This window comes from Muscardinus avellanarius, assembly GCF_963383645.1.
Source record: "Muscardinus avellanarius genome assembly, chromosome: 6".
Lineage (NCBI taxonomy): Eukaryota > Metazoa > Chordata > Mammalia > Rodentia > Gliridae > Muscardinus > Muscardinus avellanarius.
This window is the reverse complement of record NC_137791.1, coordinates 124,292,821-124,436,999: the sequence shown is the minus strand read 5'-3', so window position 1 is coordinate 124,436,999 and position 144,179 is coordinate 124,292,821.

Here is a 144,179-nt window from a genome sequence, read left to right as displayed (position 1 = left end):
TCTTTTCTACTTTTCCCAACAGCCAGTAAAGTTAATCTAACCTCCAGGTGTAAGTAATATACTATTCTTTTATCATCATTCCAGCCTTTTGTTAAGAACTATACTTTATGTCCCAATTTCTTCAAAGATATCTTTTATTGATTCTGACACATCTTTTTTCTAAAAAAAATCTCCCCTTGTAAATAAAACATTATATTGTCTAAACTCTTGACTTAGTGGACTTTGAGAAGCTATTTTAAAATCATTTACCTATGCTATAACAATTCTAATTTTTCCAGAAGCAATGGATGGCTCTGGCTTTCTAGGGCTGATATCTCACTGATTAAAGTGTGGAATATTTGAGGGGTCAGTGCTTACTTTTATGAGAAAAGTTTTCACTCTAATGGTAAAAACCTTTAAGACTAATCATATGCTTGGCATTATACCAAATATGTTCCTGTGCTTTGTCATAGCTTAACACCATAAAATAACTCTGTATGCTATTTACTATTATTAATATTCTCATTTTACAAAGTAACTATATGAATCTAACGTTTTATTTCCAAGTCCATGTATCATAAGAGTATATCTGACTCCTACTTCTAGTCATTTAATAGCCCTCATGTGTCTACAGGACATAATGAACCCCACAGAGTGCAAAATATGTGACCCTTCATATCTGGACCAAACTTTGTTTTTAGCATCCTTTTCTCCAGCCCCGTGTGCCCCACTATTCCCTACCCAGCTGTGCGAACACTTTGACTTCCCTGAATGCCATAATTTTGCAAACTTTGACATTTCTCATGTAACAAATATCTTATCTGCATTTTTTTCAACTTAAGAAACCTTACTTCTTGAAGTGTGTCTTTGCTTCAGTGGCTTTTTGTTGATGAGGAGCTCACCAATTCTCCAAAGCAGAGAAAAGCAGTTCCAACTTCAAACTCACTGTGTTCATTCCTATCTTTAGAAATTTAGCACTCTGTAAAGCTTGATCTCCCAGTGCACCTGTCTCATTAGTAACTGGATTGCATTAAAGGGGAAAAATGGAAAGAGTGAAAGAAATATGATTGAAGTCTCAAATGTATGTGAAGGACACAGAATGATCATTTCTTTTCCACATTTTCAATCTTTAAGAAGCTTGGAAGACAAACCATTTCGTGCATATACCTTTGTGAGTGGTGAGCACAGAATCAATGGAACTCAATAGAAAGGTAAATCAAAGATGTTGAATCAGGTCTTACTTCACAACATATGCCCTTTCTTTTATATCTTGCTTTCTTTATATTGGCACCCTCAGCCCATTAAACAATACTCGGCATGTAACCAGTACTCACTAAATATTTGGCAAATGAAAGAAATAATAACATTTATCAATTATCGGGAGCTTTTTTTACAAAAATCATCCCATTGTGCTTCACATTAGTTCTAATAAAATTATGTTTATCTAAATAAAGCTATATAGTCCCAAGATTAACAAGTTACTTAGAGTTGACTTTTTAAAAAAGAGATAGTAAGGTTTTATTTGTATAACATTCAACCATATAAGAGGTTATTAAAATCACACTTTTAGATCTCTACAGAGTCTATATATAAAATGATTGAAGTCTGTGGACAGCCTTAACTTTGTCTGAGTTCTGTGCATTTTCCAGGAAAGGAATCTGTAGATATTTTAAAATATAATCTCAAAAGTCTCAAGTACCCAAATGAGTAAGAACCACAAACTATATTATTCTTAGAGTCATTTCCAGTCTCAATTACGTAGTTATGAATACTATTCAGATGCATGTTGTTTTTATATCCAAGCCCTAATTTTAAGAAAGAGAAATGGAAATGGAACTAGAGATTGACATAGTGGGGGAAAATGATGTACTCAGTTATAAAGCCACTGTAACCCACACAGTCCTAACCATTTCTATCTTTATTAAAGTAGCCAAATTGGATTGAACAGTTAGCTTTTATAAATTTGTTTGTTTTCTTTGGTTTAGAAGAGGATGTGGGTAGAATTTCTGAGATGTGAACAGAAAAAAGCTGACAGGTATGCGTGAAAAATATAAACTTCGGGCTAAACATTTGTTTCTCTCATCACTTTCAAGTCAATTGAGGTGCTTAGGTTCTAAGCACTCATGGCAGTTCTAGGCTTCAGGAGTACTGAGTGCCCACCTAGTATGAAAGCATCCACCAGCAATGCACCATGAAGAGAGCCGTCCTCAGGAAATGTTCTCGTTTCCAAGCACATGTATGTCAAAACCAGTATTTCCTTAGAAATTTGAGAAAACGGAATAAAAGCTATCCAAACCTAAAGGAAAAAGGCAAGCAGTCTCTGTTTTCTGACTGTGTGATGCTATATTTAGGAAAACTTGAAGATTTTACTGAAAAAGAAGAAAGAAAAAAGTTATTAAAACTAATAAATTAAGTAAAATTGCAGGATACAAAGACATTGTAGAAAACTCAGTAGCATAATATGCAGTAACAACTAATTACCTAAAAATAAATTCCAGAATCTCATTTACAATAACTTAAAAATTAAAATATTTCAGAATGCATTTAAGAAAAGTAATAAAAGAACTTTACACTAAAACTATAGAATAATTATGTAAAAAATTGAAGAAAATACAAAAAGATGTAAGATATCTTGTGTTTATGTTCAGGATTAATGTCATCAAAATTAACCATAAATAACCCATACTAAAAAAGATAGCTGTGGATTCAAGGCAATTGCTATCTAAATTTCAATGACATTTTTAATAGAAATAGAAAAACATATGAAATTGCATGAAATCACAAAAGACACAGATGGCCAAAGTAATCTCTTGGAAAAATAATATGGAGACATCATACTTCCCCATTTAAAATTAATATTAAGCCTTTATATTCTGGTTATATGATCAACCTTCAGAATAATTACAAATTTAATTTTACATTGCTTGTGTAATAGCCTTCCCATTATCAAAGCATCTTTGTTCTTTATACATAATCCACATAAATATATACCATCAAAGAAAAAATATAATAAAATATATTTCAAATCTAATAAAATAAATATACATTAGAGATGATGAAATTGTAGTGTTCTCTCAAAAAAGTAAGTATATAATTGAGTTATCCTGATTTCTATAGATTAGAAGAAAATTCATTGAAAGACAAATAGAAATAAAATAAAATCTTCAGCATTAAGATAAGTTCACTTTTTAAGAGCAACTATTAACAATACCAATAAAGCACAGGGCACAGATAAGTAAGTAAGTTTCATTTTGTCTCAGAGTTTCAATGCTGCATGAATTCCAAATCAGGCTTGGCTAGAGATATTCTGTTAGTTCCTAAGGGAAATCAATACTTTTTAGGGAAAAAAATAGTGGTTTTTCTTTCTCTTTTAACAATAAAACTAAACCCAAGTCTTCCTCTAGAAGCTCAGAAGTCTCGCGATCCCAGAATTACTTTGGATGGCTCTACAGAAACAAAGGCCCTCAAAGAAGCAAGACAGTTGGCAGAAGTTAACTGTATTTCCACTTGAAAAGAAAAGAAAATGAACATTTCTTTTTTGTCTGTATTTCTGCAGGAGTTCAATTTGATCAATTCTCTCCCTTCTCTAAAAGCAAACAAAAATCCATTTTGAAGTTTTTATTATTTTCCATGAAAGGGACACATTTTAACCAATGGAATAAAACTCAAATATTAGTTTACCATGGTGCATATTTTGATGATCTTGGACAGTTTTGCCTTTCTATTCCAAAGATTTTTCAAAAGCAAACAACCCTTATTTGCAAATATTAAATGAAATTGCAAATGCATTTATGTCAATAAAACAGGGACTTGCAGCTTTTTCAAGTGCATTCTGGGCAAGGCCTTATCTGATGGTGCTCAAGGTCTCTGTCACACTGGGGCTGTTTTTTTTTTTTTTTTTTTTTTATGACCATTGTTATCCACGCAGCATCAAGTTAAAGTAAACTTTTGGAAGCCTGGAAGCAGATCCAAGACCCAATGGAGGCAAATTTCAGATTAGGAATCTTCATTGAAACTGTAGCCTTTGCTGCCTGATTCTAAAATCAAAGTTACATCTACATCAGTATGTCATTGGCTTTGGCCAAATATCTCAAAGTTACTTTGCCTGGTGAGTTACAGGATAAAAATGCTGAAAAACTACATACAAACTCACACACACACACACACACACACACACACACACACACACACACACTGCTCCAGGGCCTAACTAGTGAGAATGAGTATGGAAATATCCCAATTCTCTAACTCCTCAGTCGATCTAATTTGGACACATGACTACTTCACTTTTTCTAGAATTTTCCTAAAAGATAGGTCTTTAGCTACCTAGCTTTAGTTAGCCTGGGGCTAAAACCACTGTTTATAGGTTTATGATTTTGTTTTTCTATTTTTTAATTTTTCATTTTATTTCTAGTTGACAAACAACTGTACATATTTATGGGATATAATGTGGTTTCTTTTTAATGTTATTTTTAATAAATTGTTGATGTATTATAGTCTCACATTTGAAAAATCATAATGTACTTCATAGCGCTAGTGATATTCAGTAGAGCGATACCTCACAATACTTGGTGAGTTTTTCCCTGGCTCACTCCCTACTCCCCTCCTGTTTCCTATACATGATATTGAGGTTGGCATTGGTATTCTCATATAGGTACATAATGTCAGTGGAAGTGTTTCCTTCATTAATTCTCTCTGCCCCTGCCCCAGAACCACCTCTTGTGCTCCACTAGAATTTCTCCATTATCAAAACCACTTTTTTATTCCAATTTCCCTCTAGCTTTCAGATACGAAAGAAAACATATGACTTTCTTTACTTTCTGTGACTGTACTTAATGCCATCCAGGTCAGTCTATTTTCCTGCAAATGACATAGTTTTTTTTTTATTTCATAGTAGAATTCCATTGTATGTGTATCTTATTATTTTGTGATCCATTCATCTCTTGATGGACACCTTGGTTGATTTCTAGATATGCATGCATTACTATAATTTTCTGATTTCAGTCTCTTTGGAAAGATATCAAGGTGTGATATACCTGGATTATATGGTGAATCCATCCCCAATTTTTTGTGAAATCTATGCATTTATCTCCATAGCTGCTATACTAATTTACAATGCTACCAACAGTGTATAAGAATTCCTATTTCCCCACATCCTCTCCAGCATTTATTATTATTTGCATTCTTGATGATTGCCATTATGATTGGAGAGAATATCCAGCTTCTTACATTGTGTGACTGACTAATCTTACTTAGCATAATGTTCTCTAATTCCATCCATTTATCTGTAAATGATGTAATTTTGTTTTTCTTTATGGCTGAGTAAAATTCTATTGTGTACATATCCCATAGTTTTGTCATTTTTAATCTGTTGATGGACATTTTGGCTGCTTCCATAGTTTGGCAATTGCGAATATGTATGTGGCTATGAACTATTGAGAGATGGTTTTTGTTTCCTGTCATTCTAAATTATATTTTCTATTTGATACAGTGTTATTTCTTTTCACTCAGTTACACATGTAGTGGAATTTTTTCCTTCTGTGTTTCTGATGTTTACTATTATTTTTTTCTGTTTTGTGCTTATATTTCTTTAGTGCCAGCTTGGTATTATTAATTCTAGTTTCTTCTTTTCTCAGAAGGTTTTTATTTTTATTTTTTTATGAGTCTGAAGTACCAGTTGCTCCAGGCTTTCATGATTAGGACTGGAAAGTCAGGAGTGATCCTTGTTTTGACCCTGAATATAAGCAATCTTTTGTTCTGTATGCATTTAAGATTCTTTCCTTGACCAATATGTTATTCATTTGACTATTATGAGGTGTAGTGTTCTTTCTTAATATTGTCTAATTAGGGATCTAAATGTCTCCCTTGGATGTCCAACTTGTTTTCTATGTTTGGGAAATCCTCTGAAATTATTTTTTCTGAAGAATTTTCAAATGCCTTTACTTTGTGCTCTTAGACCTTCTTCCATTTTTGTTATCTATAAATTAGGTCATTTCATATAATCTCATGTTGTTTGAACATTCTGGCTAAGCTTTTGTATTTTCTTGTCTGTATTGTTGACTATGTGGTCAGTTTTGAATGAACTTTTAAGAGTGAGACTCTATTTTCCATGAGGTCTAGCCTGCCAGAGGTGATTTCTATTGAGGCCTTTTAGTGTGTGTGGCACTGGGGATGAAACCCAGGGGCATTCTACCTTCAATCTACACCTTCAGCCATATTTTTTATTCTTTATATTGAAACAGGGTCTCACTGAGTTGCAAAGGGCATCAGTAAGTATCTGAGACTGTCTGCAAACCATGATCCTCTTGTCTAAACCTCCCAAATTCTGGGATTACAAGTGTACACCACCATGCCTGGCTTCTGTTAAGATCTTTAATTCATTTATTTTCTCATTCATTTCACTCAAAGCCTATTTTTGGTTCTTAATTATGTCCTCAATTTCTCTACTCATGTGTTTAAGTTTCTGTACAATTTCTGGTTCCATTTCTAATGTCTTTGACCATATTGAAAATTATAATTCTGCATTTTCCTTCTTCAATTTTATGCAGCTGAGTATCAGTGATCTCCCTTGATGTTAAGTTGTGGAAATTTAATGTTTTTTCATTGGCCTTCATGCTCATGTTTTCAGAATTCCCAAGTTGATATCTTTTTTGACTTGGCATCCTCTTCTTTTTCATGTGAGAGTTCTATGTCAATTTGCTATTCCTTTACAGTAAGGCCTATGTTGGGGGTATATATTTGCTTCAGTAAACCTGTTTCATATAATCAGACTTTTGAGTTAGTTCTGAGAACTTCTTAAAGGAGATATAGTTTTTAGTGCAGGCATGAAGAAGTGTCTGATTGTCTATTGGCCTATGGGATTTCTGGGCCCAAATTCATCAGGGCCAGATATAATATCCCGTTCAAAGCCTGAGGCTTACTGATTGAAATTTAATGACTCAAGAACATAGTTGAGGTTCTACTGGTTGCAAACACATGAAGACCTGCAGGACACTGGCCTCCAACTTCTGTGGCCAATAAGCCCAATTTACCTGGGTCAGAGATTATGATAATTTTGCTTGTGGCCCAGCTGGATGAACTTTGACAACCCACTGTTGATCTGTTAGTTGTGACCACTTGAAGCAAAGTCAGCCACTGTCCATTCACAAACTTTGCTGGGTGAAGGAGCGTTGTGTTTCCAGCCTGCTGTGCAGCTGTCTGAGACACATTTTCCCAAAGACAATTTTGTTGTTTCACCAACTACAATCACATCTTTCTCTTCTTACAGCCCAAAATCTAGCAGGGAGAGATTATATTCTGTTTTAAGGCCAGAGCTTGGGTGGCTGAATTATTTAGCCCCAGGTACATCACTATATTTTTAGAAAGGTACAATCACCTGCAATTTTGCTGGTCATCACATTTATCACACCCAAACACCACCTGGTAGGAGTTTATAGCCTCCTGAGACTATAGCACAGTGGGCTGAGTTATTTGACCCCACAGACACTACTGCTGTCAACCCTGTAGTGATCACTGAAGATTCTATAGGGGTGGATTGAACTGTTTGCTAATTCATGTTTCAGCTGTGTCTGACTGTAATCCCTGCCCTCATGTCTGCAGGAATGGTTGCAAACTCAAAGACATTGTGGGTTTGTTGATTGCCAAGAAAATCCTTAAAGCCACACAGGCTACTGCTGTAATATTTTATAAATTCACAGTATTAATTAGTGGGGCTCAGTTTCCTACAGAAAGCATCTGTAGATTATTTATCCTTATGAGTTCAGGGACAGCCACTGGTGTTGGCTGGGTGGTTTGACTGGTTAGTCTGGAAATTCTCAGTGGTCTTGATGAGGTAAGTTGTTGGCATTGGGAATCCTTCAGAAAGAGTTTGTAATTTTATGGTTCTGCTGAGTTCAGCTGCAGCCAAGAGAGTTCACTGGGAAGTTTAGCTTGGAGGCCTGGGGAAGCAAATATTGAGGTATTTCAGTGTAAGGAGAAAATATGATTGATTTAATATTGCTTCACTGCCATCACTGGTTTGATAATATTTAGCTTCTTTGATGAAGTTGTTCTCTCAGGGCCTCAAGGTCTTTGCAGCCACCAGCTTCTGCACAGGCTCATCAAGGTGACCTGAATAATATTCTAATTTTCTTATGAGAGACAAATGTTTTGAATTTGATTTCTGGTTTAATATTCTACTTACAGAAATATCTATACAAAACACCTACATTCTAAATATTATTTATTTCTTAAATATATATTATGTTTATTTCACTAAACTAAGTCAAAACATGAGGATTGACCCCTCAAATATATCAAAAGTAAAACATAAACTATATTTTAAAAAACACATAAAAACCTAATGTATAAGGCAGTATAAATCATTCACTATAAGGCTCTTGCCATTTTTATCACAACATTGCACCTAGGTCTTTTGCTTTTCAAGAAAAAAAATTTTAAGTTGAATATTTTTATTAACTTTAAAATATTTATTTTTCATATTATAGTACTCCTAGGGGCAAAAATTCCTTGTTTTTCTGGTCAACATTCTCATAGCCAAGGTCGGCTGATCTCAGGACTTGGTGCCAGGAAGTGGAGAGAAGGGAAAGCACATGGGCTGTGCTCTTGACATCATGGAGGCCAGAAGATAGAGACAGAGATAGATAGAGAGAGAGATAGAGATAGAGAGAGAGAGAGAGAGAGAGAGAGAGAGAGAGAGAAGAGGGAGAAGAGGGGATGGAAAGGGAGAGGAGGGGAGAGGAGAGGAGAGGAGAGGAGAGGAGAGGAGAGGAGAGGGAATGCAGAGATAGGGGAACAACATATAATCTCTAAGGCCACATCTCCAGGGATCACCTCCTCCAGCCACACCTTACTGGGTTCCACTCACGTAAATCTAAAAAAAAAAATTTATCCACTTCAGGGAAACAATTTCCAATTGCCTAGTATTGGTAGCTTAAATTTGTATGGATAAATTAAAACTCTAAAATGAGACCCATTATTCTCAAAGGGTAGAATTTTCTCATCTTAGTCTAAAACTATCACAAACTGTCACATGCTGCTTCTGTCTCTAGGAGACTCAGAATGTACATCTCTGTGTTAAAAGCTCTGAGAAGTACCATGGTACAGATCCTGTTTACCATTGTTTCCCCCAGAATTTTGTTCCTGCTGTCTGTATCCTTCTCCTCTGGAAAGTAAAATCTTAAGAAAACTGAGAATTAGTGTTATGTTAAGCCTCTGATTCTAAGAGAAGCCCTGAGAAAAGGGAAATGTAGTAAACTTACTTAGTTTGAGGTTAACCTCAAATAATAAGAATAACCCTAAAACTTTGTAGACCCCAAACTAGTAAAGTTAAGGTTTTAGTCAGAGATATCAAGTGTATATTTGAAACATATTAGCCAATAATGGAACAAAGAAAAAACAAAACAAAATTTCTAAAATTCTTAGCTCCTAGAAAAAATAAGATAATATTTGATGCTGTCATTTGATATAGATATATGAGTAGAAACTGCTTTTATGAAAATCAAAATAAATAATTAACATATGATGTTTTTTCTTTTTAACTGTAAGAACTTTTTCATAAAATATAGCATACACAGAAAACTATATTCTAAAGGTGTATCTTCATCAATTTTTTATAGTGTAGAATCATACAAAATCATCATCCAGATTATGAAATAGAATTCTAATAATCATATTATTCCTATCATATGATTTTTAATTGTAAATTTTAAATTTTTTGGTAATAGTAATCATAGAATGTACTTTTGTACCTGATTTAGTCTTTTGTTTTTATTAAGATTTTATTCACTGTTTTTCACTTATAAAATACTCTATTGAATGTTTACACCACAATTTTTTTTTCCAGTTTGGAATTATAAATAAAGCTACAATAGATATTCTCATTTATATTAGTCACTAAAATTATGTACATATTTGTATCACATATATGTATATATATATGCATATACATATCAATAGTGCTATTTAAATATGCTTTGTTGTTTTTTATCTTTAAAATTATAGTTATTTGGTAATTTATGGTGGTATCTCATTATAGTTTTAATTTTCTACTGACTATTGATATTAAATGCATTTTAATACATGTATTGAAAGATAGGCTCTCTATTAAACTGCCTATTCATGTCCTTTCTTACATTTTTCTATTGGCATGAGTTTCTTCTTTTTAAAATTTTGCATTTTTACTGTATATCCTGGATACAGTTTCTCTCTATTATGTCTTGATTCATAATACTACTCTTAATCATATATTATTATTATTATTATTATTATTATTATTATTATTATTATTTGGTGATACTGGGGTTCCTGGAAGCCCTTCTATCTCCGGGCTACATTCCCAGACCTATTTCATATTTTTTATTTGGATACAGGGTCTCTTAAGCCAGCGAGGCTGACTTCGAACCAGCGTGATCCTCCTGTCTCCGCCTCCCAAGCGTGGGGATTACAAGCGTGTGCCACCACGCCCAGCAATATTCATTAATTTTAATAAAATATAATTGTAATTCACGCTCCATATTTTTATTTTTGTAGAACACTTTTTATTTTTTTAATTTTTTTATTGGTGCATTGTAGTCATACATCTTAATGGGGTACAAATTGCTGGAGACATATCAGCAAACATCACCTAATTAGCCCTTACCCAAATCCCACCCCATCCCTTTCCCCTCCCTTTTTCTCAAGTTTGGCTTAGTGATTGATACTGATATGTTTGTTAAGGTACATCATATACATTAGAGAATTTTTCTCTTTCTCCCTTCCATCCCCTCAGTTAGGTAGTTTTATTTTGCTTATCTATAGTATCTCCTTCTTTGTTTAGAGTTTCTTCTATGACCCATTTTCTCTCTAGCTTTCATATATAAGAGAAAGCATTTTATTTCTTATTTTTTGCGACTGATTAATCTCAGCATAATGTCCTCCAGTTCCACCCATTTCTCTGTAAATAATGTAATTGTATTTTTCTTTATGGCTGAGTAAAATTTCACTGTGTACATACCCATAGTTTTGTAATCCATTCATCTGTTGATGGACAACTTGGCTGGTTTCATACTTTGGCAATGGTGAATTGTCTCCAGACTTCCCAAATCAAGTCATGAAACCTAGAAGGGCCTGGAGTAGCATATTCCAAACTCTGGAAGTAAACAACTTACAGCTCTGAATTTTCTACCCAACAAAACTATCTCTCATATTAGACAGAGAAATAAAAAATCTTTCACCACAAACAGAAGAAATTTATGGTCTTCCAAACCAACACTAGAAAAATACTCAAAGGGTTAACTGCAAAGAAAAAATGAGTAATACACACCAGAACCAGAGAAATAAGAATTTTTATCCAGAAAACAACCAAACAAAGAAGAACAAACACTACTTCAAACAGAAGTTAAATCTCAATACGTTAGTAGGGCGTGGCAGCACATGCTTGTAATCCCCGCGCTTGGGAGGCAGAGACAGGAGGATCACGCAGGTTCGAAGCCAGCCCTGCTGGCTTAAGAGACCCTGTTTCTAAAAATAAAAAAAAGTATAAAATAGGTCTGGGAGTGTAGCCCGGAAATAGAAGGGCTTCCAGGAACCCCAGTACCACCAAAATAAAATAAAATAAAATAAAAAATCTTAATATGTTAAAAATTAAAAAGCATCTCTCAATAATCACACTGATGGCCTCAACTCACCAATAAAAAGACATAACATGGCAAAATGGATTTAAAACCAGAATCCATATCTCTGCTGCCTGTAAGAAACACACCTTACTAATATTTTTCTTCAATTTAATGCTTTTTTCATCCTGCTTAAGAAATCTTTGACTCTACCAAAGTGTATACATGTTTCTCTTTTTTCTCAAAAATTATTTATTATGATTTTTATATTTAGGTCTATTTTTCATCTAGAATTATTTTTATATTGTGTGAGGTAGGGAGTTACTATTACTTTTCCAATATTAAATTCAACCAAAACCACTGATTGAAAAAATCATTAACTTTCTTCACCCCACATTGCAGTTTTGCTGTGTTTAACAGAAAATTCTGTTCATCTTTTTGTCTATACTTCTGCAAACATCTCAACATCTTATTAGGTATAATAAATCTTGATATCTGTTAATGTAAATTTTCTTTCCGTATCGGTGTATTATAGTCATACATCTTAATGTGGTGTCAATTTTATTTCTCTTCCTAATAATTATCATGGCTAATATTTAGAATATATTTTGCAACAAATTTTATACCAACTTAACAATTTCCACTGGAAAAAATTCTGCTAAAACTTTAGTTGGGATTTTATTAATTTTTGGATAATTTTACTAATAACTTTCTATTTCTGAACATGATATTTTATAAGTCACTTATGTAATTTTTTAACTTACCTTAGTATATTTTGCAGATTAAAAGTAGAGAAATTTTGTGCCAGGTTTATTACCTTTGTACTACTCTCATTTTTTTCAGTTTCAAAACTTTGTTTTCCCACAATCTGTTGTCAGTATATTTAAAAAGAATTTCATTTATGTATTGACCTTTTTTACATAGATTTTACTATACATATTTGATATTTCTAGTACTGTAGCTAGAAATTACTTGTGTTTCCTAGATACAAAAATCTCATTGTACATTAACATTTTTTGTTTTCAACTTTTTTATGTTTTAAATATGTTTCCCTTATTCTAAGAACATTAATAAAATGTTGACTGTGAGCTACAGAAGTGGCCCCTGATGTTGCTTCTGATCTCAGCCAAAAGATTTTTAGTATTTTATTATAAAAATATATATGAAATTTAATATATTTTTCTTTCTAATTTTTCTATGTTTTCTTTGAGATTTGTTTTTAAATTATATTTTGGTGTTGGTGATGACATCAATATTTTAAAACCTATTTCAAGTTTTATAAAAAGAAAAATGCATTAACTCCACCCAGTATTCTCTTGCTATTCTTTCCCTTCCTACTTTTGGTTTGAAATAAAAGCACAGCCTGGGGTCCTCTCGCATACTCCCAGCTTCACTCTGGCCTGGCTCTGGCTCTTGGCCTCACCTCTGTCATTAAGTTTACTTGTTGTTCTATCTCTATCCTCTTTCTCTGTTTGGCCCTCAATGGTAGATTTGTCCTCTCACTCTTGTAGTTGAATTAGTCTATTTGGTTCCTTGGTTCTCCTTTGAGGAAACTGATTCCAAATTTGACCCAAATGCACAATTCTTGAGTTTTGGGACTACTAATATTAACTATGTTCTCAACTTTGACCCATGGCCAGAAGAGAAAATTCAAGATATTGACCTTCTTTCATTTTCACTCTTCCAGAGTGTTTCATGAGTACTCATGACAAGTTTAGAATTTTTAGTTCATGCCATTAAGTTTCTCTAAAGGCAAAAGATGAAATAGAGTAAATTACTGTTTAAGGTTTTTATAAAGTCCAGACACTTCAGATAGAAGGTAAAATTTTCCTGCTTTGGTGGAAGCAACTCTTTTTTATTGCTTCCAAGTTCATCCTTTTCTTCTTTTTAATTTTTTTTATTGATGCATTGCAGTCATATATCTTAATGGGATAAAAGACTTGTGGAGACATACATGCACACATCATCAAATTAGCCCATACCCGATCCCCACCCTATTTCCTCCCCATGCCTCCTTACCATGCTTGGGTTAGTAATTGACCTTGATATGTTTGTTTAATTACATCATGTGCTTTAGAGAATGTCCCTCTTCCCCTCCCATCCTCTCAGTTAGGTCACCTTATTTGCTTCTCTAAAGGATCTCCTTCTTCATCCTTTTCAATTTATCTCAGTGAAACATCATGGCAAAGCTATCACCCATTAGTGTTCTAGATCTCAATCAAAAGGAAAACTAGATAGGATCCTTTCTCTGTATCTCAAATTAGTCTCAACTTTACCTGGCTGTGCAAGCAGGATGAGAATTGAGAAAAGTGTATTGGTTCAGGTACATTATGTTGGTAACAACATGGTTCCAGGGTATTATACAACCATAAATAGATTTGTAAAACAATAAAGAAGCACTCTGAAGCTAGCTGTGGTGGTGCAAGCTTGTACTCTCAATACTTAGTAGACTAAGATAGGAGAATCATATGTTCCTGACCATCCTAGGCAACTTAGTGAGATCTTGTTTCAAAAGAAAAAAGAAAAATCAGGCTGGATTGTAGCTCAGTGGTTGAATACCCCTGAGTTTAATCCCTAGTGCCTCAAAAAATATCTGAGAAGAATGGAGACTAAATAATTTTTCTTAAAATTAGAGAATATCCCCCTTAGAAATGTCCTCACTTAGTATGCACAGCTATGGAAACTTGAAAGTGTTTGTGATTTTGTTTGATTCTGGGTTTTGGTAATGTTTCTAGAAAATTCAACCAGTATATTTTGATCCAGACCTCATGTTTTTGGGACAGGAAAATTAAAAAGTTAGAGCTGTAATATTTCTGAATAATGACATTTTGACTGTATATTGTAGTTTCATTACCAAGTAAGAATAAGTGTAGTTCCTAGGTAATGGAAACATTTTGAAACACTTTAGGTTGATGCTCTCATTAATGTGTATTTGGTAGCAACCATTAATATAATAGGCACTGTCACAAATTTTTACAAGTTCCAAGATCTTATGTGTATAGTGTATAAATACCTTTAGCATATTTCCATATTCCTGGGAAGTTCAAGTAGAACATAATATATCCTGTAGCACCAGTCATATCACGCTCTACAGAGCTGTATTAAAATGTTATGCCAACCAAATCCTTTACTTTGATGATGATATAACAATTAATCAGTGAATATAATCATACTCATTAGGTGAATCAGAATATAATTTTTTACAAGGTTATTTGCAAAAACTTCTAAGAACAAACAACTGTAATTTTTATTTGTGTCCAGCTTCATTTAAATAAGGAAGAGATGGCTAATCTTAATGGATGTGGTTAAGTTATCCTCATGTTGACAGGGTCATGACCTTCTTGTTCACTTTTTTCTTGGTTTTTTTTATGGTGTGAAGGACTGAACACAAGGTTTTGGGCATACAGAGCATGCACTGTTTCCACTAAGTTATATCCTCAGCACCCCGGCCCTTTTCAAATTGCTTTCATTTGTGCAGACATTTTTGTTTCTTTTTTCTAGTTGTTTGGCACTAGAATGACCAGATATCTAGTTTGCTTTATATCTCTTGTCTTGCATCGTGTAGTTTTAATGACTTCCCCTTTTCCTATCTCTAACTTCATATATTCAGAATCTTTTGGCTTGGAAATGATTGGGTGGTCATTCTACTCATTACTAATAAGCTTTTGTTGTTTTCATAATTTATCCCAGAAATGACACACCAAGGCTGTCAATTTAACCTGAATTGTGAGCATCTCAGATTTCCATTCTCAAGTCTCAGTATTCTATACCATGATAGCAATATTCTCTTGAGAAATTAGAGTTATGCAGAACTTAAAAACAAATGAAGTATCTTAACACTTTCAAATGAATGCCCTGAATCATAGACACTGTGAACACTAATGGTAGTAATCCCCAAAAGGGAAAGGGGCACATCCAATTTCCAGGCTTGTCATCTTCATGTATACTCTTTCTTCTGCCTGGGAATATAATTCTTGTACTTCTCATTCACCTTTTATAGACTGTCATGTGACATGTATTGCCATCTCTGACTCTTTCTTTAGCATTCATTTTAGATCTTTGTGTGTGTGTGCTTGTGTGTTACTGGGGATTGAATATAAGGACATATAACCTCTTATCTATACCCCAGATCTATTTTGTTTTATTTTAAAACTGGATCTCACTAAGTTGCTGAGGGCCTCACTAGTTCACTAAGACTGGCCTTGAACCTACAATTCTTCTTTCCAAAGTACTAGAGTTACAGGCATGCTTCACCATACCCACTCATCCTAGTCCTTTTAGTGGAAAAAAGGGATGGCAGCCTTTGTTTGGCTTTAAAGAGTCAAGAATAAATGCCAGACATCAGATCAGGGACTGTGCCTAAGTAGTCATGTGAGGTGTGAATATAAAATATGGATAATATGTTACTTTTTCACATTTATGAATGCCTTCTTTACATTAAGCTTGACAACTGTAATCATTATATCCAAAAGTATCACATATTTTTATATTAGGGCATTAGAATAAGTTTTAAAAATGGAAGGAAGCTCAGGGATTGGATAGCACAGGTTCTCAAAATAAAGAAGGAAAGCTTAAAACATTACAGGGGACTTCTGAAGTTGTAGAGTTGATAGGGGAAACCCAGATGCTCAAACAGTCAGTCTAGGCTATTTGCACACTCCCTGTATTTTTATTTTTAAATACCAAACATAAATATCCAAGATAAAGGTGTCCTTCTCTTCAGAATGTCATCCCCGCTCCTGAAAGAGTGAGTATTAAAAAGGAAAGGTAATACATCTTAAGAGAAACTAAGATGCTTTAGGTAACTAGTCTATGTTAAGACACATTGTGCTACTGTGTGGCACTCAGTGCTTTAAGTGAACAAATATACTAAACATCATAACAGGTCAGTGTCTAGAGAGAGGAGAAAGGAGAATTTGTATGTCCCATTTCTTTCCTTTAACCTCAAAATAATTCTCATGATTACCAATTGCAGAGCAGTTACTATTTGGCAGGTAGTACACAGAAATTCATAATCTCTGATCCTGAAGTTTAAAAATAGGTGGGACTTAAGTAACTTGCTAAACTAGTGTCCTATGTCTGTCATAGTTTCTCAAACCTGGGAGGCTAAAAACAACTAGAATTTGTTGTTTCTCAATTCTAGAGACCAAAAATCTGAAATCAAGTTGTCTACAGTGCCATGCTCTGATGGCTCTAGGGAGAATCTGCCTTGTCTCTCCTTGCTACTCAGCATTGCTAGCAATTCTTGGCTATCTTGGCTTGTAGATGTTTTACCTATGTTTTCACACATTATTTCTCCCTGTGCATGTCCATCAAAACACCTGTCACTGGATTAGGCTCATATTAATTATCTCCTATTAACATGGTAACCTCTGTAAAGACTACTTCCAAATGCATTCACATTATAGCTGCTTTGGTGGGACACAATGCAATCCATAACTTTAGCCTGAGGATATAAAGCTGCTAAGTATAAGACCAATAGTATAACCCAATCTGTCACACTTGGAAAGATGCTTTAAAACTGTAACATTTGAAATGCTCATGATTATTTTTAACAAGCTATCAGAAAGTAGAAAGGAAGGTGATATGATTGGTTGTGTGGCCAACAGTTCTTACTCCTCATTCATTTCCTTGAAATTATGTACACCCCTCATATTTCTCCAGTTTCATAACCTAAATACAGGTATAATATGTTGTCCATGTTAATTTCTCTGAATCATGTCCTGGGCTTTTCAATAGAAACCCACATTATAAATCTCATGCATAGATAAAAATATAAGTAGTACAATATCAATTAGTCCCTTACCCCTCCCAGTCACAAAAATATCTTCGCTTTTCCAAAATATACATATTTCACTTCCAATATCCATGTTTTCAAGCATATTTTTGGAGGCCTTAGGGCTTTGAGAAAGAAGGCAAACACCATCAATGTCAAACAACTTCTGCTCTCTGCCCTACAAATATTGTGGAAGCAAAAACTTTAAAGTTCCTGCATGAAGATAGAGAAGGAAATTCAGAGAAGAAAATGGAAGTAAATATCCAATATTTGATTGCATAAAGATAATTTTGGATTCTCCCATCAACCTTTCAAGGTGATCTAGTTTTTCTTACTATGCAGATAAACAAAACAAAGCTTATAAGTTTTTTTTTTTTGGGGGGGTAGGAATATATATATATATATATATATATATATATATATATATATGTGTGTGTGTGTGTGTGTGTGTGTGTGTGTGTATGTATATATGTGTATATATGTGTATATATGTATATAAATATACATATATATGTATGTGTTATATATATTTTAACATATTTTATAAAACATGTAATAAGATATTAGTTTAGCTGCAATTTAAAAATGTGTTAAAATTTGAGTACATTCCTTTTAAAAATTATTTTGTATGCATTGCAAGTATACATCATAGTGAGGTGCGATGTGATAAAACACATACTAGCACACCACTCATGGTATATTTCCCTCCACATCCAACCCTGTCCAATTCTACTTCCCCATATGAGTTATTGAGAATTGTAGTGCTGCTATTTAAACTGTTTTTTTCTTCATTTTCCTTCTTCTCCTTAAGCCCCTCCTCTAATTCACTTCAATGCTTCTATCTTTGCATTAAATTCCCTTGTGTTTTTTATTTTCACTCTTGCTTCAAAAAATGAGAGAAAATATACCTTTGACTTTCAGAGGCTGACTGATTTCCCTTAGCATAATATTTCTCAATTCCACATTTTCCTGAAAATGACATAATTTTATTCTTTATGACTGAATAGAATTACACTGTGTATACATACCATATTTTATTTATCTATCAATTTGTTAATGGGTACCTAAATCAGTTCGATAATTTGGCTACTATGAATTGTGCTATAAAATGGATATTCATGTACCACTATAATATTATGACTTGAATTCCTTTGGAAAGATAACCAAGCAATGGTTTACCTGGGTCATATGGTGATTCCATTCCTGGTTTTTTAAGGAACTTTTAAACTAATTTTCATCCAGGTTGTACTAAATAACAATTCAACCAAGAGTGTATACGAGTTCTTATTTTTCCACGTCTTGCCAGCATTTGTTACTGATACTATTCTTTTTTTTATTTTTATTTATTTATTTTTTTAATTTATTTTTTATTGGTGCACTGTATTCATACATCATAATGGGATAAAAAAAAAAAGCTTTTGTAGACATACATGCACACATCGCCCAGTCAGCCCCTACCCAATCCCCACCCCATTTCCTCCCCTTCCCTCCTTCCCATGCTTGGCTTAGTGGTTGACATCTAGTATTACAGCAATTTATCCAAAATTAACAATGATGATCTCACATAGACAGTTTCATTTGTCTGATACCAAGCTTTTGATGACTTAAAGATACCATTGCAATATTTCTTTTTGCTTTCTTTCTTACCAGAGAATATTTTTTTCTTTTTTCTTTTTAAGGTGAAACTATCATACATTTATTTATTTATTTTTCAGAAAAAATCTATCCTAATATGGAATATGGACTCTAGATACCCAAAACAATCTCAAAAAGAGCAAAGCTAGAAGATGTATATTTTCTGATTTCAAACCATATAATGCTACAATAATTGAAACAGTGTAGTACTGTTATAAGGGCAAATATATAAAACATTGGAGTTAAATAAAAGCCTAGAGATAAATTCTTCCATATATTGTCAAGTTAATTTGACAAGGTTTCCATGAATATTTGGTGGAGGAAATAATAATCTTTTAACTAAATATTGTTGAAAAATAATAATTACATGAAAAAGAATAAAATTGGACCCTTACCTAATCCCATATACAAGTATTAACTCAAAATAGATAAAAGACCTAAATATAAATCTTAAAACTATAAACTTTTAGAAGAAACTCTGGGTCATAACCTCACAACATTGAAATTGGCAGTGATTTCTTGGATATGATTTCAATGGCACAGGCAACAGAAGGGTAAACAAACTCCCTAAAAAATAAAAAAAAAAAATTGTATATCCAAAGACAATGTAAACAGAGTTAAAAGTTACTGATAGAATGGGATAAAATATTTTCAAATGCTATATCTGAAGGTATATTAATATTCCAACTAGAAATCCTAAAAATTAACAACAATGAAGGCAAACAATACAATTTAGAGATAGGTAAAAGACTAACATAAATAATGAATCTCCACAGATAACCAATCTTAGTTGTCTGTTGGATGGAAACTCTTGTTTCTCTGGTTCTGGTTTGTGTTACCTATTTCTTCTTTGTAGCTAATCTCTTTGAGTATTTTCTCTAGCGCTGGTTTTGAAGACATAAATTCCTTCAGTTTCTGTTTGTCATGGAAGCTTCTTATTTCCCCATCTACTTTGATAGAAAGTTTTGTTGGGTAGGAAATTTTTGGCTGGAAGTTGTTTTATTTCAGAGTTTGGAATATGTTACAACAAGCCCTTCTGGCTTTCATGACTTGGTTTGGGAAGTCTGGAGTGATTCTAATTGGTTTGACTCTGAATGTCACTTGGCCTTCTGCTTTTGTTGCCTTCAAGATTCTCTGCTTGGCTTCCACATTGGTCATTTTGACAATTATATTGTGTGGGGATCCTCTTCTCCGATCCTGTCTATAGGGAGTTCTATAAGTTTCCTGGACCTGTGTATCGACCTTTTCCTCTATGTTTGGAAAATTTTCTTCTATTAGTTCCTTGAAGAGATTGTTGATCCCTTTGATTTCCCCTTCTTTTCCCTCCTCTATTCCAATTATTCTTAGGTTAGCTCTTTAAAATGGGCCCATATTACTTCAATGTCAGATTCCTGCTGTCGGATTTTTTTTTTCTAAATTAGAAACTATGTGTTCATTTTTGGAGTGATCATCTTCTAGGAGGGAGATTCTATTCTCCATGTGGTCTAATTGGTTGTTTGTACTTTGAATTGAAGCCTTTACTTCATTAATTGCATCCTTTATCTCTTTTTGGCTCTCTCTGAATTCTTTTCAAAACACCTCTGTTATTTCTACAGTTATTTTCCTGATTTGTTCTTCTTGAAATCTCTGAATTTCTGTTTTATCAGATTCTGATGTTGTGGGGTTGTGGGCATTCATTGCTCCATTGTTATTCCTCTTTCCCATGATTTCAAAAGTTTGTGCCTTCTCTGGGTTCTTCCCTTTGGTCACTAAGACTTCACTTATGGTGTTCTCGATCTCGAGTGTGTGGTATGTCAGTCCCCACCACTCCTTTACTGAGTTGTATCACAGGGTTTCAGACCTAGGGAGTCAATCGAGGCTGCTTTAGACCATGGGGGGTGCCAAGTTGGGCGTTCTCCTATGGTGTGATATCTTTGCCACCACCTCTCCCCCACTGGGTCAAGACACTGGGAGTGCAGTACTGGGATTTCTCTTCTAGGGGCCGTAATTTGACTCACTGTTGTTGAATGCACTGATGGAGCTGTAGTGGACTTGGTGAATTCACTACTGCTGCCACCATTGGCAATATGGCGACGCTTTCATGCCCTCGGCCTTGAGGCTGGCGTATTTCTTCTCTGGTTTTGAGCTTTGCTCTGAGTCCCTGCAGCATGTGCTGAGCCCAGCCACTGGAAGCTTTAGATGCTCCCTGCGCTGAAAACTCTGCCGAATTCCACCCAGCTGATCCACAGATGCTCACCTCGGCTTGCTGTCTTCTGCTCCTCTCTGGAGCCTGTTGGGCTGTTGAGTACGTTGGTCTGGAGCCGTCTGGTGAACTCGCTGCTGCCGCCGCCGGCAGTAAGGCGCTGCTGCCACGTCCTTGAGCCTGAGGCCGGCATATCTCCTCTGTGGCTCTGAGCTCCGTTCTGAGTCCCCCTCCTCTCTGGGGCCTGGTGCTGCATGGGAAGATGGCACCCACGCCGCTCCGTGCCATGGCTCCGGCCGCAGCACTGCGGTCTGGTTTCTTTCTGGTGTCTCGTTTTTCCAGACCTCTTTTTCTCTATCCCTTGTAATTACATTTTTTGTTTCTCTGCTGATGATGTTTTCTGGCTATGAAAGGTGCTGATTTTGTGGTAATAGAGATTTGTTGTTAGCGGGGCTCATAAGCCCCGCTTTTCTCCGTCGCCATCTTCCTGGAAGTCCTGATATTATTCTTAATGATTGCCATTCTACCTGAAGTGGATAGAATTTCAGTATAGTTTCAGTTTGCATTTCCCAAGTTCCTACTACCAGAACAATAAGGCAAGAAAAGGAAATTAAAAAGATAAAAATAGAATAAAGGGAAAATTATCTTTATTTGGATATGACATGTTCCTATACTTAGGAAATAAAAAAAAAAAATTCAACCAGAAGCCTTGCAGAGCCAATAAGCAAATACAACAAAGTAGCCAAATACAAAATCAAGCTTGAAAAATCAATAGCTTTTTGATAAACCCATCATAAGTCCACTGAAAAAGAAATCTATAAAACACATATATTCATAATAACATGAAAAAGAATAACATACTTAGGAATAAATATAACTACGGAAGAAAATGTCTCTGCAATTAAAATTATAAAACACTGAAAAAAGAAATTGAAGAAGACCATAAGAGATGGAGAAAAAACTTTCATGTTCTTAAACATCATTGAAAAGGACATAGTGCCTAATTGGATCTATAGATTCAATACAATCCCTAGGTAAATACAGGACATTTTTGCAGAGGTGGAAGAAAAAGTCCTAAAAATTTATATGGAATAAAAAGTATGACAAATACAATTATAAGCAGTAAGAATCATGCTCGAGGCATCAAAATATCTGATTTCAAATTGTACTGTAGAGCTATAGTAACAGAAACATCATGGCATTGGCACAAAAACAAACACATAGATCAATGGAATAGAAGATACAAAAAAATTTGTCACACTTTTAACCAGTTGCTTTTTGACAAAATGGTCAAGAATATGTGCTGTATAAAAGACAGGCTCTTTAGCAAGTGGTTCTGGGAAAACTGATTATCTATATTTTTGGAAGAATAAAAATAGATATCTACTTTTCACCCTGCACTAAATTCAACTGAAGATGGATCAAATACCTAGAAGTTAGACCAGAAGTCATGCAATTTCAAGAAGAAAACATAGCTCCAACTCTTCAACACATAGGCAGTAGTAGTCTCAGTAAGAGTACAAACCTCAGGAAATAAAACTAAGAATCAATAAATTAGATAGCATCATATTAAAAAGCTTCAGCAAAGCAAAGTAAGCAGTCAAAAGTCTCAAGAAAGAGTCTACAGGATGGGGGGAAATATTTTTTAACTATTCATATGGTAGAGAGCTAATATCTAGAATAGATAAAGAGCCCAAACAATTTAACACCAAAAAATATCACAATAAAAATGGGCAATTGAATTAAATAGACATATCTCAAAAAAAGAAATGCAATTAGTCAATAAATATATGAAAGCTCATATATTTAAATAAAAGTGGTTGGGCATGGATCTCAAACCAGGCATCTCTGCATTCAGAAATATTCTTTTCACTAGGATAGCTGTTTCCAAATAATGTTTGGTGGCTTCCTACTAGCCCATGAGACTCATCATCAAAACTGAAGATTCTAAGGAGAATATTAAATGGAGATTCATTCAGGATGACCATCTTACCCAACTCAGAGTAGTCCTGGACTCACCTCTTGAGCAGTTGCCCATAAAATTAAGAAAATAGGTTATCATGGTTTAAGAGAATGTTTCAACATTTTTTTAATCAACTTTCCCCATTTAGGTAAAAAAATAAATAATTGTTCACTAACATAAAGTGATAAAAGTTAAAGCTGATTTACATATGTTTCAAATTTTAAACTGGCCAAAGTCACTAATATATATATATATGAATATATATATAATATCACTAATATATATATTATATATATATAATGAAATATATATATATATATATATATATTTCATTTTTATCTGCTTAACCTTTCTTAAGTGAGAAAGATAACTTTCTATACCTGACACTTCAGCATCATCAATCAGAGAATGCTCATCTATGAAACTGGGTTTCTTTTAGAGCATGTGCGAGCATATTTCATAACATAAACCACCACTGAAAAATCTATAATACCTACTATTGAAATATAGGCTCACAAAATGAAGAGTTTTGTTGCATTATTATAGTAAATTTTCTAGGGAGCTTTAAAGTCAGAAGACATTGAAACCAAGCCCACGCTCTTCTACTCCCCAATGGATACAAAACCATGACATTTGAATTTCTTAAAAGATAAAGATCTAGCCAGACTTGGTGGTGCACGCTTGTAATCCCCGCACTTGGGAGGTGGAGACAGGAGGATTGCGCAGGTTCAAAGCCAGCCATGCTGGCTTAAGAGACCCTGTTTCCAAAAATAAAATAGGTCTGGAAGTATAGCCCGGAGATAGAAGGGCTTCCAGGAACCCCAGTACCACCAAAATAAATAAATAAATAATAAATAAATAAATAAATAACAGATAAAGATCTATATAAGAATATTTTATAAGGTCATATTTTCAGTATTATAACAAAATAACAGACAACATTACCTAATAAGGAGAAAATTTTGGTTGCTAGTTTTGGAATTTCCAGTTCATGATCAGTTGGCTCCATCTCTGGGTGTGTGGCAGGATAGGACATCAGAGCAGTACCACACAGAACCTGCTTGCAGCTTGGCCAGGAAGCTCCATGGGCTGGGGTTCCAAAACTCTCTTTAGGGGCATGCCCCCAATGCCCTAGGGAGCCCTCACAGGACCTTATCTGTTAAATGTCACAACTCATTACAGTACAGAAACCCTGGGAACTAAGCTGACTAAGTTAACACATGGAGCTTTGGGAAAGATTCAAAATCCAAATTATATCAATATCCACTATATTGACAATTTTTGAGTGTCAAGGAAACTAGAGACTTCACATAGAAAAATGTTTCTTCTAAGGCGAAAGGAAGATAAAGGGTTAAGTTGACCACCTATACAGAAACACTTTCTGAATGAAACCAAAGTCTCAAATCAGAGAATATTAAATAGCGACACTAAAAAATAGGTCTTTCCCTCATTTCTTTGCTTCTGAAAAAACAAAACGCCTGCCAGTGTCTGTATGAAATACTTTGGGTCTGTGTTCAGAAAAAGATTGGTGAACTCTATCTTCTTTCCATTCCCACCCTATTGAAAATTAGACTTTTACTTAAACAGTCTTTAGTATATATATATATATATATATATATATATATATATATATATATATATGTGTGTGTGTGTGTGTGTGTGTGTGTGTGTGTGTGTGTGTGTGTGTTAACATAAACATATACACACATATGGTATATAGGAATATTAAGTAAATTTTTCTTTTTTTTAGTTAATTTACTTTTTATTGATGAATTGTAAGTCATACATTTTAATAGAGTACAAGATGATAGGGGCATACATGCACATATCTCTCATTTAGCCCTTTCCTGAATCCACCTTGTGACCTCCCCCCTCATGCCTTTTCTATGCTTGACTAGCTGTTTGACTTTGATATGTTGATGAATTAATTAATGTACATTAGAGAATTTCCCTCTTCTCTTTCTTTCATCCCCCTCAGGTCACCTTATTTTCTCATCTATGTTTTCTCCATCTTTTTAGAGTTCCACATATAACCCTTTTTCTCCCTAGCTTCTGAATATTAGTGAGAACATCTGATTTTTTTTACTTTTTGTGACTGACTAATCTCACTTAGCATAATGCTCTCCAGTTACATCTATTTCCCTTTCTTCATGGCTGAGTAAAATTCCATTGTATACATATCATACAGCTTTATGATCCATTCATCGGTTGATGGACATCTTGGCTGGTTCCATATAGTTCAGCAATTGTGAACTGAGTGGCTATGAACATAGATATGTATGCATTAATATGGTAGTTTGGTTTCCATTCTTTTGGGTAGATACCCAGAATTTTTCTATATATTTACAAAATAAAATACAAAGGACAGTGAATATTAAGACAGCTTTATTTTTTATCCAGTCTGAATATATTGATTCATAGAGAGAGTGACAGGTTGGCCAGTGCTTTACAACCAATAGAGACAGAGCTTAAATTCAAATTCAGTGTGACTCAGAATTGATCTCCATAGCCATTATGAATTTTTCTGTCTATAAGACACAAAACAGCAATAAATACTTTCCACAAAGTGTCAGCTATGTCTAGGCAGACAATTTGAGTAGTCACCCCAAGTGACATGAAATATGTATATATTTATATAACAAAAATATGATCATAAACAAGTGCCTTTGACTGTTTCATTTATTCTAGTGGCTAAAATAAACCTCCCTATAAAAATGATGTCATAAGCACTTCTTGACTAATTATTCAAGGCAATATTTAGTCATAAATTTATTATTTTTCTTATGATCCTCTTATTCATCTGCTTACTCATTCACCCTTGGGATGCAGAATGGCAAACAGTCCACAACCTTTCCACACAGGCTGTACAAATGCAGTTTTCTGGGGAACAGAACACCAGAGGCTGAAATACAGTCCAGACTCCACTATTAACAGTGTACCCTTCACACTCTGAATCACTGAAAGGTATACCTTTTGGGGGCAGGGACTGTCCTCAAACCTACAATCTTTTCTGTCTCAGCCTCCCAAGTCCTGGAATTACACTGTGCACCACCATGCCTGGATAATTCTCCATTTTTATAATTCTTTCTGTTGCATAGCTTACTCCAAAAGGTTTTAAGCTGGTATTTGTCTCTCACCAATAAGTTACTACCAACAAGGTATAGTCTGACAATCAAAACCATCCTCAATAATTATACCCTTACAGAAAATCTTATCAAACACCCCTCTACCAATATGAGCCTCCCCAGCCCCACTCACCCAGGTTGGTGTTCCTACTTTTGGCCCTCAAAGTTTACATGTTTCCCCATGTGCTCAGGACAACTGTCTCACCTGGCTTGCTTTTCTCTCTCCTCTTCATTTTTTTTTTTTTTTCTGGTACTGGGAATGGAACCCCATGGGCATTTTGTCTCTGAGTTACACCCCAACCCTATTTTTTTCTTTTCTTTCTCTCTTTCTTTCTTTCTTTCTTTCTTTCTTTCTTTCTTTCTTTCTTCATTTATTTATTTATTTGTGGTACTGGGGAATGGAACCCAGGGGCATTTTACAACCGAGCTACACACCCAGCCCTATATTTTTTAAATATATATATATATATATATATAAATAGGAATATTATACATATATATATATATATATATATATATATATATATATATATATTGCAGTACTGGGGATGGAATCTAGGGGAATTCTACCTTTGAGCTACACCTCCAGCTCCATTTTTTAGTTTTTTTTTTTTTTTTTTTTTTGGTGGTACTGGTGGTGGAACCCAGAGGCTTTCTACCTCCGGGCTATACTCCCAGACCTTTTTAAATATTTTATTTGGAAACAGGGTCTCACTAAGTTGCTGAAAGCCTCACTAAGTAGCTGAGGCTGGTTTCGAACCTGTCTGATCCTCCTGTCTCGGCCTCCCAAGCGCGGGGATTACAACCGTGCGCCACCACGCCTGGCTAGTTTCTTTTTTCTTGGAAACAGGATCTCACTGAGTTGTGAAGGGTCTTCCTAAGTAGCCGAGGCTGTCAGTGAGCAGCGATCCTCCTATCTCAGCTTCCTGAAAGCTGAGATTACGAGCATGTGTCACTACGCCCACCTCCTCTCTCCCCTTTTGTCTAAATCCTTACCACTCGTTGTTCAGAATACAGCTCAGCCCCATTTGCTGGTTCCAGACTTCTTGCCCAGCTTTTCTGCCCATAATAATACATCATTTGTCTGAGACTCTATTATCAGTCATTATAGCAGTTAATGAATTGCAGGACATTCATTCCCTCAACCATGTATATTAGGGTTAACTCAGCTAAATAAGGAATCATATATTCAATCCACCTATTTGTCAACTCAAAAGGTCCACTGAAGGTTTACTCAGCTGAACTGTTCCTGATAATAAGGTATCATTCCGGGAACTAAGAATACACATAGAACTGTGATAGTCTGGATTCCTGTGCTTGTAATGAGAACCCTATAAATATATTTTATATTCACACATACATGACTAAAAAACTAAATTGATGTCAATGATCATTTAGGACAGCCTGAAGCATTCCTGCTATCAAAATCCAATCTGAATATTTCCATAAAAATCTATAAAGCTACAATTGTAAGAAGAATCAAATAAATGCTACAGTACTTCCAACACTCAAATGTAGAATTAAATTTCTTTCCAATTAGTCACTAACACTTTTCCATTAAGGAAGGTTTGGGGTATCTTAAGAGTCCAGTGGTTCTTTGTGGGCAATAGATAGCTTATTCTTGGGTGTCAGAATATATCTTTTACATACTAAAACTTTGAGTATGTCTGATGAGAAAAGTCATTAATTAGTTAATTAATTAATTACTTTTGTGGCTCTGGGGATTGAACCCAGCATTCTACCTCTGAGCTACAACTGCAGCCTGATTTTTTTATTCTTTATTTTGAAACAGAATCTCACTAAGTTGTGGAGGGTCTCACCAAGTAGCTGAGGCTGTACTCAAACTTGGCTCCTCTTGTCCCAGCCCCCCAAGTACTTGGATTACAAGGATGCATTACCAAGCTCGACTGAGAAAATTATTTAGAATAACAATTAGAGCCAGGCATCATGGTGCAAGCTTGTAAGCCCAGTACTTGAGAGACTGAGACCAGAGGACCATGCATGTTCAAAGCCAGCCTTATAGGTTAGTGAGGCTCTCAGCAACTTAGTGAAACTCTGTTTCCAAACAAAATATAAAAAAAGTCTGGAGCTGTAGCCCAAAGGTAGAAGGCCCCTGGATTCCATCCCAAGTACCAAAAAAAAAAAAAAAAAATTACTCTGTATTGAAAATACTTAGTTTAGATGCTCTATGATCATATGCTCTATGAACTGTTATTTTATTTAATCTTTATCAATAAAGAAATCTCCATGACTACTTTTATTTACAACTGAGGAAATATACTCACAGAACTTAAGGAACTTACCACAAATCACACTATGATTATAAAGTGTAGTAAAAACTAAAAGTAAAGTCAATATAAAACAATAGTCCATATTCTTGGCTTTTCTCATAGTATCTCCATTAGACCATTGAATAAAATATGGAAACAAAAAGTTCAAGTCTTAGAATGTCATTATGTCAGGACAATTCACGAAAAGACTAAGAATTGTGTAGCTACATTGTCTAGGTTCTGATAATTGGCTAAATTTATCACATAGGGCAACATACTTAATCAAACCTCACTTTTTGTAAACAAAATGAAGATAATGACACCTACCTTATAAAGTGGTAGAAATATTAAATGAAATAATACATATAAAATACTTTAAACAGGAAATGAAAAATAAATGCCAAACATTTTCAGTCATTGAGAAATATTATTATTTTTATTAATCATTCCTCAACAGGGTATTATGTTGGAGCTAATAGATTCATATATATATATGTATATATATATATATATATATATATATATATATATGAATTTTCTGTCAAGCCCCTTTCATGCATGTCTTCTCTTCCATAAAACATAAATTTGTTAAATTAAAAAACTACATAGGAAATATTATTTTTATCTCTATTAGTAAGAAAGGCTATTTACTAACATTTATGGGAAATCCTAACTCTAATAAATACTAACATCTTGTTAGTTACGTCTAAATTCTAGCAAAATGAAAATATGTCATTATTCATGTTTTCATACCAAAAGTTCTTAATATAACAAAACTGAAGAAAAATAAAATCCATAACACTATTTTTTAAAAACATAAAATAAGCTAGGCCTGGTGGTGCACAATTGTAATTCCAGCATTTTGGAGGCTGAGACAGGAGGATTACGGTCCACGGAAAGCCTCAGCTACTTAGGCCCTTTGCAACTCAGTGAGACCCTGTTTCAAAATAAAGAATAAAAAATGGGGCTGGGGGTATAGCTTGGAGGTAGAATGCCCCTGGGTTTTCATTATCACCGGGCGTGGTGGCACAGGCTTGTAATCCCCGCGCTTGGGAGGCAGATACAGGAGGATCACGCAGGTTCGAAGCCAGCCACGCTGTCTTAATAGACCCTGTTTTCAAATAAAAATGTATAAAAATCCTGCCTAGCTTCCTTCACTCAGGAACTCTACTCCAATCTTAAGTTATTTAAGGGAGTGATGGTTCAATGTTCCAGTGGTAAAATGGAATTTTACTGCTCTGATTTAAATGTGTATCCTCCAAATATCAGGTATTGCCCATCCAGTAGTATTAAACAATATGGGCTCTGGGAGTTGATTGAGTCAATAGGTCTTTGCCTTCATGAAATGGATTAAATGCTTTATAAAAAGGCTTGAGAAAGCAAGTTTGCCCTCGTTTTTACTCTTATACCTTCTGCCTTGCGAGGGACAGTGTTACCCCACAGGACCAATCAAAGATGACAAATTGGAAGCAGAAGCAGTCCTTCAAAAATCCTGACACCTCCCTTTACCTTGTAATTTCCAGACTCTAGAATTGTGGGAAATAAATTTTTGTTCTTAAAAGTTACACAATCTTTGATATTTTGTTATTGCAGAACAAACCAACCAACCAAACAAACAAACAAATAAGACCGTTATCATAACAAAAGGAAATAAATTAAATAATGAACATGGGCATTTTGAAATTCTATTCTTTGGGTAACCACATGGACTAATTGGGAGAAGGTTAACAGAGAGACTAACTTAATACTCCTTTGTGTCAATTAACACAAAAGTTAGCATTCCATTATATTTTCATCTGCCAAAGTTTAAACTCAAACCACAAGACTGTGATCTCTGATAATAAAGAAATTTTTATTTATGCTTGTAGCATCTGTTAAAATATATGAACCTCTGAGAAGATGGCAATTCCATATAACCCCTTCATCAGAGTCTTGTAACTAAATTTATTCTATGTGTTTATTTATTTTCATTATTTGAGATGATAACCCCATTTTATGTGAACTATGGTATGTCTACTGTATAGAAGAAAAGGAAGAAAACAAGTTTTGAAACTACCAAATCATCCCTGCTATTTTCTGGGAATACAAGACCTATGATAGTTTATGTATGGATAGGTTATGAACAACATACTTTTTTTTTTTGCAGTATTGGGAATGGACCCTAAGGGGGATCTACCTCTGAGCTATACCTGAAGCCCTATTTTTTTATTCTTTATTTTGAAACAGAGTCTTATTGAGTTGCAAACGGCCTCAATAAGTAGCTGAGGCTGTCTGTGAACCACAATTCTCCTGTCTCACCTTCCTAAGTAATGGGATTACAAGCGTGTGCCACCACACTCAGCAAAACAACATATATTTTATAGACCATAGAAGTAAAACACAATTTCCTTGTGGTAGTGAATATATTACATATTGTGTGTGTGTGTGTGTGTGTGTGTGTGTGTGTGTGTGTGTGTGTGTTTGCTTAGAATTAAACCCAGGGCATTCTACCTCTGAGGTACACCCCCAAATATTTTTATTTTTTGTTTTGAAACAGAGTCTCACTAGGTTGTTGAGAGTCTTGCTAAGTTACCAAGATTGATCCTCCTGTCTCAGCCTCCCAAATCTTGGAATTACAATTGCATACCATCATGCCCAGATGATTATGTTCATTTTTAAAAATATCTAGCTCTTTCTCTTTAAAATATGATTTTGAAAAAATGTTTTTTTGTTGCTGACTTCCTTTTGAACTCATTAGCCAAGTTTTGACTCAGACCACATGTTCACCTTTATGCGAACCATCCCTTTCTCTGTGCTTGACATATGCTTTTGCTTCAGTGATTTTAACTTTGCTTGAAAATGTGTGATGAGAAAAAAGCATCTATGTGATCACATCTCACCCTCACATAGATGCTTTTGACTCTTCTCAAAAAGAGAGAGAAGGAGAGGGAGAGAGAGGGAGAGGGAGAGGGAGAGGGAGAGGGAGAGGGAGAGAGAGAGAGAGAGAGAGAGAGAGAGAGAGAGAGAGAGAGAGAGAGAGAGAGAGAGAGAAAGAGAAAGGGAAAGGAAAAAGAAGCTGGTGCTTCATCTGGAATGCTGATTGAAAACTGCACTGTCAGTAAGTGCTGTGTGGGCCTCTAAGAATCATGTTCTTTATCTTTAGATAACTGTCTAGTTAATGTGACCCAGGCACACCTTCACAACTACCTTTTACATTTTCTAAGTGAAGCAGAACATTTCTTTTAGATAGGATTGCTCTTTTCCAGTTGAATTGTACAGGCTTGGAGATGTTACCACTTAGTGTCCAAATGACTATGATTCCATCAAAACTATTGACCTGCTAGTATAATTTGGTGATTCCACTGCTTGAAGGCCAATATGACTATACAATCCACAAGACTGAAAAGTCCTTCAGGATAAGGACACTGTAGTATTATTGCAATAGCAATACCCATTAACTAGTACACTCCTCAAACACACAGAAACACAGATGCACTATACACACACAAACATACACACACACCTCTCTAGCACCAAGCATAATGCATAAAATAGGCATCCAAAAGTGATTACTGAATAAAGTTACCAATGAATGAATGAGAAGATGAATTATTAACATAGTAAAAAGGTTAATCCATTTGCAGAGACAGAAAAGATAAACAGAAATTATGTTTTATGTCACAATGCTGTGTAATTAGTACACAGGCTAAAGAGATATGCAAAATAAGGACGATGTTTATAAAGACGAACCTCAGTGGTAAAACCGACTATCTCATGTAGTTTCAATATTCAAGTAAAATTTAAATGACCGACAGGAATATAGCAAAGTGTTGATTTCCCTTAGTAGAATATTGATCTAGACAATCTTCTAACTACAAAATTTAACATTATATGCTTTAAAAAATAATTTGCCTCTTAATTAAAAATGAAAACTATCTGGATTGATAAGTGTTCTTGTCAGTTTTCTTGTCCTTGGATAACGACCTTCACATGTATCATTTATAGTAACATCTATTTCGCAAGTGATTAGTGAGTTCTGTCAGTCAAAATGAGCTCAGTTAGGTTGTAGTAACTGTTTTAGTTCATTTTTCCACTGTTATAGAAAAATACCTGAGGTTGAGTAATGCATAAATAAAAGAGATTTACTTAGATTACAGTTTTGGAGCCTGAAAGTCCAAAATCAAGTGTGACCCCCATCTATTGGGACTCTAGTGAGAGCACTCTGAACTGTATCACATTATTACAAGAGCTCTGGTAAAGGAAGCCAGAAGCCAGGTTCTACCCAGTCCTGCTCTTTTATGAAAAATCCTCACAGAAGCTAGGTGTGGTCCCAAAGACCAATATCATTTCCTCTGAGGGGAGCACCTGCAGTGATCTCTCACTAGTTACGTCTCTTAAAGTTCCATCATCTCTCACTGGGGTCTAGGCTTCTAAAACATGAAACTTTAAGACACCAGTACAAACCATATTCAAACCACAGCAGTAACACACATTAAATCTTAGTAGCCTCTCAAGTCATATTACATGTCCATTTATGACTCTGCTCAGGTGATATTTGAGAGCTTTGACTCTCATCTGGCATACCCCTCCAGATAAAAGAAAGGTCAATGACAAATCAGCCAGAAGCTCTTGAAGCCTCTCCCTCAGAGGAGGCATGTGCTTTCTCTACGCAAATGTATTGAAACAAAGAAGAGTCACCTGGCTAGACAGAAGATACATCATTTTTATAATACTTTATATTGTTACATTAAAATATGCTACTTAAAAATTGTTAGTCCTCCAACTGGTAGTATTTGCTTCCTCGATGCAAGGAATAATTTCAATACAAATTAAATTTCAAAAGTGCCAGTGGCAAAAAAATTATGAACTCTTCCACACCTACTAGGATAGCTACTATATAATTTAAAATAACAATAAACAGAAAATAACCAGTTGGCAAGGATGTGGAGAAACTGGAGCCTTTGTGCATTGCATTGCTGGCAGGGACGTAAAATGGGTGCAACCATTGTCAAATGAAGTGTAGTGGTTCCTCAAAATCATAAATATGCCAGGCATGGTGGTTCAGATTTGTAATTCCAGCATTTGGGAGGCTGAGACAGGAGGATCAGGGTTCGCAGACAGCCTCAGCTACTTAGAGAGGCCCTTTGCAACTCAATGAGACTCTGTTTCAAAATAAAGAATAAAGGCCGGAACCTGGAACAGCCGGGGCCCGGGTCGCGGGACTCTGGGTCCCGGGCCAGAACGTGCATAGCACGCCAGACCCCTGGAGAAACTGGGCCCAGTAAGACCCTGGGTCCCTGGCAGGGGTTGCGCGGGGCATGCTGGACCCCAGAAACAGCCAGGGCCCATGTCGCAAGACTCTGGGCCCCAGGCAGAGTAGTGCAGAGTACGCTGGACTCATGGGGAAACTGGGCTGGGTCACAGTGCTACTGAGTGCCTGATCCTACTACCTCCTCAAACCACACATACTGTCTTCTCTTATTAAAAAAAAAAAAAAAGAAAAAAGAAAAAGAAAAAGAAAAAAGAAAAATATCGGAGAGGGGTTAAGAAGGCCATGGTGGATGCCAGGATACTGGAGATGCAGACAAAACTTATCCAAATGCACTGGAACTTATGGAAAAAATTTCCCATGAAGGAGGACTGCTGTTTCTCTATATTAAGAATCATGGACATCACCTGTAAGGAGAGAGTTTAGCAGAGGCCAAGGAGAAAGGCGGTGTTGAAAGCAGTCTCTGTAATGGCGGTGGAGACTTGTATTTAGGAGAAGCAGAAATCGGATTCTACCAACCTTATTTTTTTGGAGAAATTACACCAAATGTCTAATGCTACCGTCACACATGCTTAGGAACACTGGACAACATTCAGAGTGGAAAAAGAGCTTCGGAAAGATTTGAAAGGGTGGAGGAAATAGCAATGGCAGTGGCCAGTACTGAGGAGAGGCAGAGATATGATGCATTACACCTGGAACCTTTGAAATAATAACCCCAGAGGCAGAATGCTACCACCACGCACCCTTGAGAACGTGGGACAATTGGTTGGGCGAAGAGGGTGCTCGGATTGGAGCCTACTGAGGGGTAAGGCTGGCAAAGGACACAGCAAAGCTGGGATTGGAGCCTGCCATGAGGCAAGGCCGGAGCTGGAGCCTCCGAGGCCAGGATCGGAGCCTGCTGATGGGTTAGGCCAGTGCTGGGGCCAGTGAGGAGGGAATCGGAGCCTGCCGTGAGGCAAGGCTGGTGCTGGGGCCTTTGAGGCCAGGATCGGAGCCTGCCGAGGGGTTAGGCCGGTGCCGGGGCCAGCAAGGCCAGGATCGGAGCTCACCATGAGGCAAGGCTGGTGCTGGGGCTTCTGAGGCCAGGATCGGAGCCTGTGAGGGGTTAGGCCGGTGCCGGAGCCAGTGGCTGGAATTGGAGCCTTCTTGAGGCAAGGCCACTACTGGGGCTCCGAGGCCAAGATCGGAGCCTGCCGAGGGATTAGGCCGGTGCTGGGGCCTCCGAGGCTGGGATGGGAGCCTGCCAAGGGGTTAGGCCAGGATCAGGGCCAGCATGGCCGGGATTGGAGCCTGCCGTGAGTCAAGGCCAGTGCTGGGGCCTCCAAGTCTGGGATCGGAGCCTGTATGGGGTTAGGCCGGTGCTGGGGCCAGCGAGGCCAGCATTGGAGCCTCCGTGAAGCAAGGCCGGTGCTGGGGCCTCCGAGGCCAGGATCAGAGCCTGCTGTGAGGCAAGGCTAATGCTGGGGCCTCCGAGGCCAGGATCAGAGCCTGCCGAGGGGTTTGGCCAGGGTCAGGGCCAGCATGGCCGGGATTGGAGCCTGCCATGAGGCAAGGTCAGTCCTGGGGCCTCCAAGGCTGGGACCGGAGCCTGTATGGGGTTAGGCCAGTGCTGGGGCCAGCGAGGCCAGCATTGGAGCCTCCAGTGAAGCAAGGCCAGTGCTGGGACCTCTGAGGCCAGGATCGGAGCCTGCTTAGGGGTTAGGCCAGGGTCAGGGCCAGCATGGTCGAGATAGGAGCCTGCTGTGAGGTAAGGCCGGTGCTGAGGCCTCAAGGCCAGCATACGAACCTGCTGAGGGTTTAGTCCGGTGCCAGAGCCAATGGCCGGCATCGGAGACTGTCATGAGGCAAGGCTAGTGCTGGGGCCTCCGAGGCTGGGATCGGAGCCTGCCGAGGGGCTAAGCCGGGGTCAGGGCCAGCGTGGCTGGGATTGGAGCCTGCCGTGAGGCAAGGCTGGTGCTGGGGCCTCCAAGGCTGGGAGCGGAGCCTGTAAGGGGCTAGGCCAGTCCTGGGGCCAGCATGGCCAGCATCGGAGCATGCCTTGAAGCAAGGCCAGTGCTGGGGCCACTGAGGCTGGGATCGAAGAGCCTGCCAAGGGGTTAGGCCAGGGCCAGGGCCAGAGTGGCCAAGATAGGAGCCTGTTGTGAGGTAAGGCCAGTGCTGGGGCCTCGAGGCCAGCATAAGAACCTGCTGAGGGTTTAGGCCAGTGCCGGGGCCAATGGCCAGCATCAGAGCCTGTCATGAGGCAAGGCCGCTACTGGTGCCTCCGAGGCTGGGATCAGAGCCTGAGAAAGGGTTAGGCCAATGCCGGGGCCAGCGGCTAGCATCAGAGCCTGCCATGAGGCAAGGCTAGTGCTGGGGCCTCCGAGGCCGGGATAAGAGCCTGCTTAGGGGTTAGGCAGGGGCCAGGGCCAGCATGGCCAGGATAGGAGCCTGCTGTGAGGCAAGGCTGATTCTGGGGCCTCCGAGGTCAGGATAAGAACCTGCTGAGGGTTTAGGCTGGTACCGGGACCAATGGCTGGCCTTGGAGCCTGCCATGAGGCAAGGCCACTACTGGAGCCTCCGAGGCTGGGATCGGAGCCAGCCAAGGGTTTAGTCCGGAGCTGGGGCCAGCGAGGCCGGCATCGAAGCCTGCCGTGAGGCAAGGCCGCTACTGGGGCCTCCGAGGCCGGGATCAGAGCCTGCCAAAGGGTTAGGCCGGTGCCGGGGCCAGCGGCTGTCATTGGAGACTTCCATGAAGCAAGTCCACTACTAAGGCTGCCAAGGCTGATATTGGAGGCTGCCTTGAGGCTAGGATGGTGCTGGGGCCAGCAAGGCCGGGATTGGAGCCAGCCAAGGGGTTAGGCCAGTGTCAGGGCCAGCGAGACTAGAATCGGGGCCTCCCAAGAGGTGAGGCCGCTGCTTGAGCCAGAGAGGTCTGGATCAGTCCACCGGGTAGCCAGGTCACTACTGGGGCCGTCAAGTGTGGGATCGGTACTTGCAATGCAGCATGCTCAGAGAAATATCACAGAAAATAAAAATCATATGCTTCCCCTAATCAGCAAAAACTAGGAGGAAAGGGGCAACAGGAAGAGGTCGAGCTATAGAAAGGCCGGATATTGAAGCAACTAAGGTGACCAATCAGAGGGTATGGAATAGGGGAGGATGGAGTCTCTTTAAAACGCAGGAGGTACATAAACAAATGTGTCAAACTTAATCACCAAACAAGCATGGGATCGATGGAAGGGGAGGGAATGAGATGGGGGCTGGATGAGGGCTAATTGGATGATGTGTGCTTGTATATCCTCTCAAGTCTTGTATTCCAATGTGATATATGATTATAATGCACCAATAAAAAAAAATAAATAAAAAAATGAAGAATAAAAAATAGGGCTGAGGGTGTAGCTGGAGATGGAATGCCCCTGGGTTCCATCTCCAGTACCAGGGGAAAAAATTAAATATAAAGTAACCATATGCTCCAACCATTCTACTTCTAGGTATATACTCGAAAGCAGTTAAAACATGCATTTGAACAGAGTCTTGTTCATCAATACATACAGAAATATTATTCACAACATTCAAATGAAATAACCCCAAAGTTCATCAGTGAATAAATAGATAAAGTTAGCATGTAAATACGATTTCATTTTTGATACATGCTACAAAATGAAGGAATCTTGAAGATATCATACTAAGTGAAAGCAGTCTGACTTAAAGGACAAATATTACATGTCTAAATGTCTATTATACTAAATAATATACCAAAGTAAAATTAATAGAATGTATAAACTGGTTACAATGAGCTGAGAGAAAGTGAGGAAATAGGGACATATTTAATGAGTATAAAATATCAGTTTGGGTAACAAGAAAAAATTCTGGAAATAGATAGTGGTGATGGTTGCAAAAGAGTATGAAGGTATTTAATGCCACCAAATTATGTATTTCAGAAACAGTAAATTTTATGTTATGTATATTTACCACACTCCCCCTCCCAAAATTGGCACATACCATTGGTCTCTCACCATTTCCTAGGGTCAGTTGTGATTTCACAACTCTGTATTTGTCTGAATTTTGACTTTTAGTAAATGAGCTAGTTTGAAGAAGAATATATGCTTTTATATTAGTAATAATTCAGAAGCAGAGGGGAGGCCCAAGTGGTAGAATTTTGTTTCTGCTAATTGGGATAAAGAAGATCTCAACATTAAGAATAATTGTCTTTATTTCCAAGATGAGGGGAACAGATTATATCATTTATGTTGATGGAATTTGATTTTTTTCTCAAGTATTCTTCCTGTAATATACTCACCTTATATATGGGGTGTGTGTGTGTGTGTGTGTGTGTGTGTGTGTGTTACAAACTTTGAAAGTTAACTTGCAGAAATGGCAAATTTGGGACCATAGACTAGTGACCAAATATTTATGCACTGCTTAATATGCAAAGCTCAGCACAAAGAACCCGAGATGAAATGCAAGATGAATAAAACACAGGCTTTGCTTTTGAAGAACTGTTGCACTAATGCATGAGATGAGAATGTAAATAATCCACAGAGAAAGATGCATCTGGTGTTGTGGCAAGGCAATTAATTCTGCACAGAGGGTCATAGAGGCAGCATGGATATGTTGGAAATGTTTAAAAGGGAAACAGGGACTTGGTCAAGTGAAAAATGGTGGAGAAGTTGAAGCAAGCAAACTGGGTTGTCTCTCCTGACATACTATATGGTACTAGGAAAGGTAAGAAGGCATTCAGAGCATCACATCCCACTGAGCCAGGAAGTCTTCAACTGTGATGGGAAGGGAACACCTAGCAAGGAAGCCTAAGGTGAATCCACAGGGAAATCAAGGCCAGAGAGGGAGGATGCTTGAGCAGTATGCCATCTCTCTTGATAATCTAATTTTCAAAGTATTTAAGTGTTGTTCCTGAGAAACATTAGGAGCTCTGCTCTTTAGATGTATTAAAATTTTATAAAAAATGTCTTAAATCATCATTTGTCCTTATGATGGCTGACGTAAAATACTTTGAGATATTGCCAAAGTATGTGAAAAATAAAAGTAGACTCTATTTATACATCACAAAAAATATTTAAAATGTAAGGCCTTTTCCTTAAACAAAGAGACCTCTATTTTTCTTAAATATAGAGACCAGAAAGCTTGAGAGAAAATACATATGTAAACAATGAGTTCAACACTTAAATTTCATTCTTTTCAACTCCAAAGGGAACTGCTTGGCAGGACCAAACTCAGATGACCCCAAGTTATATAAATAAGCTTTATGTTATATAGACCCAGAAATCTCCACCAGGAGTTTACAAAGTGAAAACCAAAACTCCAATTAAACCCCCAGCTCAAATCATCTCTCTTGAAGTTACCAAATTTCACATCCCCTGACCACATTCACCACTGAGTGAATGTTGAGTCCAGCGCTGTTTCAGTTGCTAAGGCTACTGTGTCTATCTGCTAAAATATTAATTCCAATTTTTCAAAGAAAGGGCAATCATCAAAAAAGCTTCATATGGATTCATATGGATGGTAAATTCCACATAGAAAACCCAAACTAGGTATGATACGTTTATTAAAATATAAAAAATTAAGCTGGGCATAGTGGTGCATGCTTGTAATCCCAGTATCTGGGAGGCTGAGAAAGGAGGATATCAGGTTTGTGTCCAGCCTCAGCTACTTAATAAGGCCCTCTGTAACTTAGTGAGACCCTGTTTCAAAATAATAATAATAAATAGGGGGGTGTAGTTTAGAGGTAAACTGCTCTTGGGTTTAATCTAGTACTGCAAAAAAAGAAAAGAAAAGAAAAGAAAAAGTTGAGAGACGTTCTAGGTGAGATTGATCATCAATGGGAGCATTTTATAAAGATTTTGCAGCAGCAACCCTGAAATTAGTGATTTTCAAATATTTTCCAGGTACCTCATTCATCATAGATTTTTTATTTTGAAATTAAATATTAATGACTTCCGGGAAGATGGTGACTGAGAAATGCAACGTTTATGAGTCCTGCTAAAACTCAATCTTTGTTGCCACAAACTCAGAGCTTTTCATAGCCAGAAAACACCATCAGCAGTGAAATAAAAAATTTAAACAAAGAAACAGAGAAGAAAAAGACTAGAAGAACCACTAGAGACCAGAAATCAAGCCCTCAATGCGGCAGCGGAGCCACGCTGGTGCCATCTTCCCTACAGAGAGGAAAGGTAAACAAGGAGCTGAAGTGAGTAGATGTGGATCATTTGGGTGTAATTCAGCAGTTCTCTCAGCACAATGAATGTCTAAAACTTCCAGTGGCCAAGCTCATAACACCTTCCAGGCACTCAGAACAGAGCTCAAAACCAGAAAAGAAATATGCCAGTCTCACGGCCGAGGGTGTGGCAGCAGCGCCATATTGCCAGCAGCAACAGTGAGTTCACCCCACCCCGCCATAGCTCCAGATATGCACACACAATAACCATGAGTGTAATTATGGCCCCTAAAGGATAAATCCCTGTACTGCACTCCCAGGGACTTGAGTAGCTTTGCTAATCTCCTTGGGTTGGATATTTTGCAGTTCATCCCAGCGAAGGAGTAGAGGTGGCAGAGATACCACACCCTAGTCGGAGCTCGCCATGGGAAAACGCCCAGCCCGGCACCCCCATGGTCTTAAACAGCCTTGATTAACTTTCTGGGTATGAGACTTTGAGATACAACCCAGTAAAGGAGTAGTGGCAGCTGAAATTACAACAAACTCGAGATCCAGAGCACCCTAAGTGAGGTCTTAGTGACCCAGGGAAGGCACAAAATTCTGAAATCATGAGAAAGAGGAACAACAATAGAGCAATTAATGCCCACAACCCCATATTATCAGAACCTGATAACACAGAAATTCAGAGATCTCCAGAAGATCAAATCAGGAATATAACTGTAGAAATAATACAGGACTTTAGAAAAGAATTTAGAGAGTCTGAAAGAAATAAAGGAAGCAATCATTGAGGTAAAGGCCTCAATTCAAAGTATAAACAATTGATTAGATAACATGAAGAATAGAATCTCGCTCCTAGAAGATGATCACTCCAAAAACGAACGCATAATTTATAACTTAGAAAAAAAATTAGACAGCAGGAATCTGACATTGAAGAAATATGGGCCCATTTTAAGAGAGCTAACCTAAGGATAATTGGAATAGAGGAGGGAAAAGAAGGTGAAACCAAAGGGATCAATAAACTCTTCAAATAAATAATAGCAGAAAATTTTCCAAACATAGAGCAAGAGGTTGATACACAGGTCCAGGAAACTTATAGAACTCTCTTTAGACAGGATCAGAGAAGAGGATACCCACACCACATAATTGTCAAAATGACCAATGTGGAAGCCAAGCAGAGAATCTTAAAGGCAACAAAAAAAGACCAAGTGACATTCAGAGGCAAACCAATTAGAATCACTCCAGACTTCCCAAACCAAGTCATGAGAGCCAGAAGGGCTTGGAGTAACATATTCCAAACTCTGAAAGAAAACAATTTCCAGTAAAAAATTTCCTATCCAGCAAAGCTATATATTAAATTAGATGGGGAAATAAGAAGCTTCCATGACAAACAGAAACTGAAGGAATTTATGTCCTCAAAACCAGTGCTAGAGAAAATACTCAAAGAGATTAACTACAAAGAAGAAATAGGTAATACACACCAGAACCAGAGAAACAAGATTTTCCATCCAGCAGACAACTAAGCAAAGAAGAATATATTCATGAGTTTATAATAGGATAAAACCTATGGAGATTCATTATTTATTTCAGTCTTTTACCTATTTCTAAATTTTATTTATAAATTGTATTGTTTTCTTTTATTGTTGCTAATTTTTAGGATTTCTATTTGGAATATTGATATACCTTCAGATATTGCATTTGGAAATATTTTACCCCATCCTATCAGTAACTTTTAACTCTGTTTACATTGTACAATATATATTTTTTTTATTTTTTAGGAAGTTTGTTTATTCTTTTGTTGCCTGTGCCTTTGAAATCATATCCAAGAAATCACTGCCAATTTTCATGTTGTGAAGTGTTATGACCCAGGTTTTCTTTTAAGTTTATAGTTTTAAGATTTACATTTAGTTCTTTTATCTAGATTGAGTTAATATTTGTATATGGTGTTATGTAAGGGTCCAATCATTATTTTTCATGTAATTATTATTTTCCAACAGTATTTAGTGAAAAGATTATTATTTCCTTCACCAAAAGTTCTTGGAAACTTTGTCAAAAATAGCTTGACCATATATGGAAGAATTTATTTCTAGGCTTTTTATTTTACTCTACTGGTTCATATATCTGCCTTTATAGCAGTACTATACTGTTTCAATTATTGTAGCTTTATAAGGTTTGAAATCAGAAAATGTACATCTTCTAGCTTTATTCTTTTTCGAGATTGTTTTGGGTATTTAGAGTTCATATGTCATGTTAGGATAGACTTTTTCTGAAAAAAAAAATGTACGATAGATTTACCTTAAAAAATATCCTCTGGTAAGAAAGAAAGCAAAAAGAAATACTGAAATGTTATCTCTAAGTGATAAAAATTTTGATATCAGACAGATGAATCTGTTATGTGAGATTATCATTGTTAATTCTGGATAAATTGCTATAATATTTAATGTCAACCACTAAGCCAGGCCTGGGAAGGAGGGATGCGGAGAGAATGGGGTGGAGATTGGGTAGGGGCTAACTGAGTGATGTGTGCATGTATGTCTACACAAGTTTTTATCCCATTATTATGAATACAGTGTACCAATAAAAAAATTAAAAAAGAATAAATAAATAAATAAATAAATATTAACAGCCAAAAATCCCTTTAAAATATCAACTAAAAAGAATAGTTTATGTAAGTCTATTTCGATGTTCTCCTATTAGGAAGCAGAATTATGATATGTTATACATGCAGTATATATCTGTATATTCATCCTCCTTGAAATATCAAGTCTTTAGTAATCAAAAATACCTATACTGAAAAATACATATTCACCTTTTAACAGAACATATTTACAAGGGGAAAATGGAAAAAAATCTCAATGATATCTATCATAAGTAAAAAATTAGAATAGTCTTCCTTGTAAACTATTATAAAGGAATTCTTCAGTAATATTGTTTATGTAATAATAATAATAATAATAATAATAATAATAATAATAATAATGTTTCCTGGTCATAAATTAAAGTCCCTTAGGAATGAGATTACCAGAGTTTAGATTACTGATTAATACAGGGGGTAAATAATTCACCTTAGGCTTCCATAATAAAATAACATACCAGATGGCTTAAGCAGCAGAAATTTATTTTCTCACAGTTCTTGGTCCTGGAAGTCCCTGACCAAAGTGTCAGCTGCTTTTGTTTTTGATTAGGGCTCTTTTTCTGACTTACACACATTTCTGTTCTAGCTGAGTCCTAACATGACCTTTCCTTTGTCATACAAGGAAAAGAGATCTAAGGTATCTCTTGCTTTTTTTTTTTTTTTTTTTTAGAACACCAGCCTTATCAGATTAAGGCTCCCATCCTTAGGGTTCACATAACCTTAATCTACTCCTTCCAAGCCATCTCCAAAGATGGTCACATTAGCAGTTCAAGCTTCATCATATGAATTTGGGATCAATATAATTCAATAATAGGTCCTACTGTATGTATGAATTATAGGGAAAAGAAGCTATAGTGAACCTAGTGCTGTTATTATCAGCAGTGGAAGGTCTGGCAAAAAGAAAAACTTGAGACAAGTGCAAAAATATCACCTCCCTATCTCTCACTGGGAAACAGCCTGTAGAGAATACGGCAGTTCACCCACTATGCTCCCACAGTACTTCCAATGCAATAACATATATCTGTCACCCAAATCTTCATGCTTTCTCACCAACTTGTCAAACTATGCTATAATTGTTGATGGATCTCACATACTTTTCTGAGCAATTTGACGGATGGGACTGCATACTAGTTGAATAGAAGAAGTGCTGCTTTACACAGTCCAGTAAAATTCTGCCAGAACTCTGTAAAGAGGGATAAAAAAAAAAAATTCAAGCATGTAGAATGCAGGGTCATGCCAAAGCAAGGTTAATGAAATGACCTACTGTGTCTCCATTGCTCTTTGGGTGGATTTTGGGGGTTCTAAGTGTCAATCTCTCATGTCATTTCTTGATTTGGTTACGGCGTGATCCATTATCAGATTCCTTGCATTTAGTTTTGAATCTTGGTTCAAGAATAGTTGCTTGGCTGGGTGTGCTGTAAAATTAAATCTGTTTGATATGAATTCAATGGGAAAAAATGGGATTTCTTTTTCTTTCCTAATGAAACCAGAAGGATGATGAAATTTCCGGAATACACCCCACTCCTTTCCTGATTTCTAAGGGTATATTCAAGAATGATAATGATGATGACAGTAATTGGCAGGCAGAAAGTGTGAGCTCCAGAAATTCCAATCAGGAAGTATGATAGGGCATTGGCTCTAAGTCTTGCCTTTTAGGCTAGACCTGGTGGGTTTCAAACTCTTATACCTGGTTGAGCCATTTTAATAAACAATTTGTATTTTTCCTCCCAACCCTTTTGGTTCTTTTCTGAAATCAAGTAAAAATGCCTATCCCATATTTGTAAAGTACTTAGCACCATATCTTGTGCATTTCCAGGCTACAAATGATAGTGAACATTATTAATACCTTTAGCAATGACAGTAATGAAGTAATAGTTTTCACTATCTGAAAAGTTTCAGATTTGTGCAGTTTGTAAATTGTTGTTCAAATTTAAGAGCAAGACTCTACAGGTCTTTATTCAAACTTCTTAAAGTTTTTTTTTTTTATCATTTGTTCAGACTTACAAATTCTGTTTGTTTCTATCATTCATTGAAGGGCTCACTCCACATAGGCCTTAGATTAAGAATGACCTTGGAGGACTACAATTTCCATAGGGCTTCACTTAGCAGGAATAGCTGGATCTACAGGACATTTTCTAATTTTTAAATAATTTATTGACACACTGTAATTATACATCATAGCAATGTTCAAAGTGATACATTCATTCATGCACACACCATTTGATGTTCCTCTTTTCTGGATGAGGATGCCAAACCTCTGAAAGGGTAAGTAAATTATTACAGCCCTTAAGCAGCTATGTTGAAATACAGCTAATTCCTTAACAAAAATTAAAAGTTAATATATTCCAGTCATGTGTGGTGGTATATGCTTGTAATCTCAGTACTTGAAAGGCTAAGACAGGAATGATCATAGCCTCAAGACCAGCCAGAGCAACTTAGATAAACTCATAGCAACCTAAAGAGTCCCTGTTTCAAAACACAAAGTAAAAAGGGCAGAAGATATAGGTTGGAGGTAGAGTTCCTCCAGCTTCAAGTTCCAGTACCACACACATAGTAATGATAATAAATTTAAAAATAAAATAAAATAAATAAAATAAAATTGAATATATTCTAGTTTGGGATGGGCAAATGTTTTACTTTTTTGGTAACAGGCTTTGCAAGCTACCTGTTATCTGTCTCAAGGGTTCATTTTGACATCATAAAAGCATCTAATTACAATACTTAAATAAATAAATATGACTATGTTTGGGTAAAATATAGGAAGCCAGCAAATTGTGAAAAGTGGGTGGCAGTTTGCTAACCCCTGTTCTATTTATTGGCTATATTATAATTTAGTATTAGGGACAATTAAGTGTTAAGAATATTGTTTTATTGTTTATTGCTCCCCCCAAATGCTTTAAATTCTATTTCTAAAAACAATAGTAAAATCCTCTTCCTCCAATTCATTAAAATAGTGTCTCACTGTGCAGATTTAGCTTAAGACATACATTTAGTTATTCAAATATATTTTAAATTGTGACAGTAGATACTTGATATATATATTTAAAGAATTAAATGAGCAATTAAATAAATTTTTAGTTTATAATTAGGCAGAACATCTGTACTATAACATTCCTCCTACTCAGAAGTTTTTACAGATATTTAGGAAATGTCTTTTTATGTGCAAGGTGTTCTGCTTGAAAGAGTGAGACATAATCCTTCCTTCCCGAATGTTTCAACTCTGGCAGGCAAATAAACACATAAGCATAAGTATTATATTATGAAATAAGGTCTGCTCTTTCAGGCAACTCAGATAAACTAAATGGGCTAATCCTGAAATATCCTCAAATGTAGCTTTGTACAATACAAACCCATATGGTACTACAATTAAGAAGTGCAGAAATCTCATCTTCACATGGAAAAAAAGCAAATTCTGTATATATCTACATGGTTTTGAATCAATTTTAGGAGAATCAAAATTAGATAGTTGGGCACCTATAATACCAGTACTTGGGACACTGAGACAGGATTGTAGGTTTGAGACCAGTCTCAGCCAAAAGACTCTCAGCAACCTAATGAGACTTTTTTCCAAAACAAAAAGTAAAAAGGGCTACAGGTATAGCTGAAGGGTGAATGCCCTACGTTCAATTTCCAGAACCAAATACACCCACATATCCCCACACACACAGTAAAACAAAATTTAAATTAAAAATTTAAAAACTGTAAAAAGCATCCCATATTAAATATTATTTTTGACTCTCTTATTTTACCTTAAAAGAATCAGCCATAGTCCTCTCAAACTTAATACTGACCCTTCAGCTCTAACATTTTGGAAATGAGTGACAAAACTGCTAAATTGTGACAGTAGATACTTCACACACACACACACACACACACACACACACACACACACACACACATCTTCTATCACTTATTCCTTACACTTATGCATAACTGGTTTTCCACAAATGCTTTTTCTGCATTTCTTTCTAGTGGCAACCACAACAAAAATTAAGTTGGTTTTGTCTATATTGTGTCAAGTGCATGAAACACCATAAAAAATTCCAGTGCTAAATTGATTATAATTCAAGAAAGATGAATCAGATGCCAAAATATGTGTATGTGTGTGTGTGGGGGGGGGTCTCAATGCATAAAACAGGAAAAAAAGTCTGAAGTGATCATGGCATAGCTTCAGAAGGCATATATTAAGAAAGGGTTTGGAAAATAGTCATATAATCTGGATGAGATAAGTGGATTTCATTTGTCACAACCCTGGGGTATGAGTCTTTCAAATCATTGTGAATGATGCTTTGAGTGTTATAATACAACTCAAAGATGTGGAAGCATTTGATTTAATGCATAGACATCAGTTTTGTCTGCCAAATCCCAAGGAAGACATCTATAAGCCCATCAATCAACATTAGGATCTCTCTGTTGAGCAAGTGACATCCAAATCATAAAGCCGTCATCATTTAAAATGCATTTTTAAATCACTGTTCCACTACCATTTATAATAGATATATTTTTAACTCTAATAATTAATCAACTCTGACACATTTCCTTCCTTCTTTTCTCCATTCTCCTCTGACATATTTCTTTATAAGAAACCATTTTTAATTTCCTGTATGCAGAACACCAGCCAGGGTATTCTGGATTTGAAGCTTCATCTAAGAAGGGGATGTGGAAATTTGTAAATGAAAAAAGCTGAGAATCAGTCTTCGGCTCAGATAACATACACATGCCGTGATCACAGTGACACCTCCATGGGGAATGAAAACCCACCGCTCATCAATGTATCTCAGAAAGGCCGTGTTTGAAAAGCATGCACCTTTACAGTCTTCAGCCATATCACGTCTCTCCACCTCTCCGGGAAAGAGTTCATCAGATAATTTCTCTTAAAGAGATTCCAGTGCTGTAATTTGCGTCTGCTTTAATCAACAGTGAGATAATATAGAAGCCGCATTAAATGATTCAGAATGATTTCGTCGGCAGGAAACCCATTAGTCCAACCATATTTTCCCATACTTTTCAGCACCATGTCCTGTCATCTGGAAATAATAGGTACCATAAAAGCAAATTCTGAAAGCTAAAAAAAAAAAAAAAAACTAGGGTAGACTATTCGGTGTTTATATGGATGTTGATATAACCACAAATTAATGAAAATAAGAATTTTTTCTAGTATATTTGAATTAGATTTCCATATGAAAGAATGCTAAAATGTCACAGTTAAGCATGATATACTAACATGTTTACTTCCATCAGTGGGTATATGCCAGATGTGCAAATGTAGAATCATACTAATGTGCTTGTTTTCATTTCTAGTAACTCAGCACACAAACAAAAAAAAATAAAAAATAAAAAATAAAAAAGGAAAGGGAATGGGGATCTTAAGGATACATGTCTCATTTTCAATGGGCTACCAAAATTTTCGAGACACTTTATATGCATTAGAAAATAATTAATAATACAATTATCCAGTTTTAATGCATATAATGAGAAGAGATGAGGAATGGCAATCTAAAAATTTAGAATTCCATCAACCATGTGCTATGAGAACCTCTCAATTTCATCACAATCTGTGGGCTGTGGTTGAATATGAATCGATAATGATCTTACTTTCTAAAAACTCAGGTTCCCTAGAACAGTCTCCACTTCTCATACTGTAGCACCATGGCACTCCAAGTTATAATGAAGCTACTTTATAGCCAGCAGAGAAAAGATGGGAGAAATGAGATTTCAAATTACAGGGTGATGGTAATAGCTAGAATGAACTCATTTTTTTTAATTGAAGGAAAATTTCTAGTTATCTAGCTGCAGAAGAAAAAATGGTAACATTATATTAGTGAGTATAAATTGTTAATCCTTAAGGAGCTTTCCAAGTTCCTACTCAAAACCTCAAAATTTACTACTTCTTTGCAAGGTGAACAGAAAAGAGGGTGATTATGAAGTAACAGCAAATAGCTGTAGTTTTTTAATTATATAATTAAAATCAAATCGTTTTCAGTGTTTAATTTGATGGCTACACTACTTGTTAAAATGTACTCAGTGAAGAAAAATGAAATATGTAATGGTCACCACATTGTAACCCAAGTTTTCATTTTATGTTGATCTTATAAATTCATTGTAATTGAAGAGATAGATAAGATGAAGTGTAGACCATATGAGTTTATGAAATAAAATGGCTAATACAGTGTCTGGCCCTCATTAAATAAAAACCTTAAATATTGATCATCCTTATAAAGTTGGTGCTTATAAGGAAAATGAGTAAATTTGTCATGGGAAGAAAAAAATCATTTTTTTAATTTGTTAACAAACTAGCACCACCACTTAATGATACTTATTATATACATGCATGAAATACTTTTGAAATATAAACTCATGTAATATTTACCATAGCCTAATGAAATAAAACCCCTTTATTTCTGTTTTATATAGGATGCAGCATCCTATTTGCATTTGTATTACAGCTATTAACAATGAAACTATTTTTATCTAAATAGTTTCTTATAAATAAAAGCAATTTTAAAAGTATCACCATGAAGGTACATGTACGTAAAAAGGACTTATTAAAGCTGGGAAGAAGCTTTAAAAAAAAAGGAGCATCCTTGTGGCAGCCTAAATCATGAAAGACCCAAAGTCACAAGATAATTTTTTCCTCTTTATACCCAAGTCTAAACCAGCTTACTGTAAGTTTGTGCGATTTCCACATTATCATCTCTTTTGAGAATAAACTGAAAGTTTTAGATTATTAACAGGGGTAATGTCTGTCTTCATGAGAACTAAGTTCATGTGCCAATAAAAATAATAAAAAATAAGGTGTTTTGTTTCAAACTCATTGTTTGACTAAAGCACTCAAACCCCAAGTGTATGGTCCCAGAACTTTCTACATGTCTATCATCCTTTATATGAAAAACAATTTGGATTTGATTTTCAAGTATCCAAGAAAACAAAAGTGGGGCAAACTGGAATAAAATAAAGAAGAAAAAAAAAAAGAAACATCCCAAGAGTTTTTCAGAAATACTCCACCCACAGTAGGATTTTGGACAGTATTGTCAGCAGAGAAACATTTAACACCCCCTGACTTTAAAGTTGGATTTGTTTAACTGGCTAGGGCTTAAGGAAAATGTTATGTTTATACTGTGGGAATATTTGCTAAGAATGAATTTAACTTGACTACCAAGAACGTTGTTTTGTTGTTTAGCTAGTATTTGCGATTATTGTGTTTTCTTTGGAATGGAGGAAGCAACTTTTTATTCACTTTGGTGGTTATATGAAACCATCTTCATTAGATTCTAATAAATTCCATGTATATTCTATATACATGTACTCTATATACATACACATAATATGCATATACATATATAAAATACACATGTACATATACATATGTGTGTGTTTAAGTGGTTTTGTTTTCCCAAATCCAAGAACTTCTACATAAAAGTTTCTCAATTTCAAAAAGATTTAAACCACCATAGGAAGAATTATTCTAGATAAGGTGGAACTTTCAGATGCTCCTAACCAAGCTATATACTATTTCACCTCTCTCATCTGTCTTCAGTCCTGCCTCTTGGGAGCTCAATTTTAAAGCCACTATATCTTGATTGGATGGATCCTGAATTAGAAGCCTAGATAGTTTTGCCTCAGATACATCTGATACCCTAAAGTCTCTTCCTCAATCTCTACATCTCCCATTCTGACCCTTTGACCTCACACATTCATACACAACACACATAAACCAAAGAGCACCAACATGGCCTTGGGCTATGATTTGTCTATCAACCTCAGCAACATTATGGAAATTTAAAACTGTTCTAAACCAGTCTCCCCCACAGGTGACAAAAGGCAATCTGGTTGCAGATTCTATTTGCTAAGTAGCACGTAGGTGAATTAGGAGAAGGGGTATATAGGGATATTTTTCATATTTCAAAAATATACATTATTTGTCGATATTTTCTTATTTTAATTATCATAGACAATTTTAATAAAATGTCCAGTAGATTTGGCACTAAAACAGAATTGAGTCTCCATCCAATTCAAAAATGCAAACCCCAGGTAGAATAATAATGCAGGTACATTTAAGGAGTGTTTGAGGAAAGCTCAATCGAGGAATTATTCACCAGAGTATGGGGAAAGTGAAAAATATCAAAAGGAACAATAAAGCAGGGAGCATGGCCAGCCCCAAGTCCAAAGGCCAAGAGGGGACAGAGTTGAGCCTAAGACATATCAGAAAGCAACTGTGGCCTTTTAGAGGAAACTGAAGTCCCAGCAGGAGAACAATCCACTGAAATCGCACTTCTGCCTGTCATTTGCTTCAATTCCTCCTATTACCAAAGTCAGCTGAAAGCCAGAGATCAAGAGAGTCCATTTCTGAAGTCCGGGCAGGTCAACTTCACAGGAAACATTGCCAAGTACACTGTAGGATGACCTGGGAGGGCAAACAAAGAAAACCCAGCATAAACATGGTACAGATTATCTGTAAAAGACGAGAGATCAATTGATTGAGAAACTGTCTTCACACTATTGAATTTTAAAATGTTAAAATGTTTAAAACCTGTTGTATCGAATCCACTCTAGGCAAAGCTGAAAATCTCTCCACCAAAACCCAACTAAAAACAACTGAAACCAGATAGGCAACACCTCTATGAAAAAAAATATTTATTAACCAAAGTATTGCTTTCTTTCAAAATAAATTGCTTTATACATGGAGAGAAAAGAGATTGTAATCAGATCTTCTTCATTCTGTCTTTGCCTTGGGATTTGTAAAAGCATCCTGCTACATTTTCAATTCAGGCTTAGAAATTCAGTCTAGGAGACTCTGGGAATTGCAAAATGATCATTTTACCAATGAAAATGGTTTTGAATGATCATGCCAGGTTGCTTTTGTAAACTAAACTCAGTTCAGAAGATACAACTCCAGTTCAGTGTGTGTTATTGTACACAATTTTCCATCCTAGCAAAAAATACCCACATTTCTAAAAATGTGCAGCTATACTCATTCACCCTGGGTATTAATGGAGATAGCTATTTAGTCAAGTAACCATAGGGTATTTAAGCCTTGATTAACTCACAAGTGGTAAATGAAGCATAAAAATCATTTATTTTCCTCTACTGAAGTTCTGCTGAGGGCCTCTGTGAGACTCTGAACTAACAGCAGTTGTACTTTTTTGCAGAGAGCCAAGAACAGCTCCATTGCCTGATGGAGGCTGAGACTGGATGAGTTCTCATTGTCCCCCAAAGCTATATACACATATGAAACTAATAATGCCAATATCAATAACTTGTACAGGAAAGGGGAGAGAGTGGGGTAGAATCCAAAGGAAAGAAGGAAGGTCCTGTGTGCATGTATATTCCTATCCCTCTCTACCTCATTATGATGTATAATTACAATGTGCCAATAAAATTATACTTAAAATAAGAGAATATTAATATAATAACGGGGGCAGTGAGAACTTAGTCTGGATGTCCATGAAATAAAATAGTGACTTCTTTGGGTTCTATGTTTAACCCACTTGACAAGAAATGAACACAAAATGATGCTCCGACCCAATCTCTATCACAAGTTGCTTACCTGCCCTTCTCACTTTTCAGGCAGCTGTGGGGTGAGAAGCAGGATAAAAAAGCCAGGACACACCAGCAGATTGTTTGAATCATGCTTCACAGCAGGTCCCAAAACTGGTGAGTAATTACAGGAAATCGCTATAAAATGGTTCTCATTTGCAAATGAGAATGTTCTCCCTCTCCTGCAGGCCACATCAGACAGAAAACATCCAAAGCCCGGCTACACAGCCATCTGCTCGTTCAGTTTCAGCAATACTGACAACCTTCAGTCTCTCAAGCCCCTAGCCCATTTTGTCTTGTCTTGCTTTTGGCCTATTGTAGTCTTTGCTCAACCCCTTCATTCTGTCCTGTTATGTGTGCCCTGGGTTGCTACATGGCTACCTTTCACAAATTCCCCCTTCCTTACCTCCACTTTATTCTCTCTCACCCTGGAGCATTTCTCCCTCTAGGTAGTAAGGCATGTGTGAACAGGGATGCAGTCACTGGCCCTCTTCTTGGCATCAAATAGAGGGTCTGACACCTAGTAGACCTTTAGTAAATATTTTCTCAATGCATGCATGAAATTCTCAACCGGCTTTAATTATTGAGTAGCCTGCCTGAAGGCATGTTTTTTATTTTCCTTCTTCCTTTCTTTAATATGGAAAACTATACCATAATTTTCCCATGACTTCTGTATTCAGAAGCACTTTAAACAGATTTGATTTCTGGGGTGTCTTAAGCAGTCTTTTCTTGCCATGCCGTTCTACCCGTATCTTGCTCTCACTAGTCACAAGTCACAAGCTGCCCTGCATAGAGTTGAGTCTCATGCATAGTTCAGCCCATGTCTGGGCTGTGTTTTAGGGAGATCTTATTTTACCCGGGCTCAATAGACAATATTTTAATCTTATAATGTTTTGTGGAGATGGCACTTCTCTTGTTAATATACACTAAAGAGATTAAAGTGACTCATACAGAAAATCAATGCCACTATTACATGGCCTGAGAATTTCCTGGTCTAGCAGTTGTGGCCAAAGAACCTAGTAGTCATTTCATAAATGGCCTCAAGACAGAAGGAGTAACAAGAGAACATTTTTCTGTTTATTTTTCTGTCTTGTTGCCTGGCAAAATGTCTATATCTTATCTGAAACTCCTTTCCTTATTTTTTTTAAATTTATTTTTATTGGTGCATTGTAATCATATATCACATTGGAATACAAGACTTGAGAGGATATACAAGCACACATCATCTAATTAGCCCTCATCCAGTCCCCATCCCATTCCCTCCCCCTCCATCGATCCCATGCTTGTTTGGTGTTTAATTTTGATACATTTGTTTATGTACCTCCTGCTTTTTAAAGAGGCTCCATCCTCCCCTATTCCATACCCTCTGATTGGTCACCATAATTGCTTCACTATAGGGCTTTTTTTATAGCTCAACCTCTTCCTGTTGCCCCTTTCCTCCTAGTTATTGCTGATTAGGAGAAGCATCTGGTTTTTATTTTCTGCGATATTTCTCTGTGCATGATGCGTTGCAAATACCGATCCCATTCTTGATGGCCCCAGTAGTGGCCTGGCTACCCGGTGAACTGATCCAGACCTCGCTGGCTCAAGCAGCGGCTTTGCCTCATGGGAGGCCCCGATTCTGGTCTTGCTGGCCCCGAAACCAGTCTAACCCCTCAGCTGGCTCCAATCCTGGCCTCGGTGGCCTCAGCACCATCCTAGCCTCAAGGCAGGCTCCGATCTCAGCCTCGCTGGCCCAGGCACAGGCCTAACCTCTCAGCAGGCTCTGATCCCGGCCTCAGAGGCCCCAGCACTAGCCTTGCCTCACGGCAGGCTCCAATCCCGGCCTCACTGACCCCAGCACCAGCCTAACTCCTTGGCAGGCTCCAATCCCGGCCTCGGAGGCTCCAGCACCGGCCTTGCCTCATGGCAGGCTTCAATCCCAGCTTTGCTGTGTCTGTCTCTGGCCTCATCCCTCGGCAGGCTCCAATCCGAGCCACCCTCTTCACCCAGCCATTTGTCCCACGTTCTAAGGGTGCGTGGTGGTACCATTGTGCCTCTGGGGTTTTTACTTCAAAGGTTCTAGGTGTAATGCATTAGATCTCTGCCTCCCCTGAGTACTGGCCACTGCCATTGCCACTGCCTCCACCATTTCAAATCTTTCCCAAGCTCTTTTTCCACTCTGAATGTTGTCCAGTGTTCCTAAGCATGCACAACGGTAGCATTTGATATTTGGTGTAATTTCTCCAAAAAAATAAGGTTGGTAGGATCCGATTTCTGCTTCTCCTTAATACAAGTCTCCACCGCCATCGCTCAGACTGCTTTCAACACCACCTTTCTCCTAGGTCTTTGCTAAACTCCCTCCTTCCAGGTGATGTCCAAGATTCTTAGCAATGTAGGGAAGAAGCAGTCCTCCTTCACGGGGAATTTTTCCAAAAGTTCCAGTTCATTTGGATAAGTTTTGTCTGCTTCTCCAGTATCCTGGCATCCACACGGCCTTCTTGACCCCTCTCTGATATTTTTCTTTTTTCTTTTTTCTTTTTCTTTTTCTTTTTTTTTTTTTTAATAAGAGAACAGTATGTGTGGTTTGAGGAGGTAGTGGAATCAGACACTCAGTAGCACTGTAACCCAGGCCCTGTTTCCCCAGGGGTCCAGCATGCTCTGCATGGTCCGGCCTGGGGCCCAGAGTCCTGGGACCCGGGCTTCGGCTCCTTTTCCTTAATTTTTAAACTGTGGATAACCCAGAACTTGTACAGTCATTGTCAGAACAACAAAAATAGTAAAGTTATAGCTAGCCAGGTGTGGTGGCATGTGCCAGTAATCCTAGTACTTGGGAGGCTGAGACAGGAGGATCTCAAGTTTAAAGTCAGTTTCAGCAATTTAGCGAGACCTTCAGCAAATTAGCAAGGCCCTGTTTCCAAATAAAATATAAAATAAAATAAAATAGGGCTGGATTATAGCCTGGATGTATAAGGCCCCTTGGTTACACCCCCAGTACCATACAAAAAGTAATGTTATAGCCTCACATACACACACACACACATACACGCACACACACACACACACATACACACACACACACACACACACACACACACATACTGTTATGATTTGTATATAGACTGTCCTCTGGGAAAGTTTATGTATTGGCAACGAAGAAATGCACAGAAGTGAAATAAATGAGTCATGAGGGTTCCAGTCTCATTAGTGGATAAACCCACTGATGGATTAATGATTTGAATAGATTGATTGGGTGATAATGGAGACAAATAGGGTATGGCTAGAGAAGGCAGCCCCTGGGGCGTGGCCCTGGGACTATATATGCCTTTCATCTTTTTTTGCTTTCTTCCTCTCTCTACATGATGTGCTTCCAGAGTTTATCTTCACATCACAATGCCACCATCATTTATGCTTTGGAGCCAACACTATGGACTGAAACTTTGAGCCCCAAGAGGTCTTTCTCTAAGTTTTATGTATCTTGTATTTAGATGACAGTGGTGGGAAAGTGAAAAAAGCACATGTTCACACAGACACATACCGGATTTATTATTTTGCATAGAGCAGATACTGAATATTTAATAATTTATGGATTTTGCTAGTGTGATACCAAAATGTTAGAAGGTGGGAAAAATATTAAGATGACAAGTTTCCACATCTAAGAATTGTAAATACAAAGAGCATTTCAGAAAAAGCAAAAATATTACATAAGCATAAATGTGTTAAGTAAAACAAAAGTATAACCAAGAAAAGGATTTCCTAGAAAAATATCAACCAGAGTAAGTAAAATATTTATAAAAGCAGACAAAAGGAAATGAAATTGAAATAAAAGTTCTTCATGGACATTTTATCTTTTTACAGGGAATGTCAATTGATAAAATGTCTAAGATAAATAAACACTTTAATATTGTTGTAACTTCTATGCTTACAAATACACAGACATGCACTGCATTTAATATACATACTTGGGAACACACCATTTAGTTCCAGAGCAGGTCCCAGTGGGAGTCCTGGCTGTGTGAGCAGCATGGAGATAGATGCCTTTACCATAATCAGAGGGATCAATTTTCCTGTGGCTGTTTTTTTTTTTTTTTTTAACAAAGAAAGGAATATCCTCCTAAGAAAGTATTCATTCTGGCCAGTGGGAAATCTATCTGGCCCTTTCCTTATGATTGTATACTGCATACAATAATCTCACCAAAGATAAAACAGAGGCTAGTGCTTTGCCCACACTCTATTCACCAAGCATCATTTCCTTGTATGAGGCAGAATAAAGACAAAGAGACATTTTATTTTAATTCAACCACCAAAAGTCTCTACATTATTTAAATTTGACTGTCAAGGAATGTAGGAAAATTTAATGTTAGGGGAAGGAATAAAGTTTGGTGTGTCCTATTAAATTGCCTTTCTACTTGCACAATTTTTGCTAGAGGTTTCTGACAGATGAGAAAGGAAAGTAGATGCCAAGAAATATAAATGCAGGGGATAATTCACCAAATTTTTTACAAGTTTTAAAGTATCATAGTAATAGTGTGGAAAATGAAAAGGCATTTTTCCTTGAGGGATACCAGAGTCCGTTGGGAAATGGGACAAAGATGCTGGCCTCAGCTGTGAAATGACCAATCTAATGGTGGAAGGAAGAGAATGCATGGAAGACTGAGCATTATTTGGAAGAGCAGAAATCATTAGGCTACCATTGGGAGGGGCAGGCAAAAAGAAATGGCAAATGCCCCACATCAGCTATCTATGCCCATGAAATCTAAGGACATGTCTCATTCTCAGGCTGAATAACATAAAAAGATTAGGAAGTTTGGAAAAATAAAATTCCTGGCCACACTCTCAAAGATTTTATAAATTTGTGTCCCTGGGTCCTAGAAATCTATATTTTGGAGATTCCCCTTGGGTGCTGCTCTGAATTTATAAACAACTGATCAGAGGGAGAACAGGAGGCAATACCTAGAGACTCTTAAATTCTTGCTTGGGAAAATCTGAAGGCTGGACAGAACGACTGACATTTCTATGGCGTAAAAGATGATTGAACAGAAAAAAAAATTCATCTTGAAGTTCATATGTGTATATTCCTTCAGTATGTATGGCAGGCTGGCTTAGCATCTTTTGATGTCTATGGAAGAATTAAGAAACAAATCAGATTAATAAAAATAAAGACTTCTAAAGACAGTTTCTTATTTAGCAAAGCAATTGTACAAAAAATGTGTGCTACAATCCTACAGAAGTAATAGTTAGTCTGAATATTTTCAATATTTATGGAAATTTACAGTAAAAAAGATAATTCTCATATACCCTAAGACAATATAAAAACAATAGAAATACAATTTTTATTTGCAACTTAAAATGTAGACACTAGTAAATCACCAACTTGTAATTCCTATACCTACCCATTATAGGATTTTTAACAAAATAAATTGGCATTTTTTTTTGGTGGTACTGGGGTTCCTGGAAGCCCTTCTATCTCTGGGCTACACTCCCAGACCTATTTTATATTTTTGAAACAGGGTCTCTTACGCCAGCGCTGCTGGCTTCGAACCTGCGCGATCCTCCTGTCTCCGCCTCCCAAGCGTGGGGATTACAAGCGTGCGCCACCACGCCCGGCCTGGCATTTTTATAATCTACTTTCTTTTGTGAATACTAGATAAATTGATAAGTAGAGGGGGATGGGTAAAAAACAACGAAGCTCTTAAATGATTTCCTTTGGACTTCAATAGAAAACAGTTTGGGAAAACAGAAGTCATAATTGAGCAGCGTTGCTTAAGTACACAGTCATCATCTGTATAGAATCTATGCCCTCACAGCTAGAATTCACAAGAACATTGGAAGTGAACACAGTTATTTATTTGATTCTGGAATTATTACACTGAAAAGATGCAAATGATATTCTTTAGGAGAGTAGACAATTTTTTCTTTATACTCAGTGTCTACTATCACTAAATTCAGGTAAACTTAAAAAGGCATAACTTTCCTTCTTACAAAGAATTCTTCCATTGTAATTAATAGCAGCCAGTGTTGTTTGTATTTCTGAGTGAAGAATTTTTCAAAATAAGTCTTTACACCTGGAGATAATTTTGGTCGCCACTATAATTTATTGAAAAAAATCAGAAGTCTCTAGTGGTTAACAAAAATCAGTGTATCCCAAATTGTTCCTGGTATATAATGAATGAATATGTGAACAGGTTGGAATGAATATGACGACATAATGCAGCTGTCCCAAAGCACTCTGCATCATGGTGTCTAGAAGTCTCTCTGTGCAACACCATAAGCATCTTTCCTATCTGTAGCACAGCTGTTATAAGATTAGGTCTTAACTTCAATGTCTTTCCTATTTTGTCTCCTCTAAACTATTGAGGATATCTTTCCCTTTTCATGAGTTTTCTCTAAAGTAGTGGCAACAATTCTAATTACCTGTCAGTAAAACAGGAATTTTTTTTTACTTCTACCTAAAAGGATACCTGTCTCCATGGTGATACGATTGATGTCAGATAAAATAGAATTCCAGCTGTGGTGGACTCTGCAGACTCAGTCTTCCCAGTCACCTTCAAGTACCTGCTATTGCTTTTGCAGGACTTCATTCTCCAGCTTTCCTAGCATAATTTAGACAGTGCACACTGAGCCTGAGGGTTTCAGGGTATACTGAAGATCTTGCCTGTCACTGCCAGAGCTTGAAACTAGAGTGTTACACAAAGACACATGTGTTAAAGACTTGGTTACCAGCCTGTGGTACTAAAAGGAGGTGGTGGACTCTTAGGAGATATGCCTAATGGGAGGAAGCTAAGTCAATGGAGGCATGTCCTCAAGAGATATTAGGACTCAGGTATATTTCTGCTTTTCTTTTTCATTCATTCATTCATTCATTCATTCATTCTTTTTGCTTCTTGGTGAGCAAGCTTCCTCCAACACATACTCCTGACAAAATACACTGCTTTCCCACAGGACAAAACAAACTTTCCTTCTCCTTAATTTGATTATCTTAGGTATTTTATCACATTAATGGAAAACTAACAGTTGTTGACCCTGCTGGTGTCTTCCACAGCAGTATATACTGCATATATAAGACGTATGTATACATTTTTAAATAAATTTTGTTTAAACATTCTTTTTTCTTTTGGTGGCACTGGGATTCCTGGATGCCCTTCTACCTCTGGGCTATACTCCCAGACTTCGAACCTGAAGTCTTCGAACCTACCAGCTGGCTTCGAACCTGTGCGGATCCTCCTGTCTCTGCCTCCCCAGTGCAGGGATTATAAGCGTGCACCACCATGCCCGGCTTGTTTAAACATTTTAATAAATATGAGTACAAAAATGAATCAAGTACTGACAGCAAAGTAAGATAACAAACTGAAGCTACCTAAAGTAAAAAAAAAAAAAGACAGAGAAAAGGAACAACAAGATTTATTTCATTGGAATCCAAATCCCATTAATAGTCACACCTGAATGTGTAAACTGCCTAAAATATTTTATAAGCCATGGAGTATATTGAGGCCAGTTTGTTCCAGAAAAATATCTTAGACAGATGTTCTAATAAGTAGAGCTCAGACTTTTATTGGATAGCTTTCATATCAATACAATTTTATAAAATGAATACTAAATATCTACCATGTGCCAGGCTTAGCAGGGATTAAAAAAAAAAGACTCTAAGTCCAATACAATTAAGAAGCATTTCAGAACATTTTTCCCCCATTGGTTTCTAGCATAATAATTGGCATACAGTGAGCAATTAATAAGCATATATTTGTTTATATAAAATAATAGATTCATTCACTCTGTTACAGGGACTGAAAACCATCTTCATGGTTGGATTGCATTCTCTAATCCAAAAAATATTTCCACACCTGTTTGTTCCACACAACCATGGGAAATAGGCAGGGAAAAATATCATTCATTTTCATTGACTGATAAAGCAACTAATTACTGGATAGCTTAAGCAATTTATCAAAGGCCAGGAAGCTTGAAAAGTACATCATAGGGGCTTTTCTTTCCTCTGTATCATGAATCCTGGGGCAATACACTAGAGTTCAAATCAATATCCACAGTATCCTGTTATAGTAGTCTGGTAGAGAGTATAGTCATCAATACGTCTCTCTTGATCCATGAAGAGATGGAAATTGAGCATTCTCAATCCTGTAAAGCCAAAATGCTCCAAAATAGGAACTTTTTAGAGCTCCGACATGACTCCAAAAATGGAAAGTCTCACATGACCGCATATGATGATCACAGTCAAAATGTTGGCACAAAACACAGAGTTGTGTAAATTATCTTAAATGTATATGTGAAATATAAATAAATTTCATCTTTAGACTTTCCAAGCTATTGCATTATGTCTATGCAAATATTCTTTTGTAATTTTTATTGGTGCATTTCAGTCATACAGCTTAACAGGGAATAAGAAGTTAGAGTCATACATGCACACATTTCTCATTGAATTGAAAAAAGTCTGAATCCAAATGCATTCTGGACAAAGGATATTCAACTTCTGTTTACATTCTATACATAATCTTTTCATAACACCATCCTTTGGCCACAGGAACTGATATATGTTGACTATTGACTATGAGACAAAGCATACTGCTAGATTCTATAGGTGTTAGCTTACTTTTTATAGTTTTATTTATTTATGTATTTATTTATTGGCACATCGTAGCCACACATCTTAAGGGGATAAAAATGGTGGAGACATGCATGCACAAATCACCCAATTAGCCCTTACCCAATACCCATCCCATGCTTGGCTTAGTGATTGACTTTGATATGTTTAAGTACATCATGTGCTTTAGAGAGTTTCCCACTCCCCACCATCCCCGCAGTTAGGTCGCATTATTTGCTCCTCTATAGGATCTCCTTCTTAATCTAGAGTCCCTCCTGTTACCCATTTCTCCTTAGCTTACAGGTGTTAGCTTCTTTAAAGCTCCTAATTATCTTTGAAGATTAGATATCATGTCCCATGACCTATGTCAGGGATGGTAAATGACAGAGTTAATTTAAACAATTTCAGTCTTGTTTCAAAGCCTGTTGTCTTTACTTGATTACACATTGCATCTGAAAAAAAATTGCTACTTTTCACAAAATACGTGGAGACTCGTGTCCTAAGAATTCACTCTGTATGCTAGCAGTGGACCTCTCTAATAAGTAACCGTGGTTTCCTTTGATCAGGAAGAATGCCTAAGAACTGTTGGTGTTTACAATGCCTTGCTTCAGAAACTGATTTTTTTCTACTGAGTTGTGAAACCACAAACTAGTTTGTTTGAGTAATTAAAATTTCTTTGCACCATCAGAATGTTCTAACAGTAAGTGTCTTGGGTAAATTTCAAGTAGGTAATTATGTTCTGCCAATCCGAAATACCTTTCTAAGTTCATTCCCCTAACATATCCCCTTACTATACCTTTTAGTGTGGCTGACTATGATTCTAAAATAACTAAGACCACACAGTAAGCTGCCACAAATAAAAATAAGAAAATGGGCATTCATTTGAAAAGTGTGTCAAAATCATTTTTTCATTGGATGGAAGCCAACATGTAAACATTGGTAGTCCACTTTTCCTCTTACATATAGAATTTCCAATGGCTAATTCAAGCAAGGATACGTGAAATCTAAATTTATCTTTTTTTTTCATCCTTACCTGCTGTATTACAGATAACAACTTATTCATATGATCAGAAATGCATTTCTTGGAGAAAAAAAAATCTATTGAAATATTACATCTATAGTTACAGACAAAAATCCAAGATGTTTTTTAAAAGAGTTACACTCTAGAAATCAAGTGTCATCCTAAAATCTATCCTGCATGCTTTAGTATAACAAGCCATGTTATACCCTAAAGAGACAGAAAAGCCTCAACAGCAAGCCACAATTTACCTTGTTCTCATATGACTTAGTAGAGATGATTTTCCTGCAGTAGATGACGTTAAAATTTACTAGAAAAGCAGTTTAATAACCCCAGTACTTGCAAGTACTGGGATTCCATTTTTAAGTACTATGTTATAGAGAAAAGAGACTTAGAATCAAACCCGAATGTACTCCTATAGACTACCATCATGGCTCTTCATTCTTCTCAGAGAGCTACATAGCAAATGATTTCTTCTTCCAACCTGCCAACCATCTTCCAACCTTCCTCAGTATAGACCCATTCAGCCTAGTCTGTACTGTCTCAGCAGTATCTATCTTGATTGTGATTTGGTTTTTAAATGATTCTCAAAAAGTGTTTATTGAATTTTTAGAAGGTTTTGCCTGGCATCACCAAACCAAACAAAAAGCTAACTTTCTGAGTTTTGTTTGCTGTTTCTCAACATTAACCCCATATCTCTCTCCATTACTAACTTTGTATAAGAAACAATAGTCTTGTTCTTCATTAAGAAACTTTTTTTTTCATTTTTATATCCCTAAAAATAAGATAATAGTGAGTACAGAAGGACTCCTAAGGTGTCTTGCTGTGGCCTCAGCCATGTGTTTGTTTGCCTGTTTGTTTCTATGCTTCACAAAGTTCATAATTTCTCTGCTACTATAATGGTTTTGATGGCTACACAGTCACTGCAAAAATAAGCTCCAGGTCTTGAAATAATGCTTCTTATAAAAGCCTAACCTTTGGCAAAATATAGAGAGCAAGGAGTTCAATATTTTACATGTTCCTTGTGGAAAAATGTTACTTCTTCATAAAAGAACAACCCAGCAAAAGACTGGAAGATACAGGATATTTTTACAGGGAAAGAAGAATCAATAATCATGAACTGATCCTAATTACCTCTGTAAGTTACTGAGATCACTAAATTGTCCACAACTGCTTTTACATGGCTAGATAATGAAGGGTACTGAAAACACACGGTGTATCATCTTTCTATTGATGAAGGAGAAGAAATGGTAAAGAGCAATTCATTTTTTCTTAGTGAAATACATCATTTTTATTGAAACTGGATAACATCTTATACAAAATAATGAGCCATGAGCATTCTTAAATTACAACTTATCTCAGAAAAAAGACATCAGGAGACATCAGCATCACTGAATGCAAACTTTGTCTCATATTTTCTTCATAAATTATTTTAATTAATAATTATAACAGCTCCACTTGCTGGTATGATTAACTTCATTTTACATAGAATGATACCAATTATGACAGAAGTTACATATCTTGCTCAATTTACTAGAAATAGTAAATGAGCAAATTACTATGTGAGGTAAGTTCTACCTCCTCTAACATCTGGATATACATTTTCAGTGCATTAGAGTACCTAAAAAGAGAACAAGATATTTGAAAATGTTCTATAATTTCCAGTAGCTTATGTTTCGAGAAAAATATAATTTATAGAGTGTTTTTCAATGCAGAATCGCAGCTAATAATTATATTGTGAGCTTTTATGCTAAAAATGTTGCTTTATTTTCCATTTTGAAAGATCATGCAGAATCTGCTAGACAATATTTCATTTTATATTTATGTAAGATTTATGTTTTAGTTTCTCACTCAAAAGATGTTAAATATCAGAAGTCTTCAAACTGTCCCACATCCAGTGGCTTGGGAACTCAGAAAGATTATTCAAACTAATTTCATTATATTTTAAAACACAGGGGAAAAAAAAAAAAAAAAAATATATATATATATATATATATATATATATATATATATATATACCCCAAACTCCCATTCTTCAAAAAGAGAAAACACTTGGCCAGCGAAAGGAGAGGAAAAAGTGGAGAATTTGCACTGGTACTCTATATAACTGCCTGCAACAACTCCACAAAGGAAGGGTGGCACAGGGAAGGCAATATTGTCATCACTGTTTCAAGCAGTGCATTAGGCTGACAGGTTCTATCAAATGACAGCAACGTGCTTTTTCAACTTAGTACCTCCAAGGTACTATGATAATGTATTTTAAAGGAGGATTTTATAAACAACGCATTTCTTTCTTGCACTTCTGAAAGCTGGAAAGTCCAAGACCAAGGTACCAGCAGATCCAGTATTTGGTGAGGGCCTACTTCTTGATTTGTGAAAAGAAGCTTCTTACTTCACCCTCACATGGTAGGACGGGGAGGCCAGCTCTTTTGTTAGGGCACCGATCCCATTAATAAGCTTTCCATTCTAACCACCTAGTCATCTCCTGTACACCTCCTGTATACCTTACTCTCTGCTATCATCACCTCAGAGGGAAAATTTCAATATATAGTTTTTGGGGAAAAAAGTTTTCAATTCATTTAATTTCTCTATGAACCAATACATAGCCTCTGCAGACTTATAAAACCTTTATCAAATATATTTACTACTCTGAACACTTTAAGCAAGTATCATTAACCAAACATTTAAGTTGGTTTCTCTATCAATTAAATTAGTTCAACTGCATGCAACAGAAATCTCAATTTTCAGTGTGCTGTCCTATCACATAACTATTTTTCCTAGGTAGATAGAACAGTAATGGTAATGAGAATTCCTGAAGTTTTAAGATTCAGCATCTGTTATTTTTGTTTTATGTAAACATTAGCATTAATTTTTATATTCAAAGTGACATAATGGTTTATGTTTGATTCTTCTTATCAGCATGCAACAGGGTTATATATATTAAAGATGAAAAATCACTATAAAATATAAAATGATGCGTTGTATGGATCAGACCTTTTGTAATTGTGGAAATGATTAAGTAGACCAGACCAGTTGTTGCTATATCTTATGCTTGATCTACAGTCAGCAGGAATTATGGTTAAGGGGAGATGCCTGTGAATCTACAGAAACCAAGGCAGAATTAAAATGAATAAGGACAAGCTGGAACCCATGAGGGTATACTGGAACCCATATCATTTTCTTTCTTTCTTTCTTTTTTTTTTTTTTTTTGGTGGTACTGGGGTTCCTAGAAGCCCTTCTACTTCCGGGATACACTCCCAGACCTATTTTAACATTTTTATTTGGAAACAGGGTCTCTTAAGCCAGCGCGCGCAGCTGGCTTCAAACCTGCGCGATCCTCCTGTCTCTGCCTCCCAAGCGCAGGGATTACAAGGGTGCGCCACCACGCCCGGCCATATCATTTTCTAATGACTTCAAAGTATCTGACATAGATCATCAAGGTAGTCTGAGAAAAACACAATAAATAACCACATAGACATACAAGATCATGAATGTATACCAAGACTCAAAGTAAATGAAAGAAATTCATCTGCTGTCCCAAAGGGAAACTCGTGGCTTCTGGGATTTAAACTGTGTACATTCTATACAGTAATAGTAGGGTGGACTTACCCAATAAAGCATATACTTCACTGTTACAAAATAAGTGTATAATATTTTTATCTATAAGCAAAATGTTTCATATCTTTAGAACTTGTACATGTCACATGCCAAAATCTATAATCAGTAAATAGCAAGTTGCCATTACTCTCTGCCATCAACTCTTAAAACTACAATCCCTCTTTCTTTTTGTATGAATATGGTTATTTTAAGTGCTTCATACAAGTGGAATGACATAGAATTTGCCTTTCTGTGACTTATTTATTTTATACAAGTAACTGTGTTTAATATTCAATATTCATCCATGTTACATAGCATATGACACATTTTCTTCTTGATTTCACTGAATAATTTCCCATTTCTTTATGCATTAATCAATTATTCCTAGTAATCTCTTAAAAATTAACATCAGTAACATTACTTGTGATGTCTCCTTATTTTACATTGTTTCCCTCTTTTGTCATTCTGTTAGCTTTCTGTCACTGTGACAAAATATCTGAGAAAATCAACTTGAAAAAAATTAAGATTTGAGAAGTTTCTGGCTATGACAACTTGGTTCTATTGTTTCTGGGTTGGGGGTGAGATCAGATACATAGTTGGAAGGATGGTGAAGCAAAGTTATTTAGCTCATAACAGCCAGGAAGCAAAGAGGAGGGCAGAAGATACAAAAAAAAATCCCCTTCTAAAGCATGCATTCAGTTCTTATTAAAGTTCTCATCACCTCCTAATAGCCCACTGAGTTATAATGCACAAATGTGTTCATCCATTCATGAGGCCAGAGACCTCATGACCGAATCACCTGATAAAGGCCTAACCTCAACATAGCTGCATATAGATCAAGTATTCAACACATGAGCTTTTAGGGTACATTTAAGATCCAAACCATAACATTTATCTACTTTGTTTCTCCTTAAAAATAGGTCTTAGTTTTTATGATATTTCTATTTTTCCACTTATTTCTGATCTAGTTTTTTTTTTTATTAATTCTTTCCATTAACTCTGGGTTCTGTTTATACTTTTTAAAATTCAATCCACTGAGGTATAAAATAAGTTAATTACTTGAAAATTTTTTCTCATCTTGCTGAATCATATGATTTGGTACGCTATTTTCATTTCATTTGTTTTGATATGTTTTCTAACTTACCATTGGTTAAGACTGTTGTTGAATCACCAAACATTTGCACATTGTTTAGTTTTTTTTTCTATTAAAATACAGCTAAATTTAATGACCGTTGGAAAATATACTTGTACTGATTTCCATCTTCTTGCCTATTTTTAGAACTAACATGTCATTTATTTTGAAGAATTTCTATGTATTCTTGAGGATAATGTGTAATCTGCAGCTGTGATGGGGAATATTCTATATGCTTCTTAGAGCAATTTGATCAAACATAATGTTTAAGTTTGCTGTTTTCTTATTTATTTTTTCCTGGTATTTGTTCCATATTAAAATGAGATATTGAAATTTTCTATTATTTTTGTTTGGTGTATTTCTCCCTTCAGTTTTATTAATCTTAATTTTATTTTATCATTAGACTATTTAGGTAGTCTGATGTCTGGTGCATACATAATTATTTTCCAGGTATATTGACTATTATTATCTTTATAAAATGCCTCTCTTTATCTTGTTTGATCTTTTTGTTTTTGATATTATTTTGCTTAAAATCTATTTTGTCTGAAATAAGTATGACCGTCTCTACTTTCTTTTGATTGTTATTTGAATGAAATATATATTTTATATCCTTTCATTTTTAGCTTATACATTTCCTTAAGTCTCTACCGAATCTTTGTTTCAGCCTGTAGTTATTTTAAGCCATTCATACCCTCTCGGTATTTTGATTCAAGAATTTAATCCATTCTTTTTTATTTTATTTTTAATTAATTAATAAATTAATTAATTAATTTTTGGTGGTACTGGAGTTCCTGAAAGCCCTTCTACTTCCGGGCTACACTCCCAGACCTATTTTTATATAATTTATTTGGAAACAGGGTCTCTTAAGCCAGTGAGGCTGGCTCCAAAACCAGAGCGATCCTCCTGTCTCCATCTCCCAAGTGCTGGGAATACAAGCATACAAGTGTGCGCCACCACGCCCGGCCTTTTTTTTTTTTTTTTTATAAAGGATTTATTACTACCCTCTTTTTCTTCTGTCTTGTAGCTCTTCTGTCTCTTTTCTTGTCTTCCCACATTCCTTTGTATTTTATCAATTTTATGCAGTGATATTCTTTGATTCCTATCTCATTTTATTTTTTATATCTTTCTTAGATATTTGCCTTATAGCCATGATGGGGCTACAAAATGTCTCATACATAAAATATCTCCTAGTTATAACGATTCATTTCAAACTATTAGAAAAACTTAAATCCTATCAAATACCAAACCTCTACACTTCACCATTCCATGGTTTCTACTATTGATGCCACAAATTATTTTTAATCTTTTGTATCCATGTCAATATTTTATTAATATGATTATTTTAAAACAGAATTAAAAGTTATTTAAACACCACAGATTCAGTATTACAACTGTAATTTCTTTATATATTTACACTAGCTATCAAAGTTTACATTTCAAATGTTTTCACATTACTGTTGAGGTTCTTTTCATATCATCTTGAAAAAGTCTTTTTAATATTACTTGTAAAAAATTAAAAAAATAGTGGTGATGAACTTCATTAGCTTTGGTTCATATGAGAATTTTTTTATTCTTCTATTTATTTTTATGTCTTTTCTGGATAGTATATTCTTGACTGATAGTGTTTTTTTCAGTGTTTTTTTTTTTTTTTTTTTTTTTTGGTGGTACTGGGGTTCCTGGAAGCCCTTCTTCCTCCGGGCTACACTCCCAGACCTATTTTATATTTTTGAAACAGGGTCTCTTACGCCAGCACGGCTGGCTTCGAACCTGCGCGATCCTCCTGTCTCCCCCTCCCAAGCGCGGGGATTACAAGCGTGCGCCACCACGCCCTGCCTTTTTCAGTGTTTTGAATACATCATCCCACAGCCTTCTAACCAACAAGGTTTCTGCTGGGAAATCTATTATTAGTCTCACATAAGTTTTCTCATAGGTAATGAATCACTTAATGAATCATTTTTCTCTTGTTTTAAAAAATATCTTTGTCTTTTGCTATTTTAACCTTATTATGCTTTGATTGACAATTTCTTCAAATTTATATTTGTTGTTTTTCAGTGGACTTTGGAATCTGTGAATTCATTGCTTTCCCCAGATTTAAATGCTGTGCCCACTTTAAATAAGTTTCCTGGGTCTCTTTGTCTCCTCTAATTTTTATATTCTCATAATATGTTCATTGATTTGTTTAATTATATTCTATAGGACCTGTAAGTTATTTACTATTTTTATTCCTCATTTCTTTGTTCTTCTAATAAATTCATTCTAAATCACTTGAGAGTTATTGTTGTTTCTTCTCAATGAAGTAAGTCTGAATTGTACTCATCAAGTATATTTTTCAGTTCAGTTGTATTCTTCAAAATTTCTGTTTGGTTTTTATATTTTCTTTTCATTGTTTTTCTCATTTTATTTGTGTACAACTTTCTTTAGCCTTTAAAACATCTTTATGATGGTTACTTTAAAATCTTTTGTGGCCAATTTGTATATTTCTATTTATTTAAGGTCAATTTCTGAAGATTTATTTTGTTCCTCTTTTAGGCCATGTATCCTTGTTTATTTCTGTGTGCTATAATTTTGTTTTATGACACTTGCATTTAAAAAATGTCACCCCTATCAATCTTATAAACCAACTTTATACAGTATAATACTTGTATCCCAGCTAAAGATTCTGGAGCCTCTAAATTCTTTTTTGAGCTCATGTAATTTCTTTGGTCCTGTGTGTATATTTTGACAGAGATTTGCCAGTTTGTTTATTTATTTGTTTATTTGTTTGTTTGCTTATTTATTGGTACTGGGATTCCTGGAAACACTTCTACCTTCGGGCTGCACTCCCAGACCTATTTTATATTTTTTTAAATTTGGAAACAGAGTCTCTTAAGCCAGAGAGGCTGGCTTTGAACCTGTCTCCACCTCCCAAGCACGGGATTACAAGCATGCACCACCACACCCGGCCAGTTTATTTTTTTTTCCAGAAATTTGTAATCTCTTTGTTTCCTTATTGTATGTAGGCACCTCTGCATAATCCCTAGTTCTACAGAAGCAAACAGCTCCACATATTTGCTTACTATCAATAGCCTCCAGATATTCAGATTGCATAGACTTCTTTTTAGCACCCAGTATCAGATAAAACAAATCCACTGCTTCATGCATCCACCCCAAAATCCAGAATGCCAAATATATACTTCACTTCTCTCTCTTCTTTTCAGGATTATACTCAAGTTTTGTATCTTTTCCTAGTTGTGCGAAACAATGCTGAAATCAAGAAACTCACCAATCTTCTTTTTTCTTTGTGCCTTCTCATGCTCTCATCCAGGCATCTAAACTATGTTCTGACAATTACCCAATTGAAATAAGACAGAGTCCAGTTCCTTGGGTAGCCTTATAAAAAGTCATAAATTGGTCATATCCTCCACTATTCTTCTTTCCCCAGAAGGAGAAGTCAGTACCCAGGGTATTATTTTCTAACACTGTGCTCTGCTAGTTTAGAGGAATAAAGTAAAATTAGTGTTCTTACTTGCTTATTTGAGGCTATTTTCAGTTTTATTTTTATCTAAGCTACTGAAATTTCTTATATGACTTCTAAAGTTTTCATAAAGACAGTTTTGACTGTATATTATTGTTAAATTAGCACTTGTGTGAAGAGACAAGGACTAAAGTTTTATTATTCCACCAATTTCCTAATATCTCTTTAAAATTAATTCTATTTATTTATTTATGTATGTATGTATTTTTGTGGTACTGGGGATGGAACCCAGGGACATTCTACCTCTGAGCTGCACCCCCAGCCCTATTTTGTATTCTTTACTTTGAAACAGGGTCTCATTGAGTTGCAAAGGGCCTCACTAAGTAGCTGAGGCTGGCTGCAAACCATGATCCTCTTGTCTCAGCCTCTGGAATGCTGGGATTACAAGCTCCACCACCAGGCCCAGCTAAGTTATCTCTTTTCAACGTACTTTTCCATTAATCCCACTCAACAGCTATGGAAAATTGAATCTTCAGCAGCTTTACATGATTAGCCTGACAGAGATGCTGAGAAGTAGAGTCTTTACACTAAGCAACACTTCACTCAACTGAAAACAGGGTTTATGTTAGGAAAATTGTCAGCAAAAATAAATACTAATCAATGCCATTATATTTGTATATAAAAAGGCAAGCTACTTTTCCAGAAGATATTACTTAGTACCATACCATCTATCCCTATTTACTTCATATATCTTGTTTCTTGTCGGTCTCTGTAGAATGTGTAATGTACTTCTGTAAAATATAAAACTAAAAATAATTACTGGAAAATATACATGCCCAATTGAGATTGGGTGAGTAAGTCTGTTGAATGCATCCCACTGGGCATGCTCATGTTTAATTGTATCAGAGGTCACAGATCTCAGACATTTCCCAACATCTGCTCAAAAATCCCAAATATATATAAAGTTGCACTGTAGAAGAAATTTTAAGAAGAGTTAATTTTAACCAAATTTGGACTGCCCTTAATGGGCCAAAAACCTGTTCAACTCACGTCCAACCCTTGAATTTCTCAGTACAGATTCTCTTCCCCTATTACACAACCTTTTCATCAACTTATGCTTCTTCGTGACATCTACTGCTTCTGTATTTTATGAGTTGTTTTTATAAATATCTGGATTTTGTGCTCTACATAAAGGCAAGGACCTTGAAAGGTTTGTTTACTGCTATATCCCCATATTCTAGCACAGAACAGGTGTTCATTATACATTAACTGAATGAAGAAATTAAATCCATAGCATCAGCTCTTCAACTTGCACCTCTGCCCAAAGTGGTCAAACAAGTCAAAGGAATCAACAGTAAAACATTTTAGAGACATAGTCAACCAACTCATTTTATTACTGAACAACCAGGGGACCAGAGATTCCCCATAAATGCCCCAAATTGAAATCAACCTGGAAGTGGAGCTGGAACTGAGAGCCAAGCCTTCGCTGTCACAGACAGCAATCACTGCATTCAGCGTCATGCTGAGAGTCCTGAGGGCTCCATTTTCAAAACTATTTTGAGAATCCTGAGCTATCAGAATGAGCAGAATGAGGTTGTCCTTTTGTTGGTTGCAGGACTTCTAATTACACAAAACTCTTGGGAGAAAAATAGGATAAACACTTTCATTAGAAAAATCAGGCCTCCAAGTTTCTTAGACTGTTTCTCTCTCTCTCTCTCTCTCTCTCTCTCTCTCTCTCTCTCTCTCGCTCTCTCTCTCGCTCTCTCTCTCGCTCTCTCTCTCGCTCTCTCTCTCTCTCTCTCTCTCTCATAATTTCCTCCTTTTTCTCCTTTCTCACTGGGAAGTTCTATGAGTCTCCATTAGCCTCATTTCATTTGTCCTTCCTAAACTCTGTTCATCTTTTATCCAGTTATCCACTTGAAGGTCATTTCTCATGGCTTCAGTATTATGAATAAGTCATAGGCCCCCAAAATATATGTCTTCATAGCAATAAGTCCTGTTAGTGTCCTACTGAGGTCCCCTCAGTTCCTTCTGTGTGCCCTTCCTATAGCTTCTCTGTGCTTTGCTGTTAATAACTCATGACTCTGGCTTTAGGGGATTGTTCCTAGAAGCTATGACTTCCTTGCCCATTTAGATAATCAAAAGTACTTGGGAGTTTGCTTGTTTTTTTTTTTGTTTGTTTGTTTGTTTGTTTCAGGTCTGGGGATGGAATCCAGGGGGGAATTCAACCTCCAATTTACACCTCCTGCTCTACTTTTTTTTTTTTAATTCTTTATTTTGAAACAGAGTCTCACTGAGTTGCAAAGGGCCTCACTAAGTACCTGAGGCTGTCTGCAAACCATGATCCTCTTTCTCAGCCTCCCAAATGCTGGGATTACAAGCATGTGTCACCATACCCGGCTACTTAGGAGTTTTGTATATAACCTCTGTATACTCTAGAATATGAAATGGAACTTATTTTTCTCCACTTGGATGAACCAATCAGCATACTTTCTGCTGTAAAGATCCTACCTAGGTGGTAGAGCTGAATATTTGAAATAACTCTAGTGTTTGGCCTCATTTTCTTCCCTTTCCTGCTTCTACCACTTTCCAGAATCTCACAATACCAGGCCAGAACTCTGCCACTGAGTTATGCCCTGGAACTCATTACTTCTTTGATAAAACATCTGGATCCAATTTCTTGTCTTATTCAATGCCTCAAAGAGAACTTCTCTTTTACCATAAAGCTTATATCTTCTAATATCCAGATCTATACATCCAACTACATACTGAACAACTTCAATTAAGCCAATTTTACATGCATAAGTCTGAACTCCTCCAGGTGTGGTAGCACAGCTCCATAATCCGAGTACTTTGGAGTCTGAGACAGGAGGATCACAGGTTTAAGGCAAACCTCAGTAACTGAGCAAGGCTCTGTTTCAAAAGAAAAAAATAAAAAAGGGCTGGGAGTATAGCTTCGAGGTAGAATGCTTCTGAGTTCAACCTTGGGTACCAAAAACATACCAAAACAATGACTGAATTCCTCCCTCGCTCAATCTGCTCATCTTTCTGTATTTTATGTCCCATTAAATTACTTTATTATTCATCCAGAGCTCAAGCTAATGGCCTGGAATGGTCCTTTATTTTTCTTGTATCTTAATTACCATCCAACAAGGTCCAAACAATCACCAGTCCCCATTATTTTTTTGTTGTTTTTGAAGTCACAGAGCTCTTAACAAATGAAATCCATCTCTTTCACTTGCATTTTCGAAACAACCATCAAATATACCTCCTTGGCTGCAGATATACTGTCCTCCATGCAGTTTCTATACTGCAACTAGAGTAATGTTTACAAATATCTAAACTTAATTCTAATCCTTCTTTTCTGTGTAAAAAGTGAAATATGTTCTTAATGATCCCAAAGGAAAAGGTTTAAAATCTTTACAAAGCTTTTACCTACACAGTCTTTATGCTTTATGTCTAAAATATTTTCATATCACCAGACCAGCCACAGCCAACTCACCATCAGATCTTTGTCCACAAAACTTTATCTTGTAAGAATGTCCTACACTTCAGACTATTGCCACTGACCCAGTGCTAACTGCCGGTAAAAACAAAAAAGTACCTAAAGTCCTTTTGTGTTGTTCATTGGCATAGAGAGTACACACAATCTTGGTTGCTACAACCCCCATGCTTCTCTCTATCCTTTTCTTTGTGACCTGGCCACAGTATGTGGTTATGCACTCCATTTGCTGTTACAAAGTGGGCTATCTATACCTATCTGCATTTGAAAGATAAAGATAAAAAAGTGGTCTGTTGGCCTGTTGGCATATTACCTTGGATAAGAAACACAAGATAAGGTAGGATAAGAACACTATTTAAGTGCCAATGTTTTGGAGGAGGGGAGAGTGTTCAGGTTGGACACTACATCAGGTTCTCTTGGTCTGAAACTTGACACCACTACATCTTGCAAAATAAGAACCCTCACTAAGCAGAATTGTATCCTGGTAGAAGACCATGAGTTCCAGTGTCTCTAGGCTCTTTGTGAATGCAGAACCCCCTAGCTATGTAACTATTCTAGGTCTGAACACCAAGAAAAGAGAAACATCTCTATAAATACCATAGGGCTGGCAAAAAGGGACTCTGGACTTCTCCTGTGCTTGCTACAGCTCAGTGTCTAGTATGTGACCGAAGGATCTTATGTTTTGAAGGTAAGTTCTAGCCATCTATTGGCATTCAAATGAGACTAAATGGATGTCATGGTTTACACTGATGTTCTAGGGAATTTCATCTTTACCTTATGAGGCCCTTAATGAATGCCTGCTCATTCTGCCCCTGTCTAAGTTAAAGGACTCTTTTAAAACATATCTGAATGGCTTTCATCACCTGGTTAGAAACTCTGGGTTTTTGGCTCTGCCAAACAAAAATGGGAGGTTTTCTGAGAAAGGAAACAATAGGAGATTACAACAGGGAGGCCCTAGTTGTCACCATCTGTCCATGGCTGTTACAAGTATTTTGGAAATTAGTGTTTCAGTAATTGGAGACACTAACAATAACTGGGAGACATATTCCCCACTGAGACAAAGATAAAGTAGATAACAGGCACAGGCACACCCTCTGAGGGGGCAATAAGTAGGAGATGATGTATTGAGGCAGAGGCTGAAGTGGCAAAGCCTCATGCTCCTAGAGGCCAACCTTGGTGAACAGTAAGACCATTCACATGAACTCCACAGATTATGCCTAGTCAAATTCACTCCTAGCTGGGCTTCTAGCTTCTATCCTGGATATGAGGAAGGAGTGGAACCTCCCAAGTACACAGGTACACCCTCTATTTCATAGATGAGATCCCAGCTATGGACCCGAGCAAAACAAGGTGACATCACTGTAAGAGACACAGCATCTAAGGAGCTTCTCTTGACACATATGGGATGTTTCTCCTTTATGTGATAGGAGGAAGAGTTTATTCACAAGCCATTTTCACAGGCTGAGCTTAAGAAGATTAAAAAAGAGCTAAGTAGTTGCTGAGGAATATATACAAGCCTTTGAGCTATTTACTTCTTTATACAATTTCACTTGGAGAGACATGGCTGCTCCTAGACCAAAACCCTAACATTTTGGAGAGAATGAAGGTTTTTCAGGGATTCCAGGAAGTTAGAAACAATTATTATTTATGTTATATACTAGAAAGACTGAGAAAGGCTAAAGTTAAAACCCTCAATTATGAGCCAGGCGTGGTGGTGCACACTTATAATCCCCATGCTTGGGAGGCAAAGACAGGAGGATCACACAGGTTCGAAGTCAGCCTCGCTGGTTTAAGAGACGCTGTTCCTAAATAAAAATATAAAATAGGTCTGGGAGTGTAGCCAAGGTAGAAGGGTTTCCAGGAACCCCAGTACCACCAAAAAACAAAAGAAAACAAAACAAAAAAACCTCGATTATGTGCAACAAATGAATCTTCTATGATTCGCCTGGAAAGACTTTAAATAGTTGTGGTTATATTCACTAATATGACCCCAGAAGAGATAAAAGGAGGGGGTCATCTTTATAGATAAATTTCTTACCCAATCCACACCTGATGTAAAAGAAAAAAAAAATCTTCAAAAGTTGGTGTCATATTCCAATAAATTTACTTTGGATCAAGTAATGCAGGCTGCTAAATTGGTGCATTATAACAGGGACTTTGAAAAGGGGAAATAGAATAAATGTCACAGAAGAATTTTGGCTACTATGCATATGGGCATCAATCACACAGGAGCCTAGGATCAGGTTCACTTTATATATGGAAATCCGGGGCCTTTCAAAAGTGAATATCATCAACCAGAAGGCCAGAAATGTCTCTCAAAGCTCTTCCCATAGGGAAATGGGGACCACTGGAAGTCTGTGTGCTCCAAGATGTGAAAGGAAATGGTGTTCTCAGACCCAAATCCCCAGTGGTGTGTCTCAGGTCTACCTCTCCAGGTTTCTGCCACGTGGGTCAGAACTAAAGGGGTGGGATGACACTCTGTCTAGTTCATCAGGGACACAGATTCCAGCTTCTCTACACTGCCTTTTTCTTCTGGTCCAAAACCCTCTTGTAAAGATACTATTTGGGCCATATCAGGTCAGCTCCTTGAACATTATTTTGCTCAAGTCTTAGCTTGTTTCTGGGGTAACTTCAATTTACCTCATATCTTCTTAGTGATTAGTAAACTAACCTAACTTAGATCCAAAAAAAAAAAAAAGCCCCAAAGGAAAGAAAAAAAGAAAAGATAAAACCTAAGCTGTTCTTTTTCTCTCTTTTGCTGTCTGTATTAAGGTAGAATATTGTACAAGGTTACTTAAAGGTATTTTATTTTAGTCAATCCTAGCTAAAATGTAAACATATGAAAAGTTCTAACTCTATAAAAGTCCAGGTCATTATAAACTTGAATTAAATAATTTTAATTTTTTCTCATTTTGTTAAAAAAGTTATAAAGTTGTTTTAAAATGTAAAGTCAAGAAAAGAATAAAAGCAGAAAGGGAATGAGTATGTAGAAATGAGAAAGAAAAGTTAAAAGGTACACGAGTATTACAAGTTTGGGCAAAGAAGGATAAAAAATATTTTAAAGATAAAAAAATGATTTTTATGATAAAGTTTATTTTAAGATCATTACAAATGTGGAAAGATGAGGCTAAAAGCCAGAAAGTTAAAATCAAGTCACAGAAGGTTTGAGTAAATCACAGAATATTTGTGAAAGATGAAGCTTATAAAAGGACTATTGCATGGTATGTGTGATAAAGATTGTTATATTTTAAATGGTTTTATATTTAGCCCGTGTTTACTAAATCATATGGTCAAGTTTGTCTCCAACAGGATAGAAGACATCAAGGTCCAGATGGTGCTCACAAGCGAACATCTATTGAAGTCTCTTGGAAGATTGCAGGAACCTGGGGCATTCCTCTGTGGGACACATTGCTTGCATGCACCCTACGACTGGGGCCCCACATCATCCCCTTTCACCATCGAAGAACTCAGAGATGATTTTGGTGTCCCCCATTCCTTTTCCTATGGGCTTATGCAAGTTAATAAGAGAAGCAAGAAATGACCCTGGGTACAGTTCTGTGCTGCCTCATGACATCTGGTTTAGGAAAGGTACACTGAAAAACAGGCTGTTTCCTACTTTTCTCAGCCTCCTGTTTATGCCCAGGCAGCTTCTTATTATGTCCAGTCTGCCCCATTCCTGCAAACAGGCTGTTACCATAACAACAAAGATAAGCTGAGACAGGCAGAGAACTACTGCATTGGCATGACAATGAGATAAGATAAATGGACACTGAGACTTAGAAATTACAGACTTCAGGACTTAAGAGGGTGAGCTGAAAGACACCATATATCTCTCACATAGTCATTGATTAATCTTGATAATGTCAGGCCAAAAGGGCCATCCTTGAAAAGATAAAGAAGCATGAACTAAAGATAATACCTGGAATCTAGAGGGACAGCAGTATCTTATTTGGGGGCATCTCATAACCTTAGTGTGATACTTTCTTGCTTTACAATAGATTCTACTTTAACTTGGTGACAATCTATCCCATCTCATTCTTTATATATGTGCTGATGAAAAACACCCACAGTGTGGCATACCAAACTATAATACCCACCACTGGTGCTCTCAGCCCACCTTCTTCTATCACTTGTATTATTTATTCAGTAGATAGATATTACTGAATACCTATGACTTAATAAACACTATTCTAAATGGTAAAATAGCAAGATTATTATTATTATTATTATTATCATTATGTTATTATTATTATTAAATTCATAACACTCTCAACTTGATTGAAAAGACAAATACTAACCAATTAATTATACGAACAAGTGTAAAAGTGCAACTGTACTAAAAATGTTGAAATATGCAAAGAGCAATGAGTAACTTTATCACAATTAAACATTTTATCCTGTCCAGCAAGTCCTCCTTAATAAAGTAATAAAAATGTTTGATTTTAGATACAAAGAGATCCTTTTAATGGAAGAAAAATAAAACATTACTTTTAAACATGGGGAATGAATTGGAGGTCTTGTGATGGAAGGAAATATAGCATGTAAATAATATTGAAAGTGACATTCAGCTCACTGGTCATGTCCAACAAAAAGCTTTGCAACTATCCACTCTACCCATAAGATTGTCTTGATACTCTTATGGCAGACTGCTTAAGCCACTGTATATGTCTGCCTCTAAGGAGCTCTACCAGCCCATTTATCATATAGTAAAACTATATGTGAACAAGTTAGTGTCATTCATCATTATATACTTCTTAAAGACCAATCCTATGTGGTATTCATCAATATATCCCTAGAATAAATTGCAATGTTAATATGTCATGAGGGAGGGAGGGAGGGAGGGAGGGAGGAAGGAAGGAAGGAAGGAAGGAAGGAAAGAAAGAAGGAAAGAAGAAAAGAAGGGAGGGAGGGACAAACTGAGGAAGAGATGAATGAGTGAAAATAAAAAGAAAAAATTTAAAGGCAAATTAAAAGTGACCTGACATCCCAGGATCTGAGAGGTAATTCAGGGTATGAACAGAAAACATTTTGCTCTAAAATTTAAGAGTTGAATATATTTATTCAACACTTTTATTTTGAAACAGTCTCACTAAGTTTCAGGAGTCTCATTGAGATTGACATTGGTCCTCTTGTTTCAGGCTTCTAAGTACTGATATTACAGGCATGTGCCACCATACTAGGATGTTTGATCATTTTTAAGTTTGAACATTCTTATAAATTTCAGATACTATTCCTATATTGGATGCATGGATTACAAATACTTTCCTCAGTTTTGTAGCATATTATTTTATCCACTAAATAGGCTTTTTGTGGGGAAAGTTTTTAATTTTTTAATGAAGCCCAATTTATTATTTTTCTTCTAAATTTTAATTCAATATAATTCCAAATTCAAAACATTTACTTCCTTTGCTACACCTAGTTCTAGATCCAAAAGATTTTTGTGCATTGTTAAAAATGTTTTATAGTTTACATTTTACAGTTACTTGTGATTTATTTTCAGTTAATTATTTTATAAAATGTTAGATTTTGGTGACATTTCAATTTTTTAACCTAAGGATATCCATTTGCTTTTGTATTTTTAAAAGCTATTTTTATTTGTTAAATTTATATTGTTTTTTGGTTAAAGTCAATAAGGTATATCTGTGTAGATCTATTTCTGGGTTCTCTATTTCTTTCATTGATCTGTGTGTCTAAACATCTGCCAATACCATATAGTCTCATTTAACAATAGCTATATATAATGTCTTGAAAGTGGATAAAGTTCCTACTTCATTAATCATTTTCAAAGTTGGTTTACTATTGCAGTTTTTTTACCTTTGATATTAATTGTAGAATAATCTTGCCTATATCTTTAAAATTACTTCTATGATTTTGATAGAAAATGAGCTATATGTATATATTACATTAAATAGTTGGCATTTTTACTATTTGAATTTTCCAATTCATAAATACTGTGCCTGTTTCTTCATTTCTCATAGATATTCTATTTTTCTATCAGTATTTTATAGTTTTCAGCATACTAGACCTGCAAATGTTTTGCTATATTTAAGCCTAAAATTCTTTTCAAAAGGAATACAAATAGTATTATATTTTCCATGTCTATATTTCTCTCGCTATATACAGAGACATTGAGAGACAGAGAAATTAATATATAAATGATAGATGAAAGATAGATAAAGATAGATTTAATTGTCATGTTTATATTCTGTGAACTTGCTAAGGCAGGAGGATCAAAGGTCAAGGACAATCTCAGCAATTTGGCTAGACCCAGCAACTTATTAAGACCCTGTTTTAAACTAAAAAAAAAAAAAAAAAAAAAAGAACAAGTTGTTTCTATCAGCAATAGAAAGCCCCTTGATTTAATTCCCAGAACCAAAATAATAATACATTCTAAAAGAAGTATTTGTATATTTTTGTAGGATATTTTCCATGTCATCTTCAAATAGAGTCAGGTTTTTATTTTTCATTTTGATCAGTATTCCTTTTATTTCTTTATCTTACCTAATTGTATTTACTGGAATCTCTTTACTATGTTGAACAGGAGGGTTGAATGTGGACATCCTTGCCTTGCTTTTGATCTTGGGAGGAAGAATTTAGTATTTCAACACTAAGTATCAGGTTTTTGTGATATTTTTTATCACATTGAGAAAGTTCTTTATTATCAATTTTCTACAATTTATCAATTTTCTATTATTTGTTGTATCATTTGTTCTATATGTGTTAAAGGCTTTAAAATGTTTCTCTGCATCAATTGATATAATCATGTGATTTTCCCTATTATTTATATTCACATTGTCAGTGGTCTATTATTTTTCCTGTATATATATATATATATAATATACATATATATTATATATTATATATATTAAATATATTATATATATTATTTTTCCTGTATGTATGTATGTATATATATATATATATATATATATATATATATATATATATACAGAATAATACTAGTTTCATAAAATAAATTGAAAATACTTTCTTCTCTTCTATTTTCTGGAGATTATATGAAATTGGTGTCAGTCTTCTTTGAGCATTTTATAAAATTTACACAGTAAAATCATATAGGCCACTAGAATTATTTTTATTATATATTTATAGCAACAACTTTAGTTCCCTTGGTAAAGAGCTATCTAAATAATATATTTCACCTTGGGAGAGTTGTGGTAGCTTGTAAATTTTGATGTAGAGTACATACTATTGAATTTTCACATGATTTATTTATTTATTGGTGGTACTAGGAGTTTAATTCAAGGTGGTCTTTCTACCTCTGAGCTACATCCCAGCCTCATTTTATTAATTTTTTACTTTAAATGGTCTCACTAAGTTGGGGAGGGCCTCAGTAAATAGCTGACACTGGCTGTGAACCTATAATCCTCCTATATCAGCCTCCCAAGTACTAGGATTACAAGTGTGTACCACCCTGCTTGGCTACATTTCCAATGTACATATTCAGTGCTTTAAATTCCTTTAAGCAGTATTTTAACTGTATCATACAAATGCCATTATAATGTTTTATATTTTCCATTCAGTTCAATTTACAGATGTTCTTAAACTTATGATAGGTTTACATGCCAATAGATTCATTATAAGTTAAATATACTGGAAGTGGAAAATGCATGTAGTATATCTAACCTACCAAACATCAAAACCTACCACACAGTACACTGTGGAGCATATGTGTTGTTTACTCTTATGATGCTCTGGCAATCTGGGACCTGAAGTTTGCTACCATTGCACAGAATCCAATATAGCCCATATTACTGGACTGGTAAAAAGATTAAAATTCAACGCACAGTTTCTAATGAATGCATATTCTTTGCACAATCAAACATTCAGACAATTGCAAGTCAAACCCTGTAAGTGTTCGTGCATTTCTCTTTAGTCATCTTCATTGATCCATGGAATGTGGAGAAATGTGTTGTATCATCTCCAGATGTTTGAAGATTGTTCTGTTTCATTCTGTCATTGAGCTCTAATTTTATGAAACCGTAGGTTATGGTTTTTACTAAATTTGGAAATACCTATTAGTTTTTTCAAATACTCTTTCAGCACCCTTTCTTGCTTCTTTTTTCAGATGTGAGAATTTCTTACATAGTACCACATGTGTCTTAGCCTCTGTTCATTTGTTTAGTTGTTAATATTTCTCTCTTTCATTCATATTGGATACTTTCTATAATTTAATCTTCAAATTCAATGTTCCTTTTCTATGTCCTTCCCATTTTTTATTCAGCCTACCGTTCAAATTTCTCACCTTAGCTATCATATTTTCAATTTCTATAATTTCATTTACATCTTTATTTCATATGTTATTTATTATTTATTTGCTCAACTTTCTGTATTCCCATTTGTTACAAGCATGTCTGTAATTGCTTATTAAAACTTCTTTTCAAGCAAGGCATCGTGGTACATACCTTGTAATCCTTGTACTTGGGAGGCTCATATATGAGGATCCCAAGTTGGAGGCAATTCTCAGAAATTCAGTGAAACCCTGTTTCAAAATAAAATTAAAAACCAAAAAAAAACTAACCTAGGACAGGACATGCAGCTCAGAAGTGGAATGACTCTGTATTCAATCTTTAATACTATAAAAATACACAAACAAAAATTATTGTCTGATATTTCTAACATCTGTAACATTTATGAGCTGGCATCTCTTGATTGCCTTTTCTTATTCAATATGTGTTTTTTTTACTTTTATTGGATTGAACATTTTGATATTATATTATGATACTCTGGGTCATATTTAAATCTTGAGATTAACAGGCCTCCTCTGATATAGCTCCTGTCAGAGGGAAGCATGCCTACATACTGACAGGTAGAAATGGAAATTCTACATAGGCTCTCAGCCTCCTTTTAACACTGGAGAAAGCGCTTCCCATCCCTGCTAGTGTGGTTGGGAGTGCAGGCTCTCCCCAGACCTCTGGGTACCCCTTCCTTCCTGTTCCTCAGCTGGCCTACACCAACAAAATTGGAGGGTGGCCCCATTACTGATGGTGCTAGACAGAGTCCTAACTCTTCACCAGGTATCCTCTGATCTCAGTCCAGATGGAGAGAAAAGGGCACACCATTATTACTGAAAGAGGCCAAATGTCCACACTTCCCACATGGTCTCCATAAACACCAGCAGAAGCATGCTCATTACTGCCTGTTGGGGATGGACATTCCAGATGCCCCCTTGGTTTCCTCTGACCTCAGCTCCGCAGGGGATTTGTAGTGTTTATTAAAACCTGACAAGGGTGGAATTGTTGGTTCTCCACTCAATTTTGCCTGTTGGGGCTGAGATGAGACCACTGTGGCTCCTCTGTAGATTTTGACCAGAGAAGAGCTGTTAGTGTTAAAAAGTTTCCTTTTTTAAATTAGAGAATGGGAGCTTTTCTTGTACATGGTTTATTGTATTTGTATCTGTTTATGTTTCTTGGTTGTTGCCTTTTCCAACACTCATGGTGGGAAATGTGAGGCAGAAAGATCCCTTAATAAATGAAGCTCTGAGTCATTCCATCAGAAACAACATCCCTGGCCTTGCTGCCTTTTCTCTACTTTTTGAAGATTTTTTTGTATTTTATAGCGAGTTTCTAATCTGCACGTTCTGGTGATTTTTGTCAAAGAATGTTATTTACACTTTTAGAAAAGAAAGAGAACAAAAATAGATATTGTTCCTTTCTAGAAATGGAAGTCCTCCAAAATAAAGATTATTTCTTTCATCTATTTAGTGAATATTTTTTGAGTATTTACTAAGGGCCACATGATTCAAAATGACTAATACAGTTATGATCTCTTTCTTTAAGGTAGTCAGAGTCTGGTAAGAAAGACAGATGTTAAAAAAATAGTTATTTACTTACAACTGATCTAAGTTTTACTATACAGATATCATATAAATGAGTATAAGTAAATCTAATTTTACATGGTTAATATAAATAGCTGTATATATTGAACTGAGAGGGCATTCTACCTTTGAGCTACAACCCTATTTTTTTTTTTAATCTTGAAATAGGGCCTTGGTAAACTGCAGAGGGTCTTTATGTTGCTGAGGCTTGCCTTGCATTTGGGATCCTCCTGTCTCAACTTCTTAAGTACTTGAATTATAGGTACACACCATGACACTTAGATTTGTATTGTATTTTCAGCAATATCTGACACATGTGTTACTTGTAAATAATACTATGATATATCAAAGAGAGAACAAAGTTTTTTTATCCAATTGGGTGAAAATTCATTTGAAATAAATAAATAAATGCAAGTTAAATAAAATAGATCATTCAAAGCCTACTAATCAAACTGATGATGTAATTATGACTGAAATATATTCATAAATTTTGAATCACGATCTCAGAATCTGAAGGTATTTCTGAGTGACACATTCCTTTACTTTCAGATTATCATCTGAATAATAACAAGGTACATTATCATAAGTTTTAGGTTATTATTGTGAATGACATCTCTACTCTTTCTGGTTATTTCTTATTGCCACGGAATTGGAGGTTTGGTGAATTTGTGTTATATCCCAGTATGGTAATTCTTAGGTGTTATGATGTCTATGAAATTCTTCAGTGCCACAGCATTACTTCATTATGGGATATTCAGCGACTTTGTTCACCTTTGGATTGGGCTGATTCATTGTCTACCATCCTCCAAAGAACATGCTGACATTTTTAATTTGGCAGACTGCTGAGAATCCACAGCAGGATATAGACCAGCCCATCAATAGTGAATTGAGGGTTTCATTGATGTGGAGAGCTAATTAGGTGACTATGGGGAGTGGGACACTAATTGAAATCCATATGACTTTTCAGGGCTCACTCTGTAAGCCAGCTCCTGAGAGGAATCCTAAATGAAGGCAACTTGTTCTCTGCACTCACCAGGATCCTGCCTGGTCCATTTCTATGAGAAGTCAACTGCAGAGACCCTGCCCCTCCCCCATAGTGCCGAGTCCAGTCAGGCAGCAATTTTCTCTTTAGCAGATCTGGAAGAAGTCTTCAGTTTGTTTTGAGATGATGCTGAGAACCTGCATTCCAATCTTTACCAAACCATCTCTATACTTTTCTCTTGAGCCTATCTAGGGTTTAAATACGTTTAAAATAACACCCACTGCTGTATTAATAATTGTACGTGTGTGTATAAGTATGTGCACTTTGTTTAAATTTTGGATATATAGCTGGTTTTAATTGCCCAAGAAACATGTCAATCCCATGAAGTTATATAGAAAGTTTACTAAACTTGTAAGATATAAGTTTGAATTCCACTTTTGTGAATTTGAGCAACTGACATATTTTATGTTAATAATTCATGATATAAGTATACATTATTGTGCTTCTTCAAGAGGTATTCGCTAAATGTTGAAATCCAACATTTTCTTTCTGATATCCATCATATCTATGACCTTCACATCTTTTTAAGTCCAAGATATTCTTCTATATTTACAATCTGCTTTTCCCATCTAGTGAGGCTCTCTTTTGGCTGTCACAGCATACCCAAATATTTGGCTTTGATTCATGCCCCTTCGAGCATGATATCCCTGCCTCTCTACTTCAAATATTTATTTTAGATTTTATTTTCCAAAGCAACTGGTACTTACCTCTGCTTTCACTGCTTATTCTTGGCTGAAACAGTCCTGTTTGGTTTCCTTTTTTTCAGATTTAAAGAGGATATTTTAAAAGATAATTAACATATATCTTGGGTATCTTTAAAGTGCCAGGCAAGACAACAAATTATATATTTTATAGCTGTTATCTCTTAATTCTCACAAACTTTGTTTCTAGGTATTACTGTATTCACATTTTGAAATGCATAAGAAAAGACCAAAAAGAAAAAAAAAAAACTAAAGTAAGACATCTAGAAAACTATTTTATTGGGACCTCAATCTTGGAATCCCTGACTTTAGAGTGCTTTGAGCTCTTATCTCCTACTACAGTATGTCTTATAATTAAAATGATTAATTTGTTGTAATCAATTATTTGTTTAAAGGGAGGAAATTTATGGTGGATATCTATTTAATTTATAGAAGTGAGTACCTGCCTCTTTTGCTATAATAAAAAGTTGCATTTTTTTTCTGTTCACTAGAGAGACATATTTATAGTAACTTTTATATTCAAGTTATTTTTCTAGTTAGATTATAGAGGTTTAAACTATGATTTTCAGTGTTACTTATTATAAATGGAAGTTATCACTAAATATATAATCTTGGTGCAATCCCTAGACTAAAATATACCTCCCCTGGAGACTAACAACATATACTAGACCTACTACATATAATAATGGACTTCTAATACTCCATTTTATTTCTAAACCTGATTTTTTTTTATTTTTTTTCTTTTCATCTATTGATAACTGAACTCATCCAATATTTTAAGTAAAATATAATGACATTCTTAAATTCCCTTTATCTATTATCCCCCATATCTGGCCCACCAGCAATCTTACAGGATTTACCTTCAAGATATATCCACAGAATTCAAACTTTTCCTTCAATTCCCACTGCTCTCATCCCAATTCAGGCTGCTGCTGTTTCCCAACTCAATACCTTCAAGTCAAATCTAAACACAATAGTCAGAAGAATCCTGGTTAAACATAAATCTCATCACATTTATGTGCTAAAATATGACCAAGGACCCTACTGGACACAAATCTTTCCTGTGATTTGCAGGGTCCTACATAGGATGACTCGTGTTTCTGCTTCGCTGAGCTCACCTCATCTTATTCTGTCCTCTACTTAGCTCTCTCTAGCCATGCACTTAAACAATCATCAAATACACACTTGCCTTCAGCATCTGCCTCTGCTCCTTTCCTTTGCCAGAAATGATGTTCCCCAAATGATCACTCAAAGAAGTCCCTGCCTTTCCTTCAAGTCTTTCATGTAATTCCACTTACTCAGCAAGGCTTTTCCTGACCACGTTATTAACAGTTAGTTACAGCCCTCTCTCGCCCTCTCCAGTCCTTCGGTATTTTATTTTTATTCCTAATCATTAATCAGTATCTCATACACTGTATAAATTAAGTACTTATACTAGTGACTATCTGTTCCTTTTGTTATAATAAAAAGCTGCATAATATTAAGGATTTTTTTCTGTTCACTAAAGAGACATATTTCTAGTAACTTCATATTCAAGTTATTTTTATAGTTAGATTAGAGTAGAATCATATTTCTAGTACCTGCTATGTTTCTAGTAAATAAATGACTGACTTGTACATAGCAACTACAATAAATAGAGACTGACAGAACAATTTTTAAATTAATAAAACAACTGCAATCCCTGGTTGCCTTCTACACAAAATATTAGCCTTCTAAAATAACTGAAAAACCAATAAAACTAATTATGAAAATATTAGCTTAATACTAGAGATTAATTTTGACATATGTTAATTTATTGAGACTAATTTGCTTATAGTCCATTCAGTAATAGAAATATATTTGCATATTTTTCATTTTACTTATTTTTTACTTGATTCTTTTGAATTTGGCGCTGCTGGGGCATTGTTTGGACCAACAACATTCTCACTTAAATTAATTTTTTATTAACAATTAAATTGTTCTTTATTCTGATGGGACAATCACCATAATAGCGCACCTCAAGCTATAATATGGGAATAGAAAATGTTTGCATTTTTTACATATTTACTAACACACTTATCGCCAATGAAGTGTGGATAATTGGTATATAAAAGATGGAAAATGTCTTCCAAACATCAGTTCACCATGTGAATGTGGCAGCAAGCCTGGATTCTTTGGCGAGACCATACTTTATGATCTTCTGAGACTAACTTTTGCCTATTGCTTTTCTCTGTTTGAAATATCATGAATACTCAAGGAATTACCTTGACAAGCCAAAGCTTCTGCCCTTGGCCTCTTGTGGAAATAATTATAGACACAAATGCAAAAAATGTTTGCTAATACTCCATTATAATGTTGTCATACAGGTGAAAAAACATGCTTATTTAAAAAAATACAAGACTCATGAATTTATAGAAACTGAGAATATATCTACAGACCCCCCAAATGCACGAAGCATGGTTTAAAAAACATTACTGAACCCCAAGGAGTTTGCAAGACAAACTATGATAAATGATACATGGAAATACTACAGTAGATTCAATTGAAACAGACATTCAATTTGTGAAATCGAGCAAACTTCTTAAAGAAGCAACATTTAAGCGAGGGCCAATTTAGCAAGGCAGAAACTGAAGAAGACGGTAATTCAGGTAGAGAAAATTACTAGAGGAAAAAAATTAGAAACAAGAAAGTCCTGGATTTCTCAACAAATTTCTAAACCTTTAATTTGCCAAAAGACCCAGTATAAAAAGAAGTTTAAGACTTCTAGTATATAGCACAAAGACAGAGCACTTGCATAGCATGCCAAGGCCCTGGATTCAATACCCAGCACTGCAAGGAAAAAATGTACCTTATGATTCTTCTTAAAATTTTTTTATTGGTGCATTGTAATCACACATCTTAACGAAATATAAAATGATAGAAGTATGCATGCACACATCGCTCATTTAGCCTTTCCCTAATTTCTATTCCATTCCCGCCCTTCTTTTTCTTTCCTCATGTTTGGCTCAGTAATTAACTTTGATGTTTGTGAATGTGCATCATGTACATTATGGAATCCCCACCCCGGCCATCTCCCTCAGTTAAGTTGCCTTATGTTCTCATCTATGGCTTCTTCTTCTTTGTCTAGAGTTCCTCCTATGACCCTTTTTCTCCCTAGCTTCTGCATATTAGGGAGAGCCTCTGATTTTTTTTTACTTTTTGTGACTGAATAATCTCATTTCAAATAACGTTGTCTAGTTCCATCCAGAGATTTTTGCTGTGTATATTGGTGCCTTCCTATAATCCCAATACTTGGGAGCCTAAGACAGAAGAATCTCAGGTTCCAGGCTAGCCTTAATAGTTTAGCAAGACTCCCCGAAAACTATTGAGATCTGATTTCAATATCAAACAAAAAGGGATGAGGGTGTAGGGTATAGCTTGGAGGTAGAATGTCCCTGAATTCAATCCCAGTTACCCTCCCCCACCCACACACACAAAGGGACATCAATGTAAAAAATGCTCTATATTTTAGATATATTAAAAAAATACCAATGTCAATAAGTATACAATGCCTTCTTCACCTACTGGGCACTGTTTGAAGAGCTTTGTACATAGAATCAGGCTTCTATGAAACAGAACTTTAGATTGGTATGGCCCCCCACCCCGTACAAGGATTCAAATAGTTCCTTAACTTTTTCAAGGTCACACAAGTGGAGAAATTTCATGGTTTATTCTAGAGACCATGTTTAACTACTGTATTCTGGAACCCTAAGTATAGCTCAGCCCATATCAAGAATCAGAACTTCCCAAACACCATAACTCATTGGTAGTGAATATTAAAGGGGAAAAAAGGTACAAGACAACTCCCAGGATTAGGAAATAATACTTTGAAATGAAGACCTTCTAAAAATTAATAAACTATTTCATAGACTCAGTTTTCTCATGAGTCCTTGGCAGTTTAACTGACCACAGTCTAATAAGGCAGGTCTCTCACTTCCTCTGTCTCTTACCCTTTCCCCTTCCTGTACCATAACTCATTGGTAGTGAATATTAAAGGGGAAAAAAGGTACAAGACAACTCCCAGGATTAGGAAATAATACTTTGAAATGAAGACCTTCTAAAAATTAATAAACTATTTCATAGACTCAGTTTTCTCATCAGTCCTTGGCAGTTTAACTGACCACAGTCTAATAAGGCAGGTCTCTCACTTCCTCTGTCTCTTACCCTTTCCCCTTCCTGTAACTTCCAACAGCCACCTCTTATCAGCATTGCCTTTCAACTCCTGTAACAGCTCTTGTGGATCATTTTTATTTTTTGACAATAACTAAATATTTTACTAGTTTTTGCCCCATGAATCTACTCTAAGAAATAGTTGGCTTTTTAATAATCTCATGAATTCTGAGTCTGATTTGTAAGAACAGAGAAAAAATTGCAATAGGGTCTTTCTTTCCATTGTTCTCTGGTCTCAAGTGCAAAGGTAACACTTGATTAAACGTCATTAAAATTTCCAAGAAAGATAAGTCAAGAAGAACAGATAAAATATTATTTTTGTTCTTTTTGGCTAACAAGTGTGTTCTTTCATCTGCCAGTTAACATGGAAAATGAAAAATTTTGATTCATTTTAATTTTAATAAATAGAGGATGAACATTCTTGTTCTCCTGTACAAATTCTCAACTAACAGACATTGTCTGATTAAATCACCATATCTGTAATCATACAAATACAAAGACCTCTCAAATAATACTATGTCATGCATCTGAGTGCTATAGATATTTTAAAATGCCATGCCACTTCATATTCACTTTAAATTCTACTAAAACAACTTAAAAATAATACATATTGTTCCATCTTACAGAGAAATTTTTCTCAGTCGAAAACATAAAATGGAAGATATGTTTATTTCTCTGTCCCTAAGTGAAGGTAGACAAAAATTGTAAAAAATAATCACATGAAATAATTTATCCATTCATGATGATAACTGTAGATACTAAAAAATAAAATTATACATCTGGTTTAAAAAATAAAAAAAATTCTGAAGTAGTCAAGTCCATTTTAAATTATTTATTTATTATAAATAAACACCATTAATTCATAGTGTCTGCAATAAAAGATATTCTGAATCAATACTGTGTTAGGCGGTTTATGTAGAGAAGCTGAGGATGAGAGAATTAGGTGGGTTATTGAATGTAAGAATAACCACATTTGTTGAGAGACAATATATAAATGTGGCTATTCCAACCTGAAAAGCTAAAATGTTACTGTGCTCAGCATTTTATTTGAAATATTTATTGAGTCCAGATATATAACACTGTTACTGGTGACAACATTTAGTGCTAGAATGAATGGAAAGAAAATGTAAAGAGCTCTTCTTGTGTGGGGGGAGTGGATGCAGATAATAAACAAATAAGTAAATAAATTATATTCAAGTCCTCAGGACAATATGAAAGAAAATAATGGGAAACTGAAGGTTTGGGTTGTAGTATAAGTGTAGGGAAAAAAAGAGCACATGAAAACTTGAACCAAATTAGATAGAATTAACCTCTCGGAAAGCACAGGTTTAAATTATACGGGTTTACATATATATATATTAGATTTGGAACAGTTTGATAAAATACACTGCCTAGAAATATTAAAATACTTAGTAAAGTTTTAAATATACACATGAATGTATGAAAAAATGAATAATATCATTTACTACCATAAAAGATGCACGCCTATTATAAAACTAGAAGTTTTCATTGTTGTGTTGTAATTATGCATTACGGTGAGGTTCAGAGTGATAAATACATATGTGCACTCAGCATTCATTGTCTGTTTCCCTCTGGTTCCCAACCCACTCTGCTCACTCCCAAAAGATAGTCTTTACATCAATATGAATAACTTCACATATTAACAAAGAGTTATTTGAATAGTTACCATCATTGAATCTCTCGGTCTCCTCCCGCACTATCTTCTTTCTCCTGATTTCCCTCCCTCATTCCACTAGTGTCTGTTCTAATTTATCTGTGATCTTTATTTTCTAATTTTTCTCTAGCTTTTTCATATGAGTGAAGGTGTGGCCTTTCACTTTCTGCATCTGGCTAATCTCACTGAGCATAATATTTTCAAATTCTATCCATTTTCCTGAAAATGACATAATTGAGTTATTTTTTTAAGGCTGAATAGAATTCCATTGTGTTTATATACCATAATTTTGTAATCTTTTCTTCTACTGATGAACACCTAAGTTGGTTCCATAATTTGGCTCTAGTGAATTAAGCTGTTGTAAACATGGAAATATGTGTGCCCCTATAGTAATCTGATTTCTATTCTTGGGGAAGATGTCCAGAAGTGGTATAGCTTGGTCTTAAGGTGTTTCTATTCCCAGTCTTTCAAGGAAATCTCCATCCAGATCTCCATAGTAGCTGTACTAATTCGCAATCCCACAAACTGTGTATAAGAGTTCCTACTTCACCATATCTTCATCAGCATGTATTGTTTATCTTCCTGATGGTTGCCCTTCTAATTGAGGTTGGGTGGTATCTCAGTGTAGTTTTGATTTGCATTTCTATGACTGCTAATGTTGTTGAACATTTTTGTGTATTTATTGGGTACTTGTACTTCTTTTTTTGAGAAGTGTCTACTCAGATCAATTGCCAACTTTTTATTGTTTTTTCACTACTGAGTTTTTTAAGTTCTTTGCATAATCTAGACATTCATCTTCCACCAGAGAAGTAGCAGATAAAGATTTTTTCCCATTTTGTAAACTTTCTCTTTGGGTTCTTGATAGTTTCCTTTGTTGCACAAAAACTTTTTCACCTGATACAATCCATTTATTTATTTTATTTCCTGGAATTTGGGAGCCTTCTTAAGGAACTTTGACATGTTCCTATGCATTAGAGAGTTGACTTTTTTCCTGTAGTTGCCTGTTATAAAAGATAAAAGTTATCAAAACTTATGGACACAGACACAAGCCATACAAGTCAAGAGAAATGTAAGCATAAAGGAAGACAGACTTTGAAGTCATAAGTACATAAAATTTGCTGTAGTCCATACTATTCTCCTCTCATAATTTCCAAGAGATCTCGTTACTACCACAGTGAGCTTAAGTTTTTTGTGTATCCTCTGTTAATACTGCATAAGCCAATCATCCTGAATGAGCAGCTTATGTCTCCAGTATATTGTGTATAACATAAAAATGTGATATCATAGTTCTCATGCATATTTATCATATAAAATACATAAAATATTACAAAATATGTTAGTTGACTTTTTATATTGTCAATATCTTATTGACATGTTATCAATATCGTTCAGTTTTATGAGAATCAGAAGTCCTATATGGATTTTCAACTGTGTATGAAAAGAATTGCCCTTAACTCCACCAAGGAAGACATTTATACTTGCTGGGCTTCTCTTACTTCATATGTACTGTGAAGATGAAACAATTACTAATCTCTGCACCCCCATCCATGGTATGATTTTTAAATTATTGCAATGGCTTCCTTACCTGGGGACAAAGGGACACTTTCCAAAACACTGAATCATGAACTTAATTAAAATGCTTAAAGTTAACTGAGCATGATGACACAGGCCTATAATCCCAGTACTACGGAAACTGAGACAGGAGGATCACAGATTCAAAGATAGCCTCAGCTACTTAGCAAGCCACTCAGCAACTTAATTAAACCCTGTTTCAAGAAGAAAGGAAAGAAAGAAAGAAAGAAAGAGAGAAAGAAAGAAAGAAAGAAAGAAAGAAAGAAAGAAAGAAAGAAAGAAAGAAAGGAAAGAAAGAAAGAGGCAAAGCAAAGCTAGAGAGGGTGGTGTAGGTCAGAGTAAACTGTCCTTAGTTTCAACTTCAGTACAGAATCACCCATTTTTCTAAGATGCCGAGTATGTGGATTAGCTGATCAGAAAATCTGATATATAAATCACTACTTGGGAAAGTTGGTAAGAAATTTTACTTATTGAAATATACTCAAAAGACTAATCTAGTATCTTTACCTAGTTCCATCTTAGAGGAAGTAAAATTAGGGATAACTGCTGGAGTAGTGACAGAAATTCCATTGTAAAATGTGTTAAGCATCTCTTCAATTTTATTGTCTATTTCCCAATAAGAGAAGTCAAATCTTACCATATTTTGGCAAATGATATGGCAATGCCATATCATTCACAGGAAAGTTTTAAAAAACACAACCTGAACTCTGGGGTAGGAGTAAAAACATAAATAAGGGAACATATATTTTTTAAAAAAACAAGCAATTAAGTGTGCACAATTTAATGTAGAGATTCCCAGACCCCTTCATCTACTTTTCTTTGGAATACAATTATTTTGGGGAGGAGAAAATGGAATTACAGAACTGCATTTGGAACACCTCCCAGAAATCACCAGCCAGAATAACATGCAATAGAAACCAAATTATCTTACATGCACAATGCTACCATTTAGATCTTTCTATTCTATCTAGAGCTCAGCATCCTCTGATATTTTAGGATATAATCTAATATGAAAGACAAAGCCCAAGGCAACAGTTAATTTAAAAATGTAGACAATGTCAGAAATAAAATAAACCTTAAAAATGATTATTAATATCTTCAGAGGGAGGGACAAAATAAGATCATCTCTTCATGAAATGAATACATAAGCTGCAAAAAAAGAAAATACAAAGAAAAAATAAGAGATCTTTGAATTAAAATATGATTTAAAATTTTTAACTTAGGAAATTAAGACTTTAAGACAAGTAGAGATCCATTACAGTAAACCCAATACTTGAACAAGAGTTTAAGAAAGAGAAAAAAGGAAAAGGAGAAGTCACCAAGAAAGTAATTTAAGAAAATTTACCTAAGTCAAAGTTCATGAGTTTCCAAGTTAAAATAGTCCCCAAAGAGACAGACAGCGTGGTGGGAATGATTCACCAAAGCACATCAACAAGAAGTTCTAGAACATTGGGTACAAAGGAAATCTTCCCCCTCAAAAAATTGAGAAAAAATAAGTTTACACGATGTTTCAAAAATTGACCTCTGAGCCGGGCGTGGTGGCGCACGCTTGTAATCCCCGCGCTTGGGAGGCGGAGACAGGAGGATCGCGCAGGTTCGAAGCCAGCCGTGCTGGCGTAAGAGACCCTGTTTCAAAAATATAAAATAGGTCTGGGAGTGTAGCCCGGAGGAAGAAGGGCTTCCAGGAACCCCAGTACCACCAAAAAAAAAAAAAAAAAAAAAAATTGACCTCTGACTTCTATCTACTGACCAAGGAAGAATGCCTTCAGAATTCTAAAAGAAAACCATTTCCACTGGAATTTTTTTTGCCCAATAAGCCATGAAAAAGTAAAAGGATAAGCAGTATGAAAGTTCTCAAAAGATTTATCTCCCCTTTGAGCTTTTCTTAGGAAGCTACTAGAGAATGTTTTCAAAAATGAAAGGGTAAAATAAGAACTAGGTATAAACACCAGCTAATAAAGAATTCTACCATAAAAAAAATATTCAGGGAATCCCTAGCCATTCTGTGTCTATTTCAAAGCCTGACAACAGAGAGTTACTGGGCATCTGAATTCAAAATTAATCAGTATGAATTGATATATAAGTATAAAATACAGATTTTGAATATGCATTATGAAAACATAATGTAAAATACTTCATTAATTTTTATATTCATTGCATCTTGAGATAAGTACAATATATTATAAAAGTTAATTTTATCTATATCTTTATACTTGTTCAATGCGGCTAGTAGAGAAATTTAAATAATATGTGTAGTTCACATTATATATCTATTACCATTTCTTTTCTGTCCTTTTTAAATTTATTTTCTATGGGTTTTAAATATTTTATTCAGATTGTAAGATTCTGTTGGAAAAGCAAGATACAAAAGAGGAAGATATGTTATATTTTATTGAACTCTCAAGTATTTGAAATATTTGAAAAGAAATGTGAACTTTGCCTCTAATTTTTAAACTTAGCCTTATTTAATGAGAAGTAAATTCAATTTTTCCAAGTGCTCACATTGACTATATTTTGAACTTTTATTGGTGCAATTTTATTATACATCATAGTGAGATTCAAAATGATAGTAATAAGTATACACACATCACTATACACACATTACACTATATAAGTCCCTCTGTATATCCCTGCCCTTCTCTCTCTTTCTCCTTACCCAGAATGTTAATGAGATTGGTAGTGAAACCTTCAAGTATGGACATAATGTTATTTAAACTATTCCCCTCCTCCCTTCCTCAATTCTTACTTTTCCACTCTCCACTTCCCTCCTTCAATTCCCTTCTAATATTCTCCCTCCTCATTTGACTGAAATCCCTTTTGCTTTTCATTTTTGTTTCATTCTTTATTCCCAATATGCATATATGCATAGTTGTGCAGATATATGAATAACATATTATAATACACTGAAAATCATTGACTTCAGGACTAGCTCAGACCCGTGGGGACAGAGACTTTGTGTATGCATTATTGCATAGCATGATGTTAATGAGCCATAAGATTAATTTATTTGTTCTTATCAAAACTCATATGTATACATCTGTTTTAACATTATAATATACCTTGTACTTAGGTATGTACTCATTTTCTATTTAGCTTATTTTCTATAAATTAGGTTAACACATCAGAAATTGCTCATATTTACTACTTCTACCTACAAAAGGGCAACTTCATGTGTTTCTACCTATTAATTATCTTCGTTGTATCTATTTCATTCTGGGAAAACAGAAGTTCCCTTAGGACAGAGACTTTTGTCCTTTTTTTTTTCCTCTAATGCTAAACTAGTATATAGCTGATAGTACAAATTGGGGAAAAATTTGTTAAATTTATGTATGAACTAAGCATGGTGGCATACATCTGTCATGCCAGTACTTGTAGGCTGAGATAGGAAAACTGCAGACCTGACGTGAATCTCAGTAACTTAGCAAGACTTTCATTACAAAAAAGTATGAGTGCATAATATAGCATTTTTAAAATTTTTTCTAGTTTAAATAATAAGTATAAACGTATATTTTAAGTATCAAAAATTAAAAAAAATCAAATTTGTATTTGTGCTTTTTCTAAGAAAATAATTGTTTAGAATGTGAAACTGATTGTTCAACTTCAAAAAAAGTGTTCCTTTTTTAAATTTCTAGTTTTAGCCAGGTGTGGTGGTGCACGCTTATAATCCCAGCTTTTGGGAGGCTGAGACCGGAGGATCCCAGTTCGCAGACAGCTTCAGCTACTTACTGAGGCCCTTTGCAACTCAGTGAGACCTGGTTTCAAAACAAAGAATAAAAAATTGGGCAGGGGGTGTAGCTCAGAGGTCAAATGCCCCTGGGTTCCACCCCCAGACCCGCAAAAAAATAAAAAAATAAAAAATAAAAAATAAAAATAAAATTTCTAGTTTTACTGTGTTATCCAAAATATGCTCTGTAAAATTTTTAACTTTTTCAACTCTGGCTAAATACATCATTACATTTTATGAAAATTGGTGGCATTTGAGAAAACAGAGTTGTTTTGTAGAGCATGCAATTAATGAACATATATTATTTCAAATTTATTAACTAAATTATTTAGGCTTTCTAAATTAAATCATAGATTTAATTTTATAATTAAATTTGCTTAAAATCTATCTTCATGTATAGTATACTCATATCCTTATATAAAATGCATAGTCATTACATATTTAATATATATTATGATTTAGATCAATACTGACCTGTTAATCTATTTATAAAGCATCTTTTTCAAAATTTCAAAATTGGTTGTTAATTATTTGTCTATCTTAAAATTAATTACAGCCAGGCGTGGTGGCGCACGCTTGTAATCCCCGCGCTTGGGAGGCAGAGACAGGAGGATCGCGCAGGTTCGAAGCCAGCCGCGCTGGCTTAGGAGACCCTGTTTCCAAAAATAAAATAGGTCTGGGAGTGTAGCCTGGAGATAGACGGGCTTCCAGGAACCCCAGTACCACCAAAAAAAAAAAAAAAAAATTACAAACTTCACCAATTAAAAGACTTTATAATCTTGCTAAATATTTCTATCAAAAAAACTATTTCTACTTTATTTCCCATTGACCTTTGGCCAAAACAAAACTTATCATGTGTGAAAGTCAAATGGAGGCAAACTGATTTATTTGAAATCAACAGCAAAAAAATATTCGTGCCGAAAACTATTCTTACAAATCTTATATCTGTTTGGGTGGGAGGTAAAAGAAACACAGCACAACTTGATCTTTTTGTTGTTGTTGTATATCTTCCTTAGCTCCAGACACTCAAAATATCCTGTGCTTGCATTTGCATCACTAATTCTTTAGAGAGTAGAAAAAATAAAAGATTATTTAGAAAACCAAATGTGACATATATAAAGACATATATAGATATACATATACATATATACAAATGCATATATGTACATATATTAAACTCCACGCTTATGTTCATGTATATAATGAAAAAGATTGAAATTCACTGTATTTTCCAGGCCTGCCAGGCAAACATGAGTCATCTGTTTTCACTTGTACTCAATTTTTGTAATCACTGTTGTAGAGATTAGGTGGAGTGCAGGAAGTTCAGCTCACAAATGACAGGACCCTCCTTGCAATTTGTTTAAATGCACGTTGTCTGATTATCCTGCCAATCTTTCTGTGGACCTGCCTCTAAATGATCCCGTGCTAACATATGCATTCAGATATTAATAGATCTATAGTATTGCCACATATATTATTCCAACAACAACTCATTATGCTTAAACAAGGACCAAATAGATTCAGTATAGGAAGGAAGGAGGGCAAATTGGCTGAGTGTGTGTGTGTGTGTGTGTGTGTGTGTGTGTGTGTGTGTGTGTTTCTCTGTTATTATTTTCTTCATACAAGTCAAAATCACAGGCCTTTAGTAACAGAAAATCATTTATCTCTCTCTGCACAGTGGAAGACTGAAAATTTTTCTTAACATCAACAAAAAAATCTCACAGTATTGAAAGTTTTCAAGAGCATTAACTAAAAATTTCAGCTACAGTTTCCTGCTCTCCTAGTTATAATTCACATTTGAATTCTAAAATAGTTCTTAATTAATTGAACTTCAAACATGACAGTTTTTATTATTCCCATTGACCACATAAGAGAAATAAGTCAAATTTAGCATGCAAATCTGAAGTTGAACCACAACTAAACCACACTCTTCTTCATAGTATTATTTTTGTAAATTTTCCATTGTAAAATAATCTCAACATATCTCTCCCATTTCCTTAGTAGTGTATAATATGTTTTCAATCAATTCCTTCATTCATCCACTGAAAGTTGATTAATCTCCTAGTATGTTTCTGGTATCCATCCAGCAACTGAATATAGAACAACATGCACAAAGGAAATATTCCTGCTTTTGTGCGATTTACCTTCTAAAAACAGTTTCAGTACATTATGTATATATTAGTGGTCAGTGAGGAGATAAAGAAAGCAGAGGGCAATGGATGAAGATGTGTGCAGTGCTAAATACATCTGTCTCAGAAAATATTCAGAAGGGCCATTTTAAAAGACCTGAGGGAAGAGGATTCAGAAACTGTGTGGACATCTGGGGAACTTCCCAGAAAGAAGAATATAAAGAAATACCTGGAGAAAAAGATAGTGTACTGACTGACACAGTCAAGCATCAGTTTTCTGTTTACAACTAAAAGTTAAATTTGACAAATATTTTCTAATATAAACTCCCAAATAGGGCCACTTCAATTTATTATGACAAAAGTGAGCTTTATTGGGCTATTCTAGACTTGACTTTTTTTTCTACTTAATGAGTATATTTCCCCCTCTCTCTACTAATTATGTTTTTCTAAGCACTCTCATCAAAATCCATTCTTAGGGATTAAATATATGAGAAGCACATATACATCAAAGGGTATACAAACAATCATTCTTACAGATTTACCTACTTGCCCCTGGGAACATTCAAATTTTAAAAAATAAATCAAAGTTCAGACACATAAGTTTGTAGAAGTGGGCTTTCAAGAATTATCAATAGATAGTAAATTTACTACAATGTAGATAAGAAAGGACACTCTGGACTTTTAGGTGAGTCTTTGGCTTCTTTCTAAATTTTCAGTGTTCTTCAGAACGTCGTATAATCTCTCAAGACTTAAAAGATTTTCGCTTAACAAAGTTAAGCCATTATGTGAAATAACTATCAGAAACCTGCACTTATAATACATTACAATAATAATAAATAATAATAAAATTTAATTATTCCATAGGAAACATTGTAAAAAGAGAAAAACAAAGGAAGAACATTTTATTCTGCTATCCCAGAAGCTGAATTTCTTATTCAATGTCTCTTGTTCTTAAGTACCCATGAAATTATAACTCTAATTTCAGATGAAGCAACTCTGTTACTATGGAAGGGTAAACTGAAAAGTCCCGTGGCTTTTAGGTATTAAAAGTAAAATGAATGCTTGGAAATGTCTGGTGGGACCCACATTGTCTGTAGTACATATTTTCGTAGGCAGCCAATTGCCTCTAAGTTTGCTATTTATAATTTACCCAGTCTTAATTAGCAAGCTGTTCCCCAAGTCTATCCTGCTGCAGGCAGAACATGAAGGAGAATAAAAAAAAAAAGTGTTTCTGGTTGCTGAAAGCAAGCCATACATATTCATGGTGAAAACAGAAAATCATTTGCCAAACTGTGGATAGTAAATACGAATTAACCCTGAAACAAAAAGTATAATATTTGCATTTTCAAGACTTAGATCTCTCTGGGATTAATTAAGTGATCAGTAGGAATTAGAGTTATCATGAACAAAACCTGACTTAGACTGTGCACATGAGTGTGTATGTATGGCAGGGGGTTGCAGGTTTTATTATTTTCTCTTTTATTATAAGTCTTTGGTCCAATCCCCAAAAAAGGGTGTATAGACCAATGAAATATTTTGCAAACTGTACAATGCTACACATGTACAATGAGATCTTACTGTTTTGATGTTTTCTCAATAAAACACCAGCAAAGACATTATGGATGATCTGGAAGATTCTCAAATTGTATCCTTCTTGTGACCTTCATGACTCAGTTACTCAGCATCTCCTTTCCAGTGGGATGCAACAGCTTCTCGACTTCTCTCTCAGGTTCATTCTAGCCATTCCTAAAGTGCTGCCACAGTGACTTTTCCCAGACCCAAATATCATCACGTCAGATCATTTATAAAGTCTGCTATCCCTTTTGGATAAAATTCCACTTCCTTTGCTTGCCATAGATGCCTACCTTTCCAGACTCATATCCTGGCACTCAATCTGTCAACCGTTCTTGACCAAGTGTCAATGTTGTGCTGGGCATATTTCCAGGCATGACACATTTCATTCTATAGTCCAACTTTATTAATTCATGCACTGCCCCTAGACATACAGCGATATCAAGAACTTCTGTGCCTTTCAACACTAAATTTTCCCTGCAAAGCACACTCTTGCTTCTGTATCTTGCTGAATTTTTATGGTTTACAATGCAGCATCGACATCAAAATATATGGGTAGCCCTCCTAAAATTCACTTTGTCTAGTTTTGTGAAGGGTTTTATATGACATTCGCCACCTTGCTTAATGTCTGTCAAGTCTCCTTTTGTCTTTCTCCTGTCTAAGAATCTCATTCCTTGAAAGCGGAGCCTGTGTTTGCTACTTCTGATTTGATAGTGCCTGACAGATACTGAATGAATGAATGCCAGAGGAGATGGCTCTTGAGTGTATGACAACACAAATAAGTTATCGGTCATATCCAAATTCATAAAACAAGTTTTCACTAATTATTTTCAGTACTGGGGATAGAACCCTGGGGCATTCTTCCTGCAAGCTACACCCCCAGCCCTATTTTTGTTTCCTTATTTTGAAACAGGGTCTCACTAAGTTGTGGAAGACCTCACAGTGTAGCTGAGGCTGTCCGTAAACCCTGATCCTCCTGTGTCAGCCTCCCAAATGTCAGGATTACAAGTTTGCGCCACCATCCCTGGCTTCCGTAATTATTAAGATATTTGTTGTAAGTAAAAATTGTCTTACCTTCTATAATACTTACATTCTGTTAAACAGCCCTGGGAATTTAATTCAAAAGTCAATACATCGTGAAACTCTCTAAGCACATAATGTACTTAAACAAATATATCAAAGTCAATCACTAAGCCAAGCATGTGGATGTGGAAGGAGGAATGGGGAGGGAATAGGGTGGGGATTGAGTAAGGGCTAATTGGGTGATGTGTGTATGTATGTCTCCACCATCTTTTATCCTACTAAGATGTATGATTATAATACACCAATAAAATTTTTTATGAAAATTAGAAAAAATAAAAACAAATATCTTTAAAAAGAACAAACCATTGGATATTTTATTTGATTAACTTAGAAATTACAAGCTTAAGAGTAATATACAATTCCTGAGGACCTATCCACTTTTAAAGGTATTTGGAGAATGTATATCCTCCCACCCCTAATAGGCCTGAAATGAATCAGTATGTGCCAGAAAATAAATTCTGGAAGCAAAGTTAGTACAGAAGTCAAATCAAAAGACTAGTTAGGAGACCAAAACAGGTAAAAATGTAGGTGATATTCTAAGCCTAAGTTCAACAACTTTATTTGACAAATTTAGTCTATATGCCAAATTCAGCCTGTTGTTAGCTGTTTTGTTATTGTTGTTATCTAATTATTTCTTTTTTGTGTGTGGAATGCCACATTATACCAAGCTTTACTGTAGTCATTTTTATTTCTTTGAATTGCTATGATCTAAGAATTATTTTCTCTACTTTTTAAGTGATTATATTTTAAACAGTATATCTAAGAACCTATATAATATTCATTTTTATCTTTATATTTTCAACTATAAAATTATTTTATATCTGGTTCTTTAGAAGAGAAGTTTCCAGAGTCCTTGTTTTCAGTAGACAAATAATTCTGGGATGAGCTTGGAATTCTTTAGAAATTTGATTTCTGAATGGGGCACACATAGGTAGAAGAATGCCAATAGCAAGTGTAAATGTTTAGAAAGGGCCCAGTCAACTCATACCTACACAACACAAAAGCGTCTGCTATCACAATCATGTGCAAAAAGTGTCATGAAGCCGGACGTGGTGGCACACGCTTGTAATCCCCACGCTTGGGAGGCAGAGACAGGAGGATAGCACAGGTTCGAAGCCAGCTGTGCGTGCTGGTTTAGGAGACCCTGTTTCCAAATAAAAACATAAAAATAGGTCTGGGAGTGTAGCCCGGAGGTAGAAGGGCTTCCAGGAACCCCAGTACCACCAAAAAAAGAAAAAAAAGTGTCATCATTCATGTTCATGGAACAGAAAAGATCTACTGTTAATATCGAGGAAACTCTTATTTTAGATGTATACCTGTAGTCCTGAAGATTCTCTGGAGAAGTTTGATTGACATTGCTGTGTGGACCAGAGGGGGAAAAAAAAGGAAAATATATTTTTAGTAAAAAAGGGAAGCTAAGAAAACTCCTAGTGTTGAATAGCTCTTTCTAGGCACGAACAAAAGCATAGGATAATTTTTTAGCTGAGTCTTCTTCTGAAAAATAGCCATACAGAATTCATGTGTGATGTTCCATGAGAACTGAGAGTTCAGTTGACTTTGTGCTAAAAATCTAATTGTTAAAAGCTCACACTTATCTCATCATTCTCCTCACATATGATTTATGTCCACTTAACTTGGGCTTTGGGTTCATGTGCAGTGATAACTTCATACCAATTCTGTGAAATGTACAAATAGACACTGAGCCAAGAGTCAGAAATTATTTTTTTTAAATGACCTAAAAGTCATCGAGTGTTATAATCATAAAAATACTTCTTGACTACACATATTCAGAGCTGTAGAGTATAAAATTGGAAAGTTCCAAATTTTATAGTGCTTATTCCTCTTAGTAAAATGGGAGTATGTAGGATAGAGTATATAATTGGAACAATTATGATGTGTGAAGATTATAAGTGGAATATACAGAGATGATCTCTTTCTAATGACCTTTTAGTTAGGTGTCAGCACTCCAATAAGCAAGCACCCCTCTACTCTTAAGAAGTTATATTTTGCCTTGTTGTTCCTCTAATTAATCATTTGTACTCTGCATCTTTGTGTCTCAGAACAAAACTGAAATCAGATTTCTCTAGGAGCATCATATTTACAGCAGAATCGTTGGTGCCATTACTTGAGGACCTACCACAGAATAGAAAAATGTAAGCATTTCATATTCTTATAACAGTTTAGCAAATTAGGATCTCCAGTCTTCTGATGGGGCTCTCAGGGGGTGAGGGGCACAACTGCATTGGATTGTGCTATAATATGTTACATACTAAAGCAGAAACTATACTTCCCATAATTTCTTTCCTTACATGACACCAGGTTACTAGTGGGAAAGAGTGGTAAATGTATAATATTTGGGCAGAAAACGTAATACACAGTGGTTTCTCTTAGAAGACAGTTGCAATTAAGCGCTGTGGTAGAGACAAGCACCTAGTTCTTGCCTTCCTGTACGCTAAGTCTATCGCATATTCAAAATTGCTGACCTGCTGACCAATAGCAACCCAGGTCTGTCACCAAAAACATTACCACACACCACAGAAGAAGCTACACAAATGCTGTATGTTTCTGAGGTCCCTCTCTGTGGTCCCAGTTAAACAGCCGTATGAGATTTCATATTTGCCTGAAACCACTAGTTTGCCCACATGTACCAGCACTTCAGATGTCTGCTTAGTGTTTCTATCTCCCATCCACTGACCTGTCTTTTTAGACAAGAACTGGAATACTCACTTCCCCAGTTCTTTCCACATTGGTTTGAGGTCTAATTCCTAAGATAATTTCCCCACTGTCATAATGCTGACGATGACTTTGCTCTCTTTTCTGAACTCTGACTGATACATATAACCAAGACCACAGAGCAACTAAGTGAACATGTGGATAGTCATAGATAAAGTTCATGCCCTCTTTTCTATGATTGTTATTTTCACCCATCTTTTATGTTGGTAGATGATATTAGTTATTAAAACACAACATCACTAAAACATCATGTACCATGTAACACTATGGAAGAAACCAAAATGAACTAGACCTGGCTCCAGTCCTTATAAAAGATGGTAGAAAATACAATATTCACATATGACCATAACACATACCATGATAAACTAAAGGATATCAGAAAAGAACAGAAAAAAACTTGGCTGACCTTCACAGGTAGAAGAAAAGAGACATGTGTGGAGCCTCAAGAGACAGATGCTTTCTCTTTCTGTTAACAGCAAAGATCAGATCAGATATAAAAACATAGAAAATAAAGCAATTGTGCGGCAAGATGGAAACCTTTTGTGTTTTACAATGTTGAATCTTGATTTCTAATAGAAAGCTACAGGAGTAGGGAAAAAATGCCTCTGTTAGACACTGAGAAAATAATGTTTTTCTCCTCCCAAGGGTTGATATCATATCACCACATTTCAAAAGAGGAAAAGCATATTCACAATAATGGAGGCAGAAGAAGGAGAAAAGGTAGAGAATGGATGTGAAGAAAACAAGGATAAGGGAAACCAGGAGCAGGTGGAGAGATAGAGACAGGAAAACAGGAAGAAGATGAGGTAAAGGGAAAAGAAGGTCAAAGAAAGATGTGGAATAACTCAAAATTCAATCAAGATAGAAGGAGAAGGAGAAAGAGGAAGGAAAAGAAAATGAAGTACAGGGCAGAAGGTATCCATGTACAAATGCTCCCATATTAACCCCAAAGTCTTCAGAATAAATTTTCAAACAAAATAAGTGCATCTCATGAGTATATTAACTCACAGGAATGTATATAAACTCCCAAGAGTTTACATCAAGATAATGTCATAGAAAACTGATAAATCTCATTATAGTGCAAGAGATCAAGGGCATAAGGAAGACCAAGGAAGCAAAACTTATATCCTTGAAAGAATGCTTTATCATAAGCTTTGTCTAGAAGGCAGGAGTGCCCAAGATGACACCTAAGAAATAAAAGCTATCATATATAGAACCTTATAAGTGTGTCATGCCTTTTCACCATCCTAACAACTTTATGAGTTGCTTCCTACTATTTTAATAATGAAAAAGCAAGTCTAACAGTAACTTAATAGTTTCAGTAAATGAAAAAACCCGTGGGGGCAAGGATAATATTTAGACCAAGGGCTGTTTGATTCCTGAACTAGCATCTTAATCATCAGTTCTCAGTGAATTGGAAATGCTGATATTTGCTATAGTGTTTTATTATTTTGGACTTTGCATTATGTAAAATTCAGATTATATTTCTACAACACTTCACATAGAAGGTAATCTGATATAAATTTTTCTTGGGCCACTTTTTACTATCGCCTCAAATGAGACAAAGCTGCAATATCACTGTTTCTTTTTATTAGGCATTTAGTAAGGGACTATTCAGCTATCACAATAGAACTAACATGACCTCATTCATTGACAGGTGTTTCAAATTAAAAATTAACAACTTTGACATGTTAGAGTGGTATATATTAACTCAAAATCAGGCTTCTAAATGAAAAAATATGAATTTCTATGATCTAATGGACAAGGGGAAAGAACACTGTCTTCTATTCTTACCTTCTATGACAGAAGGAAATATTTGCTGTGCTTTTGTTAAAAATCAAAAAGCAAGGTTAAAAGGCCAACCGAGAATATAATTCAGATCACAATAAGCTTAGTCATACATAATAGGTAGAGATTTTTAAGAGGTGACTGCATATGAGATCCTTAAAAATCAGAGAGGAAATTCCCCTTTGAGGTTCATGTTACACTATTGAAGACTCACTGCTATTGAAAGTGTCTTTTGGATTATATTTATATAATGTCAGTGTTTGGTTGAAAGTAAAAAAAAAAAAAGGCCTTCACACTTACAAAGTGCATGTCCAGTTAAATTGAGAGAAAATTTTAAAGTTGAAGTATGAAATATAAAATTCCGTGGAGACTGGAAGTGATTCATATTTCGCTAAAACAAAGTTTAAAATATAAAACATGGCTAACCCAGTTATTCAGTTTGCATGTTACCAAGTAAGAAATCTATTTTATATTTACATGTTTATGTTATGTTTTACTATTTTAACTGTGCCACTTTCCAGGTTTCTTTTTTAATTAAGGCAGAAATAAATCTTTTGGTCTATGTCAGGTGGCTTTTCTAAACTGGTAAATGTTTATATATATTTATTTCACAAAATTCAGTCTAAATTTGTAAATGCTCACATTATATACTTTGTATGTCTAAACTCAAGTGCGTGTCTGCATAACTTCTAATTATCAGAGAAAACATCGATCCCTTTTTAGAATCTAGGACAAAATATAGCAAATATTTTCTGTCAAGAAACAGGTGGTAAGTATTTAAGGGCAAAGGAATCGACCTCAGCACTGCTGATATTTTGTGTGAGATAATTCGTTGTTGTGAAAAACTGTACTGCAGAACATGTAGCACGTCACAGTCTCTGCCCATTAATCTTTAGTAATATCTACCTCATCCAGCTGTGACAAACACAGTGACTCCAGGTTTTGTCAAATGTGTCTTGGGCCCAGGATGAAATTTGTTCCCTGGTTGAGAACCATTGTTTTAGAATTTGCTGTTTTGATGATTACTATTGCTGCAATGAAAGCAGCAGTAGACAATAAAGAGCATGGTTTGTGTTCTCCCCCTCAAAAAATTAATTATGGACACCAAAATTTGAATTTTATACAATTTTCATACACAAGTATTCTCTACTTATTTTGTTTCATTCTCAAGAATTTACATTTTTTGGAAAATATCTTTAGTTCATGGAAGACAGCAGGCCATGGTTTGCTGATTCTTTATCTTTGAGATAGACTGACAAATAATACCTAAGTCCTTGCCTAAAAGAGTTACTGATCTCCACAAATGAATGTTCATTTCTTCACTTAGCTAATGCTGTCAAGAAGATACACAAAGGGATAGTGGAGTGCTGAGGAATATTGTCTACAGAGAAGGTGATGCAGAGATGAGATAAAACTGTTCTGACAGATGATCAGGAGTCCCTCAGGGTATCAGGGGTATCAGGGGTGGTAGAGAAGTATGTATTCTATACAAACCAACAATATGTTAATTGATATTGAGATATATATGTATGTATGTATGTATGGATGGATGGATGTAGGATGGATGGATGGATGGATATGGATACACTATATGACTTAACTTATTTTAAATGAGCAACATCCAAGGAAAGGGTAATACTCTTTCAACCTTTCTTTCTCGACAGTTTAAGTTTGTTGGTTGCTAGTGGTATGTTTAATTTTTTTCTGTGGCTTGAAGGCACAATAATGGGTATTAGTCTTGAAAGAACGAGTTCCTTCCCTATTGGGGGTGCTATAGTAAAAATTTAATAAATAGAGCAAATTCATAGATCTGCTTGTATATCAGAAAGTTGAAATCAACAAATATCAGCCTGGATGTATATAAAAAATTAATTTGCTTGGGCCTTTCCTCCCATGTGCACCAAAAAAGTCATTTATTGATATCAAGGAATAAGCAATATACACAATGCTAAAGTAAATAAACATAAGGTAATATAGTACTTTCAATCTGAGAAAAAAAACTGAACATTTTTTTCTTCGTTTTCTTGACTTTGACTCCACTTAAAATGTGCCAGCCATCTGCAGAGCAGTGGTTACAATAACATGAACCAATACAGAGAACCCAGCATCATAACTCTATTTTCCATGTAATTCTAATCTTAACTTGGGCCACAACTATTCACTGTTGGTGATGCCGACTGAGTCATATAGTTTGCAAGAAAAATATCAGCGTCACTTGTGGGAATCTATGGTAACCACTGAAATGGATAAAATTAAGGGTTAAGCTGCCCTGTAGCCCAACCATATCCTTGCGAACACTAAGCCTAAGTTATTCATTTGACCTCTTTGCTAAATAGCATTTTTACACAGTTACTCCACAGTTGAAAAAACTAAAAAATCTAGAGAATCATTGAGCATGATTAGTGAAGTTTTTCAAACAGCTGTAATGTACCTCTTTGAATATAGAACTGTAGGTGTGTATGTGTGTGTGTGTGTGTGTGTGTGTGTGTGTGTACACATATCCATGTGTATATACATAATACATTTTTTCTGTGTCCTGTACATACTTCTATTATAGGATTATTTCTTTCTGTTTTGTATTCTATTTGGTAATAAACATTTCTATTTTACTATACTATCCCAAGTATTTTAGGGAAGATATCGAATACTTTCCCTAATATGCAAAAGCCAAGAAGAAATGGGTAACAGGAGGAACTCTAGATAAAGAAGGAGATTCTATAGAGGAGCAAATAAGGTGACCTAACTGAGGCGATGGAAGAGGGGAAAAGGGAAACTCTCAAAAATCACATGATGTACTTAAACAAACATATCAAACTCAGTCACTAAGCCAAGCATGGGAAGGAGGGATGGGGAGGGAATGAGGTAGAGGGTAAGGGCTAATTGGGTGATGTGTGCATTTATGTCTACAAAAGTCTTTTATCCCATTAAGATGTATGACTGCAATGCACCAATAAAATATTTTTAAAAAAAGAAAAGAAAATTTTCTACATCTAAATATAAGTCACTAAATACAGTTGGTTAATTTCATTAAATATGGCAATTGACACCTTGGCTGTTTTAAGGTTTTATTTTAAAACAACTTACAAATATTATATTTACGTTTTTACTTTTTTAATTGGCATTCATTTTTATTAGTTTTCCCCCTTTCTGTGTTATTCTATTATGAAATATGTATATCATATTGAGATTGTGTGTGTTATTTAAATGTAAAATACCAAAATATATTGATAATAATAATACTTAGAAATCATATATTTATTATTATATTATCTTTATTTTATAGAAAATTCATGAAATCTTGATGTAAATCTACTACAAGAAAAAAGTTATCATTTATTTGATTACTAATTATTAATAAGATAATATATAAAGTGCTATAAAAGTATATAACATGATTTTGATAATCTCTACAAATTTCCAGGAATTCCAATTTGTTATTTCCAAATTGAACAATTAATATCTGCTATGAATCTGGAAATGCTACATTTTTAGACTGTAACAGGCCTGTATTTTCAATTTACAAGTTTCATGAAGTAGCAAACATGTAAAAAAATAATTGGGCTACATCCTACTATCCCTTCTGCCAAAACCTGTCCCTCTTGCAGGATTCTTCAGCTCAATTTGCAATAAATTCATTCCTACAGTCATTCGGATGAAATCTTGGAGCCGTACATGTTGCTTTCCTTCTCATACCCCACTCCCAGCTTGGTAAGTGACCCTGTCAGCTCTGTCTTTCCAATGCATCCAAGATCTGCCCCCCTCCCCTTGACCACCGGGCGCCAAGCTGCCATGATGCTCACCTGAACCACTGCAACAGGCTTCTCATTGCCTTCCTGTAGACCATTCTCAACAACTGCCAAAGTGATTCGTTTAAAACTCCTCCCCAATAATTCTCCAATGCAAATCAAAAGATAAGATCCTCGCAGAGATTTAATGAGGCCCTCCACATTCTCTCCTTGCTATCATACTGACTTCACCTCATGCCAATATCTTCTTTGGTCTCTCTGTTCCTTGAAAGTGCCTGTCTTGATCTATCTTCAGCACCATTACACTTGTCATTTCTCCTGCTTATGATACACTTGAGTACCTCCTTGTTCACTCAGCTCATTGGTGAGCACAATATTATCAAGAGAAAACTGACTGAGAAATATTAGAAAAGCTCATGGTTATATGGAAAACAGCAGTTTTCTCTGCCATATATTTCTTCCTTTCATTGTTAGTAACTATAATTATGCGTGTGGAATAGACTACCCTTTTATTCCCCAATTAAAAACAATTTTTCCATGAACCTATAGCCAGCCTTTTACTGCTATGGTAGAATTATCCAAGCATCCCTTGGTTTATATCCCTATACAAAATCATCCTATGCTTCTCTGAGTTTCTTAAATCCTTGAGGCTAAACTTTATATTATTTTCTGTTATTTTTTAATTTTACTTCTGTTATGCTGTGTTATAGACTGAATTATCTTTTCAAAATTTGTACTGAAGGAGGGTTGAAGCCTAAACCCCTGTGCCTCATAGGTCCTTTAGAGAGATAATCAGGTTAAAATAAGGTCATTAGTGTTGCCTGAAATCATGGAGCACATGTGTGTACCTAAGAAGACATGATTAGGACACAGATACATACAGAAGAAAGGCCATGTAAAAAGACAGAAAGAGATATCCATGTGCTAATCAAGGAGAAAAGTATCAGAAGAAACTGACTGCATCAACAATTTGGCCTTCAGTCAGAACTATAAATAAATCTCTGTTGTTGAAACCACCTAGTCTATGATAACTTTTATGGCAGCCCTAACAAATGAACATATGCCAGCAAATATTTTTGCCTTTAAAATAAGTTCTAATATATTATGAGCTAGGAAATCAAGTTAACGAAATTAAGATATACAAACTCTAGGGGGTGTTTTTTGGTGGTACCAGGGTTCCTGGAAACCCTTCTACCTCTGGGCTATACTCCCAGATTGATTTTATATTTTTTTTAAATTTGGAAACAGGGTCTCTTAAGCCAGCGAGGCTGGCTTCAAACCTGCGCGATCCTCCTGTCTCTGCCTCCCAAGCGTGGGAATTGCAAGCATGTGCCAACATGTCCGGCATTCAAACTCTAGATTTTTAAGGGCTCTTTTCCATAAACTGGTGTTTTTATAGTAAGGGGAAGAGTGTTCTACTTAGAAAAGTGGTCAGCAGTGCACCACCCTGTAAGCATCCTGTCATACTTAAGGAAAAGGGGAGGGGAGGCATTTTCTGCCTCTTTCAGGGAGAGAAAGCTATATGACTCAATCCAGCAATAGAACGTTAGCAGAGATGATATCTGTCATGTCTAAAGTTTTAAGAGTTGTTATGTAGTTTGCCATGCTCATTTTGCCTTGGTGACAAGTGTAAAGATGGAGCCTGGACTGTGCTGAGCTCCTGAGTAAAGGTGATGTGCAGTGGAACCATCCAGCCAGGTCATGGAGAAAGGCTGTGCTGTGTGCAGGCTTTCAGAGTAGACAGTCATTTGGCACTGCAGAAAACCTTAGCCTATCCTGACTTAAACACCCCGTCTGAAGCATTTTTGTTTATTTTTAGGTTTGACTGAAGTGATTATTATTTTTGTTTCCTGGGACTTAAGATAGTTTTTCACAAGAATTCCAAGAGTACTAAGTGCACTACATTCTGAACAAAGTTCTCCTTAGCCCATGGATTTCAGGCCTCCTTCACTGATCATAGTGATTATGGACACATGTCACACAGACTCACAGAGGAGTTCTTCTATAAGTGCTAAAGATTTTTGTGAGGCTGAAGATATTTTCATTTCTTAGACATATAAATCCACTTCCCTTGTACTTATAACTAAAAATCCTTTAAGGTTACCTTCAGTGGCTCTCAACTCTCTTGGTGGCCACATTTTTCTCTCTCTCTCTCTCTCTCTGTGTGTGTGTGTGTGTGTGTGTGTGTGTGTGTGTGTGTGTTTGCGCACGCACACGGTTGTGTTAGCATTCATAAGAAAACCTTACTGCACCCATCTTTCATAGTCAGTTGCTTCAAAAGGCAAAACAGCCAGAAAGATTCCTGAGTAATCCTGAGAGTTGGGAGGCAAACACTATAGAGTTGTCTCCCCCAATTTTTCAGGCTTTTCTGCATTTTGACTAAAATTATCACCAATCTGAACACACGTGGATGTCATTGATTTCATTTCCTCTGCAGAGGAGAACTTTAAGTAATACTTCTGCCTTCTCTCCACCCCCACTTTCTCTATTTATTATTTGCAGCCCATAGAGGAATTTAATGTGTCTTGAAAGAGTAGTTGTGAATAAGTAGTATGAATAGCATGAGTAGTAATGATGTGACCATTATTGAAATGATTATCTACTCAAGAAAAATAATCCTATCCAGAGACCATGTCATAAGTGGGAGCCATGGTTATCAATGATTACTGTTCATTTATTTTTTTACAAATGTGGACCTGGTTCAACCTTCAGGGAAAATATAAAGTTGACAAATGACATATCTGGCAACTTCCATCTGTTTCTTTCTTCATCCAATCAGCACTTGTTCTGGGGTTCGTTACATTTCTGGGATCACCAAAACTCCTATGAGATCAGTGATTTTATTTCCACCTAGACCCCTAGTTCTAATTCCCACACTCAAAGCGCTGTGGTATATCTCTCATCATCTCGTTGAAGGATAGCATGAAGTTATAGTCAGAGAACTATAAAATTTCTCTTCCTGCAATAGATTCTAGTTTCCTGGTAAAACTCAGATAAGGGAAAGATTTTATGATGTTTAGCATGTTTGTTTAATGCATCTACCTGCTTTCACTTAAACCATAGTATTTTAACAGTCTACCAATTTTATATGGACTTCAGGTTTTAGAAAATGGTGAGTCATGGACAATATTCTTCTATTCTGAACATTATTACTTGGATCTGTTTCTAAATGTCATTGTGATTGATACCACCACAGCAATTCCACTCTGCTCACTTATGTTGCAGCTTGGAAAAGTAACTTCAGTTCCAGAAGCAGAATCTAAGTTAATCATAGTAATCCTACCCTTCTTACCATAGAGATTGTATCAGGTGGGCCAATCATGAGAGTGTTTATTTCAGCACCATGCTAATGACCTAAATGAGGACAACACATAAGAGAAAGCATTTTCTGGCAGTTTTCAGGGAAAGAACACCATGTATGAAATATATAAATGATGATTTTTTTGTCTCTCCACAAAATATTAGAAATAAAGTAGCATGAGAAGTATAGCTATGACACCTAAAATAGAATGAAGAGGTAAATTGGGTCTTGATAACTTCATTAAGTCACTGAACTATGAGCTTTCTCTATTTATGAAAGATTTAAATGACACTACTTTTTTCTCCAGAGAAGATGAGAGAGGTATTAGCATGAAGAGGTAGAATTCTAACATCTAAAAGCAGAATAAAGTAGTAAATACTGATAACTTCATTAACCCCATGAACCAAACTCACTCTGTTGTTATGTTTTCAATCTAAAATGTCCCCCCAAAGCTCATGTGAGGAAAGCATATTTCCCAGGGTCCTGCCTTCAAGAGATAAATGGACATGAGGGCCCTGATCTTATCAATGGATTTGACCATTTATGTATGGATTCATAACTTCATGGGCTACTAGAAGGTGGTAGAAAATTAGTAAGTGGGCATTGTAATAGGAATAGGTCACTGGGGACATGTGAAGCATTTATAGGAACCGAGCCTCTTCCTTAGCGCCTCTCTCTCTCCTCTATCTCTCTTTCTCTCTCTCTCTCTCTCTCTCTCTCTCTCTCTCTCTCTCTCTCTCTCTCTCTCTCTCTCTCTCTCCTGTGTGTGTGTGTGTGTTCCTTCCTTTCTGGCTTCTATGGCATGAGCAACTTTGCTCCAATATACCTTCCCCATCATGTAGTCACACTTCAATTCAGGCCCAAAGTGATAAGGCCAAGTGACCATGGAGTGTAAATTCTGAAATCATGAACCAAAATTAAGGTTTTTTTTCCCCTGCAAGTTGATTTTCTTTGTTTTTTTTTGTCACAGTAGCAAGAAAAAAGAAAGAAAAAAAACCCCTGCATCACTCCAAACATTTAACTGTTTCAGTGAAAACTTTGAGTGTTTACTTCTCTCTGCCTTAGTGATCCATAGACCTTTGTACAGAGCAGTAGAGCCATAAATGTGAAGCATTCTGGATTGTGCAGTTCTCACATGAAAGATAGCAGAACCGAGTCGTTAATACCTGAAGTCTACTTACCTGAACAAGAAGCAAACAATGTTGGAATTAAGAACTGAGATATGATCTCTCTTTGTTACAGCAGATACAGAATGCTATTATCAACTTAAGAGTTGGTAGCAGGAGGTGAGGAAGTTAAAACACAGTTTAACAAGATAATAATCATATACATCATCATCAGTGGTGGATTTGTAAATAGTAGTCTATACATATCACACATTCACACATCAGTAATAAAATTGTGTGTGTGTGTGTGTGTGTGTGTGTGTGTGTGTTACTGGGAAATGAACACAGATGCATTCTACCTTCAAGCTATATCTCCAGCCCAATTTTTAAAATTTTGTTTCAAAACAGGATTTGTCTAGGTTACTAAAATCTTACTACTTGCTGAGGCTGTTCTCAAATCTGTGACCTTCCTGTCTCAGCCTTCCAAATGCTGGGATTACAGGCATGTGCCACTATGTCCAGCTCTGATGAAATACTTTGAAATAATATTTGTCGTAATTCATTTCTAATATTATAATAAAATACTTAAAATTGGGTGATTTATAAAAAACATAGATTTATTTCCTCATAGTTCTGAAATTCAACATTAAAAGTTGGTGGGTGTGGAGTTTGATGAGGCTCCTGCTTGCTGCTTCTCTTATGGTGCCTTGAACTTCATGTCCTCAATAGTGAAAGGAACAGAAGGGCCGATGGGAAAGAAAAAACAAAAACGTGTTCTCCCATCCAAGTACTAACCAGGCCCGACCCTGCTTAGCTTCTTCTCTGGTAAGAAAGAAAGCAAAAAGAAATATTGAACTGTTATCTTTAAGTCATCAAAAGCTTGGTATCAGACGAATGAAACTGTTATGTGAGATTACCATTTTTAATTTTAAATAAATTGCCATAATACTAAAAAAAAAAAAAAAAAAAAAAAACGTGTTCTCACAGCAAACCTACTCCCTCAAGACCTCTTTTAAGAACCTAATCTAATCCCTGAGTCCTCTTCCTCCTGGATTAGTCACTTCCTAAAGAACCTAATTTTTAATGTCATCAAATTGGAGAGTAAGTCTTACCATAAAAATTTGAGGAAGTACATTCAGACCATAGTATTCTACCCCTGCAATCTCAAATTTATGTCCTCACATGCAAAACACATTGATTTCACCCAAATGGCTCCCAAATAGCTTTAACTAGTTCCAGAACAGTCTAAAATCCAGCTTCATTATAATCAAATATTGCTGATATTCCAGGTAAGATTCACTCTGATGAAAACTTCTCCCCAGCTATTACCTGTAAAGTAAAACAAGTTGACACACTTCCACAGAGCAGCAGCCATACATAGGAGAGGAAAGACGCTTATCCACAGAGATGATCAGTAACGACTAAAAGGGAAAAAGGACCCAAGTAAGTCCAAAACCCAACAAGGTAAGCAATGTTAAACCTTGAGGCTTGTAAATGATCTTCTTTAAGAAATTCAGGTCAGCAAATCATAGAGATACTTTGCCTACCCATGTCAATCACATGCATTTCATAATAGTAAAATTATGGAATAAATCTAGGAGCCAATAAATGGATGAATGAATAAATAATACTTATTTATTCATTTATCAAAAGTCTCTCTCATGCACACACACACACACACACACACACACACACACACACACACAGTGTAGTATTATTCATCCATAAAGAAGAATGAAATCATATCACTGCATAAAAATGGTATATCTAGAGATCATAATTTTAAGCAAAATAAACCAGATTCAGAAAGACAGGCATTGTATTCCTTCCCTCATACATGGGATCTAGAAAGAAATAAGAAAAGAACATGAAAGTATCAGAGAAATTATTAGAGAAGAGGAAGAGGATCAGGGTCAGCAGAAAGAAATGGCAGGTGAGGGTTACGGGAGGCATGAATATGATTAAACTATGCTGGGTTCACATGTGAATAAACCACAATAAAATCAGTTATTCAGTATAATTTGAAATTTTAAAAAAGTTGACTCTATATTCTACCTTCTGAACACAATGATAAAGGGGTGAGGCCACCAAACCCCAAAGAATCTTGCCCCCATGGCTCAGCTGGACATACCCCACATAGCAGCTGTTACAGTTTATAGTCCAGAGACTAGATCCCTTCCAGGCTGACATCTCATTATGGTGACTACAATTATTGGGTCTCAGAGGCAGCTCACATCTCAGAGTCCTTGAGACTTTGTCTTTATAAGGACTATCTTGATGATCTTGTCCCCACACATCTATTAAGATTGCCTTAATGGGAGATCTCCTTGGTTATTCTGATCCCATGACCCCAATGGCTCTTGAGAAGAATGTGAAGAATTTAATATATGAACTTGAGCAAATATGCATTCATACCATAGAACTATTGTCACATGACTCTGAATCTATATAAGAAAATTTGAAAATAGGATATCACTAGTGCAAATTGGTTGCAATTGTTTACTATTGACAATTTATAATAAGAAAAATAAGTTCAGGAAATCATTGACCAGACCAAAAGCAGAATTTAAGGGTAAAAGACAAAGTCCAGTAATTTAAAACCTTGTGAGACTGGAAGAGGAAAATGTGTGAAGACTGTAAAGTGGAAAATATAAAGTGAACAGTTTCAAATTATAGAATCATCTCAGTGCAAAAAGTTGACCTTGATTGTGATATCCCTCACTGATATATATTAACCCAATGAGAAGTTTGCATTCAGGGTAACACCCTAATACACGAGTTCTACTGTCCTCAGATGGTCCATAATAAGTCAGGAGGAAAATTTATATAACTGATAAAATGAAGAAGTATAATTGATATAAAACTTGTGCTTCCAAACATACTGTGGTCCTGGTTCTTATCCTATGTAAATGACTTGAGCCAAACAGACAAGAAGCCTCCTGAGACATTTAAAAAGTTCTACTGCCAATGAAACCATAAACATAGACTACACAACCCATGTTTAGAAGCTTTGACCCTTATAATTATACTTGGGAAACCGAACTTTCATCAGCAAGAGAGAGAAAGTTTCAACCCACGGGGAGATCTTTTTCCCACAATACACTTTAGACCAACCAAAGAGCATAAGAGAAAAAGAATCTACCTGGAGAATAGAACACAGAAAACAGGTTGGTAACCTTCTTGCAACTTACAGCATCTGATAGTAATTCAAGAACATTTAGTACCAAGAAGAAAGGGCTCTACTCAACATCTTCCTAGAGGGGTAGAATTGCTATAGATTAGTGACTGTCATATATTTCCTATTCTGACCTTTTCTGAATGTACTTCCTGATGTTATCCTGTTATTTCTTGGTTAATGTATACTTGCTGGGTGGTGAGGATACTATATTTGTTATTTCTTAAACTTCTATTCTGAGAGAAACAATACTCAAGTCTGAAATAGAGATTATTGTCATCACACATAGATTCTGAAATTGAGTTGGATATAGTAACTGCACAGAAAATTTGGGTATTTTTTTTTTCTTTTGAGGAGAAGTAGATAGTATCAGTATGGGAGAAGAAAGCGAGGAGCTATTATGTGTGTATATTGGAAGACTCTAGAAGAAACAGTAATTCTTACCAAATATTTTATGAGCTTGCCTACATTTTCCAGACCCATTACAGCTAAGCATGCTCCTGGAAGAAATATAATTCATTTCAAGAACCAATAACAACGTACTAGAGTAAGATGATACAGCATTCTTAGAAACCAAGAAGGCTTCATTTTGACTTCATAAAATTTTAGGATTAATGTAGTCACATGGAAAATAGTTGCTGTAAAAATCCACCATAAGCCAGATGTGGGAGACATGCCTGCAATTCCAGGATTTGGGAGGCTGAGGCAGGAGGATTGCAGGTTCCCAGCCAGCCTCAGCAACTTGTGAGGCCCTTGGCAACTTAGAGAGACCCTGCTTTAAAATAAAGAATAAAATAGGGCTAGGGGTGGATCTTAGAGGTAGAATGACTCTGGGTTTAACCCCCAGTACAAAAAAAACCCCTCATCATAAAATTACTAGTCTCTCAAACATTTTGCATTAGCAAACTGTCATCATATTAAATCACTTTAGGGTCTTTCCTCTTTGCTATCTTATTTCAGTTTATTGTTTAGTACAATGTCACTGATCCAACCAGTATTGTCCAACAGAAATATAAGACATGCCATCTCAGTAGCTGCATCATCAGCTTTCTGTCACTGTTATAAAATATCTGAGAGAAATCAACCTAAAGAATGTTGTTGAATTGAACATATACAATGTATAATCAATATAATTTAATCATATATTTTATGTTTCTTGTAAAATCTTATAAATCATACTACAGAAGACAGGTTGGAATTGCAGGCCTATAATCCCCAGGAGAGTTTGAAGCATTCAGGCCACTATCAGCAATTTAGCAAGACCCTCACTAATTTAGCAAGACATTATTTCTAAATAAAAATAAAATAGGACTGGGAGTGTAACTCAGAAGTATAATACCCCTGGATTCAATCCTGTACCACAAAAAGAAGAGAAAAGGAAGGGAACTGTATCTTAACTCAGACTGATGACATTTCAGTTGGTCAACTTAGAGGAAATTTTCTCGAATATGCTATGGACAAGATGTTAGATGAAATTAAAGACTTAACTTTGAGGATTTTTGAAAAACAGAAGTGACAAAGTCTTTTGTCAAATAAGGTCCCACAGATAAATTTTTAATTGCTAACATTTACATTTCTACATTGTTATAACTGAAGGCAGTCACATGGTGGCATTTATTCTTGTAGTAGACATAATGGTTTTCATGTTTTCTGTATCACAATCACAGCGCTAGGACATTGAAACCACAAGTCCAGTGCAGCTCTCTAACATCTATTCTTCTGAACTTTCAACAATTTTCTAAGTAGCTAATTGCTTTCTAATTGAACTTTCTAGCAGGGTTTACTTATACTACAGTAGACTTGAATGAAAGAATAATGTATTGCATATAATGAATTGCTAGACTTAAAAATTAATTTTTTTTTCATTTTTACTTCCTTTTTTATTTCTTATTTTTATTTGTTTTTATTTTTAATTTTTTATTGGTGCAATGTAATCATACATCTTAATGGGATAAAAGATGGTGGAGACATGCACACATCACCCAATTAGCCCTTACCCAATCCCACCCCATTCCCTCCCAATCCCTCCTTCCCATGCTTGGCTTAGTGATTGATTTTAATATGTTTAAGTATATCATGTGCTTTAGAGAGCTTCCCTCTTTCCCCTGCCACCCTCAGTCAGGTTGCCTTATTTGCTCCTCTATAGAATCTCCTTCTTCATCTAGAGTTCCTCCTGTTATTCATTTTTCCCTAGCTTTCACATATTAGGGAAAGCATCTGCTTTCTTCTTTTTTGTGACTGACTAATCTCATAATGTCCTCCAGTTCCATCTATTTCCCTGTAAATTATGTAATTGTGTTACTCTTTATGGCTGAGTAAAATTCCATGTGTACATATCCCACAGTTTTGTAATCTATTCATCTGTTGATGGACATCTTGGCTGGTTCCATAGTTTGGCAGTGGTGAATTGTGCAGCTATGAACACATATATGCATACATTAGTTTGGTAGTTTGGTTTCCTTTCTTTTGAGTAGATACCCAAAAGTAGTATTGCTGGATCGAATGGTAAGTTTGTTCCCATTGTTCTGAGGATCCTCCATACTGTTTTTCAAAGTGGTTGCACTAATTTGCAATCCCACAACCAGTGTATTAGAGTTTCCACTTCTCCACATCCTTGCAGGAATTTGTTATTGTTTGACTTTTGAATGATTGCCATTCTAGTTGGATTTAGGTGAGATCTCAGGGCAGTTTTGATTTGCATCTCTCTGACTGCAAATAATGTTGAGCATTTTAATGCAGTTATTGGCCATTTGAATTTCTTCCTTCACGAATTGTCTATTTAATTCACTTGCCCATTTTTGATTGGGTTATTTGTTTTCTTAGTGCTGAGTTTCTTGAGTTTTCTGTATATTCGAGATATTAGTCCTCTATTGGACAAGTGTCTGGCAAAAATCTTCTCCCATTTTGTTGGCTCTTGGTTGAGGTTCTTGACAGTTTCCCTTGCTGTACAGAAGCTCTTCAGTTTCATTCAATCCCACATATTGATTTGCCTTTTAGTTTCTTGTGCCTTTTGGATCTTGTTGTGAAAGTTTTATCTGTGCCTCTGTGTTACAGTATTAGACCTATACCCTATTCAAGGATCCTTAAGGTATCTGTTCTAATTTCCAAGTCTTTGATCCATCTTGAATTGACTCTTGTGCAGGGTGAGAAATTGGGATTTGTTTCCATTTTTCTGCATATGTTTAACCAGTTTTGCCAATACTATTTGTTGAATAGGCTATCTTTTTTCCAGTGTGTTTTTGACCTCTTTGTCAAAATCAGTTTGGCTCCATTGGTCTATGTGTCTGTTTTTGTGCCATTGCCATGCTGTTTTTTTTACAATGCCTTTCTAGTATAGTTTAAAGTCAGGTATTGTGATTCCTCCTGTATGGGTTTTGTTGCTGAGAACTACTTTGGCTATTCTGTTGCTGTTGTTGTTGTTGTTGTTGTTGTTGTTGTTGTTGTTGTTTTTCCAAATAAATTTAAGGACTGGTTTTTCTGTCTGTAGAAATGATCTTGGTAATTTAATGGGCATTGTGTTGAATCTGTAGATCACTTTTGGAAATATGGCCTTTTTGATGATATTTATTCTGCCTATTCATGAACATGGAAAATCTTTCCATCTTCTAAGATCTTCTTTGATCTTTTTCAATGTTTTATAATTTTCTTTGTAGAAATCTTTTACCTCCTTGGTTAAGTTTATTCCTAAGTATTTTATTTTTTGTGGGAAACTGTGAGTAGAAGTGTTTTCTGAATTTCCTTTTCAGTAGATTTATGGTTGGTATAGAGAAAAGCTTCTGATTATTTAAGATTAATTTTGTATCCAGATACTTTGCTGAATTTTTTGTAAAGTTCCATAAGCCTTTCGGTTGAGTTTGTTGAATCTTCTAAGTATAGTATCATGTCATCTGCAAATAGTGAAAGTTTTAATTCTTCTCTTTCTATTTGTACTCCTTTGATTTCCTTTGCTTGCTTATTGCTCTGGCTAGAGTCTCAAATACTATAAAGAAGAGAAGTGTTGATAATGGACATCCTTGTCTTGTTCCTGTTTTTAGGGGAAATTCTTGAAGTTTTTCCCCATTTAATATGTTGGCTGTGGGATTATTATAGATTGTCTTAATGATATTGAGGTATATTCCTTCTATTCCAATTATCTGCAGTGCTTTCATCATAAATGGATGTTGGATCTTATCAAATGCTTTTTCAGCATATATTAAAATGATCATGTGATTTTTGTCTTTATTTCTGTTTATATGATGAATTATATGGATTGATTTTTGTATGTTGAACCAGTCTTGCATTCCTAGGATGGACCTTACCTAGTCATGGTGTATGACTTTTCTTCATGTGGTTTTGAGTGCATGTTGCTAGTATTTTGTTTAGCAGTTTTGCATCCAAGTTTATAAAAAATATAGGCCTGTAGTTTTCCTTCCTTGAACTGCCTTTATTTGGTTTTGGTATTAATCTGATGTTGGCTTCATAGAATATATTTGGAGGAGTTCCTTTTTTCTATTTCACAAAATAGATTGAGGAGTATTGGGATTAGCTCTTCTATAAAGGTTTTATAAAATTCACTTGTGAAACCATCTGGTTTATAGTAAAAGCCAAGCTGCCATAAGAAAGAGAACCTAAAATAGTTACAAAATAAAATAAAATATATTTTTATTTACATAGTAGTCTAAAGATACATACATCTTTCATTTACTATAAAAACATATTATTAAAAATAAACATTTGAAGTTGTACCTGGTTGCATATGCTTATAATTCCAGTACTTGATAGGCTGAGACAGGAGGATTGTAGGTTTGATGACAGCCTCTACAACATAAACTCTCAGCAACTTAGCAAAACCCTGTTTCAATATAAAAATAAAAATTAAGACTGGAGTTAGTTCAGAGGTAGAATATTCCTGGACTCAATCCTTAGTACCACACACACATATACACAAAAGGAAAGGATATATATCTTTCCAATTATATTAATTGTTTTCAAATTTCAGGCATCAGGAACATGATGGTTCTTGATGAATAACTTTAAATGTACCAATTAAAAAATAAAAAATAAAAAAGTTTAGGAAAGGAATAGTTGGAGGCTGCCCCATAGGAATATTGTACAGAAAGTCTGGCCCCTATAAAACCGGGGAGGGTTTTCAATGATCTATTAAAACACTCAACCAAATTTTAGGGATAAAATTAGAGTTGGGAGGAGAGGTTTTTTTTTTTTTCTTTAATTTTGTAACTGGGGTTATGTTAATCATACAATGTGACACACATGCTGGTGCCAGGATATGTTATTAGCCAGAATTATTTCGGTTGCATATTTAGAAACCAAGTTTAAATCTACTTCAAGAAATCTGCCAATTGAAAAATCTAAAAATGTCTCTGGGCATGGTGGCACACTCTTGTAATCCCCGAGCTTGGGAGGTGGAGACAGGAGGATTGCTCGGGTTCGAAGTCAGCTGCACTGGCTTAAGAGACCCTGTTTCCAAATAAAAAAAAAAAAGTATAAAAATAGCTCTGGGAGTGTAGCCTAGAGGTAGAAGGGCTTCTAGGAACCCCAGTACCACAAAAAAAAAGAGAAATCTAAAAATTTCAACATTAGATTAGGCTTTAAGATAAGTGAGTCCAGCATCTCAAGTATAGTCATCAGGAAACAGGGTTGTTTTTTCCATTTCTATTTTATTATTCACTTTTGAGCTCAATATCAAGTTTGTTACTATCTCCTGAAATGATAACAAGCAATTCTATTTGCTTAGCTGTTTATGAAGGGAAGACTTCCCCTTTCCAATACAGTTCTTCTGGATCACAGGAATTATTTTAAATAGGTCATGTACTCATCTCTGAATCACATCCTGGGCAAGAGATATAATTCTCTGGTTTGGAGACATTTCTACTTTGGGGAGGAAGATGAATCAACTCTAACAAAACACATGGAATGACACTGGCCAATTGGATTTTTTCCAGTGAAAATTAGTAGGTTCTTACAAGAAAAAGAAGGTACTTATATAAAGCAGGTTATTATATTTTTCAAGACAATTTCAAGCAAGACAATTAATATAATTAAAATACAAATCATTGAACTATAATTTGTATCTTATAGACTTAATTCTATTTATATTTTGCAATGAAATTTAATAATCTTCCCTGATAAAATGTATTTAATTTTAAATGCATAAAATAGCTGTAATAGGTATTTGCCCAACTTCTTAAGTTAGTAAATAGACATGTATTGGCCAAATTTATGAGATATATTATATATCATGTATCATGATTATAGTGCATATATATATATATATATATATATATATATATATATATATATATATTAGTTAAAGCCAATAAATATATTTATGTGTTCATGATTCTGTGGACCGGCAATTTGTTAGGGCTTAGGTGGGATGTCTCATGTCTGTGGTCATTTGCACTCATCCAAGCATTAGTAGTCAGTTTTTGAGTTAGAACAGATGTGAATTTTTTCTGAGTTGTCTCAGAAGACATTATTCATATGCTTGAAGGTTTACTAAAGAAAGAGGGATGACAAGACTGTATAACTGCAATCCTCACTGTATGTCTGCAGATTGATCACAAGCTTTCTCCAAAAGTGATCATTTTCAAAGTATATCAAGACCATTAAAGTCCCAAAACACAAATACCTTGGGGACTCTGCTTAAATGATATTTGGTAAAATATCCCATTGGTTAATGTGAGTCACAATGAAAAAAAGACTCCATTTTTTTTAATAAGAAGAGTTGAAAAATAGTATGACTTAGTATTTTTAAAAATACTCTAGTCCAACTTACTGACATAATTACTTCCATTCTTCCTACTTACAAAATGACACATCTCCCCAATAATCACCCCAAAAATCTTAACCTATTTTAGTATCAGTCTCATAATCTAATAGTTAGTGATCTTTATTGTTTCTAAAATGAATATAACTCTTAATGATTCATCTTCAATTCAATGATATGAACCAAAATGATAAAATACTTGCCCTGCATGTCAACAGAATATTAGAATATTAGATATTTTCATATAAAGAAAGAGGGTATAGAAAGCACTGGTCCATAGCAATTTTGAAACATATCTAGGCATAGGATGTCAATTTTCATTGCCCTACAAAAATAATTTTCTTAATTAGAGATAGATTTTGTTCTGGGCTAGTGATTCCCAAGCCTTTATTTCTCCATTGTTCTCAGCTCTAATCTCTAAGTTATTTTCATTTTAGAAGGTAACTAAGTACATGTTCAAACTACTTTCAACTTTAAAACACTTTTAACAAAACACTTTCTAATTTAAACTCTCACTTTTAGTAAAAGTAACAGTGTTTTGGTTATTACTATTCTCAAGTTTCTATAGGTTTTCTATGAATTTACACAAGTTGTATCCACATTTGTGAATCCTATATTTGTTAGAGCAAGTCAGATGGCCGAATCAAGATTCAAAGAGAAAAAAATCGCTCCTCTTTACAGATAGAAGTACAAAATATAATAGTCTCTTCTTTAAACCAACCATACAATATGACATTTTCAGTGTTTATTAGGAAATGCTCATATTTATTTATCACAAGTCAAAAAGCTACCTTGTAAAATAAGTTTCTGATTCTTTATCAACATAGACTTTACTCAAAAAACACACTTCCAGTTGTCATTTAATATTAAATTCAGACTAACAATAGTAAAACAAATGTTGGGTGTGTAAAAGGTTTTAACATGAGAATTTTACAAGAAGAAAAAAAATTCAATTCAATTCACTAGATATAGTCTTTAAATATCTTCAGGATATGATCATAAATTCCAAAATTCTAAACAAAACAGCAATACTGAGCTCAAAATTTGAGTCTTAAGTGAATAGGATATATGCAATTGCAAACTAATAAAAAATATCCTAACAAACCTTATCTCTATCACAAAAGATGGCAGTCATTCATGGAAAAAATGAGAATATTTGTCCTTAAACAACTACCTCACAGTATTAGAATAATATTAATTTATGTTAGGATACTAAAATCCATTAGCATGATACAGTGAGGAAGAACACTGAAAATTTTTGTAAGCCAGTAAATGTTTTCAAGTCTATCTTTAAAGGTCACTACACTTACACAGTTTCTATAGAAACCACATTTTGATAACTCGATATCTAAAATAAAAATCACCTTGAAGTAATCTAAAAATACTCTATGTATTTCATTATAAGATACAAGCCTCAGAACAATAAAATCAGTAAAACAAAATCTATAAAATATCTTTTCTTCCCTTAGAAATTAATAAATCATACAGAATATGAAAGCTAAAATGGTTTTAACAAGAATCACAATTACTCCTCCTTTCCATTTTCTCAAAGAATTTGTATTTCTCATATTTATGCATGGATTGAAGAGGAAATGTATTCTCTCTTAAAGAGAATGGGAGAGCAGTTGGGTATAAAGATGGATTTACACTTTGGAAGTTGGTACTTAGGGGAAGCAAACTATACTCAATTATCCAAATACAAACTTTTCTCTAAGATGCCAAATGTTTCTAAGACTGCCATCAACTTCAAGAAGACATGAACTTAACATCTATTTATTCATTGCAAGCTTCATGTTAGGTTCTGGGAATGATGTTGTGTTATAAACAAGTAATTATTAGTTGAAAATAAAGCTAATAGTAGTTATACTTACTTTTAAGATGTCCTTTAAATATGATAGAATGTGAAACTGGAATTTTATTGAAGAGGAAGTAATCTCAGTGTTGATGACTAAATTTGAAATATGTCTGCCTTCCTCTACAACCATCTTCTAAAAGATATGTTTATTGTTACTGAATTGAAAATTATTGAGACTATAAAAAGTGTAAAGTTCAATATCAATTAAGAGACTGTTGGAAAGTGAGAAGAATTACTTGTGTATACATAGAAAAAGTATAATTTTTCACTAGGTATGTGGATTTCTTCTGCTTTTCTTATTTTTTCTGCCTCTAGTATAGCTTTATGTTTTTAAACATTTTGACCTTGAGTTCATCCGAATCTGCATAGCTTACAACCATATAAGAGAATTTTTTTGCAGACAAGACATTAATTTCTTCAGTAAAATTACTTGCCAGAAAGATATCTATAAATGTATAAGTCACTTCACCATTTGTTTCAGAAAATGCTTGTTGATGCAATATCTGGACAGAGACTCTTCCTTTGGCTGTGGATTATTCTGTCAACATAACAGACTACTCACCTGGACAAAGTGTTTGCCCACCACATAACAAAACCTCATCTAATATTTTCTTTCCAGTCCTATAAATTATGTCATAAATTTTTTTCCAAATGTAGTCAGTCTCCATTTGAAAGATCCACTTTAACCTACTTGATCCCAGATCTCATTCTCTATAAATCTCTTCCTTTGATATCCCTCCCCATACTGCCAAGTTCTCACTTGTTAGAGTAGATTAACAAATCTATATTGGTGTAATCAATAGACTATTATTCCAATGAAAGAGTCAGTTTTTTGACATGTTTAGAGCGCTCTAAAATATCTACTTGAGATATCTGTGTTGTCATAACTCATTCACTGTCGGTCTCTGGACCCTTCTGCTAAAGTCTTTTCATGACCATGCAATTCTCTCCTTTAAGTAACACTAAAAAATCTTTATGTGACCACCAGGATATTTTGGTAATTTTGTTTTGTTTCTATACATTCGATAGTTAACATCCTGAGTATTTTGCTCACAAAGAGCTTTGTAATTCCCTATGCCTTATTTGTGTTTCATGTTTTGGAGGATATTATTTCCACAATTTTTCGTTGTGAAAATTAAATATCATGTAAAGTGAGTATCTGTCCAGAAGTCACCAGACTACTAAGAAATAGAGAATAATTTATACCAAAGTCTAGCTAAAGATGCTGATATTACTGATAAATGATGCTTGCTAAACTTTAGTTATACAAGAAAATTGTGTCCCCAGAAATACGGAAAGGATGTACTTTTTCCTTTTTTTCCTGCTAAGCTAGATAAGCGCTTGAAAATTATATACAAAGAAAATATAAAGAAACACTGAAAGATAGGGGGAGAAAAAAAAGAACAAAATAAATAGGCACCTTTGGATTCAAGGAACAATGCGTATGGCAGGGAGTTGGCTCTATATTTTTGTTTGGTTGGTTGGTTTGGCTTTTGTGTTTTTTCTTTAATATGTCACACCGAATGCTAAATAAGCCAGCCACCTAAAATGTCAAAGAGTATAGATTAAAACAAAATCCCCAATAAAAACATATTCTTTCTAGGCAAAGAAGCAGGAAATGGAAAGCCTAGCAAGACAGCATTAAAAATAATAATCATAATAACTGGCCAGCTGTGGTGGCACATGCCTAAAATCCTATTACTTGGGAGGCTGAGACAGGAGAATCAGAGATTCAAAGCCAGCCTCAACTAATTAGTGAGGCCTTCTGCAACTTAGGAAGACTGTTTCCAAATAAGGAATTAAAACTTGGGCTTGCAGTGTAATTAAGAGGTAGAATGCCCCTGGGTTTGATACCCAGAACTGCAAAAGTAAATAAATAAATAAATAAATAAATAAATAAATAAATAAATACTGATTTCCTGAAGTCAATCACAACAGAAAATTTCACAACCTCAATATTATTCTGTTGAGCCAGGCATGGTGGCACATGCTTGTAATCCCAGAGCTTGGGAGGCTGAGACAGGAGGATTGCATAGGTTCAAATCCAGCCTCAGCTACTTAGGCCTTCAGCAACTTAGTGAGACCCTGTTTCATAATAAAATATAAAATAGGTCTGGTAGTATAGCCCAGAGGTAGAAGAGCCTCTGGGTTCCAACACCAGTACCACACACACACACACACACACACACACACACACACACACAAATACCACTCTGTTACCATAGGTCAACTGGAAATGTTCACTGTACCTACCCAGCCTGTAACAAGGTAGCCAAGCTTTATATTGCTTGGGGTCAAATATTGCACAGGAAACTAGTACTTTAGTACCTAACATTGATGTGGTTTTCAATGTATAAAATGAAATATTTAACCAAATTATTTCATAAATAAGGATGGATAACGGGAGAAAAGTAATGGTTTCTGTACTTTATGATTAAGCAATAGATCATGGCAAAACATGCACGTATATAAATATAATTTATATCACACAGAAGTCAAATTGCAAAAATAATTGTATGAAAATATATACTCATAAACAATGAAGACAAATTCGAATAAAATTTAAAACCTCAAGCAACATGGCTGTATATAGACTAATATATTTATATTTAGACTAAAATAATATAGTATTAAATTTAGACTAAATACATTAGTCTAAATAGAACAATAAGCAGAAAGATTAAATTAATGCATTTAGAAATGCAAAGTAGTTCAGCCACTATGGAGATCAGTATGGAGATTCCTTAGAAAACTGGGAATAGATCCACCTTTTGATCTGGCTATACCACTCCTGGGTATCTTTCCAAAGGGGTTGAAATCAGAGAACTATGTATACCTTTGTTCATAGCAGCAGAGTTTGTAAGAGCCAAAATATGGAACCAACCTAGATCTCCATCAACAGATGAATGGTTTGCAAAATTATGGGAAATACACACAGTGGATTTCTATTCAGCTATAAAGAAAAATAAAATAATAGTATTTGCAAGAAGATGAAAGGAACTAGAGAACATTATGTTAAGTGAGATTAGTCAAGCACAGAAAGAGAAGGGACATATGTTTTCTCTAATATGTCCAAGCTAGGGAGTAGTGGTAATACCAGAAGGACTCCAGATGATGGAGGGGAAATCTCAGCAAAGCTTGAATGGAAAAATAGGAGAGGAAGAAAGCTGAGGTTGTTCAATGGAGGAGCTACATACGGATATGTGTAATAGCATAAATACAACATGGTTAACCTGTACAATCTCTATTGGGGGGGAGGGAAATGGAGGGGGGAAGAGCATGAAGCACAATGTAAATGTACACCACTCTCAATATGTTCCACTTATAAAAAATAAAAATTATAAAAATAAAATTTAAAAAAGGAAACATAATTCAACTAATCACAGTCTATAAAACACTGACTTCATGTACAATTATATTGGCAGGTCAGAAGCAAATGAAGGCAGAAAGTTATACTATGCAAATGTAATCCAGAAAAAAAGCATGAATGGATGTAGTGGTATCTGAAAATGAATACTTTAAAGAACATTTCCAAGGATAAAGAGGGATACTACATAATGTCAAAGCCTAAATTAATCAGAAAGCCATAGTAGCCTTAAATATGTAGAGAACAACCAAATGAGCTATAAAATATGTGAACTAAAAATGACATAGCAGCAAAAAATGAAATTAAATCCACAATTGCAGATGGTCTTCAACTCTCTTGATTTAACAATTCATAGAACAACTAGTAAGCAGATTAGTAGGAACATATAAACACTCGAAAATTCCAGCAACCAAAAGAATCTACTCAATGATTATAGGAAACTCCATTCAACAATGAAAAAACACACATTATTCTCAAAAGCTTGTTAAACAACTACAAAGATAGATCATACCTGGGACATAAAGCAGAAACAAGAAAATCCAAATAATTGATTATGTTCTTTGACCACAATGAATCAAATTATTGACAGAGAGATAACAAGAAAGCAATCCAACAGTTTCAAACTATGCAATATCCTTCAAAGTAATTTATAATCAAAGAAGAAAAATGGAACCTTTGAAAATATATTTGCCAGGCATGGGGGCTCACCTTTGTAATCCACGTGCTTGGGAGGCAGAGACAGGAGGATCTCACAGGTTTGAAGCCAGCCTCACTCACTTAAGAGTTCCTGTTTCCAAATAAAAAGTGTAAAATAGATCTGGGAGTGTAGCCCAGAAGTAGAAGGATTTCCAGGAACCCCAGTACCACCACCAAAAAAAAAAAAAAAAAAAAAGAATAAAGAAAATAAACTAAAACTAAAACTATCAAAGTATGTAGGAAACAATTATAGCAGTTTGAAAAGATAAATTATAATACTAAAATGTATTAGAAATAAGATGTTTCAAATCAAAAGTCTAAGTTCTAATAAGAAGAAAATAGAAATTAGTCGCAAAAAGTAAGAAATCGGATGCTTTCCCTAATATGTGAAAGCTAAGGTGAAATGGGTCATAGGAAGAACTCCAGGTTAAAAACAATATCCTATAGAGGAGCAAATAAGGCAACTGTGGGGATGGGAGAGGGGAAGTAGGAAAATCTTTAAAGCACATGATGTATTATTCATATCGTAGTCAACCACTAATCCAAGCATGGAAGGAAGGGATGGGGAGGGAGTGGTGGGGCTGGCTGAGTGATGTGTGCATTTATGTCTACACAAGTTTTTACCCCATTATGATATATAAATACAATGTACCAATAAAAAATTAAAAAACAAAAATAGAAAAAGAAATACAAAATATACCTAGCAAGCAAAGTACTAAATATAATTTCAAAAGTCTGTGAAAATGAAGATAGAAACAATAGATGAAATCATTGAAAAGCCTCACATTTTGAAAAGATTAATAAAATTGACAAACCTTAATCGAGACTGATAACAAAGAAACAATATAAATTACCATAGATGTTGCTAAAATCAACTACAAACAACACTACACAAACTTTACACACAAAACTTGTTTTAAAAGATGAAATGAACCAATTTTATGAAATATAACCATGATAACATATTCAATATAAACAAGAACATTTGAGTAGATATCTATGAAATAAATTGAATAATTGAATTCTTATTTGAAAACTCCAAAAAGAAAAGCCCAGATAATTTTATTAGATTATTCCAAAACACATCTAATGAACAAATAATACTAATTCCAAATAATCTCTTTCAAAAGGAAAAAAGTAAAGGAGGAATAAGTACCTTGATTTCTTTGAAGCCAGTATTAATTATCCCAATACCAAAACCAGACAAAGAATAGAAAAGAAAATGACAACCCATTGTAGTTTACTAATATGAAACAAAAGTCCTTTAAAAATAATAGCAAATAGATTTCATAATATTCTTAATTAAATACTATAATTAACTAGAGCTTATTCCAAAGGTTCAAGAATGAAGACGAAAAAAAAAAGTAATATTTCCCTACTAATTGTTGGCTAGAAAGGAAGAGCCATATGATTTTATTTTGTTGATTTAATCCTGAAAAAGCATCAGAAAAACTGAATGTTTGATTGTGACAAAAAAATCAGGAAACTAGAATAGAAAGGAATTTTACCAGCTTGATAAAGAACATTAACCAGGTGTGGTGTCTGTAGCTTGTAATCCCAGCATTCGGGAGGTTAAGACTGGAGGATTGTGGTTTGGGGACAGTCTCAGCCACTTAGTGAGGCCCTCCGCAAAATAAAATAAAGAATAAAAAATTAGGTCAGGGAGTGTAGCTCAGAGGTTGAATACCCCTGGGTTCCATCTCCAGATCCGCAAAAATAAGTACATTAATCAATAATAAATTTTAAAACCCTGCAGCTAACAGGACATTCAATGTTTGATTGTTGTTTCCTTACTTTACACTGGAAATAGGACTAGAATGCTTGTTTTCAGCATTGTTAATAAATAAAACACTGAAATTTAATCCAGCATAAAAGGGCAATAAAAGGTAAAAAAAAAATGTATATTGATTGGGGAAAAAAGAAGTAAAACAATCCCTATTTGCAGAATATGTCTATCTACACAGAACACTGCCCAAAAATCTACAAAATAACTCTTTGCACTGGTTGTGAGTATAGTGAGGGTGCAGGAGATCAGATGAACACATAAAATTATATTATATTCCGGGTTGAATTCAGAGAACTACAGCAACATATGCATACCTATGTTCATAGCAGCACAATTCGTCATAGCCAAAATATGGAACCAACCCAGGTCTTCATCAACAGATGAATGGATAGCAAAACTTTGGGAAATACACACAATGGAATTCTATTCAGCCATAAAGAAGAACAAAATTATATCTTTTGCAAGAAGATGGAAAGCCCTGGAGAACATTATGTTAAGTGAGATCAGCCAAGCACAGAAGGAGAAGGTACATATGTTTCCTCTAATATGCCCAAACTAGGAAACACAGAGGATACCAGTGGGACTCCAGATAATGGAGGGGAAATATCATCAAAGTTTGAATGGAAAGATAGAAGAGGAGGAAGGCTGATCTTGATTAATGAGGGTCTACATCTGAATATGTATAAAATTATTAATATGACATGGTTAACCTGGACAACCATTGGTGGGAGGGGGGAAGGAAGAACGGGAATGGGGGAGAGGGCACCAAATATAGTTTAAATATATACCATTTATGTTCAATAAAAATTGTTTAAATATATATTATATTTTAATACATTAGCAATAAACTCATGGAAACAAAAATATAATATAATTTATGATCACTCAAGACTGAAATACTTTGATGTAAATCTAACAAAATGTTCAAAAGTCTTCTATGGTGAAAGTATAAAATCTTGATGAATAAAATCATAAAGCTCTACATAAATGAAGAAGCATGTTCAGCTCATGGATATTGAAGTAGTAAAAGGTGTCATTTATTCCAAAATTTTTATAGAAGTTTAATGTAAATCCTATTTTAAACCAATCAAGGTTTTGTGTAGATATAGATAAGATTATTTTAAACTTCATATGGAAAAGCAAAGAAACAAAAATAAACAATTCAGAAAATAAAATATTAAGTGGCAGAAATTACCGTATAATATAGAAAGAAATATTAAATGCCTATACTAATAAAAAATTAAGAAATGTTAGAGGAATAGGCACACAAATCAATGAAATAAAGGATTCAAAAACAGCAATACACATATAATCAACAGATTCTTAATACAGTTGAAAAGTAATTCAACATCAATTCACAAAATGGTTTGAGATAAATTAGCAAAAAGTGAATCTCCAAATAAACTGTATACTTAAAAGTTTTACTTTAAAATGAATCAGATATTTTAATATATAATAGAACTATGAGACTTTTAGAAGATGATATGATATAATTTCAGGAGCTACAGCATGACACTAAACACAACATGTAGTAATGAAAATATAGAAAAATTAACTTCCACAAAAATTAATATTTTTCTGCAAGAGTTCCAGTTTAAGGTATGAAAAGACAAGCAATGGTCTGAAAGAAAACATTTCAAACCACATATATGACAAGGGATTCATACCTTGAATATATGAAGAAATTTTAAAAAGTAGTTTAAAATTTTAGATGATAACAGTATGAAGAGACAATTCTCCAGTGAACATCTGTGGCTGGTAAAGAAGCACATGAAAAAATGCTCACCATCATTGATCATCAGGGGATGTAAATTAATAAGTGTTAGCAAATAATATGTTTATGAAAGACAAGCAGGAAGTTTCTGGAATTACTAAACAAACACTTATTAAACAAATCAATAATAAATCTCCTGGATACCTCAAGGATAGTAGGCCAGGTGGAATAAAAGCCAATCCTAAAAGGTCACAGAATGTATAAAAGTTCCATTTACATCATGTTCTGGAAATGATAAAATGATGGAAATGGAAAAAAAAAACTGTAGGTTCCACAGGTTATAAACATAGTGGAGGGAAAGGGATTATCGTGACCATTAAAGATAGCATACAATAAAATAAATATACATTTTAATTATAGTAAATCTACACATGTGATAAATTAATATATAACTATACAGACACAATGTACCAATGATGGTCTTACAGTTTTGATATCATGGCATACTATAATTACAGAAAATATATAACCTTGGAGAAAAGTGGGTATATTGGTCAAGGTAAACTAGAGTAACAGAACTTACAGAACATATATATGGAAAAACATAATTTATTAAATCAACTTATATTCCAAAATTTTTGACTGTTTGAGGGAGTCAGAGTATCTGATCGAGTGGGCCAACAGCTGAAGTCTCAGTCAAAGCAGCCACTAATCCAGTCTCAGTCCCAGATAGAAAGGCTAGGAACTCTTTGAAGAAATGGGGGTGGAGATCCAGTAGGAAAAGCTGAAGGCTGATATCTCAGACTAGAACAGACGTTCTTTCTTCAGGAAGAACCTCTCATGCATTCATGTGGCTTTCTCCTTTAACCAGGTCCTGTATCTTTCTGAATGGTGCTGCCTACATTCAGGACAGGACTTTCCCTTCAGTTGGCCATGACATAAATCAATCATCTCATTAGCACACCGAGAATCTTGAGTGTTTCTTGATCCATTCAAGTTGAAAATCCAGACTACCCATCACTCGGTAAAGATACATGTCTTAGCTTAACATTTTATTCTTTTTCTTTCTTTTTTTTTGGAACTAGGGATGATCAAACCTGGTCACAAAGCAAGTGATTTGCCACTGAGCTACTGCCCAGCCCACATTCTTAATTATAATATCTCTTCCCCACTTGATATTCTTGAGATGCTTAGTAAAACGAAAGGATCCACAAAGGAGGGTCAAGCTCATCACCTCCCACTGATTGATGTTGGGAAACTGAGTACTCTGAGGAAGTCTAGAACTTCACCTCTTCTTTGTGTACCTACCCATACCCTCATGGAGATTTCCTATAAAAGAACTGTGAAATCCCCAAAGGCTCTCTCTATATCTTGAGTTGGCCCTTATTCTCCTTTGGATGTGTATCCAACAATTTCCTAAATAAACCTCTGTCTTTGTCTTTGAAATAAAAAAGATATATAATATCACCCTCCTAGATTTCCAATTTCTTGTGAACCTATTATGATTTCAAAACAAAAAGTTGATGAAAAATAAGAAGAAAACCTTGAGAGATATTAGCTAGTATACCTTTGACAGTCATAGATTTAGTCACTACTATCACCTGAAGACTAGCAGGCTTTTCTTAGTCAAGATTTTCTAAAAGAACAGATCCCACAAGATGTGTATATTATAAAAGATTTGCCAAATTTGGCTCACACATTGTGAAGCTGTAGTCCTATGTGGCTTCTGCACATGAAAGAGCCAGGGGAACTAGCAGCTGCCCAGTCAGAGAAGCTGGAACCAGAGAGCAAGAGGAGACAAGGAGGCAGTCACACTCCAGGACAGAAAGGCCTGAAAACTCCCCGTGGAATCTGTGGGGAAAATCCACAGTGGAAGAGTGAAGCTGGGGCTTGAAATCCTCATAGGAGAGCAGCGGAGCAGACCCACCCAGTCAGTGAGGATCTACTGTGCCTTCTCCCTGCTTCCTCCTTCTTCCACCCACTGTTCTATCAGGCCTCAGCCTATTGGTCAGTGCTGATCCCACTCAAGGTGGGACTTCCTTCTAAATCAGCTGTTCTACAAGCCAATCATCTCATAGACACGTCAAAATCTCCAAAGTTCAGGCATCTTTCAGTCCACTGAGGCCAACAAACAAGACCAACAACCATCACAGCCCCCGTCCCATTTTACTGAGTTCTCAAACTTCTCACTTTTTATGCATTTCCATCATTTCATATTCTTGTGTTGATTTATTGCTTGCTTTCCTACAAATCCTTGATGCAAACCTTTGTGAAAACACACATTTGTGTCCATCTGCACACACATATACATCAGGGGGAAGAGAGAGAGAGAGAACATTCATAAGTACTTGGAAAATTGTATATGGAATATACTCAAGATATTGTGGGACAGAGGAAAAACTTACAATGATTATAAGGTCATTTTGTTGTTTTTTTTGCTACTAGTTTTTGTTTTTATTTTGTTTTGTTTTGTTTTTCATATCTCATGCTCTATTTATCTGTATCCTTGAAACATTATTTCCCATTTTCGACCAAAGTTTCTAAATTATTTTTCTATCTTTTCCTAGGTATGTTTGAATTATAAGAATTCTTGGTACAATTCCATAGGAAGGTTTTATATGAAAAAATTTAACCCCAAATTACTATATGATTCTTTCCATCAGAAGAATCTAACAGTAACTGTCAATGCAATTACACATTCTTAATATTACTGTCTTATTTATACTTACCTAAATTGATTTTGAAATCTAGCACCTTTTTAGGTTTTAGTAATAATGCTTCTCTAAAATGAACACAATAATATACTTTTGTTATTACTTTATATGTTAGTTAGCTTTTAATTTCTGTGACCAAAATACCTGACAAGAACAACTTAGAAGAAGAAATATTTATTTGGTTCAGTGTTTCAGAGGTTTAGTCCAAAGTTAGTTGGCTCCAAGGCAGAACTGTCATAGTGACAGAAAATGGTAGAAGAAATCTGATTAGTTCATGGTAACTGGGAATCCGAGACCAGAAAGTGCCTGGAGCATATATAGCCCTCAAGACCTCTTGCCCAGGGACCCACCTCTTCCAACCATACCCCACCTTTGAACTTTTGCTGCATTGGGTACCAGGCTTTCAACATATTAGCTTTTGGGGAGGGGAACAATCCAGACCCAAACCATAAAAATTGTATTTTCTTTGTCACCTATATTGACTTAAGAACAAGTACTTGATCTGATGTTCAATATTTTTAAAAATATAAGCATAAATATCATACAATCGTGATTTTTCAAAACAGCCTTAATTGTAGTTCCCATTAGTATGTTCTTTCTCATCAAATCTTGTCTTCTGATTTTTTACTCAAAAATTGTCAACACATGCATAAAAGATATTTTGATAATTTTCAATTGGATATATTATTTTTTCTCCACTTTATGTATAAAGAATTATTTTACTTTATTTCATAATTTGAGATATGTCAACAGATTTTGTTGAGTAGGTTCTGGGTATTACCACACTTGATGAATACCTAAGCAATGTTGTAAATAAGCTTTATTGAAAGCACATGTAAATCATGACTTTTTTTTGCTTTTGGTGATATATCCCACCATTTTTAATTAATATATGATTCTAAAGAATTGATATTACATCCTCCAACTTTCCTCATAGCTATAAAAAGCTCATGCACTCAGAGTTTGGGCAATAGAATGCAACCAAATTATTATGTGATTTAGAAAATGTTTTTAATAGAATGGGACACTCCTTCAGCCCTTTCCCTTTTGATGCACCAAGTCATAGATCTGGATGTTAAGAAGCTTTTACACTATCATATGGGAGTTATGTGCTAAAGTTAGAAGAGCAGAAAGATAAAGCAACTTGATTACTTGTGACTTTGAAGCCCCTTACTTATATTCTTCACTCCAGATACTATTTTCGTTGTTGACCTTGTTATTTGTTCTTTTGTTTTTGCTCTCAGTTTGACTTTTCCTTAACCCATGCAGAATTTAGTAACTGGAAATTGAGTACATGTGTGGCTACACTAAAAATACCACATAGCCTGAGTGAGCAATCACTGCCTGGTAAGGCCTGAGAAAATGAGGCTGGAGACGTGGTTCCCTTGTTAGAAAAATGACGTCAAATTCACTTCTAGTGTTTCTTGCTAGGTAAACCACAGGAAAACAAGACAGTATCATTAAGGAGAAGGATAGACAACAAAGTGTTGTTTGCTTTGTCCACATTCAGCAAATCCCTCCAAAGGAGAAATGGAATCAATCCAGTCCTGCTAGAGAACTCTGTGCCTTAGAGCCTACAATTTAAGTTGACTAAAGGCATGTAATTTGGTTTCTTACAGCTTTGAAAAATCCAATGGCTTCTTTCCCTACACCAAAGACTTTCTACACAGTAGTAAAAACATAAACTTTAAAACTAGAAACATATAAATGTACTAACCCTCCTGGCATCAATTGGAGTAAGTGATTATCTTAGTCCCAAGCACATTATTAAAGATGGCTTTAAGGTAGCAGGCATCAATTGAAGGACAGAGACAAACTGAACATCATGTCAGCAAATATCTAATCCTTTAAATTGATTTTAATTTATTATAGTTTTTATGAAGGATTGAATAGTCACAGGGTTTTGCTAAAAATCAGAATTCTTTGACCACCAATGTACTCTAAAATTAGTATAATTCCTATCATGCTCCAGAAGACACAGATATAAATGCTATCATTTCTTACATATATGCTCCAGATATGTTAAATTGATTGGCCATACATTTTAGGTAATCTCATGATCTTAAATGTAGCACTTATTATAGTTTGATTTTCTCTGGCTATGACTTAAATATATGACACAGGAAACATATAAGAAAAAAAGATTAATTTGAGCTTACTGATTTTTAATGATGCAATTCATAGCTAGATGGTTTCAAAGGAAACACCATGCCACATGTGTCAGAAGATATCAACTATTCCCATGGCAATGAGGAGAGAGAGAGAGAGAGAGAGAGAGAGAGAGAGCACGCACTCAGAAACAGATATAATCTGCAAGGAGTGACCTACCTTTTTTAACTATGCCCCACCTGCCAAAGTTACTTCCCAATAAATCCAATCCAATTACCAGTCCATCAATGGTTTTATCCACTGATTAGAACCCTGAATCAGTTATCTGACATATAAATATTTTGCATTGTCCATGCCTGAGCGATTCCAGGGCGCATTCTATATTCAAACGATAAGAATCCTCTTTTCTAACTTAACATTTCAATATTTTCTTCCCTATTGTTTCCTCCAAGTTCTAAATATTGTAGAATGCCAAAATGAGTTAGTTCAAAAATTCTAGAATGAAAACAAGGAATTTGACAACAAAACAAAATGTGTCCTTTCTCACCCCAAATAGCAACTAGGTGGCATACACACACACACACACACACACACACACACACACACACACAATTATTTTTAACACTTCAATGGAAATTACGTGAGCAGATTTATTGCAGATAAGAATAGCAATTTTTCAAAATATCTTTATTATTTTTGTATGAATAAAAAACTAGAAAATGCTTCAAACCTTGGGCCTGATACATGAAATCTTAAAGAATTTCTTCTTCAATATAAGCAAATCTCAAAGGGACTCAACATCTCATGAGGCATAAGAACTGGACAAATCACTTTATTTACTGATAAAAAAATTAAAAATTGAGCCCTGGTCTAAAGTTAAATCCTATTCTATCTTCACAATCATATATAACATATATCCTTATCCTCTTGTTACAGAAGGGATAACTGAGGCACATAATGATTAACTACATTTCTCAATATTACACAACAGTTAGAAGACCCAGACTAAAACTCAGGTTTATATGGCTCTTAATTCCATTCTTTGGCCTTCCTATAAATGTCCATGTAATTAGAAGATAAAGGCAGAGCGTGGTGGTGCACGCTTTTAATCCCCGCACTTGGGAGGCTGAGACAGGAGGATCACATGGATTCGAAGCCAGCCTCAGCTACTTAGTTAGGCTCTCAGCAACTTAGTGAGACCTTGTTTCCAAATAAAATATAAAAAAGGTCTGGGAGTATAGCCCAGAGGTAGAAAGCCTCTGGGTTCCACCCCCAGTAACACCCCCCCCCGCAAAGAAAGATAAAGAATAAATGCAATAATTAAAGATACAATTTTTTTAAAAGACTAAAAGCCATCATATTCACCCCCCCCCAACATCTGCACAGTGCCCGGTAAATAGAGATGCTTGGTGACTACTTCCTGAATCATGTCTAATTTAATCAAAATGAGCTGAACATATTAAAAGTTATATTGTACTTTCTATTTTTATTTATTTAGCATGCACCAGTACAGTATGAGTAAAACATGGCATATAGAGAATTTCCCTTATATTACCATTTTAATATGCTAGTACATTGTATTCCTGGGATACTGGATGGGGCTGATTCCTTTCCATAGTTGCCCTCAACTCGCATCCTCTCTAATGTTCCTAAATAATCTGTGACATAATAGTCCAATATTGTAGTTTACTTAATATGCTAGTAATTGCTATTTATGAACAAAATACATCTAATTGAATTTTTATGGTTGACATTTGTTTTTAAATATTCTATGTGCCATTATGTAACACAGTTTTACGTTCTCTTTTCAGTATTTTTAAAATTAATAATAATGTGTTCCCAATTAATTTTTAATTTAAGTTTTAAAACACCTGCTTGGTGTTTTATGCTTTTTATGGTTTGGGGGAAGCAGGGAAAGCATGTGTGCAATATGGAAAGATTTTTATTTCTTTGCTCTCTCCCTCTATTTTTAAAAATTTTACTGCCACATCAAATTTATACCACATATTCCCATTCTATAGAAACGCCCAATTTCCAAACTATTACATGCATTGGTATTATAAGGTGAACCAAAGGATATTTTTCTTTCCTGCCTCATTTTAATAATCACCTCTGCCACAATGCATGAAGGGGTTCTTTTGTATAATAGCTGTTGGAATGTGTTGATAACTTTAACAGACAGTTGTTAAATCGAGCATTTAAAATCTAAATTGTTAGACAGCAATTTGTACTGGCGATAATGACAATACCTAGTGTTCTACCAGAAGAAACTGACATATTTCAGGAAGGGCGATCACTCGTAATTCATCAGATATTAAATGACAAGATTGGTTTAACACATTCTATATATCTTATCCAGGTTGACACACAACTATTTTACTTGTCCTAAAGTGCAAATCAAAATGACATCTATTACTGTGCTCACATTTCAGATGATCAAGACCTACAGTAATGGAACAAATATTGTTAAATGTGCATTATCGCAGCACTTGCTTTCATCTTCATCACCATCATTAAATTAGTTAAAAGCATGAGCTGGAAGCATGACATTCCACTAAGTGCTTCCTGCGTTTTAGACAATACCAGTGTCTACACACCACAGAAGTGACAATAATTAATCCAAATTAAAAATCCCTTCATCAATATCCATCTAACTTGATTTGAGAAATAAACTATAGAAATCCTTAGGAACTGAAGTAGAGTGTTTGATGTTTGTTTATATTTATTTCTTCATAATAGAGATATCCCAAAATGAAGAAAGAGAAAAAAAAGTAAGGAAGGAAAGAAGCCAGTCATGACATGATAGATTGCATATGCCATTGCTTCTAAGATTGGCAGACTGTTGCATTAAAGCAAACATGAACTTCAACCCAGTGTTTGAGGAAATCATTCCTGATACTTCTCTGCACCAGTGGTTGCTTTGTCTTTTGTCCATGTTTTCTCACATAGAGTTGCTTATTTCACTTCTCCAGTTGGTAATAAAAAAAAAACATAAAAATCTGGTTATTCTCTAGGTATTGTCTATGGAAAACTAACTGACTTGAAAGCACAAGTATATTTTACTTTTCCTTATACCATGAGTCCTTAGAAGATGGTATAAGCAGCATGTTTGCAACAAACCTTATTGAATGAATAATACAAATCATTCATTGGCTTTAATTCCATTTCTGGAATTAAAAAACACGGCTTTAATTCCATCTCTGATGCCATTAATTGAGTGATATTAACCAAGTTAGTTAAAATTTCTGAACTTACATACCCTAATGTGAGAAATTAAGAAAAAAATTCATCTCAAGCCTGGTGTGGTGGCACATGTTTGTAATCCCAGTACTTGGGAGCCTGAGGCAGGAGAATCGCAGGTTTGCAGCCAGCCTCCTTTACTTAGGCCCTTTGCAACTTAGTGAGATCCTGTTTTAAAATAAAGTATAAAAAATAGGGTTGAGGTATCGCTCAGAGGTACAATCTTCCTGGGTTTAATCCCCAGTACTACAAAAAAAAAATCTCAAGATTTTATAATTTTGTGAGATGTATATACTTAATGTTTAGCACAAGCTAAAACATGACATGTGACTAACTTTTTCTCTGTTGTTCCTCCTTCCCCATTATTCTCATTATTTGCTGTTGTTGCTGCTGTGTAATTCCTCATAAGTTTCTTGCTTCCTTCTTCAGGTCCTCAGAATCAGAGTTAGCACTTCTTCATACCTAAGAGACCAGCGATAACCTTGCTATGGTTTAAAAGATTCATACATTGGAAATTTGGTCCAATGAGTTGATGTTGAGAGGTGGTGTAACCTTTTGGGAATGGGTCATTGTAGGGGGTAATTTGGTCATTGGGGGCACCACACTTGAAAGGGATTAAAGCCCAACTCTCAAGGGTAAGTTAAATCCCCTGAAACTGGGCTGGTTACTCCAAGGGCAGGCTATTAGAAAGCCAGTTCGACTTTCTCAGCTTGACCTTTTACTTTCTCTTGCTTCTCTTTCACACATCCAGGTGAAGGCATCAACACTGAGGCCCTCAACAGAAGCAGATGCTGGTGTTGATCTTTTATCTCTAGAAATGCAAGCTAAATAATCTTTCTTTTTACAAAGCACCTAGTCTCATAATTTTTTATAGCAACACAAAACATTCTAAGACTCTCCTTGGTATATGATGCAGAGTGTTCATCAATCCTAGGCTTAATGACAAGACTTTACTTCAGATGAAATGACAAGACTAAACATAAAAAACTAAAATACAGCCGGGCTTGGTGGCACATGCTTGTAATCCCAGCATTTGGGAAGCTGAGACCAGAGGATCGCGGTTCGCGGACAGCCTCAGCTACTTAGCGAGGCCCTCTGCAACTCAATGAAACCACCCTGTTTCAAAATAAAGAATAAAAAATTGGGCAGGGGGTGTAGCTGAGAGGTCAATGCCTCTGGGCTCCATCCTCAAATCCACACACACACACACACACACACACACAAAAAAAAAAAAGCTAAAATACCATTGGTCTGTTGGGTAGTGCCGATGCTTACTTGCTGAAAATGATGAAATGGAGAGAGGTTCCTACAGGATATCCAAGCATCTGCCATTTGACTTTGTGTGGTACAGCTGGAAGTGTCCCATGCACACTCAGGCGTAACTTCAAACATGTTTCTTTGGCTGCAGATTCCTGGGAAACCATAAGCGCCAACAGACAGCATCTCCTAGAGTAATTAGGAACAGAGCGACTCATTTTGAGATGTTCCTCGGGAATTTGTTGCAAACTGGAAAGGCACACCCCAAAAAGAATTTCCCCTGAACTTCTCTGTCTAGTGAGAGGCGACATCTGGAAGCATATCTGGCTGGGATATTTCAACTTGCACTAATTTTATTGATGAGTAAAATATTAATACTCTCTTGTTAAAAGAAGTTACACAAAACTTATCCATGAATCGCCATCATTAATCTTTATAATGACTTTCCAAATCAGATAGAAAGAATGAATATACTTTACAGACAAAAAAACAATCTAGATAGAAAGGTTTTTGCTCAAGGTCTCAAGTCTAAAAAAATACAAATATTATTTTTTGTAAGTTAAGGTTTTAACATGGTTACTTCTCTCTTATTCTCTGCCTACTATATAAGAAAGTTCTTTTTTTCCCTGCCAAATGGCATTTCTAGCAGAAATAAATACTTTATAAATCCATTCCCTCTGAAACTTGCATTCAAGTAGAGTCAATCTTATTTTTAGAACGTTTATGCGTTCCTACTTTAAAAATCATTTAAAGTTCTACTTATAAAGATCATATTTCTTCTTTACTGCCAAAAGATCACAAATGCCTACAAGGCAGAAAACTTCCTGTCGAACAAGGGAGATTATATGAGGCTTTCAAGAAAAGATTAATTTGTCTATTGAAATACAGTTGGTATTGCTTAAGCTGAAGATTTTCTTAGCAACCAATGCAATGAAAGCAATATGACTTAATGTCACTAGTTTTAATGAGTGAACATTTTGATATTACCAAAATGCATTAGGCTCAGTTTTAAATAAAATAATCATTTAAAAAAGGTGCTCGAAGCAAGCGATCATCAGTAAAATAACAGAAATGGAGACTGTGAGGAATTGAAAGAATGTTGCTACTTTTTTTTAAAAAAAGTCAAATTCTCAAACAAAAGCTTCAGAGCTTCTTCAAATTGCTGATGCAGGCTGAGCTTGTACATCTAATTGCAAAGATTCTCTTGACCAAACCACATAAACAGAGAAGCATTTGTCCTTATTTAAGAGGGTACTCAAACCACAAATTGCTTCATAGTATATGCCGAATATAGATAAGCTTGAGACTGCTTTATTTAGACTTCATACAAACACATCAAAATAGAAAATGGTTGCATGTTTAAACATTTGAGACCCAATCTTGTTTTAGTAAATTCTAACTTACAATATGATTATGATTATATATATTTATAAAACCTCAAATATCTCCACTTATCTCTTGGGATTTTTCCTCTTTTCCTGTGTTTTCATGTACTTAATCAGGACTTAGAAAATCACATATGGTCTGAAATGCTTTTCTTGTTTCTTGAACTCTCAATTTTATAAATCTCTCAAGTTCCTTAAATTAAAATACTGTCATCTGCATGAAGCTGTCCTGCTGCCTGATGACCACCATCACGGCCACCTCATTCAAGAGAACTGACCTCTCTTGAAAAAATGGACTTTGGCTAATAGATTTTAATGCAGTATTTCTACCTTCCCACTCAATAGATAACTTAAACATTTGAATGCACACACACAAAAAAAAACACTCGGAAAATTACCTCAAACCATTTGGACCAACAACCTACCCTCTGAATCTGAGTTGAATTTTAAGACAAATAGCTCCAGAGTAAGAATGCATATGATGGGCTGGCTTGTGATTCTCTCTCTCTCTTGCTCGCTTCTTCACTAACTGGGGATTGGACCTAGGGTC